This window comes from Typopeltis vanoorti, chromosome 5, assembly GCF_054136105.1.
Source record: "Typopeltis vanoorti isolate ZY-2024b chromosome 5, IOZ_Tvanoo_1.0, whole genome shotgun sequence".
NCBI classification, from domain to species: Eukaryota; Metazoa; Arthropoda; class Arachnida; order Uropygi; family Thelyphonidae; genus Typopeltis; species Typopeltis vanoorti.
Genome location: NC_143553.1, coordinates 80,037,450 through 80,178,648, shown reverse-complemented (window position 1 = coordinate 80,178,648; position 141,199 = coordinate 80,037,450). Strand labels below are relative to the sequence as shown.

At 35.7% G+C, this 141,199-nt stretch overlaps 1 protein-coding gene across 3 annotated transcripts; it reads right to left on the bottom strand.

Annotated features, from left to right (window-relative positions):
- Window positions 1-20,331: 20,331 nt before the first annotated feature.
- On the bottom strand, window positions 20,332-105,758 carry LOC150106587 (cadherin-like and PC-esterase domain-containing protein 1). 3 transcript variants are annotated; one of them, XM_090392559.1, is made up of 25 exons: window positions 105,494-105,758; window positions 74,765-74,912; window positions 74,448-74,636; window positions 63,395-63,552; window positions 52,899-53,097; window positions 50,633-50,772; window positions 48,126-48,210; window positions 47,274-47,463; window positions 45,783-45,960; window positions 45,420-45,610; window positions 44,268-44,511; window positions 43,835-43,939; window positions 41,580-41,695; window positions 41,352-41,474; window positions 40,045-40,118; window positions 39,768-39,794; window positions 39,467-39,656; window positions 36,110-36,290; window positions 31,762-31,891; window positions 31,026-31,162; window positions 29,402-29,622; window positions 27,382-27,483; window positions 26,292-26,379; window positions 23,887-24,033; window positions 20,332-23,284 (listed from the first exon to the last, which is right to left on the bottom strand). In XM_090392559.1, exons 3-25 carry the CDS (start codon window positions 74,578-74,580, stop codon window positions 23,123-23,125), a joined length of 3,321 nt encoding a protein of 1,106 aa, XP_090248685.1. In that variant the 5' UTR covers window positions 74,581-74,636; window positions 74,765-74,912; window positions 105,494-105,758; the 3' UTR covers window positions 20,332-23,122. The 3 variants fall into 3 exon arrangements, with proteins under 3 accessions (XP_090248685.1, XP_090248683.1, XP_090248684.1); XM_090392557.1 differs by having other exon boundaries at window positions 74,448-74,604; XM_090392558.1 differs by lacking the exon at window positions 105,494-105,758 and adding an exon at window positions 91,857-91,904 and having other exon boundaries at window positions 74,448-74,604.
- Window positions 105,759-141,199: the final 35,441 nt, after the last annotated feature.

Sequence of the window (141,199 nt, the reverse complement as noted above, 5' to 3'; positions counted from 1 at the left end):
ATAGCCTTTCAATGGAGAGAATAATTATGTTAACCATTTGGCAAACCAGGCAGCATCACCTTAAAATGCGCAGTCGTATAAATGAATAACATCACTCTACAGCAATTCCAGTAGGTAACAATTGCAGTAGGTTATAAGACTCATTTTCATCAGTTTTATTCAACCATATTTAAATTTATCTACACTCTATGAAGCTGGATTTCAACCCATAGCCTTTTGATATCAAGCAGCGAATTGAGCCTTGCAAAAACATCTCAGAGAGAGAGAGAGAGAGAGAGAGAGAGAGAGAGGCGAAGAATGAAAAAACGAAAGAAAGTCATGAGATCGATCTAAAGTTGACCTTTTACTGTAGCTTTTTAATCTTCCTCTATCTCTCTCTCTCTTTGAGATGTTTTTGGCAATTTTTTTATAAACATTGCAACGAACTGTAATATTCTTAATGGATAAGAAATCTTAGGTGAAGGAATACTATTACACTGAATTTATTTTCTACTTAAGAGATGCGTTAGTAGTCAATGGTTTTAATGTATTTGCTAATCTTAAGATAATGAATACTTCTTCACTTAAATAAACAAAGAATCGCTAACAAGACATGCTATTTAACCAACTGTGGTTTTCCGTGGATTGTTATTCGTTATTTTGAAAAAGAAAAGAAAAAAAAAAGATAATTGAAACGCTAATTTCGCAGTGAAAATGATTACAGAATTTTCCGAGTAAACTAATTATTTCTCTCGAGATAAATCCCTAAGAAGTAATGAAGACGTTTGAATGGAAAAGAAGAGAAGTTTAAAATTCAGAAAAAAGAAATTAGGTCAAGTAGAAAAAGGAAGAAAAAAGTGGTTTTAATTTTGATTAAAATCCAAGACGTTAATGTCTTGACAATAGCAATAGTTCTGTTTACACACTGAAATTACCAACATTTGTGAATAAAAAAAAATAATAATAAATAAAGCTAGCACCATTGAAACCACACTTTATACAGTAAGTGATTTAGATTCTGTTTATAAGTCAGTACTACTATACGAAGTATACGAATGTGCGATCTTACATTGATTAATTTCTTTTAATTATCTCCGGCACTGGATTCGTTAATCTTAGGTTGTGTTCTTCGGTTAGTTTCTTCTGAGTTTTCCTGTTAGGTAAAAATGTCTTCGAATGCATATTTTGCAGTAGTTTTACATTTAGTTCAGCATGCGAATACTAACAAAAAAAAAGTTTGGCGCAGATTTTTTTTAGGGGAATCTGCTAAAATTATTGAAGTGCATGTTGAATATTTGGTAACTTCTGACACGACTTACCGGATAGAAGGCAACAGTTTCACCCCCATCGGCATTGAGATTATCTGAAGTACAAACCATATTTTTACAAATTTGCAGCATTGTGAAATAAAGGTGTTTAAGAAACAACCTTGTGTACAAGTCCTGCTACAAACTTGGTAAGACTATTGCAGAAATATACGAAATGTCACAAAAAAGGGTAAGCTTGCTTAAATACAAAGGCCTTTACATGAACAACACATACCAGAATAATATTAATGTAAGAAATGTCATAATAGAAGGGGGATGTAGTCATGCATATTTTCCATCCAATCAAAAGTCCGAACTATTCTTCAACGCCTTCGAGCTGCAAATGATCTCTCGGCCTTGATTCTGCATCACAACTGTTTTCAATGCCACACAGACACGAGGGTCACGAAACTTTTAGTCAAGTAAGCCACCCCCCCCCTCTCTGCTTACTCATCCTCGTTACTCATCAGATTCCTTTTTCTCTCGTGACTTCTTCCTCTTTCACGAGATGAAAGCACTTGAATAAAAGAACTTCAAGTTGCTTTTGTTTTGTAATTAAGGACGAACTAACTGAGGCTATGAGGACACCAATGTATCTTGTCTTCAATGTGTGTTTTACTGGCTTTGCCTGTTTCCCAAGATGAAAAAAATCCTTCTATCTGGAAGAGCACCTTCATATGAGAACAGCAAATAATTTCCAGATGACAGAGAAAGGAATACAACATGGCCATTACAGGTCATTCCCAGTCAAGCCTTCAGATTAAAGATTAAAGATCGCCGGAATTAGTGCAAACAATGAGATGGCCCCAGAACTTTTGAAGGAGAAAATTCAATCCAGTTTGTATGTGCCATTTTCATACAAAACATTTTATAGGTAAATGTCGTGAATATTTTTAATGCCTGTCGTATTATATGAACAGATTAATTTTTTGAATTTACTGTACTAATCCTAGATAAGCTTATGTCTTCAGGTTAAAATATAACAAAATTCGTAATAATATATGAATATATTCAAGTTATGTTTCCGATGGCGTGAGATAATAATTTAGTATGCAGGATTCTTTAGTACACAACGTAAATAAGATTCTTATTCTGCATCATTGGACGGCTTCTGTATGTCACATCTACACCGATTAAGAATCTTATTTACGTTGTATACTAAAGAATCCTGCATACTAAATTATTATCTCACGCCATCGGAAACATAACTTGAATATATTCATATATTATTACGAATTTTGTTAATGCTTAGCCAAGAATTAACGAGTTTGTCTTGAAAATAGTAAGCCAAGCTGTGGTCATGTGATCTCAGCCAAACATGATAACTGACGGCGTGTTGACAAACATATCTTGAACGGGTCATTATAGTTTTTACGATAAGTTTATCTAGTATCATTGCTCCTCTGTTTTTTATCATGTTGATCATTGGTTAAACTGATCATTGTACAAAGTGAGAGTTGATACTAAATTGTCCTGAGAGTTGATACTAAATTCTAGGTTCAGTTAATATTTTCAGTTCGAAAATTCAGATTCAGCATTCAGCAACCTCGTGGATTCGATTCCTCAATCCTACCAACCACACTTTACTAATATCTTTCATTCAATCCATCATGCACTTACGACTCAAAATATTATGACCAACCATCCGCCAAGCCTGTTTCCAGCCAACCAGACTGCACGGTTGACCGGAAACACGTCAGTGAAGGCGGTATCCCGGTATGGGGATTGACCTCATGGACTTCATCGAGTTCTCTCACCCACTGAACACACCTTGCCCCCTATTCTTACCCGGAGTTTGTTTCAGACCACGTATTGTTCTACATGGTGACAATTCCCTGTGAATCAGGATTCTTCCAGTAAGATAACCCCCATGTGTCACGAGCCTCGCATTGTACAAGTATGTTTCGAAGAGTATAACCAAGCATTCCGTGTACTCCACTAGCTGCTCAATTCTCTTGATTTAAAATGCCATCGAACATTTGAGGATCATGTGAAGCATCCTCCAGTTCCTGGCTCTGTCTCTTACCTCCGAGATGATATTCTGTCTTGTTGGGCCAGAATATCTCAGAACACTTTCCATGACCTAGTGGAATCCATGTACTTCTCTATATTGTGACTATCTATTAAAATCTTCTCGTTTTTTTTTTTTTTTTTTGCAACTTCAGTTAAGTGGACTGTAGCTTTACAAGATGCCCAAAGACTGGAAAGACTAAAGCTATATATTTTGTTTACTTACTACACCAGCCGTACAGTTGCTATTTGGATTCATTCACTCCTCAGCTTCAGAACACGAGTCACATTTTTTTTTTTTTTTTAGCGGTGACATTGTGTAGCTCCGTGTGAAACGATATTTCGCGTGATTCGTTCTTAAAGCAGTAGAATACCGACGCTTCCATTGTGAATGCTTTTTTTTTTTTATTTGCTGTTGTTGTGAAAATACCATTCAGTTATGCCAAGTCACGTGCCATCGGACGTGTTAGTGCACGTTTTCTCCGACAGCAGGAGCCAGTTATTCTTCGTTTGTATGAATAAATTTTACACTAAGTGGCATTCAGTGGACACGGGGAGCGCGATGTCGTGTAAAAGTGACTACTTTGGATGCTGTAACGTAGTGATTTTTTTGCGTGGCCTGACTCTTTCAATAGCAAATTCACCCTTTATTTTCGTACAGTGGTGTTGCCAATGTTGTGCACGTTTACGGTCCCGCGAGAGATGACTCTCCGTAAAGAAAATGGAACGTTGCACCTCTAATTTCCCGGAGAGACTTCGAATTTGGTACCCCTTTTTCTGTTGCAAGCTTTTTTTTTTTATTTATTTTGTTCCGTTTCTTTCGAGAAAGGATTAGAAGGGGAAACAAGACGCGGTGACTTTACACTGTTAAGGAAATATAAAAAAAAGAGCATAATATTAGATTCCATAGATGCGTTTAAGTGACAGACGACGTCAGCCTTCACAATGACCAAAACTTGGGTTGCAACACTCGAAGCAGATTTTTTATTGCATTCTTTTTTATGGGAATATTGATTTTTATATAGAAAAATATTACGAAATACTCGATGATTATTTTTTATATTCATTTATCTGTTTTGTAATAATTTATTTCCTCTACATCGCGAAAAAAAATTTTTAAATGTCAATTTGATACAGATATATCATCATGCATGTTACTTTAATATTTTTATTTATTTATTTATTTATTTATTTATCCTAAAAATAATAATGCAACCTAAAATTATTTAAAATTTTAACGAAAAAATTATTCATTAATTTTTTATTAAAAATAAAAAATAAATAAAAATTTTAATATACGCCCTTTCAAAGATTATTAAGATAAGAAGTTTATCAAATATACTTATCAAGTTAATTTATCAAACTAACGTGCATTAGCTGGCTAATTTGATATTTATTTACTGAACTTTTGCGGAATTTTTTCTTTGTGTAATGTTTTCGTTAACGAGTACCGAGAAAGAAACAGTCCACAGGCTAAGACTCATTAATTTCATGCTTGATAGGAAGAAAAAAAAAATGTATACTGATGAAATATCACTGTGTCCAACCGATACGTGTAACAAGAGATTTACCTTATATTCTCTCTCCTCATGTTCTGTCATCTTTATTATTATTATTATTAATAATTTCACGTATATATTTATACACACAGCTGCAACATCTACTTGCTTACAGTGCTAAATACATAAATCATTGGACATATACAGTAATTGTCATTAATCTATCCTCCAGCTATCTCGTTCTGTCTTAAATTTACATAAATTTGCCGCTTCTGTCACCTGTTGATGAAGGCGTCCACATATTTAATAGCCATCAGTAAAAAATGAATATATTTATTCTCTCTCTCTCTCTCTCTTCTTCAGTGTCTTTTTAATTATGCTCTCTGGTAGACCCTCGTTCATCCACGTGCACAAAACTCCTGCCTTATTATATGCCCTAAACTCACATATGAACCTCATTCAAATCTCGTTTCTACCTCCTGTTAAATAAATTCATCGAATTATAACCGATCAGCCGATTCTCATGCTTGTTATTATACAATCCAATCTAGAAATTGGTGAATATTTTTTCAACTTTTTTCATTTTAAATGTTTTAGGTGATTTCCACTCACGTAAGGTTATAAGCCAGTTGTACATTATTACCGTGAGTGGGTTATGGATTTTTTTCCCTATTTTATTAATTTTTGTCCATTTTTCCACATTGCATTTATGTTGTCAGAAGTGGAACATTTTACTCTCAACATCTGAATGTAAATTTACGAATTTTACGAATATATTACACAAGAAGGGTCCATGGGAAACGTTGTATGTAACACAACACGAACCATGGGAAAACTTGCTCCTAATCACGTGGGTCTTAGAAAGCTGCATCACTTCTAAACACTACTTCTTGATTGCCTATCTTCAACCCCCACTTCACTAGGTGATTCTCAGTATCTATTTCGAATATTTTAATCTGGAATGCTGTCAGAGGTTTTGATGAAATCCAAATAAATCACGTTATAACTATTATACTGGTATATTTCCCTTGTGACCTCACCATAAAAAAAAGCAAACCGGTCTGTCATAATCGATTTCCTGTTCTTGAATCCATGCTCAACAAGTGATACTTATCAAGGATATCTTGGATCCAAGTTAACTTTTGCATTACCTTATCTCTGAGACTAATTATTATTATTATTATTATTATTATTATTATTATTATTATTAACACGAATCACCTTCGACTAGCTATTTAATCTAGCCAAGTTATTAAAATTTTTTCTAGAGTTTGCTTTTATTTTTTTATTTATCTTTTGTGATTGGAAGTCAAGATATTGTTTATCTTGTGTAAAGAAAGCAACAGCATCGAAACATATTATCATTTTTCATACAAATGCAATGCTTATAATCTCACTAGGAGCAGCTTATCCTATTTTCAATTTTCATTTCATTATCATAAATGCAAAGTTCTGTCTGTCAATAGCACTTGTGTACAGATAGACATGACTCCAATCTCGCCTCCATCGCCGAAGCATTCTTGAATGGTAGTGGTCGTGATTTGCATTTCGCTCAAGGCGAGAGAGAGAGAGTTTAATTTCCATTTCTTTATCAGTACACCTATCTTAGAATACCTCTTTAATTCTAAACCTCGATAATTATTTGCTTTACACAATTTTCATCCAATTGCGATAGCATTTATGCGTGGCATAAACTTTTCTAAATGCAATGACTTCATGTACTATTTCATTGGAGGGTAAATTAATAGAGAAGGAATTCACTCGCTATTTGGTAAATAAATTAGTGGATTGCAAAACAGGCAAGTTCTAACTATTGTAAACAGAATATTATATAGATTGAAGTGACAAAATAACTTTAAAAATAGACCTAATTAACTGTTAAAATAGAGTAAATTAAGAGACAATGTACAGTAAAGGAATACCATAATTTTTTTTTTCTAGGTCGTTGTTATCATCTACAAACTGTGGAGCGATGCTAATAGATGTCGGGGTGTTAAGAACGATATCCTTTGTTTAAAAGATCTGGCTTCGAATCTCTTATAGGATGAATACAACATTTCTAAAGGCTTTTTTTATAGTCAATTAGCCTGTCTTGTATTGAAGCAGCAGGGTTTTTCTACCGGAAACTGAGGTCTTAAAAAGAAAATCCATCTACAGTTAATTTGATACATACTGATCAATAATTATTAGAGAAATTTTGGGAATTTGATTTAATATTCATCAGATTTTTGTTTACTCCAACAAGCATATGACTTGATTAATAGATAAAAATTAAACGAGATTATGATATACCTTGGAATACCAGAAATGAGTACAACTTACAAGATTAACAATGGAAACCTCGCACAGGTAAAATTACAAAATTATTTAACAAATTTCCAATTCCAATAACACAAGAATTAAAACTAGGTATAGGCTTGCTGCAATACTTTTTTTAACTTGGCACTGGAATACACTCGTTACCAGTAGATACCAAAGGGCTCTGATAAATAAATCAAAGGAGATTATACATATGCAGATGGCAATAGCGTCATGTCAAGAACCGAACAGAAAGCTGAAGATGAACATACTGTATTTGGACTTAGGTAAATTACTCAACTTCTAATTAAAAATTAATCAGTAAAAAACAAAATGATGATTAATCAATTTACGTGTGAAAATTGGAAAAATTTAAATATTTAGAAGTAAAGTAATTACAAGCCAAACTAAATTGAGGTGGTAGAGACGTAGCATCGCATGTAGAAGGTGAATAGACCTTTTTTTTTATTTTCTTTTATCTGTGTTAGTATTGGAGCCTGGCCTCTCCCTATGTGGGTGTTCTATCCATAAGTCCTTCACCCTTGCTGCATGTCCCTGTTTCTATAGATTTCAATATTCTATTACCACCAAAGCTAACCAATTTTAGTAATGACTACGGTTAAAATAAAATCTTCGAGAAAAATCAAAAAATAAAATAATGTAAAAATCAAAAATGCAACAACAACAAAAAAAAACCCAACTAATTATATTCAAAATAACCTACAAAACAAAAAAAAAAGTCCAAAAAATTCCAGAAAAAATATATATCCAACAAAACCACAAAATCCTATTTAAAAATCTTCAAAGACTTTACCGTTTGGGGTCTCAATACTAGCATCATCGATGATCACCAATGCAGTCATCTCTGATGTTATTCATCGCTGAATCTCAACTGGTATCCTCCACAACCACGACTCGCATCCTTTCCATATGACATCACACATGCTGGCTTCTATAAGAAAGGCGAAATATGAGGTTTTGCCAGGTCTGATATTCAGTCTAATTCTGATTACTCCAACAGTATGATAAACGCCCTTGAAGATTTCGGCGTCCATAAACCACACTAGATTCCCCTTCTCTAACTTTACAGACCAAGATGAAAGATATTGCTATCAGTAATAATTCGACGCAAATCAACCTACCAGAATACCAGGCCGTCGTTATTCACCCAACATCCTGGACTTTTTCTTAACCAGTTCTTTTTCCAAATAAATTTTTGGTGTTTCTCCACTGTGAAATTCTGAAAGTGATGTTTTCCATTTTCTTTTTCTACAGATCGTATTTCTCCTAGGATACAAGAGTATCGTGGGAGACAACAGTGCTAATTCTGGGTTCTATACAACAGTGCCAATTGAAACCACCTTCGGGATTTCTATGGCTCTCATCAAGAAGTCTAAAGCAGATTTTGTAAGTACTAAATGCACTAATCGTGCCTCTTCTCAAAGAGTAGTCCACTCCAGTCTTCTGGATCATCATCAAGATATTGAACAAAATTTATGCTCTAACATGCTTCCACCACAACCCACTCTCATCCTGATGGAACAAAGATATCTTCCAAGCATAAGTCAGATATCTTCGCATCAGTCTTTACCTCTAAGTCTTGATTGGAAGATCAAGGCAAATCTCCTCCCATGAACTACCCAGCACATTTTCTCTCCGATCTTTCATCAGAAGCATTTTAGAAAAATACGCAATTGCTTTGATACTAACAAGTCTCGTGGTTTAGGGTGTCCCTCTACTTGTTGCTAAAAACTGGTGCTCCATAATTAAAGGCATTCTGTATCACCTAAAGTACGTTTTCATTCTTATTTGGAATCTACCCAATACAACGGAAGCAAGCGATTGTCTTCAGCTTAATATTCAAGAAATTGATGGAAAAGGTATTCAATAACCAGTTTCTTCACTACTTGGAGACCTTTCAGTTAATTAGTGATTTCTAGTATGGATTACAACATTCTCGTTGTACCTCCTCACTAGCATTACCCAGCTGGTCTCCGTACTGCAGGGGCGAATGCTGGTGTTGAAATTCACGCTTGTTCTTGTTATCATTCAGGGAGTGAGAGGTGTGATTGAAGTATGATTAGCGGAATAATGAATTACTGACCATTTAAAACTATATATTTAGAAATTTATCTACATTTAATCATACAAATACAACATTTATTTTACAAATGATATTCTATCTTTTTCAATTTCATCATCATCATCATCATCATGCGTATCAAGGATTTAGGCCTAGCATGGCCTATTCCGGCCTTAGAAGTCATCGTTGACTTGAATACAAATTCTACCCTACAGTTCTTCTTTATGAACTGGTCAATAACATCGTCATAAAACGTTGGTTGTAACTTAATTTTCCCAAGTAACACGCACACACTTGTAAAGGCTGGCTGAAGCTCACTGACTAGAGCTACATTGACTGCGTATGGCCTGTGTTTAAGCAACAGAGTGAGATGACGTGAAATGGCTATGCGAGCGCATGAAATCACAATGCTGCTGCGAGGAGCTGGAAGCTCCTACAATCGAGCAAGCCAAGGTAGCTTTGACTAGACGAGCAAGCATCGGCCTTCGATACTCAACGCACAGCTCAATTATTGGCACGCAAGCTTAAGACGTCTTCTGTCTACAAAAATAAAAGCCTAAATGGAATGCTTATAAATGCATGCATTTATTAACAAATAAATATTACTTCTTTCTCAATTAATGAGCTTGACTAGCAAGCATGGAGCATTCGCCTCTGCCCTACTGTTCTGTATAATTGGATTGCTGGATTCATCCCATGGTTCGTTGCTTATCATTTTGAATAGTTTCTTCCCATCAGATTTCGTGATTGATTTTTGGGATCTGTAGTCTTGCTCTACGTTCTTTCTCCTATACATCAACGATCTTCTCTCTCTCTCTCTCTCTCTCTCTAACTTCAAATCCTATCCTTAGTTTTGCTGATGACAGTACTCTCCAACCCTCTCTTTCATTCAAAAAACACTCTCGGATGTTTATAAGTTATCTTGAAGCGATTCAAGCTTCAAGATAATCTATAAACATTGTCTCAAACACTGATCTTCTCATCGTTCTCAATTGGAATGAAGATGACCTAGCGAATTTCAATGTCATCAAAATACGATACAGCCTCATCACCCAGAATTCAACTCCACTATTTTTGACGATGTTTCACATTTCATTCAAAATCATTTCTCACCTTCTTGGATTTGACTTTCTCATGTAACTCATCATGGCATAAACATATCGTATTCAGATCCTCCTCAGCTTCCCAAAAACTTGGTATTATGTTTGGTTTAAAATAGTACTGCTCTCCTGTTCAACTTTTTGCACTTTATAAATCCCAAATTGGACCGACCTTAGAATATTGTTCTCGTATGTGGGATGGTGCACCAAATCTTCTCCCTAAGAATGCTTGATTGGATCCAGAAGAATGTTATTCGCTTAACAGATGACTTCCTTTCTTTGTCTAATTACTCTTCTCATAGGCGTGCTTTTTTATATAGATATTTTATGGCTGCTGCTCTGTCGAACTGGCTACCATTTCTTCCTCGAATCATGCAAGAACATGCTCAGCCAATGGTCCATGCATCCATACACACTTCAACTCCAGAGATATTGAACTAACTTCTTATATTCTTCCTTGATTCTATCTGCTTGCGTTCTTTGGAAGAGCTATCATCATTACTGTTTTTCTCAATAAACATAACTCCGGGCCTTTTATCAAACTTATTATTAGATTCCTTCTTTCACTCGAACCACTTGCCCACACATGCACCCTTATATTGTATGTTTCGTGACCTGTTGTTTGTATATTGATTGCATATTGAAGTCTGTATATTGACGAAGTCGGAGATTTCTGGTTCATCACCCACGAACCGAATTCAGGCAACGTATGGTTCAAGAAGAGCCAGGAGAGCGAATTCTGTTCTATTAAACACATTAGCTCATTTATTTCATTATAATAATTAATATAGCGCATCCTTCGTGATCCTGTGTCATTCATACTCTCCGATTTTTAAACCATGTGACTTCTTTTTTTGGTTCCATATGGGAACCAAAAAAAGTGAGTTCAAAGGTTGTTTTCGCTGTCTAGATTGAATTTCATTCAGTGGTAAACACCATCTCAAAGAAATATTATCACGTGTTTAGGGGTTTCGTTTAATCAATTGGAAAATAAGACAAAACAAAATTACCTGGATGATATGTCATAGGGAAAAAAAAAAACTCTTTAGGCTTAGTTATTGTGGCATTGAATTATGTCACTATACGAGAATATTATTGCGATTGCAAAATACATCTCTATACGATTACATCCAATGTATTTCAAGGTTTATATACTTCAATATAATTTTATTTTGTCTAATTTGCCTTTAGTATGGTCCAGTTGAAATCAAAATCGAAATGTTTCCAGACATTTTTGTAAAAATTCGAAATTTCAATGAAATCGATTTAGACATAAAGGAGCAAATGCTTACAGACAAAGGGAGGGATAAATGAATCGAATACATGTTTCGCATTTTGCAAAATGCACCTAAAAACTCATTTTTCATCGTTATATTTTTCTCTGTAGATAAAGAAGGTCGAAAGGATTTGCTTTAGAACTCCAAAATGAGTTGCAGGTTGAGGTTCATTGCTCTTGATTCAAAACTAATGATTGTCCATCGTCACATAAACTATAATGAGATTCGATCACGTTTCATCTAAATCCATCGCACTTTATAGTAAAAATAAACAACAATCTGTTCCTGTAAGAGTAACAACTTAATTACGACCCAACATGATCGCTGTAGTGACAAGCTCTGTTGCGAACATTTGGTCATTCAAATGCAAGAGATCGCCTCTTCTTTTTAGTTCATGTTGTTGAATACAGTTAACAGATTATTAACACTTAACACAATATAGTTTACATGGCATTATATAAATAAATGAACAGGTTAATGGCCACTGTCTCCATTGTATGAAAGCAATTAGTTCAACTGTATGTAAATTGCGCATAATGTGCTCAGTAAACCTGATAGACGCATGAAAGGAAGATTTTTATATATCCATTTCACACTCTTCGACTATAGATACTTATGTTCAGATACCAAGGATAAGAATTATAAATTAAAATTTAACGAAGCGAAGATGTATCTTTCGGGCAAAAATATATTAATGATATCTTATATCTGTAGCGATTATAAAATTTGAGTTGATTCTTGGCAACCTTTTGCATTTTTTCAATAGATATCAGTATTTGATATTAGTCGACCACTGTCTGCAGTACTTCCACCGATCGCACGTGAGACATTGGGCCAATTCAAAAATAGCGAGTCCCGCTTTCAACTTATGGAGGGCCATTGATCGATGATTTATGTAGTTTGCAAAGAATGGTCGACAGAATCTTAATTGGCGCAAAGATCAGTGGATTATAATCAGTCAATAATCCAAATGTTCTCCGCAATTCATCCCTGGACATAAAACCACCCGGGTCACATCATCGCACATTAACACTACGACACTATCCATATCAGAAGCGTTTTCCAACTGGGACTGAGTTTATTGTGCATAAACAATACGAGCCCTGATGTATCATTCCCGTTCATGAATTTTCAGAATCCCCATAGTCCACTCGGTATAAAGACGATGTCCTTTTTGGTTGGAAAGACCCGTGTGCTCAATTTGAATCATTGAATGTCGAGAAACTTTATCCCCAGAAATCTTGAGAAATGTATTCAGTGAAGGATTGCGAATGGATTAACTTTGTTTGCAGTTCAATGTGAACATAATTATTCATGTAATGTGGGAAATTGAAAAAGACTCAATGAAAGTTCAAGTCTTTTTTTTTTTTTTCAATGTTGTTTCGAACGAGTTCATCTCATATGGAGATGGTATTCTTTTATTCCAAAACTGTAATCTTCCTTCTAGTAAGCAGCTACATTAGCTTGAAAACTCTTAACAGAAATCTATGTGAGAGAGAGAGAGAGAGAGAGAGAGAGAGAGAGAGAGAGAGAGAGAGAGAGAGAGAGTTAGAGTAATTTGTTCTTCCGACTACCATTCCCGAAGTCAAAATTATCATAGATACTATCTGAAAATAGTTCGGGGAAAAAAGAAAAAAAAACCTCCGAATAGTTCGACTTAACTACCTGTGACTCCCACTTTAGTTGTTGACTGAAGAAGCACCTTACGGAATGGTTTTGACTTTGATTCATATCGATGCTATCCTAACTCGATATTATTTCTAGCACTGAAGCTGTTATTCACCCCCCTCCTTCTTTTAAACGCTATCTCACGAATTCTGTAGAGTCGTTCTAATTCTTTTTGTTATTTTCTTAATATTTCAGAAATTAATATTTTTTTTTTTTTTTTTTTTTTTTTTTTTTTTTTTTTTTTTTACTGGCTTAAGACTGTAAGGCTGTGTTTTTTTGTTGTCGTTGTTATAAGTAAGTTCATCTTAAGCGATACCTCTACACTGGAAGACTCACGATTTCTGTAAACATAGTATAATACATCAGACTAATTTACAGGCTACTAAGTGGTATCCGAGCCTCCGTAGCTCAGTCAGTATAGACGAAGCTTGTTGGTCGGACAGACCTGGGTTCGATTCCCGTCAATGACGTGAAGAACCTTTATCTGGTCTCTTTCGACTAAAGGTGAGTTAGCCATGCTCATAGGGTCGTAGGAGGTTTTCTAGCCGGAAACTTGGGTCTTTCGTCCTCCAGAACAGGCAAACCGGGCCCGTGAACACCCGCATCCAAGATATAGGACACACCAGGAGGCATAGGACTAACTACCATATCCTCGAGGCGTCGCGGTTTCGAATCGTAATAAGCCATACCTAATATAGGTATGAGGAGGAGAAAATGAAATTTACATCAGTTATGAATGAGTTCTTGAACTCGTTCACACTTTTTGCACGTAAAGAAGTCTTACAATAAAAGGTTAGCTGCTTCCGAAGTGTGTTAGAAGAGACTCTTGAAGATATCATATACTGAAAGACGGACAGATTGATGGATTCCTAGTAAAGATCGGTAGGACTATAAAGACTCTTTAAGAACATTGGCAGAAGAAAGTTGAAATACTTTGGACAAGTTGAAAAAACAGAAGAAAGAACTTTTCAAAACAGTAAGATGGTAACAGTTTCTGGGAAAAAGGGACGATTGTAGACCTTGAATGAGATGAATGGTTGGTGTGTGGTGTGCAAGTGACCAGTCTTCAGACTGGGCTTCAGAAGCTTCGAGAAAAGCCCATAATAGGACCACCTGGGGGGGGGGAAGAATTCGTGTCACACACCACCGAATGTGCGATGATTCATACGGCGCCTGCTGGCGTCTAATGAAATTCTGAATATGCTAAGTATAGGTCATGTTATTTTTATTAGCAGTTTGGTTTTGCTAGAATTTCAGAAGAACATTTATATTCTCATCAGCAATTAGAAAAAATATCAGAGAAGCAACTGCTTTTAAATCTTCTTTGACGCGTCGTATTTGGCAATCCTGTTGAATGCTACACCGTCGAATATAAGTAGCCGACTGATAATATCCATCTCAGAACCAGAGTTACAGCAGGTCGAATTTTGACCCCAATGATTATTCTAAGAAGAGCAGTCAGTAACTCACTCAAGTACTTGACTTCAGGACTCTGATTTCTGTTGAATTTGATATATTTTTTTTTTCTCTTTAGAGCTATTATAATAATATCAGATTCCGTATACAAAACTTAAAGGGTAAACGAATTGATCTTCTGATTGAAATATAAACCCAGCTAGCTGTATGGGTTTATATTTCTCTTGTATAATGTTTTTTCGTATATGTGAAGATCCGGTCTTCGCTCGTTAGTGCGGTGCTCGAAATATCCAAAGATAGTCAACGACAAGAAACTTTTTACTTGTATACAAGAATTAGGATGTCATTGAAATAAATTGCAAAGTAGCTCGCGCAAACAGCACCCACATACACATCGGAATTAAGTGTGTTAGTGCGTGTTCCTCGGTTTGTCCGTTCTTAGTAGAGATCTTAAATGCAATGTATTTAAATTCCTAAATTCCACTGAACTCGAATGGTTTTTTTTTTTTTTTTTTGTTGACGTTTCTAACTTGACAAGTTTTGTAAGTTTATACATTATGATATTTTATTCAAGCGTTTCTCGGCAGAGGGGGATTATTATATGCTTACAGGCGTACGTGGTTGTCGGACCAAATGAAAGTAAGTGTGTAATGTTATGGATTTAAAAAAAACTCAACTGCAAAGTCAATTAGGAATTTTTTTTTTTTTTTAAATGTGTCTCCCATCTATAAAATGTGCCATTGATACATTAGTACCCAGGGCCGCGCCGTGCGGTTGTGCCCCGCACAAGGGCGCTTGAAGATGAGGGGCGCCATTTCACCAAAGGAAATAATAAAATATATATATATATATAAATTTTCTTATTCTTGAATTATATCGTACTGAATTAATTGCACAATTACAAATTATAGTTAATGCAATAAAAATGAAATTTAAAATCAGTCAAATCATTATGAATTCTTAATAATTTAACAATATTTTTAACTTAATACATCACCAGTTTTATTATGATTTGTTTGAAGTGAAACGTTATCAATATTACCACAGATTTTATTTCATAGAATAAGCATCGACTCAGCGAAAATTGTATAAATATTCTCGATTGTTTATTATATTTTTAGTGGCAATTGTTAGTTTAAGACACCGCGAATTCATTCTTACGCTGTGCTTTGCCCTTTGTGGATGTGTGATGGTGACTGAAACAGTGACATTGTTCTGAAAACTTGGATATATATATATTCTGTTGTATTTATATATTAATGAAATAAATCATTTTTGAAAATTTTTATTATTAAAAGTTCCTTATTAATGAATTTTAGTGATTACAATGTTCTACTATTGTTAAATAAAATTTATTTTTATATATGCGTATAAACTGTTTTGCACTTTTAACAAAGTAAAAGTTTTCGCAAAATTTTTCATGGAAAATTATTTTATGGGGGCGCTGAAAAGGTTTTGTACAAGCGCGCCTCCTGCCCACGGCGCGGCACTGTTAGTACCACGGAATTTTTGGATTATTTCTATGAATTTGTTTAGTTATTTTTACATGGTCCGAAAACCCTCTTCTGCAGACCAAACACGGAATTTTTTCAAGCCACTTCAGGCTCCAATAAGCTGGGTGGTAGTCTTACACCGTGCTATGAAATCGATCTTAATACAATCACAAACCTGCATGCCCACGGCTGTATTCGAACCACAGCTGTTAGTTAGAGAACCTTAACCACTCACCCAAACTAACTGGCTTGCAGATCTTGATGCAGATGAAATCATATAGAGTAAAATGCATACTGAAAAAAAAAAATAGCTGCACAATGACTATGAAAGTCTCGTGTATTTTGGAAGCGGAATATCTTCAGTGATATAGGGAGAAAAATTACCCGGAAGTGATAGGGTGCAAAAACTCTGTCATGTAAAGATATAAAGAATATATCTTATAGTTGAGTATTACTGGAATAGATCGCATCACACCCTATCCTTCGATGTCTCTACAGTTCTGTTGATATTGACGCTGCCCTTTGGTTGGAAAGACTGTGTTTCACTCCTGTCTAGGACATGAATAATCTTCACGATGGCTTTTAGTTTCTCATGCAGTTATTCAAAAAACAACAAGCAAACTTTCCCCACTTTCACATAAGCCGCTTGGTCTCTGCAATCTGTATATTCTATAAATATTTCCATGGAAAATGCTCATCTGAAACAGCATCAATAATTCCCCCACCCTGTACTAAGTCCATCGGAACACGTACAGCTGCAGCCCAACATCCTTTCACAGTACACCTTGAAACCCACAGAACAAATTTTTTTTTCTCCTCCTTCATCCCTACTACTGCAGTACTGGTGGAACCGTCTTCCCCCAGACGTATTTCCCAAGGAATACAACATACAGGCGTTCTCCCCCCACTATGATCCAAGACGACTAGATCAAATCATGTAAAAGCGCGAGATGCAGTTTGCGCTATCTAGGTCAGGTTTTGTTTTAGCTGCTAACAATTAATTTTTACCCTTATAAAGCATTATGTAAATTGAATGTCAACTAGACTTGCTCATTTTTTTACAGTCCTACGTGATTTTTCACAGCATGTTATTAATTTTTGTTATTATATTCTATGTAATTGTTTTAGGAAATAAAAAACACACTATTTCTTTTTTAACAAATAGTATTTATTGCACAATTTCTTAAATACTTCGAGATAGCTGCCGCCTGGTGACAGTTCAGCGAACCACAGTACAAAAGATCGGCAGAAAGCTGAGCAGAAATGCTAATAGTTATCTACAAAGGTTGGGATAGGGAGAGAGTCTCATTTTGATGGTACCCTGTGGTGTAAGGTTTCATGGAGCGTGGTTACATCCAATTATACACTATTTACATATTTGCATATGATATATTTCGAATAATAATATTTACTATACAAATACACAGTGATTACTTTGGAACAGTTCTCTAAAACTTCAAGGACCATCTGAATAGTTACATACCAGTGATCAAATAGTTCGTCTCGTTAAACAATTGAGGCTTCGAGAGAGAGAGAGAGAGAGAGAAAAAAAAATCATCTTTTGTTCTCAAATATTATAAACAATGGATTCTGTGTAAGTGGATAGAAACGTAATAAATTTTATTACCATTAGATCGGTTATAAATCATAAAAGAGCGAATAAGGCTTAAAATTTACTTTACAGTCCCAAATAGCGACTGCGTTTTGCAAATAAAGGCACCATTTTTAATCCTTCAGCTTAACAGTGACGTCAAAGGTGCTAACTACCAAGTGGAATATCGCTGGCGTATAAAAAGGCATTTGAAGGCAGGTCAGTCACTGGATGGGGGGGGGAGGTAGAGGAGGGACAAATATCTAAGAAGACACTTGCTAATCCAAAAGTAGGACACCTGTAAGTCGAATGCTGGGATTAATATTTGATTTTTCTCATGCGCATTTAAACTAAAGGAAAATACGAAACCTTATTATAATGTTACGTAAAACTTCCTATATTTGACTAGCATGTATGTGTGCGCGCGCTAGCGAGTTTGGTTGATAGTCGACATAAAAAAAAAAAACAGCATCTTCCTTTCATCCTTTAATGTTTCCTTTCAAACTACGTTCAAAATTGGGTCAGGAGGAGAAGAATTGACTCTGATCAATCGACGAAATACGACCCTTGTACACTTCCGCTTGTTAGGTAAGCAAGTACCTAACGAGCACTTAAATGACTATGTCAAGTAGGCCCATTATTTTAGAAACATCTTAAGATTAAAAAAAAAGAGGAAGTCTGGAAATAGTCTGTAAATATTCTAGAATACTTTGCTTGCATTATTTGTTCAAATCTTCAAGAAAGAGTAAGCATAAAGTAATGTTTTATCAGGCGTACATTGCTTTGAATAGTTTTTGTTGTTATTTTAATATTTTTCGAAGAGTGTTTAAATGTCGTTCGACTGGAATGACTTAACGAAGTTATTTTGAGAGGTACAGAATGTTTTTACGAACAGATTTTTCATAAATATTTTTAATATTCCATTTATTTTTTCCATGTAATAATACGGATTTTTCCTCCCTTGAATCCTATTTTCTAAGCATTTGTTCCAATAGCTCGATTTGTTTTTCCAAACGAAAAATTTTACCCTTATTGATTGAATAACTCATGCGAAAATTTATACAAAAATAATTTCTCTGTACATGCGCAAATAAGTATATACAAAACAAAACGATTGTCAAGAATATAATGAGCCATCAAAATGTTATAAAATAAAATAACTGTGCTTTGTGGAAGCCATTGATTCCACACTTAGTTTTCTACACAGTGTTAGGCCTATCTTAACAAATTTATGTACTGTTGTATATGGGAAACAAGCTTTACTTTAGGACAAACCATAAATAGCGGAATCAGTAAGTTATGTAAAAGATTGTAGTTTATTTGTTGTCGACTAAGACGGATGTGACGTCATGCTGCCATGTTTCCATGTTGTGGGGTTTTGTTTGAGCACAACAATCAATGTTTCTGCTTAATAGCACCAGAAATGTTTTTTTGGTGATATTTCTAATTCTTGGTCCCTTGAAAACATTATAAGAAAGTTCCCTAGTATACTTTTCAGAACGATATATCTTCCCTAGTTTTTGTTTAAGCAGTATCAAGACAACACTCAGGTATGTATTGCCATGAAGTTATAATAATTAATATGTTACTGCAAATATTTTATTTACAAGGATAATATTTGAGTTAGTTATCCTTTGCTTTTTTTTATATTGTTTCCATCCAACATAAAAATCGATAAAGCACAAATTAAGAATAATTCTAAAGTGATTTTAAAACTTTTGAATTATTTGAACTTTAAAACTCAAATATTTTAAAATTATTAAACGTGTATTGCTTTATTTATTTATCAAAATTATTCAGTGAAGATTTTCATCTAACAGTTTTTAATGAAGGTGTTTAAATATCTTCACTGATTATTGAATCTTAGCATTGGTAGCACTTCGACTTCAGCAATGTCCTTCTTCTGAACCAGTTTTTTTTTTTTTTTTCAAAAGATTTTCATCACGAAACTAATTCTCAAGGACAACTATTTTATATAATCTAAGAAAACGGGGACAGGACTGCAGATACGATGATGCATAGATGTGCGGTGAGCGGGAAAACAAGTACAACTAGTGATCGGGCGAAGTGTGATGGTCGTATGGATAGGAAGTTTCTATCCTGTTTTATTCTTAATGCTTAAGAACTAAATGAATTAAATATTTGCGATCTTTTCAGATATTACGGTATGCAGAACAAAAGTGAAGGAATAGTGTTTATATAACAAGGATAGCAATAATGATAATTATTATTATTATCATTATAATTATTCGCCTGATATTGAAGATATATTAACAATTATTGAAAATATTTTTGGAGTTTTTCTTTTCTTTTCTTTTTTTTTTTTTTTCAAATTTTTACCATTCAGATTTTGAGATTGTTTTCCTAATAAATATATAATCGTTTCAAATATTTTAGATGATAGTATCCAGATGGAAAGATTATACAAAGTAGTTATATGATCGAAATGGACAAATTTGTTCATGAATCTTCGTGGATCTGAGTGTCTAGTTCCATTAACAGTTATTTGGTGGCAGAACCGAGGCTATTGAAGTGAAAATCAGGCAATCTAGTAATTTTCATATATATATATATATATATATATATATATATATATATATATATATATATATATATATATATATATAACATTACGGCAGCTAAAATAAAACTAAAAATTAAAGAAAAAGGACCCATTATGGATTTTGTATTATTCTAGGTATTCCTCGAAAAACAATAGTGCATATTTTGGTCTAATAAAATCTTCCCATTTCACTTTCTTTACACATCTGTTAATTTTATGTTGCCTAAATTAATCTCCTGTTTTGTGAATGATCGATTATTATTATATTCAAGAAAAGGCATAAAAATATCAGTAATAGCCTCAGTGTGCTGCCACCTTTTAGCCATAACTAGCAAATAAAATACTAGAAAAAAAAAATCCAACAAATTCTGTATCATCTCTTAGTATTTTGTAGGCTGAATTGGCCAGTTAAAATCTGTAAACTGTTTTAGAATTATTCTATATCTACAAGAAAAGAAAAGTGAGTGTTGATGTAGCCTATTTTTTAATAATTCATTATTCAAATTAAGACGGTGATTTAGTTTGGAATTAATTTATTAAATTACCCATTTTTATATGATCTTTAATAAAAGTTTGGATTCGTATTTTACTTATCACATGCGACTCTTCTAAACATTAGAAATATATAAAATAAATCTTTCTAACACAAATACTAAACATTTTCAGCGAAGGCAACACACACACACGCGCGCGCGCGCTCGCTCGCCATTTACTCTTACCAAATTAAACATCATAAATTATCTAGAAGTTATCTTACTGATTTTTTTTTAAAAAAAAAAAATCTAATTTGTAATCCAATAAATATTTTTTTACAGTATAACCAGAATAATTTTCATTCGAATTCTAACTGACATGACAGCAGTGACCAAAAAAAAAAAAAAAAAAAAAAAAAAAAAAAAAACTCATTTTTCAGTGCAAACTGGATTCAGTGTGTATGTGTGAGTGTGGTTTATCTATTAAAGTGTATTCACATCAAAATATACAATCAATGATTGTTTTATATTCAAAATATTACTCTCTAAACACGAATGTCAATTAAACGAAAGTATCTCTAAAGAAAAACTAAGTTTTTCTACATATAAAGGCCATAACTGCAGCATCATTCCGTTTTTTTTTTTTTATCACTATTTATCTCAGAATCTTCTAAGTAAGCAACAAACATCATAACAGTTTAATATAATAAATATTAATTCAACGAATAAATTAATAATTACAACTTTAAAAACTTGAGATCGTAACTTTCATTGTAGTGAATTCGCATTTTATAAACAACCCAATGATTGAAATTTTTATTGGATTGTTTCCTAGAAAAAGGAATTTTGATTTAAAATCGATTAATTTGCTGAGTTTCTGTTGATAGGTACGTAAAACAGAATGCTTTTGGTTCGAGAGTATCGGAATTATCACATTTTTCCAATGTATCGTCTGCCCATGCAAGCAGTTAAAACGTACCGCAGAAGCATAAAATAAAGCTCATAAAAAGTTCAAAGAGACCAGGATGAAGGCGAATTTGACAAATTTTGAAAAAAGAAATATAAATAAACATATTCTAGAAAATAGCAACAACAACAAAACTGCAGTTTTTGTAACGTATCAACTATGGAAACGATTTTCCTGCGTATAAAACGTACAGTGCAATTTTTAGAGAAAATTTTATAAAATCGAAACATGTAGAGCTCATTGAGATTATTTTATCTATTAGCAACACTTTATAAATTATGGACGCACCGGTCTTTTTAAAAAACAGCCTTTTTTTAATATCTGAACACTTAATTGTTAGTCTTAGTTGATATAACTGAATTAGTAATTGGTCCATTATTAATGCCTCGATAAAGGGAGAATTAGGCTTAATTATATACATAATCTCTTTGTAAGAGAATACGAATAAAGAGCATGCGCTAATCTAACTATATATTCTATGTATTGTATAATTTGTTCTTAAGAAAGTTTTTCCTCTTTATGATTTATATTCTAGTATATCTTCATACTTAGCTAGCAAACTTGTTTTTCTTGCTATATTTCAATGTATACTATATTTTATAAGACTGAGAGAAAATTCTGCCAAGAATTGTCAAGGAGAAATAAAATTTCTTAAAGTTACAAAATCAGTGGTCTGTGTATAGGGGCAGTTAGATTTGTAAAGGAGTTGGCAGTGTTTAGCAGGAATTGATGGTAGAATTCTTTGTGGTTTTTAAGATAAAAATCAATTTAAAGTCACGAACGAAGTTTGTTGCTAGATGGCGCCACTGATTTACCATTTTCTAGCGGCATAACTTGTTTATTTCTTAAATAGCTGTATTAATATTGCTGGTTTTTTCTTTTTTTTTAATATTTCCGGTAATGTATAAGGTTGGGTGAGTCTCAAAATATTTTCATTCTCTTATAGCAGCTCATAATGAGTTATTAAGATCGAATATTAGCAAACAATTAGGTTTCCTTGAGAGCCTTTTTTGCGTAAATTCACAACCATAACTTTTTTTAACACACTCATATGTACATTCCAAAAATAAAACCAAAAAAAAAAAAAAACAATTTAGAGATCAAGATGAATAAGACTCTTCCATAGCAACTCAGATGCCATCTGATCCTCGGAGAAACGGATGCTGTAGTAGTCTGAGGATCGCACAGTTCGATGATACATGACGTTGGTAAGGTCACGTAACGTTTGGCCTCGAGGACTTTTTTTTTTTTTTTGTGTTTGTTTTTGTATCATCGGATTCTTTAGTGTTGGAATGCCGAGTGATACACTTCCACATGTTGAGTCTCTAATGACGCCATCGTGTCGTCATGTAGGCTCGTCTATTTGTGTGGAGGCTTCAGTTCCGGGTGCATCAGTTCTCATCTTTTTGTTACGTATTCGCTGCATATCCTGCTCAGTAAAATTTCACTGTAGATACTGTTAATAGGTCCTTCGACGTGGAAACGAGGAGTTTTGGGGTTGGGATGCCTTCTAGTCCTCCAGTCGGACGCTGAATCTTCTTGGGAAGGAACTTTGACAACCTGAAATAAGAGAAATGGGAAGCAGTGATAACAGGATATATTTATATATAAAATAAAAAAATATATTGAGAGATTTTTTTCTTTATTTCCTATTTTAGTATGTAACCCATTTGAAAATGAATATTTATTTCAGTAAATGTGCAGAAATACGATTTAAAAAAAAAGGGGGGGGGGGAGCGAGAGAGATTGTGTGTGTGTGTGTGTGTGTGTGAGAGAGAGAGAGAGAGAGACATGAACTATATTATTTAAATGAAAAATCAAACAAAATCTCAATCTACATGGGAAACAGCTGTCAAGGAGGCCTGTACTAGCTCTAACCCGCATGTTTCCACGTGTAGTTACTTCCTGAAAGACTTCCCACATAAATAAGCTTGTGTCAGGTCCCTTAGTTTGGTTTATTTAGTTAATCAGCTATCGTCGACACTTATGTTAGGGTAGCAGGGTAGCATGTGTGTGTGCGTAGTTAGAGGCAGTCTGGAAGTCTTTTATATTTGTCACTTTGTGTATTCATCTAACATTATCAAATCTATAATAATCTTTTTTTTTTTTTTTTTTTTTTTTTTTAAATGAGGAAATACTATAAAATCGGGATAGTTCCTTACCCTGTGGAAATGACAGGCGCACTTGCCCTGTAGAAAGTCTTTATAGCGGGGAATGGTGATGTTGAAAGTATCGATCACTTCGAAATTGTAGTGTTTGGCAAAGTCAGCTAATCCTAGACTGTGCAACAACAGCTTTCTCTGTTCTTCCTATTATCAGACAAATAAACGCATTACTCTTTCTCAATAGTAGGTCAAGAAAAACCATCTTAGTTCTTAAATATCCAAAGTAATTATTAGAAAAAAAATACATCTAACCAAACAAACAGAATCCATTCTTTGATGTTTAAACAATTTTTCCCTTTCCTCATAAAAAAAAAACAGAATTTTTTTTATTTTTAACTACAAGAACAAAAATCTCATTTAAGTGTTAACTTTGTAAACAGAAACATTTATTTAAATGAATACTTTGTTTTCAGTCAGATATAAAGGTAAATTTATTTACTCTCTAACTCTTAAATAGACAAAACAACCTTTTTAGGAAGCATTCTTAAATACGTAAAAGTAACTGATGTGTGTTATAAAATAAATAAATATAAAAAAATTCCTGTTACTTTTTAAGAAGATGAATACTAATCCAATCTGTTTGTAAATAGATAAATTCAAATGTATCGCTAAAAAAAAAAAAAACTTCGTTTACTTTGAAAAGAGCTAAACACAATTATCGTTGTGTCCTTGCCTAAATAATTTTTTTTTCTTTTTAAATAGTTCTTCAAGAAACTATTTAAAAAGTTTCCGTCATTTTACAATGACGATTTTTATGAAAAGATAGAATGACATCAATAAACCGGAAACATCGCTGACTAGCTGCGTTCTTAATCCAACTATAGAAAAGTAATTCTGTTTTTGGGCTAAGTGTCAACTGAAGCCACTCATCCAAATTGTTGAAGACCGTTAACTATTAAAGTATCATCCTACTAATAATCTGCAGAAAAAGATGTGTAGTATTTGAAATTCATATGGTCCAGCCAAAGATCATTGGTCTTAGTGTGAGGATCTCATCCATTTTTATTTTCATATTTGGACAATATCTACTGCCATCCTTGCATTTCTAGGATAAAACTCTTTAATATTATACCACAAAAGAGATGCGTTGATAGATGTCACAAAACTGTCTCGATTGCGAGAGACATCTATGGATTAGATTACTGCTCTCCAACTGGATTTGGATACGGCTTCGAAGGAGAAAGGGTGACAAGTACTAATCCATGTTGTCCGGACTTAATGAACTGTTTACAGAAAGACCATAATCGAAAGGAAGGTGGATACTATTTTTTTTTTATTTTTTTGAAAGAGTTCTGCTGGAAGTACCAAGTACTTACTTTTGAAAGCTATAGTTGTTGAATCTTTGGATTATAAGAAATCGCTGTGCTCAAGACGTGACTGATCAGAATGATAAATGAATTTCTAGAATACCATACTTCCATTATGAACTTAGTAATGCAAACCCATGAAGAATTCGTGTTCTGTGTGCACCATAACTAGGAGCTTGCTCCATCTTTGCCACGCGTTACATCGGTATATATGCTTCCATAATTCAGTCACGATTTGAGGTGACTTTAAATATTTCTATTATTGTGCAACTTCACAGAGTGAAATACTGATAGGTGTCATCAAACATGGAAATCTTCATTGTCTCTCGTAACCAATGAATCTCGCTACCGTTGATTATGTTTATAACGGAGAAGTTTTTTGGGTCCTTAAACACCGCAACTGTTCATGATTAGTTATTATATTTTCTAATGGCTTATAAAATATTAATCGGAGATCTCAAGCTGCGTACATACTTTTGTCAGCTTGACGAATGATGTAATATTGAACAAGGAACAATACAAGCCGATGGAACTTTTTTTCAACTTTATAAACACCCGACTTCACTTGACTACTTTCTTTCCACTTAAATATTCATCGGCATGTAAGACAATCTAAATGGAATCTTAAGATCACGATTCCGAATTAACTTCTTAAAGCAACAACTACGTTCCTTGGAGAATGTGTAAGGAAGTTACGAAGGGAAACAAAGCTCGTCTTTTTTTTTTATTTTTTTTTTATTTTATTCGAACATTCTCTTTTTTATCAGAATTGAACGTAATTTAATATTAATGAAACGCTAAACATTACATTAAGAAGTCTATTGTCTTTAAATTCGACTCAGTCAATGTGTATCTCCTTAAATTGGCAATTTAAATGACATTTACTTTATGGTCAAATCAATGAGGCAACGGAGAAAATTGAAAATTAAAAAAAAAAAAAAAAAAACACATTCGAGGTTTAAACGGATCAAAACCTCGGAGTTTTTAAAATCCTTAGTTGGGGAAACAGTTTAAACCACATGAGACAGAATTTCTTGTTTAGTTCTGAACTCGGTATTTATTTAGCAACAAATAAACCACATTAGAAATACTTACTGCACATAGTGTGTGAACGCCCTCTACCGGTTGATGAAATCCAGATCCCAACGTTTTCATTACTAATCTTATTCCTTGAAGACGTTCACTGTCAGAAATACAGAAGTAGATTAGTCATTTCAATAAATAAATAAAGTGAGCAATAGACACGGAAAGCCGCAAGTAATTGCAAGTAATTCACATCTAAGTTAATTATTAGTTTCAAATACAAATAGCCATCGTTGATCATACGCTACGCATTTTTAAAGTATAGAAATAAAGCAAACAAATATCAGCAAAATAAGTAAGTATTCATTCATTATTTAGGATGAATGTCCATCTTGATTGCGGTATAATAGTATGTGTAGTTCATCATAGCGACTAAAGTAGTTCAGATTCTGTAGAATCACATCTGCTTCTTTAAATAGCCTATACAACTTTCAACAACGGGTGTCTAGATCAGGGGTCGCCAAACTTCTTTGACCATCGACCCCTTCAAGCGTTTCTTGACTTTTTATCACCCCCCCCCTCTAATTTACTATTACGTAATTATAATAGGACAAGCAAAAAATACGGTTGCTGGTAAATACGTCATTTTGGCCTACTTGATTGGCTTCCGTAACTATTTTCATGACCTTGCTCCATCTTACAGGTCCTATTCATGTCACTGTTCCCACGATTCAAATTAACTCTTAACTGCGTTGTCGTTCAGGATGGAGGTAATCCAAGTTAGCCAAATTAAATATTACCTGTACAATGATGTCTTATATTTTTCTATCTATCCCTGAGCCCGAATCGACCCCTAACAGTGTTATATCCCCTAGGGATCGATATCGACCACTTTGGCGACCACTGGTCTAGATCATGAAAGCTATATAAGTCTATATAACTCCACGTTTCGAGCTCCGACGTATCATGACGTGTGTGTTTCACTAAATATTGAATACCAGGATATTATCTATTATTATCTCTCTCTCTCTCTCTCTCTCTCTCTTTTCTCTTCTTGCTCTTGTTTTTCTGACCTGTTCTCTCTTTTCTTTCTGGCACTGTCTAGTAGCTTTTAAACACCCAATCAATACAAAAGGAATTTAAGTGACAGACTAATACCTACACCCTGAGGGCCCGAAGAAGCATGAGCAGATGTTGGGTCGCAAGCCAATGAACGCCTCCAACTACTAGGACGGTGTTTGTGTTATTTTCTAAAGGACGAGACCTGAAAGTAAAGAAAGGGAGAAAATAAAACAGTGTAGGCGAAATACAATAACCTTATTGTACTATTATAATCAAAGATACTTTTGAAATGCATACTATTTCATTTTTGCTGATGTCATTTGCTCCTACTTTGTAGACAGCAAGGTTTTCTTTATCCCCCTTTACCGTAGGAAGCATTGCTGTTAGATTTACATCATTTTAATGAAAATAAAATGAATAATACATATATGTTACTTGTAACTTACACAATGGGCTGTAAAAGAAAAACAAACAGCTCGATGCCTAAAGCGATTCTCTCTCTCTCTCTCTCTCTCTCTCACACACACACACACACACACACACACACACACACACACACACACACACACACACACACACACACACACACACACACACACACACACACACACACACACACACACGCGCGCGCGCACGCTATCGCGTTTAAATCGAAAAAAAAAACTTAAACTGCTACTACGTTTTTTATTTCAATAACGACACCATTTAGCTGAAAAGAGAAAGGTTCGAAACCACTATTCGATGCCAGAAATATTCGTAGAGATTTTTCAACTGGTGGTGAGTTAGAATGAGGTAGTGGCGGAGGTTTTTTCCCTTAAGGAATTTGAGTTTGAATTCCGACTCGCGAAGAATCTTTATTAGGGTTTTTTCAACTGAAACTGAGTTAGCTGGCCAGTTTTCGCAAAACAGCCAAAGTGGTCATAAGAACACGCACAGACGCGAAATATAATACGCTGGTCTCATAGTTTTATCTATTTCGGTGATAATCAAGCCAAAATATGCATCGGTATGTTTAATTGTTCCATGAAGAAAAACAATGCTTCATGGAGGAGTTAAAATATACAGCACTGGCGAAACAAGAGTCTTTACACAGGCATAATACAAAGTTACAGGACGCCTCTCTCTCTCTCTCTCTCTCTGTTTTGATCAGGGGCGGCTGGTGCATAAACACTACGGAACTGCAGCACCCCCAATTTTTCTCGATATATAAATATATTTATTAATTTATTTATATTTGCTTGTCATATTTAATTTATCATCAACAATCCTATACATTTCTCTTATTTTGTATAAAAAAATAATAAAAATCCATCTTGTAGCACTTAGGAGGGCGAAGGACGCTAGCAGCACTGTGTTTACCACAACGTCATATTGCTACACGTGCAAAGCATATGCACGTCATAGTGAGATGCGAGCTATTAGCGTAATGCGGCACTGTCCGTCGCTCAGTTCCACTGTTGTTTATATACAGTTGGCGCCAGTAGTGGAGTATTCGTAGTGCTTATCCTGTTTACTCCGTCTCTTTAAATATTTGGACATTACAATTAAAGACAACATTTATTATAGTTTTTATTTTAGAACATTATTGGGGTTACGATAATAAATTTTATTTTTAAGTAATTTTGAATTATACTAAACTGTATAATTTTATCGATAATAAACAATATATTGTTATGTTTATTTTTATTTTTTTAAATTTTTACCATAATTTTGATATTTTATTCAAACACATATACACTGTACTTACAGTGTGTATGTATATTTCGAAAGTTGCAGCACCTCCCACGAAATCAAGCCACGAGCCGCCACTGGTTTTGATCTGTTTTGTCGTTGGTTACTACTTTACAATTATTATTATTTTTATTATTTCTGTTATTTTCTCTCCAAATGTCTTTGTCTCATGATATTTAATGAAACTTTACAGTTCAGTTGGCGTTAATCTAGCTTCACACTATTTTAAAGTACGCAAAAAATAATTTGAACTTCATATCTTTGCTTCTAATTCCATAAATAATGATTAATTTTAAAAACATTTTGACAAATCCAAGAGGAGGCTATAAATAAAAGCTACGTGATATTTGCGGGTTTTCGGAGTTGTGTTTCTGGTAAGTAGCACTTACCTCTGGATAAGATGATAGAGGGCTTTGTCAAAGACTGGCCTCTGATTGGTCGGTAGCCAGAACTGAGGATAATAAGCGAAGCTGACGGAAGTGGTGCCACTATTGATGTTGGTGTATACGCGAATGTCATGCGTCTTGTCCCATTCAGTTAGCGTTCCGTTCAGCCTCTCCATGACGTAGTGCATCATCCCACGGTTAGTGGAGTCCCCGATAAATAATAGCTGCAGAAAGAAAAATAAGAAAGAAAGAATGGGTTACCTTATGCTGCCTAATTGAAATCTCGGCATAAGACATAAACAGAATTAAACTACACAAAATTGTACGGCACACCAGAATCGTTATTTATTTGCAAAGTAGTTAGTTCGCAGGCAGATATAAATAAAGCTTTAACTCAAGCCATTATAGAGAATTTGAAGCAGTTTTGTTTTTTTCCACCTAGCAACTTTTCATCTCTCTCTCTCTCTCTCTCTCCAAGAAAGATTCTTGGAAATTACACATTCAGTTAAGATGGATATCGCTCAAATGGAAATAAATAATCAATAACCGAGTTAGTCGAACTCAGACTATGATTTTCCTCTGGGTACTCCGGTGTTTTTCCCCTTGCAAACATAAAATTGGTTTTGAGTACATTTGGTAGTTACATCCAGGTATATGCATAAAACTGGGTAATTCGTGGAATTCATGTCGTTGTCATCCTAAATAGACTTAAGTCTTCTGGTGAAAGGCCAATAATAATAATAATAATAATAATAATAATACCATTCACTGGCTGAAGTGCCTTGAAAATTCTAACCCAAAGTGTCTTATTAAAGATCATAAGGAAAGTATTATTTTAAATGTAACTCCGACCTCTGATAGCACATTTAGTGCCGTGAGTAAGGGTTATAATTTTTTGTTCTTTTTTATATTTATTTTTGTATAATCTGGAAACTCTGTTCTAGAGTCTAAACATGAAACTTTTGCAAGCTACTTCAGGCCTCCCATAAAAAGTGTACTGCTGGCACACCAGATGATCAAAATCATCTCCCATCTAAAGGCATTCAAAGATTCATACCCATAACGGAATACCGACTAAGCCTCCGTAGCTCAGTCGGTATGGACGAAGCCCTTTGATCGGAAAGACCTATGTTCGATTCCCGTCAGTGACGTGAGGAACCTTTATCTGGTCTCTTTCGACGAAAAGTGAGTTAACTGGTCTCATACGGAGGTAGGGTTTTTCGTCCCCCCCGCAGAACAGGCAAACCTTCCCCCCATGAACACACACGGATAGTCAGGAATATCTAAGACCCAGCCATAGGCCTGCTTCGTCAGCTATACTGGTACTCAAGACCGGATAAAATGAGGGGGGGGGGGGAATTGAGATGGTGCCGTACTTTTCTGTAAAAAGGGCCTCACGGCTGTAGTATCATCATACGCTAAAAAAAAAAAAAAAAAAAAAAAAAAACGGAATTCGAGCCCCGAACGTTTTGTTTGGAGAGAGTGGAGGCGCTCTCTACACGGAAATAATAAAACAAAATAATAAATTAAAAAAATAATTTTTATTAAAATAATAATAATAATAACGATTTACTAAAACTGAGCTGATTAACAAAAACATTATCACACACACACACAACAAACTTACTTTCTTCTCCGCCAAGCAGTGGGAAAGACGTTGTCGGGAAATTAATGGATGCCGACAGTTGTACGGATGCCAGACAGCTTCTCTCCAGTAGCAAGATTGGCGACGTGAGCACGAACGACACGGAAACACCCACCGACCTGTCATAAGAGGACAAAATCACATGAAAAGTGCAAATTATGACGTCAAGTGACTGTTACTTCAGTGAATGGGATGATACGAGATAAAAAGGAAGACATGGGGAACAATTTGTCCTTGCACAGATTTCCCTGCTTCCTCTTTTCGGAGAAACGTAATTTTTAGGTCAATGGCGGCTTCGGTATTTTCATTTCGGAAAATAGCTAATGGACAGCGAAAATTTATTGATCTATTTGCGTTAAATGACTGAAGAATTTTCTTAGCGTACCAATACGTGTTTCCTAGTAAAAATCAGGGCCGGATCAATTATTGTTCAAAACCTGTGGAGTCTAAATGAGGTGGAGAAGTTATACTTCGTTGTATTGCTAGGAACCTAACGGTAGGCGAAAAAGGTCACCGGTGAGGTTGGAAAACGATTGACTTTTTATTTAAGAATATTTCGGAGATTAAAAATGAGGCTTATTTCAAAAATTATATCAGTATTGAAAAGACTGAATTATCGGAAGCAGAATTCAAATTTTTGTAAAAAAGAGGAAGTAAGGACTTCGATCTGTTAGGAACTTTTCACTGGAGGACAACGTGTTTTCTGAAAGAAACTTACCTGGGGCATCTCCTGTATTGCACACCGGAAGAGAAGCCACATCGGACATGTAAGTGACCCAGTCGCGCGATCCTGTTATATCTTTTTGAACACCACACATCTCATTTGGAGATACCCTCATCTCACACTCCTATGAAACATAAAAAAAAAAAAATGTTAAGAGGTCACGAAGATGAGGACTTTGCAAAAGAGCAGAATAGGTTTGGCATTGCAATTTTCTTTGATTAGTCACTGATTGATTGAAGAGAAATGCGACTTCAGATGGCGAAAATCTTCAAAAACTGTAACCTCCATTTGCTCTTACATAGCAACATTAGTGTTTTCTAAAAAACGTGGTAAAGATATTTGTCTATGAATTTGTACTAAAAATTTTCGACACGTCTCATTTGATCGCGAGTATTCAGAATCTGAGAAACTTCAAGTATAATCTCACAAAACTAGAGACTTGCATGTTAGCTGAATTAATCTCGAAAAATACGCCCTAAATCTGAGATTGTCTCATTCAGTAAATTTTTTGGACTCTGAAGGCGTGTTAATGTATTTTCTTAAATCAACACATGTAATTAAATACATTATTAAAAGTAATTAAATACATAATTAAATATGGACAATTTTTGAAAAGAAATACAAATAAAGAAATCCAGTTTTCTTAAATTAAAAACAACACTTAAATTAAATAACAAACTCCTGCTTAACTCTAAGAACTAAAGACTGAACGTCATACAATAATAGATAACTGTATGCAATCGAATTATTCTCAGTTAAAATGCCCAAAGGGTTCAAGTAACATAATAGTTATGTTATAGGTCCTTAGAGAATCCTTAACACTTTCTAACATAACGTTGTTTCTATATATCCGCGTAACTATAGCAACGTACCACCGTTCGTACTGGAGGTGTGGTACGTGTTCGGTAAATTTTTGAACAGGTGGCTGTCAGAGGAAAATTAATAGTGAAAGATGATGCTGGTATGGACGTCCTATTCTGTCGCCTTATTATTATCTTTTTTTTTTTTTTTTTTGTCGTGCCTTGTGGTTTCCTTCAGTACAAGCTCGATGGGATTGCCAGTGGGAGTGTCGTGGTCAAGGAGCGTAAAGAACACGCCTTCCATATCGAAAGTATGGCTGAAATTGCCACACGGAAATTGAAGCTTGTATGGTATAATTGTAACCGAATCAGTAGAGCGCGCGAATAAACTACCCTGAGACCGTTAGATATATGCCCTATTTTCTTCCGGTCCTTTGAACACTAATTAATCTTATGGAAGATCAATTTTTTTTTTGTTTATTTCGTTTTTTTTTTTTTGCCTGTGTCTTTACTCGATGGAGTTACTTTCGGCAGGAACGCGTCAACTGACTTTGGTATTAGCGGAGGTGAATTGTGTGTGTGTGTGTGTGTGGATGACGCTCGCATGTGACGTTTCATGCCTCAAAACACATTCCTCCCCCCCCCCCCCCCGCCCCCACCTACTGCTCCCTCATAGGAAGGAGTCAGTAGACCACACAGAGTCCTTGACGCCTATCGCCAGCTGATGAAGCTGTGTACGTGTTGTCGCCTGGTAGCGAATGTCATGTCTGAGTAGCGCGAGAGGTTATGAAGGCTGTAGGCAGGTCACTAAGTACGGTACAAAAGATCACATGTTAAAAAAAAAAAGAAGCGGCAAATTCTTATTTGAAATATGGTTAAGAAGACACGTGTTCGATATGAGAGTCGGTGGTATTAAATTCAACCTCCCCCCTCCCTAAAAAAATGGAAACTTTTTTATATGCTGAGGCGAGAGTGTCTACATTAAATAATCTTAAGGGTCGATTTGGGGACGACAATGTTCGTTTTTGTTGAAAAAATCAGCCCAAGAGAGAGAGAGAGAGAGAGAGTGTTGAAGAATAGACTGTTACACCTCATTAACATTTCGTTCGCTCTCTCTCTGAGCTTGAGAGCGTTTTTTTTTTTTTTTTAATTAAAAAGATCTTTATTTTCATTCAGGATATTATTCGCATAGTGCAGTCACAAGGATCGAAACATCTCGGTGGGGGTCGAAGAGTTCCCCCCCTCAAGGAACTCGGGATTTTTCATCCAGAAAAAATAGTCAAACCAGCCAAAGAACATTAAAATGACCGAGAATGTTACTCTCTGAGCTCAGTCAGTAATGCCCTATGGTTGGAAAGACGGGTTCAAATCCCGCGTCTAACATCCGAAGAACCCTTTATAAGAACTATTTAACATAATGTGAGTTAGCAAGTCTTATACGAAGCTAGCAGAGTTTTTCTTCCCAGAAACTTGAGTATTTCATTCCACAAAAAAAAAAAAAGCCAATGGGCTAGAAGAGCATGCGCAATTAACAAACAATATGCAATTCGCATAACTTTACTTGCTTTGGTTGGAATTCTAAATAATTGAAACACAGGCAATCGATAAGTAGCACACAGCCACTGATACTTCTGCATAATGCCAACTAACCAATCTATGATCACGTCATACCCTTGTTACAAAATATCAACACTCGTCCGGTTGTTACTAAATGCATCTCAAGGATAATTTAGAGAGAACTAGTGGGTCCCTTTCTCTCTTTTAGAACAGCTGGACTTCAAGTGAAAGTTCTCGATTTGTTTCCTACTTAGAATCAAAAAGATAATTTCCTGGCTCATTCCAACTCCTGGAATTCCAATCTTCAAGAATATTCCGATTTAAACTTTTTTTCTCCACCTTATTGGCTACGATTCATTTAATACAGTTGAACAAGATGTATGGCTTACTTGATTACGAAAATATTTTTTAAACAAATATTTGACCGCGTAGTTCATTAAATGACACAAGTACCACACTCAACGGGTTTCCTTACGTCGAAAGATCTTTCAGCATTTACCATCCGAATCCTTTCAATCTTTGGGTCTGATTTTGATTTTATTTTCTGATACTTTTTCATCATTTCTCAATATTTGTTTGCTAATTATTAACATAATGGGTCAGAAGCTAGAGCACGTTTATAAGGTAGAGATGGATCGATGTGGAATATATCGCATGAATATATAGAGATAACAGAGCTTGAAGTAATGCATCGTACTTGAATTAATTTTACAACTTTAAAGTGGAATGTGGAGTTAAATAAAACGGTTTAGTACTATATTCTGAGTCTTAAAAAAATTGTTCCGATAAGGCCTACCAAAATATTATATATATCAATGATATAGCAGAAGATTCGAAGGAGGACATTCAGTTGTTTGCCGATGATGCAAAACTAGGGATGGCAACAGCTGATAAAGTGATGCAGATATCTTACAGGATGACTTAAATAAATTGACAGTGTGGGGCCAAGGACAATACTTGTCAATTCAATGTTGTAAAATGTAAGCTAATGCACTTCGGGATGGAAAGATTACACACTTCATATCATATTGATGGTACTAGTTTACAGGAAATTGATGAGGCTAGGGATCTGGATGGTAGAAAGAGATTTTAAATTCAGAGGATATATTGCAAGAGTTGGCCAAATATCCTCAAAGGATTACTTGGATGCTAAAGAACACATTGACAAGTAAAGACGGGAGGTTATTATCCCACTTTATAAGGCTATGATTGGGCCACATGTTGACTACTGTGCACAGATTTGGTCACCTGCATTTCTTGGGGATCGGGAGGTGGCGGAGACGAGTGACCAAGCTGGTGACGGGTCTGTGGAATGTTCTCTATGAGAATAGATTGAGGGTATGTGGGTTAAAAAGTTTAACTAACAGGCGGGGAGGTGAATGTTACTGAAGGGATTCTATAAGAGTGTCACAAAAGAAAATTTTCAATATATTGGGGAGTAGGAGGATGACAAGGGGGGGGGTCACACTTGGAAGTTGTCTAAGAGCGTGATTCGTAAGAGTGTGTAGACTAGGTTCTTTACTTGGAGAGTGGTGAATGAGAGGAATGCATTGCCAGAGGTGATTGTGAACGCCCCTACATTCAATAGATTTAAGGAGATGTATGATAGGTATTGTGTTAATGGACATAAAGTACATTAAGAGGCTGCATAGAGTACCCATATAAATAATAATAAATTTCTGAATGCTGATCTTGCGTATTTATGTTGCTCCTGTGTATAAAACAAAGAACTCTGAAATAAACAATAGAAAATGTTTCGGATCTAAACCAGAATCTTTGCCAGATCGGCTTTGATTTTTAAAAAATGATTTTTACGTTAACCGTAAAAATAAAATAAATCGATACTGATATCGCAAAAAAAGAAAAGTGAGTGTGCATTTCTAACAAAGATTTGACTGTTTTTTATTCTACCAGTTGCGTCCTATACACTATTTTCCTTAATATTTCTTATAAAAACAACCTTGGAGTATTAGAATAATACTTACTTGTTTCAAACTGCACACCTGATGAGAGTATGCAGGGTCAAAGGGCGGCTCGCCGTGTGTAATCGGCAGGCGATAGATCAACAGAGAGTATACGTTGATCACCCACGGTTCGGTATGTGTGATGTCCACGATCAAGAAAGATATCCGGTTTTCGCCAACCCCTAAGGTGTAATTAGTTGGCCTGTAAATTGTACATAAATATGTGAAATTTTATTATTTGCAACACGGAGATGAAAATTAAAAAAAAATAATAATAAAATAAAATAAAATAAAAACGAAATGGAAACGCATACAGGCAAAAAAGATCCAACAATATATACAGCCTAATTTAAAGCATAGAAATACTTCAGAGGATTCGTGATAATCATCGCAAATTTTGGTAATATGCTAAGGATGGTGTGGGGTTCTCATATTGTAGTTGAATCTGAATTTTTAATTATTATGGCAAAAATGGTTTTTCAAGTCCCGAGTCGTAATACAGAGGACAGTATGCAAACTTGAAAGGCGGCGTACTTTTAAAAGCGCGATCATCACATGTCACTGTTTAAAGGCCCTTATTAAAAGTAGAATCCGTTACACATTCTGAAAGGTCGTTGATCTTCTCTCACCACTAATTGGAAACTTAGATGGCGTCTCAGAAGCGATGTCATTGCTCTCATTATGTGTCAGTTTTGTGTAACCATCTTTAATTGGACACCGACAATAACAGACGCCCATTTTCCGTTTTTGATCCTTCTTCAGAGAAATACATCCGGTTACTGGAGACGTCAATTCGTCCCGTGACAATGTATCTACAGTACTATGCATATTTAATCCTGTATTGAAGACACTTCAACCGATCACTCTGTATTGGCAATATCCTTTAGTTGGAAACACCTGGTTTCGAATTCCGTCTATCCTTCATCAGGGCTTTTCAAAGGAGAGTTAGTCGGTTTCATGCGAAGGTGGAGAGTTTTTCTACCTCGAAACTCGATTATTTTCGTCCTTTAAAATAGGCAAACCGGCTCTTTACACACATATTTACAGACATAGAATACTAATAGACAAGGAAGGCAATGGGAAACCACCTTATTTTATAATAATTCCCTAGTAATATAGCTTACTTCCTTACCAATCACTAGATTGAGAGAAAACACACACTTCCCTCGTATTTCAATTGTTTTTACCTGTTTTCCAGATTAAAAAAAGACAAACAAGTCATGGAACACAGTTAACAGATCATACACCACTCACGGCTTTAAGACGTATTGAAGCAATCCTAAATAATCACAATCGTACGATTCAATAACACAGAGAATTCGAAAATGTATTTAAATTATCCTTCAATGTAGAATTATCCTTATCAATGTAGTTAGGTGACTTTAACATAGTGTACATTATTGTTCCCAGTGGGGCACTTATACAATATATGACTAAAATCATGTTGTGCTATCTATCGGAGTAAGAAGTTTGCTCTTCATCTTCTTGCTACGATGGATTAGCCCACGATTTTAACAAGAGAACCAGACCGGGTATGTTCAATTACGTACAAAATTTACAACTTTCACTAGGATGATGATCTAGGATGGCTGATAGAATGGAAGTTGTCAGTTTACAAAGTTGTGGAAGTTGTCAGTTTACAAAGTTGTGGAAGTTGTCAGTTTAGTAGTTGTCAGTTTACAAAACTAGTTTTAAGAAATGCAGATATTAATTGGGTCAACTATGCTCGCTGAATACTGATGATCTTAAAACACAGAGCATGTGAAAATATTCCATGATTCTAATGAATTCTTTCTTTTATTCGCAGCCCATTTCAGAAGCCGAACCAGTTACATGTGGTTCGACTTCTCCTCATTGTAATGTTTAAAAGATGTTTGTTTGTTGTGCACACAATGTCGTTTTTTAAACTTTTAATTCAGTAGATTAGTACGAAGAATTTAACCGATTACTTATGCAAGTCAGTATGTTAGCAAAAATATTCCACCCTTCAAATGACGCAGTTTTGTCCAGGTGCACTTCAATTGCTGAAATAGTCTTCTCAAGAGGTTATTAATGTGAGGAAAATTTTATGAAATTTTACGTGTTAACCTTGAAAATGTAATTAAACTAATGTTAGAAAAGAAACAGTAATGGCAAAAAAAAAAAAAAAAACTGTAATGTACGAGTGCCTAAAGGATATCACGTACCAAGGTTCTTAAACTAGCAATTAGCTAAGTCGGAACATTAAAAGGAAGAACCATCCACTCAAACAAATTACTGACAAATTAACAGCAGTAGCGACACGTGGTGGATACTTACAACATATACATATCGGTAACAGAATTCAAGGTTAGTGTCATGTATTGTGCTTTGAATCTTGGACGAAAACATGGAACCCATTTGAAAAACAGTTTACTTCCAAAGCTTTATTTTTGGTTACATTTATTCCTTGTCAAGTTAAATAAGTAACGGCAAATCATACAGAAGTTATAGTTACTAATGAATTCTCTGTATTTTCATTTTTTTTAACTGGATAAAATATACAGAGGAATAAACGTAGTATTAAAACCGGCTGTAATAGGCTGCCATGATTCAACCACACACACAGATTTCATTTAGTTGCAGCGCCTAATCAAGTATCCTGTGACAGGCTTGTTTCGTGCCACCAGAACATTATCATGTTTATAATAGATTGAAATGGCTACAACAAATTACTCTTAATGGCATTGTCACGCGTAGGTATCGCGATAAGCTGTTCAGTGGAATTTGTTGCGCTGTATCCAATTGACTCCATATGCCAGGATAAATTTCATTAAAAAAAGCGGGGGCACGTGTCTCGATAATGGTCAATGCAATATATATTGACATCATCTTAGATACCAGAAAGTTTAATACAGTATTAATTTGGTGAAATATGATCTATAGTATGTTACATGAGTCGTTGCTGGGCAACAGTAATCAATTGCAATCATCTGCTTTTGCCCATACATGATTCTTTTAAAAGAATGGCATTTTTTGCTCATCTTCGTTTGGAATCGTTCACAAATTAAATAACACTATTTTCGGGAATTTTAGACCCGCCCACTCCTTTTTTTTTTTCAAAAACTGTGATACAAAATAAACACCCTTCAACATTTATGCAACAAATAACCTTGATTTCATAAATATAAAATAAAATTTATTGTTTTATAGGATAAAAAAATTAGTAATATTATAATAATGTACACTAATCATCTGTCAACAATTTATTTTATAAATTAAATTATAAATATTTATGAGTTAACTCTTATGAAAAACTAAGGCAAAGTTATGGGATATCCGCAAATAATATTTTTACGATTCCAATTAAACCTTTTTGTCACATAATTAGTGTCATAATTCCGATGTTTGTAAACTCACCTGGAAGTTCCGTACTTGTCATCTATCCTTACTTCGGTCTGACAGTTTTGTGACCTGGCGGTTATCCTGATTAATAATTGGTCATAAGTGACGTTAGCTACGTATTCGGTGACCAATGGAGAAAACTGAGGCACGATCTCTATGGTTGGAGAAATGGTAAAGTGCGCTAAATATGGCATCGTTGATGGATCTATGGAATACGCAAAGAAAAAGATACAACAAGTAGGTGAATCATTCGAGATATTATTCATTTTGTAGTCTTAAAAGCCTACAATGAATACATTTGTTTAAGAGAACTCACCTTCGCTACATCCTTCTATTTCTAGACCTGAAACGAAGTAAAAAAAAAAAGAAGTAATTATCAATACTTTCATATGCAAATTCTTTGACGTGATTTTTCAACTAATGTTTTAGCTCTTTCAAAATAATGCAAAACGATTTGCACTTAGTTGTTTTATATTCACTGTTTCTTCTTTGCTTAAAAGCGTGAATGAATTTAAATTCAGAATTATGCTTTCATATGTAAATGAGGAAGAAACGACGTGAAAAAAAAAAAGAAAAGAAAAAAATGAACTTACTTCCGCTTTCTGCATTGTTGTCACTTCCTCCTGTATTCCATTGTTTAGGCGCTACAGTCATGCTGGTTTCTCTACTGGAAAACAAATTAATAATCAGGACTTGCATTTGCAATCAGGAGAATCAAGAAAGAAATAAAAAAAATGTAAGTTATAAATTTATTATGTTTTTATTCTTTTCTTTTATGTTTAAGGGAATGGGAGGAGAGAATATTTGATAAAAACATAATTGCCATTTCTCAGTAAGTACGGAGGAAATATTTTTCCTCTTGAATAGGATGCTAATTTACTACAAAGAGGTCATATTGTATCATCTATCTTATGTAGGAATAGTGGTGTTTCTGACATGTAGCAAACTTTGATGTTTATTGAGAAAATTCGCCTTTTTTGGAAGCGGATTTTTCCCAATATTTTAAAGAGTGCTTTAAGTCGTTTTTTAGACACGATTCGCAAAATTCATAAGCACCCACCCCTATTTAGATTCATTTTACCGTTTGTCCACGAGTATATAGCTCATAGCTGAACTCTTAGATTATTTATTATTATTCGTGGAATAATTTTGAATAATTTCTAATAGTTTTTACAGAATTTTGCGAATTAAAAGTTGTTTGATTTCAACGAAACTTTAGATATAGTTATAAGTTTTTATCAAGATACTACGTATCAAATTTCAACAAGATCCCTTCAGACAGAGCGGAGGAAAGCGTACGTAACTGTGGGTTTTCTTTGTACCATTCATTTTAGAAAAAAAAAAGGCACCTTAAAATTATCTTTAGTGTCATGTTTAGCTTTGATTCTGTCTTTGACTTTTTTGCAAGGAGATAAAATTCTTCCACCTTCTTTAGAAATCACTTAGAAAGAAGAAACTTTTTTTGTTGTTGGATAGCTCGACCAAAACCATAAAGAGATTTATTTGCTTCAAATTTACACGAAAATAAGCACAATTTAAAGATGTTAGTTATAAATAAGATGTCGTTTGAGATCTGTATATTAACTTTATAGATGTTAAAAGACGTTTTATTACAACCAAGATGAATTATAGTTATTTATTAGTCATTACTTTTAGAAGAAAACAGAGTACAGGCAGTTCCTGCTTTACGAGGTTTTTTTTTACGTCTTAAATGGGATTCAAACCATCACACACAAAAAGATAGTTACTGTTAGGAAAGGTAGCTAGGAAAAAATTCCTATTTAATCTCTTCTACTTTTTTTGTTCTTATACTACATTCATTTTTATCCTTCAATAATTATCTCCAAGCTACGTTCAATCTGTTATGCTAATAATATAAACGCATATCCTGTGCACTTACCAACAAGGATTCATATGTGTATCCCTGTCAAAGGTGTCCCCTTCATTCTCTTGACTGTTGTAGTAAGTCTCCAGTGTCACTAGAAGGTTATGTAAATCTGCTGTTCTGTATACGGACGGCTCTCTGAAAATGCATAGAAAAGTAATTAAAGCCGCGATTTCACTGTTAAAACTGTTATTTTAAAAAGTTAAACACTGTGTGAATATAATCCTTTATTCTGATATATACCTATTGCCTTCTTGGTCGGACGTTCCAAACTTATTCCTCTGGTTCTTTTTCCTCAACATCTGCTCCAGCTCTTTGATCAGTGGCCCGTAGTTGGCGGCCGTGGTGGACGGGTAGAGCTGTAAGGAATTGCAAATCAGGCAGCTAGTTAGAAAATATTTGAAAAAATCAGGTTGTAAATATTTAATTATTTACAGAGAAAATCATAATTGGCAAAAACATACTTTTAATGGCGAGGATAGATGTCTAGAATAATATATTAAATAAAGACGTAGTTGAAAAACGAACTTCTTTTATAGATCAAGGACATCTAAATTTCTTCCATTATCTTTTATCTTTAAAATGATTAACTTCTTCCGTTGTGCTTTGTCTAATTTTGTTATTTTCTATATTTATTTTACATTAATACTACCATTTATATCACTGGCATCCTTTTCGCTGTCGTGTCATGATTTCAAAAATTCGAAACATCATGAACAAAAAACTTAAAACACCATGAGCAAAAAGCAAACCTGCAACAACATAAACTTGAAAATTGAACAAAAACAAAGTAAGACATCATGCAAAACAAACTTGAAAACATCGTGAACAAAAAACAAACAAACTTTAAAACAGCACGAGCAGAAAAAATTGAAAACATCATGAACAAAAAATATTTAAAAACAACATGAACAAAAAACTTCAAACACCATGAGCAAAAAACAAACCTGAAACAACATAAACTTGAAAATTGAACAAAAACAAAGTTAAACATCATGAAAAACAAACTTGAAAACATCGTGAACAAAAAAAAACAAACTTAAAACAGCATGAGCAAAAAAACTTGAAAACATCATGAACAAAAAATATTTCAAAATATCATGAATTAAAAATACTTAAAAACATCATGAACAAAAAACTTAAAATAGCATGAGTAAAAAAACTTGAAATATCTTAAACAAAAAACACTTGAAAATAGCATGAGCAAAAAAACTTGAAAACATCATAAACAAAAAAAATTTGTAAAAACATCATGAACAAAAATACTTCAAAATAGCATGAGCAAAAAACACTTTAAAAATAGCATGAAAAAAAAGAACTTGAAAACAACATTTACAAAAAATACTTAAAAACATCATGAACAAAAAACTTAAAAGAGGGCAATGAACAAAAAATACTTTAAAATATCATAAACAAAAAAAAACTTGAAATAGCATGAGCAAAAAAAATAATCAAAAACATCATGAACAAAAAACACTCAAAAAAACGAAAAAAGATCTAAAAATACATGAGCAAAAAACACTTGAAAATAGCATGAGCAAAAAAACTTCAAAACATCACAAACAAAAAACACTTGAAAATAGTATGAGCAAAAAACTTCAAAACATCATGAACAAAAAACACTTGAAAATAGTATGAGCAAAAAACACATGAAACATCTTTGACAAAATATACTTAAATATATCATGAACAAAAAAAAATTTGAAAAAAGCATGAGCAAAAATACTTCAAACATCACAAACAAAAAACTTAAAATATCATGAGCAAAAAACACTTGAGAACATCATTTACAAAAAATAGTTAAAAATATCATGAACAAAAAACACTTGAAAATAGCATGAGCAAAAAAACTTGAAAACATCATGAACAAAAAAATTAAAAACATCATTAACAAAAAACTTAAAACAGCATGAGCAAATAAAACTTGGAACATCATCAAAAAACACTTGAAAATTGCTTGAGCAAAAAAAGCTTGAAACATGTGAACAAAATATACTTAAAAACATCATGAACAAAAACTTAAAACAGCATGTGCAAAAAAACACTTGACAATAGTATGAGCAAAAAAACTTCAAAACATCACGAACAAAAAAACTTAAAATATCATGAGCAAAAAATACTTGAAAATAGCATGAGCAAAAAAACTTGAAACATCATGAACAAAAAATACTTAAAAATATCATAAACAAAAAAAAACACTTGAAAAATGCATGAGTAAAAAAAAACTTGAAACATGATGAACAAAATATACTTGAAAACATCATGAACAAAAAACTTTAAACAGTATGAGCAAACAAACTTGAAAATAGCATGAGCAAAAAAACTTGGAACATCATGAATAAAATACAAACGTAAAGATATCATCACAATATTATCATCATTAATACACTATTGTTTCAGCCCAGGACAATAATTCAATACTTTGCAGAAGTCAATTTGTTTAAATAACTCACGTTCTTGAAGACAAGTACAATTTTGCACAGCGTTGACTAAGTTACCTGCCTGAATCCTCCTGCTTTAACAGCTTCCCTCCGACTATCCATCAGTACCTGAAGATCGCTGTGACTCAAACAAAGGTCATGGGTTACATGGCAATCGAAACCCTGTGCAGTAGTAAAAGAAAAGAGAAATACAGAATTAAGTAGGTTATTGGGAGAAAGCAGCGAGAACAGTTCGATCCTTGTTAGTAAAAAGCTAATTCAAAATAAGTCGATAATAATTAAACGAGTTCAATGAACGGTATTTTGAACGTTTTTCATAATATTTTAACACAGCCACACTTATGTTGTTCAAGAGCGACGTGAACCAAATACTAAACAATGTAAAAGAAAGTTAAGTTGCATTTAAATTGTTAAATGCATTGAAGTAACTTGCTTATTTTTCCCCCTCCAAGATTTATCTCTTCTTATTTTATTTTATTTTTTTTCTTACCAATATTCCAACGTTTCCTTTTGTGGCCGCGATGGTTTCTTCCACATGTTGTGCAACTGGGGTGGGTTCAAAGAGCAACGATGCCATATCCTCCACTACAGATCGTTTGACTCGGTTGATTTGATACTCTTCTTGTTTGTTGGATTCCTGAAGATTTGGTTGGCCATTTACTTCCGTTATAATAGGATGAAAACTTGAATTAAAAATGACGTCAAATCCCAGCAACTGGAAGCAGTAATGACATCTAAAGAAAAAGAAAACTATGAAATGGGATATAAAAAAAAAAGGTAAAAATGTTGCATTCCTATTTTTAATAAATAAAACAAGTGCTATGGAAATTGCATTATCGATCCAACTAAGGGTATGAAGACAGGATATTATGTTTTTAAGTGCTGTGTTCTTCGGCTAGTTTGCCTGTTTGTTGGATGAAAAACCCTACCACCTGTGTATGAGACCAGATTGGCTTTCATTTGAAAATCCTTGTAAATGTTTCTCATATTCTAGACGGGCTCGAACCCAAATTTTTACGGTATGACATTTGGCAATGGACAAATGTCATGAATGTCCGAGTACCATTTTCAACATCAAAATAAATCAATAAACACACCACGGCGCTTGGCCGCACGAAGGAAGACTTGGTTTCGAGTCTAGTCGGCGACTAGAGGAAATTTTTCTAAGCCTTTTTTCGACCGGTTCCCGAGTTAGTCGATCTCTGTCACGGGCAAGCGGGTTTTTCCTCCCGGAAACTCGGGTTTTTCGTCCCGTAAATTCAAGAAAATCGACCGTAGAACCCACATTATTTCAGACATTAAATATATTGTGTTAGGGTTAGGGACCACGAGATGGCGGCACATTTGAGCCGTCTCTCTTCACTGTGTACCGCTTAATTAGTGATAGCCTTGGGCCATCTATCTCTGACTGGTACCAGTGGAGATTGAACTGCCCACTCAGTCTCCAAAATGTTAGGTAGGGCTAAATGACCTCGCCTACTCCCCGTATACGGGAATAAAAAGGCGTTAGCTGATTTTTTTTAAAATAAATTAATAATTTAGTCAATAGCGTCCAACGCAAGCAGTCTGGCATTTAAAAAAAGTCACGAGAAAGCATGTGATCGTATGAAAATTCAAGTCAACATGATTTTTTGTCACCTACCTGAAATTGCCAAAGCCTGGTGGAAGGTTAAATAATTCGGTAGATGACGTCATTAAAACAAACTCAGCCACAAGTAAGGTTTGTGCTAGAAGTTGGTAGACATTTTCTATAGCTGTTTGAACCACATGTTCCCCATAATTTTTAGAAATGTATTGCCATAATTGGGACAGGGGCCATGTCCGGCCCGATATCTAAAAAAATTAAAATAAAATAAAATAAATAAAAATAAAAAGATATACACATCAGTATTACAGAAACTATTATTATAAACACCGATGAATAGAATTTTTTTTTAAAAAAAGATATTTTACCAATTATTTAAATAATGGGGTGGTTTTGATTACATCTAACATTTCAACTTACCTTTCTGAAGTTCTTGGAGTGGTCGTACCTATGATGGACGATACCCTGACTATGTACATACACTCGAAGTGGAAACAAAGACGTTACGAGAACATAAAGTCGAACTGTAACAGGTTGACCAAACACCAGTAAAGGCTTAGGAACCAGTTGCTGCACAACACCTCTGTGTCGGCTACTTCTGAAAAACAGAAAATCAACCTATCATTCTTTATGAACAAGAAGGAAAAAGATTAAAAATATCTCAGCAATTGATATGAATATCAATACAGATAAGTATTGGTATAAGTTTTCTCATCCCAATACTTAATTTTCCCCTATAGGTTTTACATCACGTAAATTTTCTATAGAACAATACGATTAACGATGATCAGGTACGGAGTAAAAGTCAAAGGTCACTTTTGCCGTATCCAAGAAACACTGAGATATACGACATTGTCAAAAGAGTTGATCGGCTAGATATTGATAAGATGGTCTACACCAGGCAGGTGTGCCTTCCGTGATTGATGTGAATCTAATGTAGACGGTTACATCTTTAGAAAGGTAGCCTCAGGTGGGAGAGTGGTAAGTTATAAAAGGTCATCGTTTTATCTGATGATCCCTATGATTTTCTATCTTATATATATCATGCATTATTAGAGGAATTAAATTTCTAATTGCAAACACACCGATGGTATAATATTATTTATTTCGTCATTATCTAAAACTTAATTTTTACATACTTGATTTGATATTAGTAAAATTATATATGGCTATGATGCCAATGCATTATGTCTATTAAATCCGTGTGTTCTGGCCATTTTTTTTTTTTTTATTCCATCCCGCAGAACTATCCTTCATCTCATTAATTTCTTATACATTCTTAGGTTCCTCCGCAGAACAATAGCTCACCTTCTTGGATTTCCTTGTAGAGAAAAAAAAGTCTGAAGTATATTGTATAGTCAATGCACAGCTTGCGTATCTCAGTCAGTATTGACGATGCCTTTCGTCGGAAGCACCTGGATTTGAATTCCGTCTAGGATGTGAAGAACCTTTATCAGGACTTTGTAACGGAAGGTGAGTTAGCCAGTCTCATACGGTGGTTGAGGGGTTTTCCCTTCCAGAAACTCTGGCTTGTCATCCCAATGCACATAGTTAATCTTAATTGTGTTTTTTGATTTGCGTAATGTCAAATTTAGATTAATAAAGAATTTAAACACTAAAAGGAAATGTCTCAGCAATGGTGATAGTATTTGGACGTGTCCATGCTTCTTTGGGCAAGTATCTCTTAAATTATTTAAATAAGAAACTATCAACTGCAAATAAAATAACATTTAGAAAATATAATTCAAAAGAGCATCTTGAATGGTATCTTGCTGTCGTTTATTTAATATTTTTAAGCACCCCACAGCTGTCATTGAACTAACAGTACTTTCAATAAGTTGCAGATAACATATCTGTAAAGAATTTCTTAATAAAAGATACTAAGTGAAAGTGATCATCTTTAATACTTACTCCTGTAGATCCGCTTGTCCCAACGGACTGAAAATATCGAGTAACCTCGGACCAGGCGAAGGCGTTCCGAAAGTAATTGGTTTCAAAAGCCATTGTGTAGATAACCCCAGAGTTTCGGCAGCATGTAGGTATTTGTGGTACTGGGATGGCAGGTTGAAGCAGATGGGAGGTGCGAAATCTTTTTCTAAGGCTACAGCAGTAAAAGAGAAAAAAAAAATCACATTTCATTTTTATAACTCATTTCACGAACGAGGTTTCCTAATAGTAAAAAAAAGATGTGGCAAAATAAAAGTGAAAAATAAAAACCAAAACATCCTAAAATTTAATCTCGGTTTCGTTTCTAATGGAACATCTAAATGGGTTGTAATGGAAAAAGGCTTCGGTGTTATTCTGGTGATGAGATTTCTGCCGGTTGAATTGATCTCGTCTACTCACGTATCCTAAAGCAGGCTGCGTGTTTATTGTTGCACCGGGAAAAACGTGACGTGGCCTTGATAATGACAGCTGAAGTTTACTTGGCGAGATTTGAGCTTTGTTTTTCGATAGGCTAGAGGTCGTGCAGCTCCGAGGGGAGAGCACGAAGTTGACGTGAAAAAATCATTAGTTAATGAGCTCGCGGCCCTTCTTGCCGCAAATGAAAGCAATCATTTCTGTGTTACCGAAGTGCGCACACACACACACACACACGCACACACACACACGCACGCGCACACACACACACACACACACACACACACACACACACACACACACACACACACACACACACACACACACACACACACACTCTCTCTCTCTCTCTCTCTCTCTCTCTCTCTCTCTCTCTCTAACAACTAGCTTATTTTCTCTTACCTGATAGTTTACGAGCTTCGTTCATCGTACTACAGAGGGCATCCTTTTGCCAGAGAATACCTCGAATTCCAGGGATCCGATTCACCTGTAAAGAAACCATGAGATGAATTAAAGCTATAATGCAATAATTGTGTTCTGTTTCAATACTGTTATTTCAATAACAGTACAATCGGAACAACAGCAGACATGGAATTCTTATTGCGGATATCTTGAATACCCTTGAATAGTTTTGGCATTAAAATGTAAATTATGATTTATGAATGACTTGGTATGTATTGCAGAGCGTGGTTCATACAACCAACATTCCTCAAGGAACACACCGATAATAATTTGTAAATGAATCCATAGACCACATTTTATGAAGTCAATGTAACATTAAGATGACTTTTCTCACACGGTGTGACTGTACCACCACCATCAGCTTATTTATCGGAGGCTTGAAGTAGCATGACCCTATGATTTTATTTCCTCCTCCATATACGTACATTAGGTCTAGTGGCCCGTTACGTTCGTATTAGGCATGGCTTATTACGATTCGAAACCGCGATCGCCTCGAGGATAAGGTGGTTAGCCCTATGCCTCCCGGTGTGTCCTATGTCTGTAGATGCGTGTGTTCACGGGGTCGGTTTGCCTGTTCTGGGGGACGAAAAACCCCGAGTTTCCAGGTGAAAAACCCTCTACCTCCGTATGAAAATGGCTAACTCACCTTTAGTCGAAAGAGAACAGATAAAGGTTATTCACGGGAATTGAACTCAGGTTTGGAACGTTTGGACGGGATATTGAATCCAGGTCTTTCCGACCAAATCGCTTCGTCTATACCGACTGAGAATGATCCTATATAGTCTCTGCTTATTTCAACCCCTGAATCCCCCAACACTATTAATATGCTTTGGGTTCCATGAAGACTACGATTAAATAAAGAAGACAGAAGAAAGGAACTATTGAATCCTGAGTAAAAGCTGGGAGTCCTGGATAGATTTTGTAGGAAATGTTTTTGAGTTTTTTCTCGAGTTCCGTTTTGTAAGTCCTGAAATTGTACTGTAGGCAGCCTCTTCCACTTAAAACGACAATTAAGGAACTGCAGTCAAGGCCATTATTTTGGGATTTGAAAGCGAGAAATAAACATTTCGCGTTCTTAGAAATGAAACACCTCCATAGCACAGTCACAAGCTGTAATGACCTTTGATTGGAACGAGCTCGGTTTCGATTCCCCTGATAGTATCAGAGGAGCATTTAGAATCATTTTATCAAATAAAACTGTGTAGTGTTATATGGAGGTTGAGGAGACTCCCCCCCCTCCCCAAGGATCCAAACGTTTCATGTCATCCAAAATCCAAAATATATATATATATATATAAATATATATATATATATATATATATATATATATATATATATATATATATATATATATATATATATATATATATATATATATATATATATATATATATATATATATATATAATAATAATAATAATATAGAAGAATAACCAAGAGAATGATTTTACAAGAATTAATCTTTAGGACCGACTTTTATTTGTTGAAAGTTCTTAAATCCATCTTAAACTCGATTCTGTAATTCTTTGGATGTGGTAGTGCATTCATTTTCTGTTAAATCTTTCTTTTGATTTCTAATAATTCCCTTTCCATATAAAAGTATTAAACTATGATAAAATACGGTAACCGGCTGTTACCGTTTCCCGACACCAACTAATTAAACAAGACTTTTAAATTATCTAAAGGAACCATCTCCCCCCCCCAACCCCCACCGACTCCTTAATTCTATCAATTTGCAGCATACGAAAAATACAAGAATGTCGAGGTTTATTTTTTTATTATTTTAACTATTATAAAAATAATTCTGAGTAACCAGGACATGCTTTCAACTTTAAAACTCATATGGTGAGTTTACATTATTTGCTTCCAAAAATTATGAAAAATATCCTAAAAGCTGGACGAAAATAAGTAACGCATCGGGATTTTCTTTTACTTGGATTCTCCAGTTAGATGACCGGAATATCACCATGCTTTTTGAACATAACAAGCGGAAACTTGTTATCCCCATTCACATCGAGTAATTGGTATTTATAAAGCGACTATCATAGGATTAGTAGTGCAATTGTGTGTTTTACGTCTATTAATTCATGAGTCAACTGCCAAGGTACAACAGCTTTAGTTTTTCAATCTTCCTAGGGCGCTTGTCCAAATGTAAACAAAAAGGAATTTCATAGAATGCCTATGATAGAATCCGCATCGGCGATTACGGAATGACTTCTGCATAGTGTAGGCTTTGACTTAAAAGAGTTCACCATTAAATTTGGATGGCACGAAGGTGAGAGAAATCATTCAATGTATTCTTTAGTTGGAAGTAATTGCGTTCCAGATTTTCGGAAAAAGGTCAGCTGCAACTTGATTGTGATTAACCATAATCTTATCTGTATTATTAAAACGAAAGTGAATTTTTTCTTCTTTCTTTCCCTTTTTTTTTTTTTTTAATTACTTACCCGAATGTCAGGTAAAACTTTCAATAATTCTTTCTTCTCCAAGCACAAACCAGGATCGCCATCTGAAAACGTCATACACAACACAAGACTCCAGTTTAACGATTCCGACTGTAGCGTCGTCTGGCGGAGAGATTCGATTTCTACACTCAAAAAAAAAAAAAAAAAAAGTAAAAATAAATAAATAAATAAATAAACAATTAAAACGGGATAATCTATTAACATTAATTTAACCGAGATCACAATATATATAAAAATACAAATAACATTATTAAGCATTACAATTCAATGAGCTTAAAAAAGAAATAACCATGATTATTATTTTATTTTCCTTTTTTTTTATTTATTTTATTTATTTATTTTTTTTACAAACGAAAATAGTTGACCAAGACAATCCATCCATTTATCGATTGCCACCAAAACAAGGAAACTCATAATATTGCTTGCCATTGTTCTACCAAGCTTCCTTATTGTTTGTGACTCATATTTCCTTAAATCGTAAGTAGTTTGCTAAAAAGAACGTCTTGGTGAAAAATCGAAGAGATATTCTACTGCTTGAAGATACAAATCCTATCTTTACCGTGTCCATAAACCGATACGGGGGAAACTAGTTGGAAGGCCTTCGTTATCTGTATCTCTTGTACGTGTGTGTGTGTGTGTGTGTGTGTGTGTGTGTGTGTGTGTGTGTGTGTGTGTGTGTGTGTGTGTGTGTGTAGATATATAAGAAGCCGTTACCTAAACCAGTAGTTTCCAAGAAAAGCTTCAGATAGTGTGTAATCTCTTTCCTATGGATAGAAATGGTTCCTATTTATACGACTGCGTCAAGAATCAGTTGAAATAACAGTGTATTTTTGTATCAAAAGCTATATTTGCTACATCTGGATAGTTTTTTCTGTGTTGCTTTCGCATTTTTGGGTATATTGAAGTGGATTATTTATCTTCACCATCTATTGGCCTTGACCTACAATCGTTTCCCCGGAAGTACGCATACTATTTAATTTTTAAAGCCAAAATATTCCCACAAGAAGACTTTTGTAACTGTGAGTTGGAATTTTTATAGTTATATTTTATTATTTAGGTTAAATTACAATGGCTAAATTTAGTATATTTATTTTGTATATTTATATTTTGTATAAATATATTTATATATATTGTATATAATATTTGAATATATTAGTTTTAACTTAGCAAAACACGAAATTTAACTACTTACGAATCTTCGGTTCTCTCATACTAATCATTACTTTTTCATGGTCTGAATATAATGAAAACAAAGAAATAGTGAACCAATATTTTATGCAACTGAAATTTCACTTATTACAATTAAATAACTACGCGACCTTACAACACAATACATTATCCGTTGCTGGGAAACTATTTGCATTGTTGTACATTTATTCTAAACAATATAAAGGCTGAAACGCAGATTTCAGTTGTTTTTTGTTTCTTTTCAAATTATTCTATTTGGGATTGATCTTTTACTGCATTGAGTGTACTCGGCATCCTTGTAAAAAGATTCTTATTCTTTGTGAAGTATGCTTTCTCCCCACATAAAAGAGATTTGGGATGTGAACTGCGACTACAATAATAGTTGTAATAATCGTGATTTTCCCTTGTGCTCTACTGTTGATATCACGTGTCAGAGAGTCTGTCGTTTGAACAATGCGTGCATTCTCCGGATAGCTGAGGGAATTGGTGTTATTGTAAGTCACGTGATCTGACAACACTTGGTCATCCTGTGCGCACTTTACTTTTCCCATTTGGATTGGAATTCTACTTCAAGGCTACCAAAGTGCCCTAATGGCCAGGAAATCGAGTCGCAGCTACACTTTTTTTTTTTTTCTTCAACCGTATTGTGAACATTAAACGTGTGTGTCTGTGTGTGTGCCTTACAGTTCGACTCATCAGTTAGAAATCGTTTTTTTTTAGCATAAAATCATCGTTTTTGTAGCTACGAGATATTTCTGTTATTTCTATTCTTAATATTAATAGAAAAATGCAAACTTGAAGACAGTCTTGTAATCAACTGCGTTTCATCGCTCTGTAGTAAGATAGCCGAAGAAAAATTACAAAGTAAAGACAATTTGTTTCTTAGAATAATGTAATATGATGCAAGAAGATTATTATTCTTATTGTTATTGAAGTTAAACAGGTCTAAACGTGCCTTCCCAGTTGCCAGTGTTGATCGTGTCTCGTACAGTCGAATTCCATAGTGTGGAAGTTTAATAATAATAATTTTATGAAATGAGATGCAAACGAAGTCACTTACTGTCTGCCATATAATACACAGTTCTGTTGGTCTCCACCAGATGATGCGTTCTGTACCAGGGAGGACTGTGGATTACGAAGCCACGCTTTTCTAATATCTTTTGATAGAGGGGCAGATCTCGCGTTATAACTGACTTTTGTCCTCTAATTAGAGCAGCTTTGCGATATTCTTTTAGAGACTGAAGCGATGATTCTTCGATCTGAAAATAAAATAGTTTGATGTTATGAAAAGCGATAAATGCAGAATAAAACCCAAATGAAAGCAAAAACCACGTAAAAGTGGATGGATTATAGTTTGACACGTGACTATAGATAGTTGGAGAAGAGTTTAAATCTGTTACGTAACAAAAATATTTCTTTTCTATTTCAAATTCAAAAATGATTTTTCTTATTTTAGAAAAACGAATTGAATTGGGGTTAGAAAAAAAATATCTAGAAAAATATGTATTTAGAAATAATGACTTAGAAAAAATGAATTTATAAAGAATAAAATAGAAAAAACGAATTTAGAAAAAAAAATTTAGAAAAATACGAATGTAGAACAATATTTAGAAAAAAATACCTTTAGATAGAATAAGTTAGAAAAAATGAATTTAGAAAAAATAAATTGAGAAAGAATGAATTAAAAATTAATTAGAATTCAATCTACGAATACTTGAATCAGCATGGGAGTAATAACCAGTGTAGTCTACGGAGTGATCTTTATTTTATTAATTTTATTTTTTAAAAAATTGCATATATTATTCACGCATGTGTTGTGTACAAGGAAGCTCCTAGTTATGTAATTTTTGAAGAGGTTTATTATGTCTGATCTTTTGTGACAGGTGATGAGGAGTCTGACATAAAACTGCTATCAGGGGTTGCTCTATAGAGGGGTAATACGAACGATGGTATTGAAGTAACACTGTTGCTGTGTGTAACAAAGAGTAACTGAAATCATGGCCACAATTGTCCCTACAGCAGCACACTTACTCTGCTTAATAGCGCGATTGTGGATGGCAACTGAATGTAATTAGACACCTGAATACACCGAGAACAAACTTTGCACAAGTGGAGTTTGTTCGGTTAGACAAGCACCGCGTGTTCAAGGGGCTACTTGGGTAATCATGAAGTGACGGAAGCCAGGCCGACAACTAAATCCCTTCACCACATCACAACTTTCAGCATGACACGATGCAGAGTGTATGTCATCGCATGCGTCCCTGTACGTAACACTTCAATGTTCCGCTGCTTTATGTATCATTGATAACCAGCGTACATCCTTCGCTAGAGAGAGTTCGGTGGAGATACATCTGGGAGTCACTTCGATGAATTATCACGCGACTTGTAATATTTGGTGATTTGGACTACATCACGTGAATCCAACGCTCTCAAAATGGAGACATGTAAGTAATCTGTAGTCATATGATCAAATATGGCGACGTTTAATCTCGGTTCTCCCAAATTTCATCGAATAATTCATAGAAAACTATCCACAGATGTCCAGCATTCGATGAAATATATGGCCATAAAGAGCAAGTGTCTTACGTCTGTTACTATAGTTACGTCAGCTCTGATAACAATGGAAACCATTTCCATCCTGAGTTTAACTCTCGCGTGCAGGTGCAAAACTGGCGCTCAACTTTGCAATCCAAATCTTAACAGTGAACACAACGTTTGCATTCATTGATCAAAGATGAACAGAAGTCCTCGCAGTTCTACTTCCCCCTCCCCCGCAGCACTTTCTAGATTTCTTGAGGTTTACGTCACTTCGATTCCTTGACAGCTACGACATTGGATTTGTAAAATAAGTGAAAGAAGACGACAATGCGCTTGTGTTGATTTCGCGTTCAGCCTTAGTAGAGGGCTCAAGCTGGTATCTCTATATGCTGCTTTATTCTGGAGCTATTTTTTTTTAGCGTACTTATACAAAATATCACAATACGACTCTCATCTCTATGTATTAAAATTGCACTTCTTACCATGCAAGTTACCTTGGTTGTACAGTTTATTTTCAAAATAACTCTTCTTGTGAAGTTTGCATTAATATTAAAGAAGAATAGAAAAACGCCATGAGCTTGTATTATGAATTTGTGTAGGAATTGAAGTCTATTTACAGAAGGATTATCTGTTCTTTGCTTGTAGTCCGAACTTCCTGCTTATAAGTAGATTTCTAAGCTGTTTATTTTTTTTCAGATAAGGTGGATATCATACTCCAATCATGTCAGTAGTGCCATCGTGGAAACATCACAATGCACAACATAACTACAGAGTGATAAAAATTGTATTGTGATTTCATCTTGAATTTTTTTCGATGTTTTTTTTTCTTTATATATTTTTCTCATTAATATTCACCCTTTTGTTGTCATTACTAGCGATGTTTTTGCTTTGTTCATTTCAGATCCTAAAGTTTTGGCAAAGAATTAAAAAAAAAGGCGATACCAAATATGTTAATCTATTTTTATATAATAATAATGAAAATAAAAAAAAAACATCTTGACAAACCAAATCTTGTTAAATATTTCGAGGCACTTCGTTCCTTTAACTTCATCTCTCAAACTTTTAAGACTTTTATTTTTATTTTTTATTAAAGGAAAAAGTTTGAACTCTTTCCTTGTTTCTTGACCGCGTTATTGTTCCTGTCTTGTTTAGTTACTCCAATCTTAAAATATTTCGCCGTATAAACTTAAGACACTCTTGGACTTTATAGGAGTACGAAGAGTTTCTTTAATCCAATTACTCATTACAGGATAAAAAAAAATAGTTTTTTCAAACTTGACATCTTGTTAGCGAGAGAGAGAGAGAGAGAGAGAGAGAGAGAGAGAGAGATGGATAGATAGATAGAGAGAGAGACTTCCGAAGCATCTAATGGATTACTAAACCGTACAGAAAAAATATTAGGGATCAACATGCACTGCAAAGAAACAGGTAAACAAGTAGATTACTTTTAAAAAAGGATGATAGATAATTTTCAACGTCTGGTGTGATATCGACAGTTAGCTTAATGGAGACCGGAAGTAATATAAAATGATCGTTCGTTTCTGTGAGGCCCATTCCGATTAAGCACTAGCCAAAATATTTACTGTTTAGTTATTGCTTGCGAAAAGATATTTTTGGTACAAATATTACATTAAACCTAAACAAGAAAGTATCTTTCAGATACTTCAAATATCGAGGTTTAGATAGAATTCACTTATTGACCCCCGATCGTGCAAACACACACAATTTTCTTAAGGTTGTTGTGTCAGCAGAATATTACATGCCTCGTGTTAGCTAGAATGATCGGAGAGAGAGAGAGAGAGAGTATAAATAGAAAAAAATAGATAAGAAGCATAACAGATATTTAACGATAAGTTCTTGCCAGACTTTTATTATCAAAAACTCAACAGCAACCGAAATAAATCACTGACAATATGTCACTTCTGAATAAACAAGCAATCAAAGAGCTTGTAGTTCAAAATGAGATTAAGCAGGTGGGCATTTTGAACATTTATCCAACGTTTCTGTAAAAATGATAGTGAAATATACGACCGGTTATGAAGTAAAGCATAAACATGGTTTATGTAGAAAACATAGTTTATGTTTTCTATATAAATAGTCTTTTGTTGGATATCCACGTGTTATTTATTTATTTAGGGCCTAAAAATTCTTCTGTATTAAATTACACTGCATGCAGTTGTTGTCACGCATAAGTAGACATCATAATAACGAATCCATGCGAACCATGTGCAACTTGTATTGTTAGTAAAAATAGGTCGATGTCAAGCAATTTTTCCGACTGGGGAATATAAGACCGGTTTAGAATTATAAAGGCCCCTTCGAGATAGTGTTGCGAAGAAGCCGGAGAAAGAGAATGAAAAAAAAAAAAAAATGTTCGATGAACGCAGAAAGGATGGAGTTGTAGCTTATTCGGAGCAATTTTCGATCGAGGACACTGCTAATAGGGGGCGCTGTCGTAAATGCTGAATCGAAGGAAATTCAATCGCCGAAACTTGACGCACGTACGGTGGGGGAAGGGAGTGTTGAGGCACGTAGGCGAGCAGGAAGAAACGTGCGAGGTGAAATTTCGTCACAATGCATCGGCTAAATCTCATGAAAGTTTCATTGTCGTGGGCCCATCTACTCTTTCTGTTCTCTTCCTGATCCAATCTGAAGTCCCTGCTTCTCCTGTCGACCCCGGTTTACTCGGAGGCAATATAGAGTCATCTATTACAGAAAGCCTCCGCTGCAGTAATTTCTGTTCACCGGAAACACACAAAAGGAAACACAAAAGATATTTTCGGTCCGTGACTTCCCGTTTCTTATTGCCAGATGTGTATGCCGTTAGCTAAACACAAAGAAAAATTCACTAAAATCTTCTCTCCGTGGCCATTTGACTGCATTGCATGTTAAGCTCCGAGTATTTTGTGTGTGTGTGTGTGTGTGTGTGTGTGTGTGTGTGTGTGTGTGTGTGTGTGTGTGTGTGTGTGTGTTCGTTTTCTCTGCGCGCGAGTGAAGCCTTCCTTCCTCTGCTCTTCTTCCTTTTCCTCCAATCCCTAGAGAAATCTACGGTCCTTGTGCTGTATATATCAACTTTCCACTCATTACTGCTCCACAAAAGCCGAGCTAGGATTAAATATTCACGAGGATATACAAATTAGGATATGCTCACTTCCTCTGAGAATTCATTAGAAGGTGACTTGATCCGTTGCCGTGGAAATAAGGAACACACGTGTGGTCACGTTTGCCCAGTTATAATACGACCATTAATGATCTGAATGGAAGAAGTCTTCCAAATAGAAGCAAACAGTTCAAGTTGAGAACTGCTCCGTTTGGTTATGTACGAACTAATAAGACGGTGGGTGGAGGGAGGTAATAAGGTCTAAACCGGGTCTCAAAACTGGAGCTAAAATGGATTATGAAGCCCAGAACACACACACACACACACACACACACACACACACACACACACACACACACACACACACACATGCATAGAGAGAGAGAGAGAGAGAGAGAGAGTCTACAGAGAGAGTCTACCTTTCTCTCTCTTACTTGCTCTCTCTATTTATCGCTATCTTTCTCTATTTTTGTTTATCGCTTAACTTTCTATGAAGTTAAAGAGTGTCTCAAAACAGAGCGAGGTTTGTTTTGTTTATTTATTATTTTATTTTTAATTTTAGGAAATCGGAAACGTCAATCGTTGCCACATTCCTCATAATAATGAATTCAGACTTATGATAGCATAATCAGTTACGACAATAATCTTCGAAGTAAGCAAGATGGGTATACATACTATCAGTGGCGCATCCAGGATTTCATCTTGGAGGGGGGGGAGGAGTTGAGTAGACGATTTGAGAATAGACACTACGCATTTCATACGACCTATGACTGAGTATCTGCAATGATCGCCAATACATGAAACCTTTGATCCTCTCTGGCCCGGCTCGGCCCGCCCGAGCACTACCTCGTTCGCAGCGGCCGTGATTCCTGAGAGCTATAAGGTATTCCCACCTTGTGTGATAGTTAATTCATAAGTAGTATAGAAATAGAAGACACGACACAACATAAATTAAAAAAATGAATTTTAATTCGGAAAAGATTTTAAAAAAATTTTCTAGTGTTTTTTTTTTTTTTCCCTTTTTCTTTTTTTTGGGGGGGCCGGGTCCCCTGTTCCCCTCCCTCCTCGGTACACCACTGCATATTACCCAGAGTTCAAAACTTTATTACAATCCACAGAATAAGCCACATTCGTCATCTCGTAGAAACTCAGCATCCCTTTCCGCAGTCAGCTCGGAGTAGGGCAAACAGAATCGTGAATGTCCGAATACTTCCTCTATCTTTAACAGTATTTTTCGTAGTTCGGCCTTTCTACTTTGCAAGCAAAGGAGGATTATCTCATCTTCCTTCCATCTGTTCTTCCGATGGCACTTTTAATCAAGCTCGTTGGGATGCCTGCGCGATCTGACAGAAGCTCATTAGCGAACTTGGGAATCGCCCGCCCACTGATAATCTCCGACAAAATAGCGTTGGTACTATTTCGATTCCATCGCATCCTTTTTTTTTTTTTTTTCGGGGGAGCTCTGAATACCCGCAGTTGCCCCGCCCGTTTCGTTACTGCTAAGATTAAGGAAAGCACACGAAGATATTTGTTATCTGTCGAGTTGGAACAAACGAAACGGCTTCACTTTAGGGGTTACAAGTTCATTTTCTTCCTTTATCTTGGCTCATCAGGAACAACGGATATTCTCGAAGACAAAATACAAGAAATTTAAAGAAAATCATTCCAATTGGGTTTCTTTATTTGACATTAATGGTCCAGAATTGATTACATTATTCTGATTTAGTGATAAAAATGTCAATCAATTTCTTAGGGGGTTGTGGATGCTGGTTTTAGATCATGATGATTTTCTGATGGTGTTTGTCTTCTCCATGCGTGATTTTCAAATAGCGTATCTTAAGGGTTATTGGAAAAGGATTCTCTGTAAAATAATGATTATAATACGATAGTTTCGAGCCTTCGTAGCATATCCGCTAACGACTATGCCCTTTCGATGGAAAAATTTGGGTTCAAATCCCTTATACAACGCGAAAGTCTTTATGAGGACTTTTAATTAAGGATGGGATGAGTTAACTGATCTCATACGGGGTGTATGAGTTTTTAATCTCCTAAAACAGACAATCCTGCCAGAAGAATAAACGCAATTGATAGACAGATAAAAATTAAAATTTCAAAATATTGATATATAGTTTGAAAAACAGATTTAGTTATTAGTTAACTTCATTTGGAAAACAAAATATTTTGTTTATGTTTATATAATAGAATAGTTTCCTTTATTTGTTTACGACAGTTGAGACACTTCAACTTCAAGTTGAGATACTTCAACATTTCCGTGGAAGTAATAAGTTCTGTTTCGGTACACCAGGTGGCAGATTATTATGTATATCTTTGAAGTTAAACGGAAAGTTTGCCAAGATGAAGAGTTATACGAAAGGTTATAGGAAATAGAGTTAAAAGAAAAGTTTGTCACAGTGAATAATTACGAAAAGTTATGTTACGAAAATAACTTTTCGTAATAATCGCAGTGAAAAGTTATTTGGGAACGAAGTTACGCGAAAATTTATGTGAAATGAAGTTATACGAAAGACGTGATTTCGGCACTCAATGTGAGCAGAAAAGCTAGCATTAAATAAAATGCTTTGAAAACTTCACGAACAGAATTAAAGTTATGATAAGTTTCATTCCAGATTGTCACTATTTAAGGGTTTTTATTATGCAAGAGACAAGAGTGTTTCCTAAGTGAAAGGGTGTTTTATATTTTCTTACACCAAATCGAACGCCTCAAGCTGTTTGCTATTAATGTGACGGCATGTTATTAATCATGCTGCCAATAAACAGGCTCATATAAGAGGAATTGTTTTGAATTTACTTCCACAGCCTTATATGGATAGCCAAAGTACATCGTAGTGCAAAAAAGACAAACAAAATTTCAATTTACAGCCAAGCAAAAAGGCTATCAGAAGTTTCAGTTATTGAACGAAACATATGTTGGCTTAAAATCTAGGCTTAAGTTCCCAGCGAATTTCTATGGGGTTTCGAAATAATCGAAGGCTCTTCTCAGGTTGGGTTATAGAATAGACTATAACCCGACTATAACTCCTGGTTTGATGTGTTGTGTGCTCACGGTTGATATCGTGAGGTGAGATACTCCATGAAAGACGTAAAGACCCCTCACAAATCATCCATGTCCAAAGAGGCATCCGAAACCATAGTCGGTTGGTTGGAGAACAGGTACGTTATCCACTCAGCCAACCCGGTTGAAAAATTTAGCAGATAAGTATCTCTACACTTTTCCACCATACAGAATAGTTTTAAGATAATCAGAAGATGCTATTTTCTACTTCGGAAGCTGAAGAAACTGCACTGTAGACGAACTATTCGCTTAGCGGCATGAAATAGTTACACGGCCGGTTTGAGATATCAGAGGTCAATGGCAATCACTGTCCCTGCTATTTTCCTATCTAGCAATATATTTGTTGCATTCACAGCATAGCATTCATAACTCAAAAAATAAAATAAAATAAAATAAAATAAATTCCCAGAACTAGCTTTTTTTCATCCTTTTTCAACTTTGCAAAGAACGCCAATTAGTTCCTTTTGAATTCTTACCAATAATTCAGGCTCTTCCAGTGGAATGTCAGTTCTACAAACCTCTTGTGTGGGGAGAGTTGATTAAAAAAAACAAACAAACAAAAAATAATGAAATATTTCAATGAAAAGAAACTCAAAATTAGTAGTGAATTTACTACGTATTCATGAGTGTATACGTAAGAACTTTCATTTCAATCTTGATGCTGAGCAAATATAAACTCTCAGACCTTCTCATATAATTGTTCAGTATTGAAAAAAAAATGATAATCTTCAATAATCCATTTGTTCAAGAGGAGACGGGATAACGGGAGAATATCTTGAAGCTGTAGATTAAAAAACAATAGTCACATTCTCATCCAAAAAACCCACACAGAGGTTACGAGGTAGTTTTATAACTTCAGGTCGAATAAACTGAATGAAGCAAATACAACGATCCCGGTTTACTACACGCGAAACAACACTTCTGGCTGTTTTATTGGTTTTGCTTCCTTTATTTTGGACTCCCTCCTGAGGTGTCACTTCACATTTACTGCAAATGGTGACCACAGAAACCAGCAGAGTGACACGGCCCACCGCCATTACATTCTCTAGACGTAACTTATTTTCGAATTTCTCTCGTTTTTTTTTTTTTTTTTATGAGGTTATGGAAAGAAATTCCTTTCAGAACAAAGGTTACATAATGGTGACCCAAAAGAGTGTTACAGCTGCCAATGCACTATCGTATTTAGAACGATGGACTGAATCCGGATGCAAACTCAGTTACTGTATTCTTGTAAAATCAATCTTTCCCAGCAAAGTAAACTGAGAATTAGGCCTTCCAAGGCTGAAAGTTAAAATCCTGTCACATGACTAAAGAAATTTCTTTTTTTTTGGGGGGGGGGGTCATGAAATTAGACGATAGTTTCATGTGATACAGAGAACCATCAAAGAAATGTATTATTAATAGGTATGCGAAACAGAAATGAGCTTATAGCTTGTGGACTGGTGACGATTTATATTATTCATATGATAAAAGTGTAGTTTAGAATTTAAGATTACGTTATTCGTACAAAATATTCATACTAAAATCCTCTGGATTAAGTGGTTTTCGAATAAAATTAAACTATCGTATTTTTCAAATACTTATTATTATTTGTTAGCGAGCGTATTTTCCTAAATGTGATAGTACATAGCCGTTGGACACACGGATCATCCTTATGAAATGCTTTTTTTTTTTCTTTTTTTTCGGGATTTTGAAAATCGCTCATAACTTTTTTCATTACAACTTGAGCATCAGGTTTCAGAAAGATTTTTGAATTTTTTTTCAAAAAAATGATTTTTAAGATTTTAAAAATATCTTAAAGTCGTATTTCTAACCTGAAAATCTTGGCTTTTCTTAATGACGCAATATTATTTCAGAAATATTGATGATCTCGCTATTGATATATTGATCTGGGTATATTCCTTACTCAAGAATTGTGAGATCATTTTTAAAGGCAAACTAATGTTAAATAATAATGTTAAATAAGGCAAACTGCCTTTTTTAGCAATTTAGGCAGAGTTTGTGATTTTTGATTAAAAATTAAAAACAAATGATACAATGATAACAAACAGAAATAAAATCTTATTTTCATTTCTCTCTCTCTCTTTCTCTCACTCACTCACACACAACACAGTGCTGAGTAAAAGCCACATTTTCTATGCTTAGTCGATAAAAGATGTTCTAGAAAAATCTACTCACCCCGGCTTCAGAGAGAATTAACTTCATTTCAATGACGTCACTAGACTAATAGACTAGGGGAAATTCATAGAAGGGCTCGCACACACACACATACACATCACCAAAATTTTCCCGAAATGTGCTTTCCCAGTGAAGCTATGCTATCGGAATTGCTATGCGGCAAGCACGTATAATGAGAGGGTATTTGATATTTAATGAAACATCGGGAGTCAGTAAGAGACATAATGTCCTTTGCCTTACCTCAATAACATGATTATGAAAGAGAAATTATTAAAGAGTAGAAGGAAACGCAGGATACAGAAAGAGGATGGCCAAGATGATATTACGTGCGTTGTTAGACATCATGCCATTCCAATATTAATGTCGCTGTGAACACATGTTGACCTTTCAAGAAGCAAAGATGCTGCAATACGCAAACGTAATAGTGGATTATTGATGTTTCTGCCAATTATAGAATGTGGTATTGTTACGTTTGTTAAACACGATAATGCCAACAATCAGTTTTCGAGTTCATTCTTGCTTGCACTAAATATTTAAATAAAAAACAAAACAAAACAACAACAACAACAACAAAGGCCTTATAGAATTGTTTTCAGTATTGTTTGTTTTGCAATCAATTCTTGAAATTCTAAACCATTAAACCTAACTCTGTTCTCGTATTCTTTACCTCGAATAATAGTTTTTGAAGCCTGATATTAAAAGCTGTGTTTTGTTGATTGGAGAACCGGGAATTGATACTGCCAGCATTACGATCAGGTGACGTCAGCTGAGATAGGATACTACGCTTGAGGGCACTATACACATCACCATTGTAGCCTCCACCATCTGAAGAAAAAGAAAAACAAGAAATTATTTTTAATAATCAAAATAATTCAGTAATTATAAAGAAATAGAAAATAGATTTTTAAACAAAATGTTTACATCTAAAATCGAAATATTTTTGTCTCGTCTTGTTTCTCTCTCTATCATAGTTATCCAAAGTATTTTTATTGGTTTTATTTGACCTCCAGACACATTATCAGTGTAGTGTAATGTATAATTTTGTGCTCCAGACGATCAGTATGCATTTATTAATGATGTCTGGAGTTTAATTAAATCATCATCTTCATTATTTGTTCTGTTTCATTAATATCAGAGTTGCGATGTGTACGAAAACTTCCTCTTTTAATTATTATACATTAGCATTGTATTAATATTAATGTACGCATTTCGATTTAGTAATCCCATGCGGAATATTTTGTGAATAATGGATATATTTAGAAAAATTCGATTGTAATATAGATAGCTCGGAGTTGGAGATATTCGAGATGCTAGTTCGATTTTTTTTTCTTTTTTTAAAGCAGTGGTAGAACATTATAGCTTAGAAGCATCTCGGATACATATGTGACATTAGTGAAGATATTAGGTTGTTTCTATGAGGAATAGCAGCAGATATAAATGAATGCAGTAATTATTAATGATATTGGTGAATGGCTGAGTGGATATCGAACGGACTAGTTATGGTTGTTTGAATGACCTCTGAAGTTCATCGTCTGCATATTGCGTGCGTTATTCTGGTGGGTTTGTCTGTTTTACTGCCAGAAAAACTTCACCTTCGCCTAAGACAAGTCATTTTTATCACTTTTATTGAATTTTATAAAGGTTCTTTGTGTTGTAGACTGGATTCGAACCAGTGTTTTTTCCACCCCAAGGGCGACATCGTTCTACCAACTACGCCATGGAAGCTCCACTAAGTGGCAATCTTCAGATATTGTAGAGTGGTTGGATATTGAAAAGGTACTTTGCAAAACGCGCGCGTTGGTATAGACGAGTCCGTTGGTTGAAAATACCGGGGTTCGAACCCGTCTATGACATGAGCAACCTTTATCAGATCTTTTCAATCAAATGATGAGTTAGCCTGTCTCGTATGGAGGTATACGAAAAGATAGATCAAGCAAGTAGTCATGACACGAAATAAAAACTGTCAAATATGAAATAAAAACAACAAAAAAAAAACAAAAAAACTCGAGTTCTGTTTCATCACGAAGACCGAATTAATAGATTTATGAAATTGGTTATTTGAAACAGACCGGAAGTAGAATTTAAAATTGTTTGGATCATAAAAGGAAATAGATTTGATCTTCACTGCGGACTATTCAGTATTCAGTTTGATCGATATTAAGAGTGGATCGCATGAGTAGTTATAAGGAGTATCATTTGGCAGAAACTAAGAACACGATGTCGGAGGTAAGTACTATCTTAACACATGATTTTGACATGTTACAAAGCGATCGCTGGCATTTAACTTGAATGGACGACATAAGAAGGTTGTGCCAGCAGTCTGAAATGTGTCGATTTCATCTTATAGTGCTTGCTTTATCTCCAGGGAGTTCCATAATTGCACAGTACACAAGGGAAGTGGGATTGTGCAGATCATTAATCAGTCCCACAGGAATAACCATCCCCCATCGATGTCGCGAAGACTGTAGAACGGTGCAGTTCCGTGAGTCACTGTTTACTTTTTTTCGGAGAAGGGAAAGAAACACAATGAAGAATGAAAATGAACGCCAGAGAACAGTTTAACCCTGCAAGTAAGTACATAGAGGTTTAATCATACAAACTTTTCTTAAGATAAATATTTCAAGTAATGTACTCAGCATACGTGCGTCTTTCCAAGATAGATGGCGTATTTTCGTTGTGTGTGTGTGTGTGTGTGTGTGTGTGTGTGTCTGTGTGTGGGTGGGTGAGTGAGTGGGTGTGTTCTAATGTCATTTGCTGCAGTAGATTGCCCTAATTTTGTACGATTCAACAGCAATTGTTTTTATCAGATTCATCATAATACAAGAACCAGTTTCGACCTCATCTTTGCATGTGAATCAGCAATACAAACGCAATCTTTGAACTTCTTTCTTGTTCAAATTAAAGGGAAATCCCTCAAAGAATCTCCTCTGTTCTGACACAAGTTTCTTTCCCGTTGGAAAGTGAGCGCTAAGAATGTGTTATTCTGCCCGATCCGATCGATGCTGGACGGTAATTACTCCGATGACCCTCGACCCTGAACGATACAGTCCTAGCGGAAGATGCTCCGCGGTGCATTTCGTGAACTCGCTCGTGACCGCAGTCCATCTACATGCGGAAAGTACGATACGGTGCAATCGAAAACAATCAGCGGCGCTGCGAGGTCACACACAACCCCTATCATTGGTCTTTTTTTTTTTTTTTTTGATTTCCACTTGTTTGACCTTCGAGACGGTTTCATTTTGAGTTTCAGCGATTGCACGGAAACTACGTAATTTTGCGAATGCACATGTCACTTGTAACTAAAGGGGTCGAACATTTGAGGCCACCGACGTCGGTGAAAAGAAGAAATAAACCGTTGGAATGGAACCATAACTCAGATCGTCACGGGAAAAGCAAGACAAGTGAGTTTGTTCCGCCAAATAATAAACATCAACTTCCGCAACGGAATTTCCTCTTTTCTTTATTTCATTTTTGATTTTTCTTTCACTTCCGGTCTAACCAAACGCCATTTTTTTTTCCCTACCGTAAAACGCGCTCTTCTTCGTCTCCCCAGACATTCACTTTCATCAAAATCCTTTTTTCCCACATCGCAAAAGTCATTTACAATTTTTTTTTTTTTTTATCCGAACGGAGGAGAGATAACCACGCGTGCGCAGTTGCCTTTATCTGTAACCCATAAACAATCCGCATGCAACCGAACGAATCCTCCTTATGTAAATAAATCTGCCATCAGTGATGTCATAAGGGTGCCGTAAGTCACATGGAAGTTGTTAAATGTACACGATGGAACTGTTGGGAGCATTGCACGGAAGTCGTGTTTCAATACGAAACGTTCCCTTTCACCGCATTTCCTCAAGGACTCCTCCATCTGAACGCACATTCTTAATCAGACAGACGTTTGCATGTCCACTTCGACCGAACGCTTCCTGTTTCCTCAGCTGGTGCAGATAAAGAGAACGGCTATGGTACAATGACGTCTGTTAAAATAGAATACCCTTGCTTGTATCCGATCGTTGCTGTGGACTTCAGTCACACAGACAGAAAGGCGAACCCACCAGTCGGGTGGACCACAACGAAGCAATATTTTCACGTGTCAGAAGAAGAATCAGTTGCTATAAGGAAAGTCAGAGGGTCACTTAGATCGATATTATGGTTTCGGATTTCGAATAAACGAACAATTTCTGTCAAAATGCATTTAAACTATTATATTAATTCTGCTTCAAATCCGCAAGATTATTATTATTATTGTAATCGAGCGACTTTTTTTTTTTTTTTTTCGTGTATGATCTCCAGGTATTGCTACGTCTGTTAACCACACTTGCTTCTTCTCAACTCCATTACATTTGGCATTTATGTTCTAAATGATCCGAATTTTAAAATCCCATAGCATTATTGAGAGTTTTTTAGTGCAATATTTTTACTATTGTATCATCCACCAGTTCATGGATATGTGGAAGTTATCATCTTTTGTATAAATTCCAACGCATCATTTTAATGACACTATCTTGGTGTTATTTGTAATCTCGTTGAAGGTAATTTTGCTGCATGAATTCTAAGTCATCCATTGTTTCTTTTTAAAAATTTGCATAGTCTGCATTTACTGTTTTTAGAAGTCTTTTTCGATATTTCTTTCATGGTATTTGATTCCAGCGCAGCAAAAATAAAATGGTTCTTCTTTTTACTTCTTGGAAGAATTAATCCCGAGCAGTTTCGTTTTAATCATTATTTTTTCCCCCCTTTACATTATGTTTTAGGTATCGTCTCCACTGGTACCTAAAACCTAAGGGTTGGTATGTCCATTTTTTCTTATCTGCTTTTGGTCATGTCATTGATGCTCTCGGTATCTTTTCCTTACAATCTTATTTTATCTTGATTTGACACTTGATGTTGTCATTCGAATTTCTCTTTTATTTTCTTGAGTTTGGACTACTCGAAATAATCATCTTCAGAAGTTTTCCCGACATAAATACAGTCTATTTATATCATTACAAGGACGTCAGCTACTGGAATGTTAAGAGAAAGTTAATGCCAGGAACTAGTCATTAGCGTTCTGCTAACATTCCGATAGCTCGAAGGCTAACTCATACATTTATGACTTTAACAGTATTTACATAGCTTTGATGTTAAAACTGCTCCAATTCGCTGGTATATTCTGAATCACTCTTACTTTTATCCTTGGTAAGGAGGATATATATCATCAGCTTGAAGAATATCTAGATATTGACGATTTTCTGTCTTAGTTAAATCTTTAATCATACACTGCTCGGAAAGAAGTCAACGGACACTATAATGTGAGGAACAAACAGCCACGTCGCCCACCTTAATAAGATGTGGGACCTCCTTTCTCTGCGATGAATGTAGCAGTCCTACTGAGCATACTTTTCACAAATGATAGCAATCAATGGGAATTTTGGACCATTCTTCCTGTAGGCAAGTAATGAGATTGTCGTGTGTTCTACGGCGGTGCTCCAGTTCATCCCACAGATGTTCAGGGCTCTGTGTAAGTCAATCAAGTGTGGTAACGTTCATGTCCGCAAACCACGCAGTTACAGCAGCAGGCTCACGTTGTTTATTGGCTTGCTGAAAGAGACAATGACCAGTCTCATAGAAACGCCACAAAGGAGGAAGCATTGCATTACCCAGAATGTTCAGATACCTCTGAATTCAATATTCGTGGCACCACAAATAGACGTCCCAGGAAAAACAGGACCATACCATCACTCCGCCACCTCAGAATTTCATAGTTGGGTTAGGCACGCTGGTAAGAAACGTTCATCGGACATCCGCCACACCTGTCCATCTGCTCGGTAGAGGGTGTAGCAGGATTCGTCGTTCCATAAAGCTTTCTAAGCTTACATGTCCCACCGTACACGCTCTTTCCACCACTGAAGACGACGACGCTGCATATTGTTCGGGTCATGTGGGGGCTTGAATATTGTGATCCTACCATGGAAACTCATGTTGTGAGCCTCGGTTCTAAATGCTTTTGTTCAGATTCGTGTTCCAGTTGATGCCCCGAACTCCACTCTAAACGTATCGGCTGACGAATGGCGAGGTTTACATATTATCCTTCGTATCACCATACGGTCACGTCCGGTGAGTGTGGCGTGTCTTCCACTGCGTCTAGCACTTGCAGTTGATTCCATGCGCTTCAATCTCAGTATGGTATCATCACTGATTGTTGACCTGGCTCAATTTGTCAACAATTTGCCGATCAAATAGGCCCGCAACACATTCTATCACAATGCCGCTTTCAAACTCAGTCAGTTCCCTTCTCAGAGCCAGTTCACCCGGACACAGGTGCACCGACTTGGGAGCATCATATTCCTCCAAATTATACCGGTGTAATTTGACTCGTTACATGGCAAGATGCACCTTGCCCATTGCCCATGGGGTGTCCGTTGACTTCTTTCTAAGCAGTGTATTTCCCATTTGGTAATTGCAGCCTTTCTAAGTGAATAAAATATCCTCTAATCATAGAGTGCAGCCCACATATCCAATCCAATTCCATGGATGAAAATGAGAACTGTATTGGCTAGAGATTCATTCTCTGCTAATAATTTTCCACAGTTGTAAGTTATCCATGTAATCAATCAATTAACATCATCATAAGTTGATGCATCCTCTTTTTTAATTTCAAAGCATTATTCGTTCGTTTAATAAATGATCTTTTGTTCCCCTAGAAATTCTAGGTAATAATTTAAAGATCGTTAGTAAATTATTTATCAATATTACTGTTGCGCATTTCACCTTGCTTTACGACAGTTACCAACAAAAAATAATAAAAACTTTTTATTAATAAAAGAAAAGAACTTTCTAAAGATGGATTAGGTAGTTATTAATTGTCAAGCTTAACGATATCAATAAATCCAGACTTTCAAGGGAGAGAATACTGAAGACACGCGGCATCATTTCGTAGTCCTAAATCTTAACAGGTATATTATGTATATTAACTCACTTTACAATAATATACTGTAAAGTGAGTTAAAAGCCCTTGTAGGCCTGTGGAAATAGCATTTGTATATCTATATAGCTAGGCTCCCTGAAAAAAAGTGTTCAAGTTCGATTCTGGTCACCGAATAGGGGAGGTTTTTTCAACCCTTTCCTTCTACAAATTCAAAAGTTAGTCGATCTCTGGCAAGGGCAAGAAGGTTTTCCTCCCCGATATTTGGTTTTTTAATTCCAGCAATTGAAGGAAATCAACCGTAGAATTCACACTATTTCAGACAATAATATATTGTATTAGGGTTAGGTTTCAGAGAATGAGATGGTGGCACTTGTCTGCTATACTCTCTTCGCTCGATGCCATTTAAAATCATTGACAGTTTGTGCCATGATTTGCGAAAAAAAAGTGGAGTTTGGCTGTCCCTCAAGCTCTAAAAAGATATGGCTAGAATTGCTTTGGCTACTCTGGGGAATAAAATGCATTAAGCAGATTTATTATTTATAAATTTTTTTTTTTAATTGTGGGGTTAAATACCAGCATATCCAGGAGAAGACCCTACCAATGTTTAAAGAAAGCTTGGAAAAATTTCCTCCAGCTGAAGCAGTCTATCAGAATGGAAACAATCTCTACTTACACAGGACTATACAAACACCATTATGGTAGCATGATTGGATATTGAATTAAATATCAGCAATTGAAATTATAGGTTGATGGATTGTTCAGAACTTATACACAAATCGTTTGCTTTTTTCCAGAAAAGAATGAAAAAGATCCCCCCTCTTCTCAGAGGTCCCTTTTTCATTGTTAACGTCACTTACGCAGCGTATAAGTAAAATACTTGGTTACGTGCGTCACCACGTGTTCTAGGCAAGTATATTTGAGAATGCTGCTGGTCAGTAATCGTCAATAGTGTTGATCACAATGGGAAAAACAAAGGATATTTGTTTGTCCCATTGTGATGCAGAGTGTGGAGCCACGATTTTGAAAACAGCAGAACTGACTGGTTTCAAAAAAAAAAAAAAAGCTGAGATATCCTGGGTGTTTAATCAGTGGAAAAATAACCCACATGGATGGTAAGAGGAGTAGCTGTGGTCCTAAAATAGTGTGTCAGAAACGAGATTGCCATCGTCTACGAAGACTTTTTCGAAACGGCTAGCTGGAGTCATTCCATCATTTGTTTGTTATTTTCTTTATATTTCGGTGATTTCCCCCCCCCCTCCCGTGTACTTCTCACTTGTGGAAGCAGGTACCTTTACTGATTTCGTGTTTTTTCCTCTACGAATACACGAATGTGACTAATCACCATGTTGTCAAAGACGTGGTGATAAGATAATGTCGACAAAACCTATGACCTTCTTCTTTCAACCTCAGTAGAGATTGAAATATTTTATCGACAGTTATTGACAGAGAAATGTTTTCAAATAGAAATCAAAAATGTCGTTAGTGAAGTAAAATCTACCTTGCCTATATCGTAACAATACAACGGAGTTGCTATTTGGCTGAACGCCAAATGATATTACTTTACAAAGGCTTCTGTTATGGGACACTTCTATCAGAGAGAGAGAGAGAGAGAGAGAGAGAGAGAGAGAGAGAGTTCGCATGCATGTAGGCTACAAAGTACCTAATGTTACTTTATCTAGGGAAAGAACAAAAATACTCTTTTAAAGTTTTCTAAGTGTCTTTGATCAAAGTCGCTTTAAACTTGAGATCGGTAGGAGTGTGTTCCTGTTAATATAAAGTAATAGAGATTTTTTTTTTTGGCTTTCTTCGTAAAATAATTTGGAACAGCATGACTGAGAACTTTTTTTCCCCCTTCTTTACTTTTATTTTCACAAGGAAAGCGAATAACACGAGCCAACAAATTTTAATTATTTTTAGACTCAATCAAAGTATCGAATCCTTTTATGTGCTTCGTGTATAGAATTGAGAAAAGGTTTTGAGTCTCTTCAGGATTAGGATTTTTTTTCATTTTTTTTTACGTGATTTGGAAATTGAGTAATCTAAAACAGACGTGCATTATTTACATTTTAACCAAACGAATCTTTCCCTCAGTTCATGCCATTTCTTTATCGCTTCCATCAAGGTTATATCTCTTCAACTGCTGTCATCTGTCAGCACTTGGATTCCACTTGAGTCGGCAAACTCGTTTCTCACAACAGTAGTTTCCTGGTTAAACCAGTTCGTGAAGCTTGTCATTGACATCATCGAAAATGAGCGGAAAGTTAGATGGTTTGGAACCATCTTATTTTCCAAGATATTTTAACAACCAGCTGAAGATAGTCCGTCAGATACGTTGTTTCATTTAAGTAGGCTGAACTGGTAGCTAGACCGCATAGTTATTGGATTTTTCCAATGTATATGGAGTAAAATTACTTTATATCCCAAATCACACACTAGAGAGAGAGAGAGAGAGAGACTAAATATATGCATAAACCAATTTTATTCTTGATAGTAATCCGTGTTCTTTGCGGAGTGGGTCCTATCATTAACACTCCGGATTTGAATTGAACATTGCACTGATCGGTTAATATTTCTGTTTTGTTTAATTTAGGATCTGTTATGCGTTTATATACATATTCACTAAGAAGAACATCACTTTTTTCTCCTTCAGAGTTCAATTTTTGTTAAACAGAAACAATTAGCCAAACAAGATCTTCAGGGTTTTGTGAGTATCAGTACAAGTCTGGAGATCACCAAAATTTGTTGTCATTTTAAGACAGGTTTACATGCTAATTCGGTTTGCTATTTAGATATGATTCTATGGATATATAAGCTGTTCATTAATTTGGATTTTCCGGAAATGATTTTTAGGGTTGTTGACTTCCGGAATAATAACAGTATAGATATCCTCATTATGAACTGCTGTTCCACATAGATATTGAAGATTCGGATGTCCAGTGTATTATTATTATTATTACTATTATAAATGCTATGATATTATTTGGGTGGACAGCAGGAAATTCATACCATATAACAAGACCTCAGACAACTAATTATATCACATATAAATATAATAATCACTACGGAAAGGTCACATGAAACTTCTACATCCCAGACATGCTAAATAAACTACCTTTTGAATACCTTACAAACTACAATAGCCAGAAAACAGCCTTAAGGACCTACTATGAACAAGAAAAACGCATCTTACAAACTTTATGAAATACAATATATTACTTCAGGTTTTCCAGTTCAGCGATGCGTCAAGACATTCCAAATTATCGTGTGTGTGTGTGTGTGTGTGTGTGTGTGTGTGTGTGTGTGTGTGTGTGTGTGTGTGTGTGTGTGTGTGTGTGAATTTATCAACCTACGGCTGTAGTGGATACCAAACCTATCAAACATAAGACTACTTTTAACACACAGCTATCAAACCAATAAACAATAACTAACTGGCGTCATCCTCAGATGATCTTCATAAAAAGTTTCGAGGATGCAAGCTAAGACATTACATCTCAACCGAGATCAATTCAAAGAAAAAAAAATCCATTTATTACATTTAAGTGCTGTAGTTACAACGCATTAGGACATAGACATCAGTGTTAACTAAAAAGTTGATGCTACCTTTGCCAGATTGTCTTTCGTATTACTAATATCAACTAATGATTGTTCTTCACACGCGCCCTGAGAGTGTACTGGATTCAATGGGCAAGATTTAATGCAGTGGATCAGTAGCAGTTAACGAAAAGAACAAAAGAAGTTAAAGGGAAATTGAGTAGTGCAAAATGATCACATTCATAGGATGTAAGTAACGAAATGCTTTAGGGATCCTTGATAATTATTGATGATATTAACAAAGAATTTAGACTTTGATGTAAAAATTGAAGATGACATGTAAAGGTAGAATGGATATTCAGCAATCTTGAGGATTAATGTTTCAGGAAACTATAAATAGTGGAGAACGGACATACAGCCAAGTATATTGCGAAGCGTATAGTAAAGATAGCTAAATCTACAAATAGATTTTTTTTTTCATTTATTTTCAAGAAGGCTCAGAAACATAGCATTATTTAGAATACATTTACAACTACGAAACTGCGATTTACGAAAAGATAGTAGCGGAGTGTAAAACCGATTAATAACATGGAAGGAATGCGATTCTTATGGAAAAAAAGTTTCAATTTCATAGATTGAAAATCTTAAAGACAAAAAGAGTAAGTGATGAGATTGAAGATCATAAATCATTGCAACGAGTTGAATAAATTGAATTACCACTTTATTCTTACGTTTCCTCAAGGATTATTTTTTAGGAAACACAGTTTTAAATTAATAATGAGTCATCAGGTTGAATGTTCATGGTTGAATGCGGTTAGCCTAGTGGCTTTGCGCTTCGCAACCATATGCCTGGGGAAGGAGTGTCCTAGGTTCGATTCCCGTCAACGATGTGAGGAGCTCAAGGATCTTTCTCAGCCATAGCCAAGTTCGCCGGACGTGGACAGCAGTGTTTTTTTTTTCGCCAGTTTATCTGGTGTTTTTCATCCTGCAAGCAGGCAAACCGGTCCGAGGACACACACGGATTAAGTCTACTTGTAATACTGACCCAGCCATAGGTCTGATTCGTCAGCCTATGCCGGTTCCGGAGCAAGGATAAAATTTTGGGAGACTAGATGGTACCGTGAACTCCCGTATAAAGGGGAAACGCTGTATCATCGCACGGAATTCATCAGGTTAAATTAAAGAAATTTTAGTCAATGGGTAGGTAAGCGTTGAAATAAACTCTCGGTAAGCATCGTACAAATTCAAGGAGTATACTATTAGTAAGAAGGAACCAACGTACCTATTACTGCCGACAACTGCAAGGAAGGGGAGCCTATGTGGTAACTGAGGTAGAAGGTAAGACAGGTGAAGATGGCTACAAGGAGCAGCAGGTCCCGCAGTGAGCGACATCTAATGGTAGGACGGAGCCTCATGAAGGTTAGGGTCCTACTGCTTCCCTAAAAGACAAATGACTTAGAGAAGTGACATGCTGAAAAAAATAATAAACTGGGTTGTTATTCTAAGGCATCAAATCATGAAATAGGCTTAGTAAAGTTCGGAAAATCATTTTGAGATTTTTAAAACAGAACGAGTGAGAGAAGAAATAGAAATACTCACTGAATGTAACGTCAGCTTCATACACGGTGTCACAGCTTCCCACCAGTGAACGACACGACATGAAACACCGACTTGAGACCTGATTTAGGCCTAAAACTGTGGCCGCACTTGTGGCCTGTCATGGAGTAAGAGATTGGTTGTCTGTTATCTGCAATATAATAAATAATATAATAATATAATGCTGTCGGTTATTTGTGAAAGCATATAAACGTACACATAAAAGAATCAGAATCAACTGTTGGCGTTTTGAATTGAGAATTAGTCAAATTGAGTACAGTAGGAAGAATGAGGCATATTCGCAGGAAGAATGAGGCATATTCGCAGGAGGAAAGGAGAGAAAAACTTAGTATTTTTAAACATCTTAAAGGAGAAATAGTAGAAATCCGAATGCATTATAATTATGTCGCATATTTACTCTTAAATATGCTAACAAAAAAACTGACGTCTGCTTGCGACTACTGACTTAATATATGCAGACAACCGAAATTTGCACTTAAACAGCTAAAGCTTTAGAGACTTCATGAATGCGTACATCGCCCCCTAGTGACATATTTCTGCAACAGTTTGAATATTTAACAGGCTTCCAATGGTGCTGGCATTCCTACCGGTGTTGACATTCTTCAGAGTGGCCGTCTGTGGTGAATAATACATGATGTGTTGAATACGATTGACATGAGCTTTCAGGCGAACCCCCTGTCGAATTCCCATCACATACTATTCCTGTTTGCTACTGTAAAGTCCTTGTGCAATAGTTCTGCCAGCAGGATTCTATAGAAAGGACAAGCAACAACGAACTACTGCTGATAATGTCTTTCAATGCATCCAAATTGACACACGTACTAGCTAGTTGCTTCTTTTTACTATATAAAAAAAAATGTTAACTATAAGAATGTTTGGTATTCCAAGCGGAACACGTCCTTCTCTATGCTAGTCATTAATTTTTGAAGGCGACAACTTGCAGAAAGTTTTTTTTTTTTTTTTCGTTTCAGAATATAAAGCAACAAAGTCTATTTGCAATATTCAAAGCAGAGATGAAGTTACTTCCATTTTCGACTTTTAACTACCTGTATTATAAAAAAGGAGTAAATAGATTAAAAAATGCAGTAATATTTTCCTGCTACTGGAATACCGGAAGTTCATTTTCCAACGAGTCACTAACCGGAAATGACATCTAGCAAGCAATTTAATATGCAAAGTCTGACTTTATATGATGATAACGCCTGATTTTATGCTCCTGGGTAGATTAAAATCACCTTTATTATTAATAATTCCTTTATTTTTGCTTCTATACTAACTTATTGACTTATATTTACAAATCGTATCTTTCTGATAGAGAAGATAATTACTTACTGAATTCAAAATTGTTCCACCAATATACGCCAGTCGTCTGCTCTCACGTTGGATCTGATTCAAGTGAACGGTTCTAGACACGTCTCGTGGGGGATTATTAATACACAGGTGGGAAAGTTTGCAGGTGCACAGTGCCTTAAAGTTAGCTGAGAATTCTGAAAGACTTTTAAAATCCTGCCATTCCATGCGAAGTTTAGTAGCGGCAGGTGGATATTCTCGCACGAGCGTGTGTGTGTGTGTTCCACTGCCACAGTTCGTGCTTGGCCATAAAAGTCCCTAGAGAAGAAGTTCCACCTTCGTGCTAACAAGCCCATTAGCTGAGGCATGCTTTAATGAGGCGGTTTAAATCATTGGCACGCTACGCTGGTGGGGCTTGGTGGCGAAATAGCGGATGACACGATACGAGAGACTGGTACCTGAGGATTGAACGGCAGAGATGTGGAGAAATATTGTACATTAAAGGCGTTCGACTCCCTCCCCCCTCGTAGATTACAATTTCGGTTTCTCATATAGTATTATGCTAGTTCCTCCCAATGTCTATTTCATTTTGTTTTCGTATCTTCCAAATATTTCGCAAGCAGTGTATAATAGTGTTTACACATTCAGCCTTTGTAATGAGCTACTGCTTATAATGTTTCATGAGAAGTTGTTTAAACAGTACTTCCATCCTTTGTCTGGCTTTATAATGTTTTAAAGTATTACTGAAATAAAGTAATGTTTCAAAATAACTTCGACTATACATTTAATAACGGTTACTACATGATAACGGATTTCATGATGTATTTGGAATTACTTTCTGCCCAGGAACCTCATTACTACGACTATGTATCTTAAGAAAATCTTTCGTGAGTTCCACCCTTTCTTATCTAAAGTCAGACAATTCTAAGTCATCCCCGTTATAAATGGAAGTTGCATAAGCTGCTGATGGAATTCACAGCTACGGAAATAAAATGACTATTTATTTATTTATTAGTATGGAGTTTCCTCCCTTTTCTCCCCTATTGGGACAAGTTGGGCCCTCTTCATTGAGGGGGGGGGGTTAAGTATTTATAACTGTAATCCAGGTGTGTTTACGGGGTCAGTTTCCCTCCACAAAACCAACGAGGGTTCGACTCCCATCTAACAGACAAAACATCTTCTTAATAACTTTTCAGCTGAGTGTGAGTTAACCGATCTCATACGCAGGTGGCAACTTTTTTTTTTCTCCGAGAAACTTGGATTCCTCTTCTCCTCCTGCAAAATAGACAAACCGACCAAAGAACAAACTCATTGGTCATAAAATAGCCTAATGGATTTATCCTTAAACCCATAAACGGTTTCAGAAATGCTACTAAGGTTGCGCCTATTAACGACTACAACGAATTCTTTCTCTCATACAAAATTTCTGTATCACTGATAGCCTTGAGTTTTCATTTCACTACAATATTCATCTTTAACGAATGCTTTATTTATTTATGTTTTTTTCCTTCCTGTTATAATGCCTGATAGATGTAGACGTTTGGATTATAAAGCCACCTGCTAAAGATGATGTCGAAATCAACTACCCTGGAGGGTAGGTAATGACGAAGCCACAGGTGGTTTCGTCCTCTTTGCCGTAACGAGGAGGTATCGTTAATGTATACTGACACCCCATGTCTTCCCCCCCAGCTATGGTAAGCACACACTTGTCTTTCAAACCCCTTCTTTGATTCACAGTCAGACATCTCCTAATTCTCAATAATATCTTTTAATGTATGCACTTCTCGTTTAGGACGCAGCCTTGAACTTTTCGCGTAACCTGATTAAGCAAAGTGAATCTTAAAAACCTTTGAAGGTTCTTATAAAGCGAAGAAACTGCGCGATGGTATGTCAAGTATTGATTTAGAGTACTACATAAGTTCATCAACAAATCCAAGCACATTACGGAATAATTCTTAAACCTGCTTCAGTATACACTTCACCGTCCTTCATATATTCCACAAATAGTCAAGTGGCCTCGATATCTAAGTGGAAAGAAAAGATGGATCGTTAGTGTACAGAGAGAATTTTAATGGAGCATTGATGACAATCCTCATGCAAATTTTTTTGTCAAGGATTAGAATTAATAAAAATGTATTTAGCAAAGCATCATCCTGATATTCTATGTACACGTTAGAAGAGCACCACTTCTTTATGTTGTGAGAATGTTTATTTGCTTAATCTAAGAGGTATTGTCAATATTTTAATTATACTAAAGGCTTAGGACGTTGAGTTAAAATGCAATAACGTAAAACTTATTACTGTGATTTTTGTCCACAGCTGAAACTAGAAAAGATAAATTCACATGTGTTGTCGAAAGATTAGTCCTAAAAACGAGGAATATTTTATGAACTATTATTCTCTCTTTTTCAGTGTGCAATATCTTATAGCATTAGAAGTCGCAGCGTATATCGATTTTTTGGAATATGGATTGGATTATGTAATAAGAGAGCCATCTGGTCATAAATAAACAAATTTGATAATGAGCAGACGATCTTACAATGGTTAATTGGTCGGTATGGACATGCGCATTTAAATGAAGAAAAAATATTGGTGGGGAAATGTAATTATTCAGTTTAATAGGGCAAAAAGTGAATAAAGGTAATATGAAGAATAGCGATTTAAGAATCTTGCATGGTCTTCTCCACAAGTGGAAAAATGGAGCGTTTTCAATGAATTTATAAAATATAAACTAACTAAATAATTAGCCTCCTACATAAATAAAAAAATTATAATAATAATAATAAATGATTAACTGTCAATTTTACAAGCTTTTAAGACACAAATAGCCTGAATATCTTACATTCTTTTCCCCATATACTATTAGGAATATAACGTCACCTTGTTGGTTTATTACTTAAATAAATTGCTACTGAAGGTTATTTGCTAGTTCCATGCCTATTACAATAATTTAAAAAGATTTGCGCATCTTTATGGATATTTAGCTAATGGATCTTTATCCTTACTAAGAGTTTTTATTTTTTTATTTTATTTTATTTTTTTAACGCAAGTTATTAGTGTCCTTGAGGTCTGTAATCACTTTTGATTTCCCTTAACATTTGAATCTCAAGATCGAACCTATTAAAGAACCTTTCTAATGAATGTTTCAATCTCTGGTTCTTCTTAAGCGTTGTGGTGGACCTCAGTCCGGGCATCTTTAACCTTCATTTGCCCAACCCAAGTGGCCTTCGTAAGAAGCAAGTGGTAGTAGTGAAAAAAGAAGGGGAAAGACGGGGGAGTTTAACACGTTCGTGGGCGAGGCAATCGGTAATATGAACAAAAGGTCATACTCTTCATCTTGAAGGCCGTGAAGCAAAGTCGCAGTTCTGTTTCCGTGTGTAGTGGATGGACGGGAGCTGCGTGCACACGAGTGTGTGTGTGACATTGAGGGAGAGAAACATCCGGGTATCGAAGTTTGCTTTCTTGGAATAAAGAGCGTAATAAATGGGAGTCGAAAGTCGACGGATTTAGCGAGTGCCTCCGTAGCATAATGAGAGGAAGTAATTCTTTCTCTCTATTTTAAAGGCGGTAAGCATGCCTCGATTTTAAACGAAACGTCTACTCTATTCCAAGATGGCCGTTGATTGTAAAATTCGCCATTCTCAATCCTTTCCTTAAGACAAGTTCATCCCAAGTAGTGAATTAATGATCGCAGAGTGGCAGCATCCCACTGCCTCTTTCCGCTTTCATGAATATTTTAACAGTCGCTTATTTCACCTTTCAGACTTCCTTCTTAAACGTGTAAAATGATCATCAAATATTTCTTCAAGGAATCTTGGAAAATCTCTTTTTTTTTTTTCCCTTCTTCACACTTTGAAGTTTTTTTTTTTCTGTCTGACTTGAAAAATCATCGCACTTAAAACATTCCTTCTAATTTGTTGCCTCCGTTATCTCTTTGAACTTAATACAGGACTGTACAGGCTTCCTTTTTTTTTATTAATGCTTCTGTTACGGAAATGCATTTAAAGACAACGCTAATCAAGTACAAGAGTTTTCAAGTCTGGTTCGTGGATATCATTATGCATTCATATGTAGAACTAGCTGTAAATATTTATGTGACTGTTGTGAATGTAAACATGAGCTATTTCATCCTTATTGGTAGTTAATCATTGATGCTGAACAACAACAATGTCTCTACCGATATTTTATCTTGTGCTGAGAAATTCAATACCAGTTGTTTTAGTTCACAGCAGAGAGTTCTTATCACGGACAAGCAGATGATACCCGAACTGTGTCAAATATCCACTTTATTTATTTGATTGGGTTCTTTCTGTTGTTGTATCAGAGAGGTTTTTGTAGGTATCGTGAATGCAGGTGGGAGATTTCAACTTCTGTAATTTGTTTATTTCCACTCTCTCGGTTTAAAAAAAAAAAAAAAAACACTGTGCATGTGTTTAAATTGTATTGAGGTTTCATATGCGAAAATAAAGGCTTACGAGATTTGTTCTAGTTTTACTTAAAGTCATTCATTAATCTGTATTCTCTACGTTTTCTGTTCCTAAATTCAAAACTTTACAGTGTATAAAGTGAGAAAGCCTAAAATGATTCCAAAGCTTGATACAAATAGGAAAAGATCTAAGTTCCAATCTCGTGCAGGATGTGAAGAATTTTATAAGTGCTTTTCGAACTGAAGATGAGTTGGTCGGTCTCATACGGAGGCTGAGGGGTTTTTCTGCCTAAATTTATTTTGATTGGTGTGTTTCTACCCCGCTGAACAGGATGAAAAACACAAACCCACAACTTTGGGTCGCAAATCAGCCAAAAAGAACACACACACACACACACACACACACACACACACACACACACACACACACACACACACACACACACACACACACACACACAGTTAACAGACTGTAATTCAAAATAACCATAAACAATCATTATAACAAAAACAGAATAATAACAGTAAACAAAAACTATAAGTTCTTTATTCAGGTTTATTTTTTTTTCTTTGATTGCTAATACAGTGATCAATCATATTTCTAGAACTCCCAATTAAAACCGGTTACGTCTACAATGTAACATAGCAGCAAGTATTCTCTTCTCACCTTTGCTCTGCCTATCAAAAAAAGTCAAGGATGACTATTATTAGCCATGAAAACATTCAGATTTTGCTTGATTGAGAACTTGCGTTTGATGTATATGTTTGAAGGTAGGATGTCCTGAAGAAATCCTGCCTTTTCTTCCTCTGAGGTAGACAAAATAAAAAAGAAACAACAGAAGAAATTTCACTATATTTGAATACCCATAGGTAAAACGTCTGAACTAAGTCAATCTAGAATTTCGTCTCTGTGCATTTGAACCCGCAAGGGGGTGAGTGGGTGGGAGAGAAACAGTGTCAACACGTGCATTGTAAAACAGTTATTAGGAAAGGTAATCTGATAGACCGCCTAAAGACGTCGAAGACTAGAAAAGTAAACGATAGGTAGGAAATCGGGCGTCATCCATGCTAGCATCCCTCGCACATACACGAGCACTCACGGTAAACTGGCGGCTGTGGCAGTTGAGGCATGAAACCTCTGTCCTGACATCATCTACGTGCAAATTAAGGAGGATACCACACACTCTAGGGAGTCTGATGTGCGCACCATATTTCTTATTTTAACCTTCAGGGTACAGGCTGTAGGGGGAACAATCTTTGCGAGAATGCTGGTTGTAATTACCGGTTCGATCGATAGACGCGCAACGTAAATTGGCATTTGAACTTTGTCGCTCGGTGTGGGATAAAAAGAGGAGAGAGAGAGAGAGAAGCTAAGAGTTATCTCTCCGGGGTAGAAAGGCATACTGAGATACACGTGGAACAAAAAAACACGCTCTGCACACAAGTGTTAGAAAAACACAAATGCAAATGTTCCTGTGTGAGGATAACAAAGGGGAAAGTCAGGGCAATATAGTTGCAAATTTAAGACAAGAATTAATATTTTCTCATCCCGCGTATGCATTTAGCCAGCTCTGCGAATTTCCAGCTGCTATTAACACAGACAGACAGAGAAGATAGAGAGAGAGAGAGAGAGAGAGAGAGAATGCCGAAGATTACGAAGTAATATATTGAAGAAAGTATATGCAGATAGTCAAAACAATGTTACAGAATAAAATTTTTTTTAATTTTTATGGAAAAAGGCGATGGGAAAGGGTATGCAAAACGCTAACACAAAATAAACATAAAGTTTAACCATAATAATCCAGTTATTAGTATACTCAAGACTCGGTGACTTATTCTACTAAGACCTAGTTGTTTAAGGGTTGATCCGTAAATTACGTAACTCAGCTGATGAAGAAGGGGGGGGGGGCTGTAGTCTTGTGACAGTTTGTGACAACATGCAGAGTGTCGGGTGTGGTCTAAAATGTGTTATGTAACATGTTCTCATCTTTCAAAATTAACGAATGGAAGTAATGGCACAGATGTAATAGTTAATGTACTCTACGAGTGGAGGTTTTATTTTTGCTATTTTTTTTATTAAAAAATATATGTGCGATGCTTTAATCTTGTCTCGAGTTTAATTTGTCATGTCTGTATTCTAATACCAAATCAAAAGTGGAAGAGTGTTTAGCCAAGAAATCAAAGATATATATGTTACCGCTAAAGTACAGAAATCAGTTATTCTACAGATTATCTAGGTATTGTGCAGATTAACTAGGGTGATCCGTTAACGTGCCGAAAATTGTTTCATTTCTCAAATTACCTAGGTAATCTGCACATTACCTACTAAGCACTCGTTAAAGTGAAAATAAGATCTTTGCTGGAACAACAGCAACGTTTCTGTACGCTTAAATTAACATAATATTATTTATTTATTTTTCGATATCTAAAGAATCAAGTTAATACAATCAAACAATCAACAAATTAGTTGATAGAATCAATCATCAATCAATTAAAAAACTATAATACAAAGAATCAAACGGTTTAAAATATTATTACAATTAAGGAAATGAATTTGCAAAACATATAACACTGGTGAAACCAAACTAAAAGTGGAGGGGGGGGAAGGAGTAGAGAAAGGAAATGAGAGAAACAAACTTTTGAACTTTAACGATACGGAAGCCGTTAATGTGCACATTACCTAGGTGAAATGCGGGAAACTCTTGATTCTGCACGTTAACGGAGCAAATCAGTTAATCTGCAGATTAGCTAGGTAATGTGCACATTAACGGCTTTCGAGCTTTAGCGGTAACATATACAATGAACAACCAAAAGAAATAAATAATTTCAGAAAATAGGAGGGCGTTTTCCAAAAAAAAAGTAATAATAATATCACATCGCATATGAAGAGCATCGTTAGATGGGTTTTGGAGTAGAACAGATGAAGGAGTCTTGTATCTTCTGTTTACTCATAATGACTACAAGATGGCATCACATGGGCATGGTCAAAGGATACGGGACAACACTATGTTACAGAAGCAGTTTTGCATTTGGTGATTAAAGGACATCTAAGACGACAAACTTGTTGTTTTACTAGAACTGGGTAGTTCTGGAACACCTGCGCACTGATCTTGCATCAGGTGAGTTCTATGTCTTTGCACTCTCCATCACCACCAAAGAAACTTCTTGATAGCAAGCCATTTGCAATTAACAGCGATATGCAGAAAGCTGTTGTATCTCTTGGTTCAAGACATTTACCCCAGATTCTTCCGAGGATATGGTGTTTTTTTTGGCGGGGATAGAGATTAATTATTTATGATAATGAATTATAATGATCATACTTAATCACGTATGATATTTGAGTTCAGGTATTTTCCCGCCTACCCTCCAATATATCTACGTTGTTCCAAAAGAATCAAGTCTTCAACCCGTAATGCTAAGAGCAAATGAAATAATTTAAAATGCCTTATAATACACTGAATTAGAAGGTGCACCTCTCCCAAGAGCATCCCCAATTCCTTTAGGAGAGAGAGAGACGCGCCAATATTTCATCCCACTATCTAAACACATACATCCTTTACAGATCGCTAATATAAACAACAAAGTTGACTGACAAGAGTTTAAGTAATTCTACATTACATTTATCCACGGCCAGTTGAATTAAGCCAGATTTGTGCTAATATTTCCTCATTTAGCAGCTCAACGAACCCGTCAACATAAACTTGTGAGGTGGGATTTTGGTTCGAAAACTAGCGTCATAGAGGAGCTAACAATAGTGCAAGATGGGTGTATTAGGGGAAAGTTTCCATGGTGATGTTCATGATTGAGAATCAGCTTCTCTAGAGGCCGCCATTCACAAGCACTGGAGCGGACAGATGGAAAAGGTAATCAAGCTAGTGAAGTCAGTCTCCTATTTTGATACAAGCCAGCAGGTGTACCTTTTATTAACTAATTACACTTGTTTTAAGTCCTAATTTCTCGCTACAAAATAATGAGGGCCTTCATGAATGAGACTAATTATCCATGGTAACATTTCTATTCCCATTGTTCAGTGAAACTGGCCAAGAGGAAACAACAAGGTGTTAAACATAATCTTCACGCCAACAGGGAACGAATATGCTGTGTGATAGGTCACATGTATGTCGACTGGTATGGATGGACCTAATAAGAGCAAATAATTTAAGACAGGGTCTTATCTCATTGCCATTCACGGATTACATCCAACCTTTTAGGATAATAACTTGGCATCATAGACTCTTAATTAATCCTATCTGCATAATCCGCTGTATGTGGCAATTGCATGTGTTTTCCATGTCCGTTTTGATGAAGTATAAATTTCGAAATTCAAGATATCATACGAAGATTTCATCAAGCACCACATGAGACAGCATAGTTCACCTCTAATAGATAAATCTTTATAAACGTTTCTCGCATTTTTTTTTTTTTTTGTAATGACCTAATACGAACTCAGATCATTGCAACAAAAAACGCATTATTTCAACTGCCCTGAGATAAGATTTTAATAACTATTCTAATAATAAAAATAAACAATTTTAATAAATATATTCAGAAGACGTAAACTTCCATTATAAGTTCGACTGTAATCGAGTCACTAATTACACGGATTTTTTTCTACATTTTTTCCCCTCAGACACTTCGCCAATCAGCCGATCTTTGGATGAGATAAGCAGAGATTTATCCGTGAAAAAACCCAGGATTTTTAGCATTTCTTCACAACTCAGAATGATCGGTCGTACAACTCACATAATGATGCTAAACACGGCACGAGAGGATAACTTTCTTGCAAACGCACTCATCTGCGACGATGGAGATAACCGCCAATAGATTGAAAGTTTCCACCTACTCCTATTTGGCGAATAAGTAGTCGTTAAAGGATTTCTTTTATATATTCAGAAGATTTGATGCGACTGTTTTGAGTGCAATACGTACGTCTATGCTATTCGACATACGAGTAGACGTTCGAATCCCATTATGGCATAGATGGTTGTAAATTCTTCAGGAGGTAGTTGATTCTACCCCACAGAATGAGATCCCGACCTCTTTTCTGAAAGTCTGAAGTCTGGAAGTCTCTAGGATTATCTGATCCCTGTACCAAGGTGCTGTTCGTTTAGTTTTTCTGTCTTATGTTGGTGGAGCCATCATAAAAATGTGAAAAATACCCTTGATTATAAACGAGATTGGAACGTAAGAATATTTGGAAGTAGTTAGTCAATCCACCGCAAAACAGGCAAACCAGTCAGAAGAACACACGCAATATATAGTCATAGGAGTCTACTGGAATAAGGATTACTGAGTTGATCTACCGTAAGCGTAAAACAGAAGGAATAGGAAGTCACCAACCTAGATCTTCAGCCAATCATTCTAAAGAGCTGGATTGGAGTGAAGAAGGAATTGGTCTTCAATTCAATTTTTAATCTAAAAACAACTATTATTTCTTAATAAGTGAATTTCCATCATACTTTTATAACACGCACCATTCTGATTTCCGTCAAATCCGACAGTAAACGATAACCATTCTTCATTCCCATGCTCTGCTATGTTTGTCAATATTGTTTTTAATAAGACACGATTTATTTGCTGTGTAAAAGAGAAATCTGTTCTCTGGAGGAAATAACTACCATCTCTGTATGACTGCAACCTCCATCAAATAAAGAAGTCTTTATAAAAGTTCCTCATATCATCTTTCGTTCGTATTTTTTGCAGAGGACGAAGCTGCCTCCTGATGAAATCAAAAATCGGTTTCATATGTTAGAGAAATTCTATCCGGGCAATATATTTATTAAATTCATATTTCCCTTGTGAACCAACACTTAGTAATTGATTTACAGCGTGACAGATTATTTTTAATGCCATACTCTATTGAGTCTTAGATGCTTTTTACATTGTTAAATTCATTGTGTCCGTCCGCATGCATACAATAATTTCTTTAAAGTTTCCTGTCCGCACTATTTTTTAGTGGAATAATTAAACAAAATGAATCTGATTAAAACAAAATTATGTTAGAAATATCAATAAGTAAACGTCTTACCTATACTGAGAACAAACAAAATTTTACATGCATATAATATCTGTCCATGTCTATATATGAAACACTCGACTGCAGTACACGAGCATTGAGAAAGGAAACTATTTTTATTATTGTATTTGATTGTTTCCATACTTTTTTTTTCTGGGTATGTTTTCTTTTACTTTATTATGCTTGCTCCTATAAAACACTGAAATTCAATCACTTCCCGTAGAAACTACGACGACAGATTTCTATTACTTTTTATGTTTCATTTTTTTATTTTGTTTTAGTCTTTCACACCACAAGAAAGAATAGTTTCCGATCTATAAACCCAAGAACGAACAACAGGTACATAAAATTATATGAAAAGAAATATCCGAGATCACATTTCAGCCGACTCCAGTGACCCATGTCATGTGCGTTTCTAAGCTTCTTTTAGTGTCTGTCACTCTCACCTGACCTTTACCCCTGGAGTCGGCCATATCTAAAAGTCCTCTCAGCGTCTCGTATAGTGACCTCGTTATTTTCTTCCGCGTCCGCAAAGCGACTTATAGAAAAAGATAGACCGCCAGATATCTTAGAAAGGCAAAGATGCCTTGTAAGACAAGCCTCTCTTGAAAGTGCTGTCGATATTCGGGACCCCCTCAAGAGCCGATTGGTTGGCTCGTAGCGCTGACGATGCGATAAACGAGAGGACTCAAGAGGCGAACCTCAGAAGGGTTAAACAAAAACTTATACGAATATACAGCAATCGGGCACGTGGTTTTAAAGTAAGTTTGGTTGCTTGTTTATCCACGCAACCATGGAGAAGTACTTTGAATTGCGAAGGTGTTGGCATCATGCCAAAGGACTTGCGCAAGTCTCTTGACCATATACATCTTATAGATGGGAAAGGCCTGCAAACATCTTTCCTTTGATTTTTTTTTTTAACTTCTGTGTCTCCATTTTCATCTTCGATTTTTTTTTTATTTCTGTGGATCCTTTTTTTAAAAAGGAGACATCGAATACAATTTATGTGGCTAATTCTTTTCAACGAGCCGCAATTTTTGTGGCTCTTTTTAAAATAAATATTTTTTTAAATAAAAAACGTCTATTTTTTTAAAGATAATAGAAAAATATCCCGGCAATTTTATAATATATGTTTTAAAAAAATAAGACAACATTTTAAATAACAAAAAAAAAGTGGATTTTCTTTGAAAGAGCCACATTCTGTGGCTTTTTTAAAGAAATCTATTAAGGTTTTTTTTTTTAAATATTTCCTTTCTATTTTTTGATTAAAAAAAGAGAGCCAAAGATTTTTCTTGTGACATTAAATATGTAATCCCCTGTGACTTATTTTTAGGGAGTTCTGGGAGATTACATTTGTTCACCGGCTCTTTTTTTTAAGGAGTCACTGGAGATTACATTCTTCAATAACTGTTTTTTTAAGGAGCTTCCAAAGATTACATTTTAAACATTATAAAATTCTGTACAAATAACAACGTAAAGGTAGTGCTTACAATGAGAGGGGATGAAACAGAACGCCCTTTACAGAAAGGCCTTAAAGAATTTCACGACCTTTCAGCATTCTAATCTTTTTTTTATCAATCTTCCTTTCTTGCCACTTCAAACCGCTGTTTAACAGCATATTATTTATTCGACACTCCCTGATCGACCCTCGCAAGAAAATCTTTTCCCCTTCAAGAAGCTATAACACGTCATCACAAGAATCGTAGTTTTAATATTTTTCATGAGAGAGAGAGAGAAGAAAAAAACAACAGAGCAAAAGACTTGTATGAAGACAAATGATTACAGGAGCGTTTGTAATTTAGGTAGGCCACGAATGCTTTTGCCATTCCAAAGACGGTAGATTATAATTATTCATCTGTTGTTGTTCTATGCATGCGTCATTCAGTTTCTTAAAAGTAAACGAAGAAAGGAAAACCTTTTAAAATGAAGTAAGCATTATTTTGTCGTTAGGAGGATTCCGGATGCATTTCAAAACCTAATTAGCTTTTTTGCCAACTTTGTTCGCTAGGGGGCGTCTTTGTCAATGTCGAACACTGTCATTAAGTTGTAATTATTTGATCGTTCTGTGCATTTCGTTATTTTTGGTTTGTCATCTAAGATTGTTGGAACATTACAGGGTATTTATTAGAAGTTTGAATCTTTAACGCATCGAATTTATGCAAATACAAACTCGTCGTTAACAATCCCCCTATTAAAGATTAAAGATAGGAGTAGAAAAGGTTGAAGTACCGAAGCATGGAGAACAAAGATTCCTTAAACTTTTTTCCTGTGGTGTACATTGTTTTAATTGAATGGTTTTTGATTAAACAAACAGAGAAATTAATTATTTCACGTGTTTAATGTCTAAATACTTACATTAACAATGTGGATAATAAGTATTGTTCATTCACCCTTAGGTTTGATTTATTGGTAAGCTGATTTTATAATTAGATAGTCTTCTATGTCCAGACAGGTATTAAAATTTGTGACTAAACAATTGTTTCCATGGGAATGGAATCACTAATCACACCATCGTTTGCCAGGAGGAAAGAACTAATGCTTAATACTGTGTGTGTGTGTGTGTGTCGCTAAACTTTCACGTTTTATGTGGTTTTGGGATTATATTATGTTAGCTGCATAACACCTGACGTGTAATCTCTTTTATGTTCCTTCTATCTTTTTTTTTTCTTTCCCTTCTTCCGTTCTATCTTTCTCCAGTCTTTTTTCGATCGACAAAAAAAGGTGGCAAGTTGAAAAAAAAAAGTAGCTAACATCATTTTTAAAATCTTATTCCAAAATCGCGTAGTATTATCATTTTTAAAAGTCCTTAGAAAAAAGACGTTTGCATTTAAGTTCAAAAATTAGACAGAGAGTGTCGTTGTAAAATGGGTTTTGGAAATTAAAGAAACGTTTGATTATGTGTGGTATTTTTTCTTGACTATTACGTGGAATGACTAACTGGCCTATAGAAGTAATAAGAAAGCTAAAATCAATGCACCCACTAAACTCCAAGATTGTATGACGTTCCTAAAATTCATAAAGAAGGTATACCATTACGTCCAATAGTTGATGGAATCTATTCTCCCACTTACCAACTGTCCAAGTACCTTGCAAAGATTTTACAACAACACATTCACGTCTCGGATACTTATATTAAACACTCACAACATTTTATAGATAAATTAAAAAACATCCCTATCTATGAAGAAGATATACTAGCAAGCCTGGACATCACATCTCTGTTTACAAACATTCCAGTGGTTGAAGTCATCAACATCTTAGACAACTTGTTTCCAAGAAACATCACTACTTTGTTCAATCACTGTTTAACTTTTAACTATTTTATTTGGCAAAAAACTGTCTACAAACAACTCACCGGATAAGCCATGGGTAGCCCCCCCCCCATCCCCTCCTTGTGCTGACTTATTCATGGAAGATCTAGAGGAAAAACTACTTGACTAACATTATAAAAAAAGTGTAATAGTTATATAAAAGTTTGATTAATTGCATTTTAAATGTTGCCGGTAGAATACCGACCAGCTTCATTTGATATTATTTTTCAGTGGATCCTCGCAACAGTAAAGGCAAATGGCCCCTTTTGGTTGAAAGACCTGGATTCGATTTCCGTGGAGTAAGTGTTGTCATACGGAGATAGCACAGTGTTTACTTCTTCATTCCACAAAACGGACAAACCAGCCAGAGAACATACGCAATTTACAGATCCTTGCATCACAGTTGCTCTGACATTTCATCCAGCACATTCCAAAGTCATACTATGTTATAATATTCTTATTATCTTAAATTACAACAGCTGCCGCATTATCTATTGACAAAAAAAAAAGAGAGACCTCGAGTATTTTTAAAGCTTAGACATTCCATCAAAGGCTGTTATGGCCTATCAAGTAGCTAGATTAGCTAGATGAGTCTTGTGATTTGCGATTGAAATTGTGATTACACCTAATCCATCATCGCTAACAGTCTCTAAAGTTCAAGGTCTAATTGCTTGGCTAAAGAACAGCATTCCAAATAAGGAAATCGAATATGCTGTGAGGAATAGATAGAAAGAAAAAATATATGTGATCCGTTTTGGAATGCTTATGTTTACCCATCCCACATGAACACAAATAAAATACTAGTAGAGGCATTTGTAAACATCAAATTGCATGTCACTTTATTCTGATATGGAAACACTGGCGCCATCTACACAATTGGTAAAATGATGGCGCATGTATGTCATCCCCAGACGGCGAAGTGATGGTAAGTTACATGAACATCATTTAGTAGGAAACAAAAATTTATTCGTGCGCATGCGTGCTTCCGATTGGGCTCCCATTTTTCACCCGGTCCAATTTCTTAGAGAGGAAAATAACAAAAAGACTTAATTCAGAACAGCCAAACACTTCCAGTTTCGTTTTTAAAAGCAGAAAAAAAAAGTGTTTGGGTCTACAGAACACAAACTCAAAAAGCATGCTCTATAGTGGAATGCCTGCTTTTTGAATTATACTTCAGTGAACAATTTTTTTCCCTCCTTCGTATGTAAAAGCGTTATCCTTAGAAGCAAATAGGCAGGTCAAAAAATCCATTTTCCGATATTTTTCAGCAGTTTTCTTAATACTCTGCCGATACGGACGGTATCAATTGAAAGGATGGATATCGTTGTAACACCTGCCAGAGTTAGCGAACAATGTCCTGCAGGGACAACTACATCCGTTCACATACACTCCACCAATAGTTTTTATCGGAGCAAAACAGGGTTCGGAAGCTCACAACTGATAAAATTCCTTTGAGAAAAACACCAAGCGCATCATTCAGTTTACAGAGAACTTTTCGGAAATAAAAAAAAAAAAGGAATACTTATGGCGGAGTACTAAAATAGTGTATAGCAGTGTAATGCATTGTCATCACACCTCTTGGTGAATAATGATAGAAACTGTGAACTACCCTGCATGGGGTTAACTACTGTTGAAAGCTGGATGGCAATTTGTAATACGTAATAATAAGAGGATGCCTAAAGTGCTGGAATTGTTTGTAACCTGCCTGACACTTAGTTGTTATTATCTAAATCATATATCACTTTGTGATGGAAAAATTGGTGGAGAGAGAGCTTGCGAGAATCGAGTAGGGTGTGTGTGTGTGTGTGTGTGTGTGTGAGAGAGAGAGAGAGAGAGAGAGAGAGAGAGGAGAGAGAGAGAGAGAGAGAGAGAGAGAGAGAGAGATTAGTTTTCTTTCTCTTGTGAGAAATGTTATATGAGCATGAACGACGACAGCTGACCTTTAGATAAAAAAAACAAAACAAACAGCAACAAACAAAAGAATGTAAATTCAACTTATTGCAAGGATTTCTAGTTTAAGAAAACGCTAACCCGATCAGATCCTCTATCATCTTATTGTCCGTCCTTACTTTAGTCCACGTGGTGACATTAAGTGCTGTGACCTCCGGTTCAAATTGATGGCGAAGATGCGGCATGTAACACAGATGGAGACAGATAAAGTAGCTTCGTCCTTACCATCATCTTATGTACGCCAAAATGTATCCTCCCCTCTCTCTTTTTTTTTAATTGACGTACGCACGTCATTCTATTTGCACGTGCTGTGTTGCGTCGATGGCACGCATGAGAATGTTAAGAGGACGAGAAAGATAAAAGAGATAATTCCAACCCGCTAAGTACTGCGACCAAAGATCAGGGAATTCGAGACAGCTTTTTATTACACTTCCCATGAGTCTTTCTGAGCGAACAACAGTTTATGGTATCCGAGACCTCTTTTCTTAACACGTTCTCCACCACTACGTGGGACTTCTACAATGTTCAGTCGCCAATGCATTCAGAAGTTGTTTATTCAGGCCTACCGAGATACACATTCGCAGTGTGGATCAGTAATGGCGTCATTTGCATTAATAGACTTCGTGCTGGTTGGAAGAACGAACATCAATGACGGACACACAGAGATAGATAGATAGCGACAGAAGGAAGGAAAAGGAAAGAAAAATAAGAGGGACATAAAAAAATTGAAAAGAAAGAACTCGAAGATGAAAAAGAAAATGCAATGGAGAAGGCCTAGAGCTCTCTCTCTCTCTCTCTCTCTCTCTCTGTATATATATATATATATTTATTTATTTATTATTATAATATTTTTTTCATTTTGCCTTCTTTCTGATATTCTCTCTCTCTCTCTCTCTCTCTCTCTCTCTCTTATACAATGAGCTACCATTATCAAATCGACAATTGGCCCACTATTCTAAACAAATAATTTTGAGGATGGTATGATAGTCGGTGTCATTCATGTAAATGCAAGTATCACATAAAACTGCCTCCTCCTCCAACCCACTTCAGAAATGTTCAGATATCTCTTCTGGAGTACAGCGAGAATGACAGTCTGACGAAGGAATACCCGAACTTTGAAGCTTAGGAAATGGACCATAAGTTGTCAAATGTTAGCACAGTATAACAGTGGTGTACAAAGACGCGAATTGAAATACTCAACGCTCAATGCTCATTAGGATTCAGATATGACTAAAGCAGCAAACGACCCCCATCTAGTTCCACACCGACCAGTTAAAAACAAGTAGCTGTAGATACAGTTCATGGGCACATCAACATAGGACACGTGAAGAATAGGAATATATCGTATTTCCATATTCAAATTTCCGAAGATAATTGATTCATGCCAAACTTTCTGAAACAAAAACGACGTGGAACAGGAATGAAAATAAATAATTTATTAACTAATTAATTATTATCACACTGATGTTTCGCTAACTCAAGCTGGTTCTTGCCTTCGAAAAGGAACAAAGAAGGGCCTCACCCTTTTGGATACTTTCGTTACAATGCTGTCAGATGACCACTTTTTGTATTCAGCCCACTATAAGTCCACCCCCCCCCCACACACACACATGCATACAAACACATGCAGGTTGATACCTGTATACCACGTCAGATCACCATCCTGCCCAGAAACTTGGAATTTTCAAAACACTAAACCTCCAAGACAGACAAAATTTGGTCTTCAGGACAAGCACTGCTTCTGCTACTACAAGCTCTCTTTTCATCGCTCAAACAAAATAGATATAACAAAAATCCTTGCCAAACTCGTAAACAAGAACAAAAACTCCTACTCCCAATCATCACATCCCTGCTTTACACCACAGGTATAACAAATAGACTGGGGTTTGCTGCTAAAACAACATAGAATTAGAGCAATCTACAAACCTCAGGTATACCTTTCTCCTTTTCAAATATCTACAGAATCCCCTCCCCGCTGTTCATGCATAACTTAGTATTTTGGAACGGACAGGACAATCTCCTTGGTCAGGAAAAAAGTACATAAAAAAGTGCATTCAGCATGGAAGTCTGAAAGCGGATGAGCATAACATGCCTTGGATGAAGATCATTTCATCAGACAAAAGAAAGCCAGGCTGCTGCACACAGACTGTTCCTGAAAGCCGATCAAATTCAATAGAATCTGGTTAACTGCAACTCAATTGATATGATCCTACACAAATTTTGGCGAACTGCACTATCTTTCAATCATCACTAATCATAGATCATCACGAAGAAACCATTGTAGTCTTCATGCAAATGTCTATCCTTGTTTGGAGGTCACTTCGTTTTTAGATTTCGCTGAGTATATCTTTAAAGTGACATTGATAATGATGGCTTCTTAAAGCTGGCAAAACATCGTCGTGTAAATAACTAATTTATTTAGTAAATGATTTGTTTTCATTCTAGTTCCACGTAGTTTTCGTTCCAGAGATACCAATAATTGTCCGGACACTTTAGCAGTTTACAATTGATACCAGCAGACTAACCCTAATACCGGGTATGGTCAGTTTTGGCTTTGATCACCTCCTGCACCCTTTGAGGGAGGCTTTCCACCAATGTGTGGCAAACATCAGGTGGAATTTGTCTCCATTCATCCATCAAAGCAGCATCGTTCAGCGACAGATCGAGGACGTACTGCTCTGGACCTCAATCGCTGCTCCAATTCGTCCCACGGGTGTTCAATGGGGATTGAGGCCAGGACAGTCGTTTAACACCCATCTCTTCATACATTCCATATCAGCTGCAGCTTTGTGGCATGGAGCATTGTCATCTTGATAGACACGGGTCCGTTCCATAAAAACTCGACAGTGTAAACAGCACTTGATTATCCAGAATATCAAGGTTCGAAGCTGTCTTCATGGAACCATGGACGACGACTAGTGGTCCCACTCCAAACCAGCTGAATGCAACTCCCCATCCACCCACCCACCCACCCACCCACCCACCCACCCACCCACCCACCCACACACACATCATTACTGCTCCACCACCAAACTTTACTTGAGTATAACAAGCGTTAACCAGGCTACCTCCACACCCACATCAGGCTGAAAACAGGTGACTCTTGACTCTTCGCTCCAGAGTACCGTTTACCACTGGTCAATTGTCCAGTGCACACGCTCTTTGCAGCAGGTCAGACGAGCCGTCTTGTTCGTTGTTGTGTTGTTCGACCAGTAAATGGAGTTCTTTTCGTACTGTATTAATGTTCACCATGGTGTTGCTGGCGCTCCGGAACTCATCACGGATGGTCGGTGCCGATTATAGCCGGTTTTTGCGTGCCACCCATTTTAACACCTTCCTGTCCCTGTCAGTCATTTTTGACGGCCGCCGTGGGTGTTTTTCCTGCACTAGTGATGCCAGAACGTCTTGTTATTTGGGATGCTCCAGTTGAACGGCAATGGCACGTATGGACATGCTACCAATGTGACAGCCCACGATGACCCCCCCCCCCTCTCGAAGGCAGAGTTCACCTCGTGTTGCCATAACACCTGTATTCAACTGCTACGATGAAATACTGCTTCCATGTTATCAACAAACCTGGAATGTTCCACAACTTCAAATAACAGGAGTGTGCGGACAATTATTGGTAGAAGGTGTGTGTGTGTGTGTCGATCTGCTCGGATTCATCCCAGTTGCTTCAATGCAATAGCAGAGCAAGGCGACAACAGAATGAATCATCATTCTACCAGGTGACAACATTGCAGAAATCGTGGTGGCGAAAAGGATTTTTTTTTTTATGTATAATACATGTTATGTCCGCAACATACCATTATTTTTGAACTCATCACCTTTAAAATTATATGCCATTTAATGTTGTACGCCAAAAAAATTACTCGCCTCCCCTACCCCGCATTTAGCTATAATACAACATATCCTTTAGAACACAAGGGTTCATACCGGCCAATATTCACTATCGCAATCGTAAATAACCTTTTTTTTACATTTTTAAAAATGAAATGATGAAAAGGAAATGAAAAAAAAAAAACCAAATTAACCACAAAATCCATGTTACTCAGCAACCAAAATATTCATTGTTGAAAGAATACTGACAAACGATGAATTGGGACTCGAATGCCAAAATACATAATGAAGAAATGACAAATGTCTGACATTTATAAACAATATCTATTGTTCCATTTATCATTTCATTCAAATTTCAGAAATGAAATATAATTTGGGATATTGCGATCATTAGCAACTTTGAAAATAATACAATCGAAGCATATTTCAATGTAATGTTGCCAACACCAGATTTCCTTATGACAATTTTTTGCTTCTAGATCAAAATACACACACGCGCGCGCACACACACACACACACACACATACGCAGCGAGATTTCAATCGTTCACTGTGACGAATAGAGAGACAGGTAGACATTTACTATAGGTTAAGAGAGAGAAAGAGAGAAATAAAAAGAAAAACTTGATTCAGCATTACGGTAGCCAGGAACGAAAGTTCCCACGCGGGAGCCTAGAATTCCCCGTGGGTTCATTTGTAATTCGAGAAGGGACCGAGGTCTAATAACATTAAGTTGGCCGTCATTTGTCCAACGCCACATCATTAGGCGTTAGTCCGAAACACTGCCACTTGACATTCCGTGCGTTGCTAGTAGTCTGGGGCTTGCGTCGATGCACGTGTAGGGGGAGAAGGGGATGGAGAAGCACGAACAGCAAGTGGAATCAGGAAAAAGGAGAAAATCAGTGATAGGCGACATGCGCGGCCATTTGTTTGAGAGTTGGAAATAGAGATGGAGGTGATAAGACACGGTGGGACTAAAGGGCGCACGAGAACGAGAAATTTGGTGATCGGGAAAAAAAGAAAAAGAAAAGGGAAGTCAAGTTGCTGAGCTGAAAATTAAAGTAGATTGGTTAATTGATTTTTTTTATATTTTCTTTCATGAGCTTTTTTTATATAAAGATCAAGTGAGGTATATTCATATCCAAAAATATTATTTCCAAAGTTCATTTTTTTCGTCATCTTTTCAGAGATCCGAACGATAACTCCATTAATGGCTACAACTTACAGTTCTAGTTTTTCAATTTTTCAGCGAACATGATGAGTAGATTTGTGAATGTCATCCAGCTAGGAATTATCGACAAACAAAAGGCTGATATGAGTTCGATAATCCCGATTTCAAGACAGTGAACAAGATAGATTCTTTGTCAAAATATTCCTAATATGTAGATCGTACTGTTAAGGAGGGATGGAAGGAAATCACATGACCAATAATAATGACTGAGTGGATCACGATATGTATAAAATTTAAGTAAAACGGAGTAAAAACTTAACGTAAGAAGAAAGAGAAAAAAAAAGATAGATAGAGAGAGAGAGATAGTATAGCAAAGATGCCTTTGCTATACTATGACGTATAGCAAAAGTTAATTATAATGTTGCTTTTCATAGGGTTTGAAGTAGCGAGGAGGGGGAGGGGGAGGACATGGCAGTTTTTTTTTTATGATAGAATAATATCCATATTATCTAATTTTTGCATTTTTGTAAACCCCTAAGTGTAGCATTCACAGTAATCACTGTCTCTATTTTTGATATCTTCCCTTTATCATGGAAATACTTTCTCTATAATATTCGTAGAATCTGAAAAAGTCCCTCAGTACGTTTTTTTTAATTAGCTGATGGAGGTGATTTTATTTATTTTTATTGTAGATGAGATCGTCTTTCATGAAGTACTCATTTAAAAACATGTACAGCTGTATGCGAATGATGAAATTAAAAATTTCACTAGCTACAAATAACACAATCGGTAACACAATGTTTTCTAAGATTATATTTAATAATTTACTAATAATTTTTAAATTAACTATTATTTAATCCGAAGCAGAACTTTTTTTGGAGGTTGAATTTTAGAATACGGTTGTTTAGTTTTAGATGAAGGAGGTTAGTCGGTAGAACACACCAACGGCATTGCTTTTATTTATTACTGGCATCGCTACTGCAATCTCACAGAGAAACCCCTCAGCCTCTTTTTTATGTTAATGGAGTCTATAGGATACTTCAAGCAATCAGAAAAGAAATAAAACACTCTCCTGCCCTGATTTGAATTAAGATCAGATATTCTAAACGGAATTCAAATGTCGTCTACTGGATGAATTTTAAAAAATCTTAATTTGACACTGGGCAATTTCCAGGTGCTTATCATCACTTAGCATGTTTTAGTAGTAAATATGCTAGCTGTGAACTGTTTTTTCGCAATAAAAACGCAGTTGCAGACTCGACATGAAATATTAAAATATTTCCTGCATTTTTTTCACAGTAATGGTAAAATTTAAATATTGATGCGTTTCAATTCATAGGAGTAAGATTGTAGCAAAAAAAGTTAACAGGTGCTTCGTTTCAACCTTAATTTAAATTTCTTAGGAGGTGTTTGTGGCTTTGATATCTAAAATTTAGTAACAACTCTGCAGTTTTTAAATCGTCCTGGCTAATAAATACAGTAAATAGACTGCTTCAAATCTGTTTACTTGGATTTAAATGGATGATGAAGATGGTGTCCTGTTGTTGAGCTTGGTGCAGAATCTATGTTAAGTTGAAATTATACAAATGGATTGTTAAGATGATTAGTGGTAAATCTTACTAGTTTTGTTCGATTGTATAGTTCTCTATTTTAGAGAGGAAGACGCCTATATTCATATAGCCCGCATTGCTTCGGAATATTCAGATCAGGCTACTCAAAAATACTTTATCTATTCGCAAGCTCTGGTACTCTGATATTAAACTTGGCTGGCTTATTGTTCAGCAATCCTTGTTATAAAGGAAGCCGTTGTGAATAAATTCTCGATGGCTTCTTCTATAACAAGAGAAATCATTCTGCAAAACATATTTATGGATCGTCTTGGAAATCTTTTGATGAGGACAAATTATACTTCTTTTATAGAAAAACTTAATAATTCTATAATTGACTTATAACACCTTTCTGGGGCCCCACAAACGTCTTCTGATTATTGGTTACATGGCCGCATAGTTGTTTAAACTGTTGATTCCATGCAGAGGCAGAAACTTAGTTCATTGTATTTCATTTTAATGACTCAATTCTAAGTTCAAGTCTTTTTTAGGAATTTCATTCGTTAATTACGAATTATTCACCAATAGAGAGTTCAATTACGAAACATACGTCACTTTCAAATATGAACTACATCGTTTACCAGGGATTTGTAGCGGCTGGTCTTTGATGGTACCAACTAGCAATTCAAACCCACTTTTAGGCCAGTGAAACCTTCAATAAAAAAGAAGTAGCTAAAGACCAACATTGAAAAATTTTGGAGTGTATTTTAATTAATTCAAACCGAAAGTAACTCATATGGGTTTCTAGCTTCGTAACTTCTCGATAAACTTCCAACTTTTAAACTTGTCCAAGTACAAACATAGTTTGCCTACTGAAGTATAAAATATTGATGGTTATTTTCCACCTTACTTTTAATAGTTTTAACGACGCATGCATAAGCGTTTTGATATTATTTCCACCACTTTTTTTTTCTTTTCTCAAATCTTGTGCTAATAGTTTCTTTACGGTTGCAGTGCTCCACTTTTCTGAGCCATTTATATCCATATTTTATAGAAGATGGCTGTTGATCACCCAAGCAAATCAATAATGCTTACTAATTACATTCAGTTCTGGACATTTCCCCGTGAATGTCCTAAGGAAACAGAGAATCAGAACGTTATCTTCTTCTTCTATTCATTAACAGTACAACAATTTGACACTAACAGATCTTACCGGTGTCCAGCTGCATTGATACTAACAACTACAATGCCACTTTGCGCGGAAGTTCGAATTAGAACGCCTACAGAAAAGGAGTGAGCTCCTTTGTTGTTGTATGATAAACTTTTGGTTTATGTCGATGACGTGGTAGAGGTGTTCAGCACGTGACATTCTGGATAACCGGCCAAGGTGGATTTCTATGATGTCATCTTCCCAATCGACTGTTCCTAGTAACGGTGACGCACGCTTCTAATTTTCTGATGAAGAATCGTTAATTGTTTTAATATCATTGATCTTCCGATGTAGGAATATTACAGGTGGCCCGTATGTGTGTGTGTGTGTGTGTGTGTGTGTGTGTACTGCAGTCTCTTTTCCTCACCACAGTCCTATTACTAAAAATAAAAGTTTAAAATGAAGTCTTAGTAGGTTATAATCAACTCTCCGATAGCAAAGCTGAAAAACCGGTTATTTTTGGACACAGTTATTTTCTTTCCAGTGAGGGGGGGAGTTCCCTTAAAGAAACTTCGCTCCATTTGCCTCACACAGCCAACACCGTTCCACTCCACACGTGCATGCAAACACGTTAGGTGCCTTTGAAGGCGGGACGTTAATTTGCCGGGACACAACAAACGAATCGCTTTTTTAGTGGTTGGTTGCTCCACGCCAAGAACTTCGAGAAAATGTGATAAAGTGTGTCTTCCCAAACGGAAGCTTTGTCTTCTTCCCAAAACAAAATGAACGTTCTTAATGTATCTACGCTTCGGCAGCTACCCTTACTTATTTTTTTTTTTCTGTCTTGCTTCTTTTTTTTTTTTTATCAGTCCATGGGTGCTGATTCTAGGAAATGTCGACTTGTACAGAACCCGCCCAGAAGAAAAACAACAAAGAAAACTAATTATTCGCGACTAATCTCCACGTAATTAACCACAAATGGAGGAAAAATCGAAGGTGATTTGTCACATGACAGAATTAGAAATGTTAAATAACTTCAGTTCTGCCAACAAAACACTTCACTAATGTTTGGCTATCCGTTCGAAGTCAAAAATCGAGAGTATACATAATACTTAGAACGAGATTATTTTTAGTTTCATTGTTATCGCTAAACAATGGCAAGCATTGACCAGTTTCGTCTGAAGTCTGGCTCTGCGATACTCAAATTCCAGATTCTCCCAAAATAATGCTGATCGTATTTCTTTCATAAATCAAACTTGATTTTTTTTTAAAAAAAAGTAACATAAAACCTCCGCCAGACGTCACTAGTCACAAACTCATAAGCCATCTTCTGGGAGCTACCCCAACCACGAAATGTCCTAATTTGAAATTAATGACTAGGGAACCACGTGCTAACACCGTACATCCACCCCAACCCCCATCTCTGTGTTTACCAATCAGTTGGTGTATTGATAACCGCATAGCCAGCACATTGCTAAAGATTTCGTAACCCGAGGTCACCGACCGTCTTAGATTATTGACGTAGTAACCCGTTAATGACCAGACTGTCGAAGGAGAAATGTCTTATGTAGGAGGGATCAAGATCCACTTAGCGTTCCTCACGTAACACATCCGCGAACCCACATTCCATGGGTATATGTTTAACATCACCTGAACGGCTATAAACATGGGAAAATGGCAGAAAAATTGATGGGATTAGTTCGCTGCACGTGTTTTTCCAAGCATCCTGTCTTAGAAAAATGACTCCCGAAGGCAAATAACAGGAGCAACTTCACGGTTATAATGTAGCATCGTGCTTTTTTGGGACAAGAATTTTCCCTCCTCCGAGATCTCTGGTTTTTATTATAAAACACGTGACCTTGCAAACAGTGAAAACGCACGTGAGAGGAATAGAGGAGTTAGAAATTATTTTAGATCAGTGGTGATTCATTGCTAGCGGTCAAAGTGCAGATAATGGATAGAATGAAGAGAAAAACCTATTCATTTTTTCTGTGTCTCTTTTCTATGGCTAGTTTCATCATTTATAAATCCGATAAGAAAGAAGTCAACACAGAGAGAGAGAGAGAGAGAGAGAGAGAGAATGTTGGCGTTTTTATATTAATTTTAGTTTTTGTTTACTATGCATTAGGCGATTCTATTTTGTTTACTACAGTGGAGGTGAACAAACGAGATAAAATATGTACACCAGACATATCTCGCATAAGACACCTGGTGAGGCATATATATATATTATTGAATGGGACAGAATATAAATTTATATTAATAAGGTTTTGTTGCAGTGTGGAAAGCAGAGGAATGGATAGAAAGATTTTAAATTTTCACTGTGTGTGAAGCAGGGGATAGATGCTAGAACGTGGTTGCAAACAAAGCTCATACAGTATACATTACTCTGAGCTTGCTACACAGACTGGTTGATTCAGCAACCATAAGTCAATGAATGTTTAAAATAAATAAATGCGAGTCGTGCACTATTCTCTGTCCAGGTCTTCTCCTAAAGCTAATTTCTTTGTATAACGACTCTGATCAATGACGCTGTGGAATAGAGTTTAATAAAAAACGGTAATGCTATCAATATTTAATTACGTTAGTGACAGTAAAGACATCTCTCTACGAGAGTGAAGAGAACTACAGATGTACGTTGTACTTCGGGAAGCGAACTACAGATGTACGTTGTACTTCGGGAAACGAACGAAATTCCTTGAAAGTATTTTTTTAAATCTACGAGGTTGGATCGTGTAATGTTGCAAGCTGCGTTTTCCGTAGGGAGGGAAATTGGGCGTATCAAAGATTTCAAATAAAGATTTAGTCATAAACATCTGTGATACTGGAGATGCCGACACAGATGCCACGCAGGTGTCTTGTACACTAAGACACCCACCCACACACACACACAGTTGTTGATATTGATGTTACCCGTGCGACTTGAGCTACGTGGTGTACTGCGGAGTTTATATGCTGTTGAGTGTTTATGCTACCATTTGTTTGGTATCTTAACTTAAACAAAAACATATACGTCAATATCTCGTAAGTGCACGAAAAAGCATTCTCTTTATCCCTATGGTTTACTTACTAGTATTCCGGTGAAGCTAGTATTAGTTTTCAACAGGGTTTGATGTTTATAGTGGAAGTGACCGAGTGTGAAATGAGTGTGTTTGTATTTGTCGAAAACCGTTACAAAAATCAGCGCTGTCATCAGCTATCCCAACCATGAAGAGATAAAGGAATATCATATTCAACAAGGACTTGGTGAGTTTTCTCAGCCAGCCATAAACCAAATATCAATGTCAGTTGTGTACAACGTTTCACACACACACCAAAATGACTTTTTTTTGAGCTTGAAAGAATAAGTCATTCATTAATTTCACCGAATTCCAAGGGGTCGTCTAGTCTCCTGGTCGACAACGTTGACTCATTTACATTTGGTGGAGTGATAAAAGCGTCATCAAATAACGCATGTAGTGGTCTCTATTGGAATTGTCGTGTTTTCTTTTACATGAGGCGAGTCGTAGAACAGCCTTGTTTCTATTGTAAGATGATATGGGACAATGCCGTGGGAAGTTTTGTCCAAAAATGTCTTTGTGCGAAGATTTTTTTTTTCCCGAAGATTTGTCCGTTGACTTAGCAGTCAACGAGATAATATGAGTGGTGATAAACTGGTAACTATGTATCATTATTGCGTTTATATAAACATGTTACAAGAGCCAAAAGGTTTCCGAATAACTATGGATCTAGTTTCGTATCGATTACTTCTTTATTGTTCTTTCTTTGCGTATTAAAGGTAGTAATTCAGTACAAACGACAAGACAACTATGGCCAAAGGGGTTTGCATTCTCCTATCAGTCTGCGTATTTTACGGGATGATTTTCAGGAAGAAAACAATTCCTCCACTTCCGTACGAGACTGGATAACTCACCTTCAGTCGAAAAGTCGCTGATAAAGATTCTTCGTGTCCTAGACCGGATTCGAATCTAGGTTTTTCCAAACAAATGATGTCGTTACTACTCACTACGCTACGGAAAAACTAAAAATAAATAAATAAAAAATCAGCATTCGTCTGTTTCCGCTTTGTCGAATCTAGTTTCAACTGGATGCCTTCACACTGCAACAACTCAGCATTCCTACTCGCAGTCGATCCCTTACGCAATGTTAGTTCTCTTTCTTTATCCGTAAGCTGGGCGAAAGGCACCAATCGGAAGAAGGTTATTTTATCATTTCTTCTATTCGAAATCCTCACTTCGAAATGCCACTTTTAGGAGGACCTAAAGTAAATGATGCGCTAAACATTCGGCTGCATTATCCCCCTAGACGTCATGTCTTTCTCCATCGGTGGCTTGAAAGAGCAAGCCTTTTTACTTTCACCCGAGTAGCGTTGTTATCCACAATCGCCGGAGACCAAGCGCTGACATCCGTAGACTAGTGGAAGCATTAGTTCAAATCTCCCCCCCCCTTTTTTTTTTGTTGTTATTAACCTTTGCTTTGAACATTTCCTCTTTCTAGTGTAAGTCGTCAATGTCACTTTTCCCACTTTTCACCTTCCATTTTATGGATTTGGCGTATTACGGTACCATCGCTTCTTCTCTCTTTCACTTCTAGTGCATCTTATACTGGAGCTTGCATCGCATTGCTTTTATTGGCAAGTGATTGCGTTCGCTGCTATTTTTTTTTTTTTTCCTTTTCACTTCGTGGCTCAAAGATTGTACATTTCATTGTCACTGACCGCGTGTTATGTGACTAGCGATTTATCATTGGTATCTTTGCTCGCCTATAGAGAACATAACACTGCTGTGTATCAGCGCAGTCAGAAGTAAACATGCACCAACTGACAGACATTCTTTTGTGCAAACATTAATCGATGATTTTTTTTTTTTTGGGATTACCTGTTTCAAAGGGTAAGCTGTTTTACATGCAGAAAAATAACACGAATAAAATAAAAATATAATATGGAGAAAATGGCTTTTTATCAGGTGTACTTAGGTATTGTTAATATGAACTTTAAAAAAAAATTACATATTCGAACTCTCTCTCTCTCTCTCTCTCTCTCACTCACTCACGCACACACAGTCAACTTTTAGAAATGGCTTTGTTTAAAATAAACACGCTTAAATAATCGTTTCCACTACTCCAGGAGCATCATAAGCCTTTACATGGTTAAGGTATATTCATTCGAAGTACTTAATCTAAACAATTAATTTATAAATTTTAATAATGTTTGAAAATTAGAATGTGGTCCTCACATTTGAACAAGTTACGTTTTTAATTGTGGATTAAACCAAAGAAAATTCTATTATCTGTTTAATATAAAATAAAACAGATAATATACCGAGTTTCCATAAGTGTAAAGAGAATAGTGATAATTACTTAATGTATAGAAAACGTATGTGAGAGAGCACAATTTGAACAGGTCAGAGTATCAGAGAACAAATGACAATGGAAACAGAGAAAATAATTACTGGATTATGAGCAGTTTGTTATAAGGGAGTAGAATATCGTGGTATACTGTAATGAATATAAAAAGGCTATTTATTCATATGCAGACTGTATTATATAAGATAACATATTTGTTTACATTTAAAATTGCTACACGGCAGTGGATCATTTTAGGATGCCCAGTTGAATACCCACTAAATTCATGCAGGGGGGTCGCATTGAGATATAATCAATAAGCGTTTGCTTCGTTCGAGGTGAATTATATTCAAAAGAATCCCCAAAAAATATTGAGAGGGAGAGGATAAGAATTGTAAAGGAGAAATAAATTAAGATTAGTAGTAAATAGTATTAACAGATGGCGTACGAGTACTCTGCCATGCGACAGCTGACTGTAGAAAAACCACGTGGAAATCAAGTCCTGTTGAAGATTTTCATGAATTGAGAAGTAGAAATGCTCACGCATCTTCTGTTATTACAAGATTGATGATAAACAAGATAACTCTTTAAGTAGCATCCGGCGTCTTAGATGAAGAAAAGATGACAAAAGGAAATACAAGAGTAGTACAATCTTTCGCAAAACTTACCTACTCTTGCGGAGGGTAGAATGGCTTACATTCCCAGGACACCTTCAAAGTGTGGGCCACTTTAATACTCCGAAACATTCCTAACAATGATTGCAGTTTCTCTCTCTCTCTCTCTCTCTCTTTCTTATTCACTCATTCACTCTTACTCTGTATGAACGGGGTTTGCTAAGAGTCACGTGTATGCCTAGCCTTGCACGAGTGGCGTCTCTGTCAACAACACCGAACCTCTAGCTTTAACTACTGTATCGCCGTCTACATCGGTTGGTTACGGCCTCTGCGCACAACACCAGTCTCACGCACGCACGCACACATACACACACACGCACACACACACACACACACACACACACACACACATGCAAGCACGCACCCATGCACCACGCGGTCAATGGATGACGGAGAAAGCGTACGGTATCAAAGTTCGCAAAGGGATGTTGCAAGTAAGACCGAACGGAAGAAGGGTGCCCAGCTTGTTCGCGCATGATTCGGTCACCCAATAGCCGCTTGGATGGTGCAAGTGAATTGGCTGATGGTAGATTTGCGATTTATGTTCGGATGGAAATGACTGGTGGACTGCAGATGCCCTCTGTCGTCAACGGCAAGAAGTGCATCGCCACGTGGGGAGAAGCCAGTGACGTATGCACAGAAGGACGGAAGATAGATTGAGTAATTGCTCTTAGACGTAGTAAGAAATATGGCAGGTGATGCTTTCATTCCTAACAGTGGACTGGGTTTGTTATCGTAGTCAGATTTTATTATGAGCAGGTGTAAGATTTCATGTATGTCAATGAAATTTATTTCCTATCTTATCTCTTTAGGATGCCTCCTCTGGAGTCTTGCGTGGGAAAAAGATCAGATTCAGATATTTTGTAAAGGAGAATTTTCTAAGCCAGTTTAAGGGAGAGAGAGAGACAAGTTAAGTACAGATGGAAGGAGGTAGAAAATTTACTCTGCTTTTTTCTTTCTTTCTTTTATATATATATATATATATATATATTAACCCCCCACACACACACTGTACTGTCATATTATAGGTTTCAAGGCCAATAACTGCCGTGTGTGTGTGTGTGTGTGTGTGTTCAGAAAGAAGAAAGGAATTGATCCACGATTGGTTCTTGAAGAGTTGGAGGTTGTATTCGTCGTTGGGAGTAAATGGCTTGGGAAAGACTGTTCCAAAGGACAAGAGGTGAAAGAAACATGTCCGGCGAGTTCGCCGAATCCTATATGGATGTTGATAATGTCTTTACTTTGCGCCAAATATATTTTTCTGTTTTCTACATATCTTTTCCATATGGTTGAGAACTGCACCTACTGTTCACTTTTATCTGTTCAAGATAAGTTAAGGGTTTTCATTCGTTTTTTCCACTTGGAAAGCATAATTATTAAAAGGCAAACAGTCCAGAGAACACGTACAGTTACCGGATAGAATACCTATGGATTTCTAACCCTCCAATTTTTCAAACTATCGGACAAAACTGAGACTACTTTTAATATAATTAACTACTTTCAGACCCTTCCTTTGTAATTAAGTTTCCAATATTAATAAATCCGTTTCAGTCATAAAATACTAATTATATACACGTTAACAACCAACATAAAGAATATGTAATATTGCGGTACGAAACTTGTAATGTTTTTTTTAAGGACTGTAGCTGATAATCTGATAACGAATTAATTATTTACTGTAATTATTAATTATTGCAGTAATTAAGTACGTAACTTAAACCGTATGCTTTTGTAAAAGGGTATTAAACGTTTCTCCTATCTCACTTCAACCGAATCGGAGCAACGGTCATGGATTATAGATTTATTATGGATAAGCTTAGAGCAATGAGTTTTATTACATTTTAAACCTTACTGCTGAGTAAAATGAACATGTTCATCTTCAGGAATAGAACTCATATAACGACTAAACTGCAATTGTACAGCTAGATCGCAATATTTTTAATGAAAGAATTTCTGATATTTCAGTTATTGTAATGGAAAAAGTCTACAGGCATGTATGGACAGGATGATATAATTCGTCGAGTAATATGCGTGTTTCTGCAAGTGATATCTATGTCACCGACAGATCAAGATACAACACAATTGTTTCATCTTCGAAAGGAAGACGAAATCTGGACTCCTTAAGAAATTAAAGCAAGAAAAAAGATTCCTCATCTTTCTACAGCCCGAAGCTAATAACTGTGTCTCTAACGTTACTTAACTAGTTGGCTGCTACGCAGGTCTTCCTTCCTTTTATCGTCCACAATAAAGAAATACCCGACAGTAGCGGTTATAACATTTTTTCTCCTTTTTCTTTCTATCTCTCTTTTTTTTTTTTTAATTCGCTATGGAGATGAAGAATGCATCAAAGAAGGAACATTGATTAAAGTTATTTTTTTTTAAAAAAACTGTTCTAACATTGCTGGAGGATGTTTAGTAGGTTCAAAGAAATTAAAAACATTTGTACGTCACTTAATTAATTGAAGCTTTTATACAGCACAAATAGGCGAGAATAAGAACTTTGAATGGGGAGCGATAGTTAGCGTTGACATTATTGAGGCTACAAAAATGAATGAAAAAAAAGTTACACGTGTAAGGAAAAATATTTTACTTGTAATTAGTCACTTGCTTTAGTTCCACCAAAGATTAAGTGATGTTTGAACACGTGATTTAAATTTAAATCATACATGAAGACATCCAGTTATGAACTGTTTTTTTTTATTTCCCCGGTTTAATTATTTTGAGCTTCCTCCCTCTCACACCCTCACATTTACCGAACAGAATTCTAGAAAATAAATTCCTTTTGTCCGTAATTGCAAGAATGACGCTGACTTCCTAATTATTTATATTTAATTATCTGATCATTTAAATCAAGGTTGAGTTAACCGCTCTTAGACAAAAGAAGCTGCTTTTATTTCCTCTGAGATTTCCCGAAAAGTCTGAGAATGCATACAGTTGATAGACAAGATAAAATCTTAGTCTTTGATAAATTGGTTACAGAATGGTCGAAAAGTTGTAACTGTTACTGAGTTGGTGTTACTTCTCTACATTCACAGAACTCCTGTAGTTCTCCACTCAACTATAACATGACTATTAGATATGATTCATTTAGGGTTTGAGCCAAATTAACTTTCCTCAATGCTAGATTGATTGATTGTGTAATTCTGAGTGACGATTGCTCTTTTTTAAAAATAAGGACTCTGTTAACTCCCATTAAAGAAATGAAAACAGAGCACTCCGTAATATACAAACATTTTCAGACCCTTACGGTTTGCTAGTAAAGATATATTTTCCCCAAAGATTATGCATAAGTCAGTTATTGTTTTATGAAATACTCTTGTTTATTTTAAGGATGCATGCGAAGTGTTTTTCTAAGTTTCTTAATAGAAGGAATAAAGATGAAGAAATGCCGACGTAAGAGGCTATTCAAGAAAAATTCTAGGCATTAAAGCTGACTCAGAGAAGACTTCGGAGAACAACAACGAAATTCTAGAAGCTGTCACTTAACACACACACACACACACACACACACACACACACACACACACACACACACACACACACACACACACACACACACACACACACACACACACACACACACGCACACACACACACACGCACGCACGCACGCACGCACGCACGCACGCACGCACGCACGCACGCACGCACACACACACACACACACACACACACACACACACACACACACACACACACACACACACACACACACACACACACACACATTCACGTGCTATCACAGCGTGAAATTAAACTTCGCAAACTTTAATTTCATGCTAAGATATACTCCACTTATAATATCTTAGTGAGTACACCCACGCGCATTTAAAGAAAATCCATTTCAGGGTTATGAGACATACGTGCAGATCCTTGGATTAGGGTGTTAGGGACCAGGGCCCCCGTAACCTGATACAGATTTGTCAGGCGGTTCCTAATGAGAGGCAATTACTAGGCCTACTTTTTATTGCATCGTTAGCGGTTTTGTGAAGACCGAAAAAAAAAAAAAACATGCTTTTAGCCGAAAACAGTTATGTTAATTCATTCTCTCTCCTTCCCTGTTTCAACACTACCGGGATAATACACAGATGGTATTATGCGTGACGCTAATCATGTCGTCAGCTGTGTACTAGGGTTAACTGCATGGTCACGAATCTTTCTTAAAAAACCTTATCGAAGAGTAGAAGTTAAAGATAGATAGACAGAGAGAGAGAGAGAGAGAGAGAGAGGAATTTTCCACTGGCCAGATTACATAAGAGTTTGTTCCAGATACCAATGTGATGAGGAGATGGAGGATCAGACATGGCGGAGGGTTACATGTACGAAAAAGGGACATGTCCGATCAACTGCAATTTAGGCCTCTCTTCAGCTATATACATGTGACAATGTGACAGAACATTTCATTACATGTAATGATGTACTTTGAGGGACTTTAAAATATCAGAAATGCTTAAGATTTGATATTCCCAATATTGGAAAAACAAACTAAACAATTTTGTATTTGAAAATTTAAACAAATCTGCTATTGGCGCAATTTCTTTTCAGATCTTGTGCCACAGGTATGCGTTCCGGATATGAAAATATCGAAAGATATTTTCCCATCCATGATTTAAGATTCAGATATGAAAAGATCCTGTGTCGCATGTTGAATCTGAAGGATATTTTTGTGTAGAAGTTTGTTCTTAACGTGCAGGTTTTATTGTCAATATGCCCATGGTGAAATGATGAAAAGAATTATTGGGGGATTTTTACATAGAACACAGAGTGTGATAAATTTGGTTTTATCGAAGGGTGGGTTAACTAGTGTGTATGACAGAAAGAGCATATATTATGTTTAGTGGATGGACAAATACTAAGTATGATACAGAATGCTTGACATAAACATCTCGCAAAATTTTCAAGTTTATTCTGAACACCCGCAAATAGAATGATGCAAAGAAAACGTTCAGGTATGTCTCAACTTTGCGAGCAATTATTATCACCAGTTGATTGGGAGTAGTGTATAAATGGTTTTGAGGCATTGGATTCTCTTCAAAGAACAACGAACAAGCAATGCATTGAATGCTCGACATCTCAACAAGAAACTAACAACGCACATTTATGGTGTGTTATTAGTTTCTTGTATAAAATGTAATATTTTATAAAAATGCATACATTTGTTCCTCAATACTCATGTATAGTATTGAGAAATAAGGGTTCGGGAAAAATTTAATTCAGAGAGATTAAAAGGTATAAACTTGAAGTTATAAGAGAAGTAAAGTATAAACTTGAAGTTATAAGAGAAGTAAATTGTAGGGGATGGTGTTTAGGTGAGAGCACAGAAGGTGATGACGGTTGTCGTTTGCGATACCTTGTGAAGTACCGTACTTCGTGGTACGCCAACCATTTGGGCTTAACGTGTTCACTGAAATGTTATTTTGTTGCAAACAGACTACCCGGTTGCCGAAGATGAAACCAACAATAAGAAACATGTATGTCAAAAGAAAGAATATGAGGGTGACCAGCTGTCTTGATTTACTGTAAATCGGAAGACGACCCTATATTCATATTTTTTACTCAGAAAACCGTTGCTGTTTTTTTTTTCTCTTTTTTTAGACTTTCTTGTGCACTAGTATGTTGCTAACACCTCTAACATCGTTCTGCCCGCATCAGTATTCCATTGTGTCATGGGAACCCAAAACGCCATGCCTCTGGCATAGGCATTTCGTAAAGATAGGAAAGAAAGGAAAATGCGTAAAAAAGAGGGGTTGCAACCCTCTACTGGAGTTCGGATGGCTGTGAATGATATACTCGGTCCCATTTTTTTTTTTTTTTGGAAATATGTTGGCGAAAAATACAAACAAATAACTTGGGACGAAAGATACGCGAATGCATCGATATCTAGACGTAACCATTTTTACACGTTTAGTGAACGGATGTTATTCAACCCACAATCACGAACTAGACAAACATTATGTTTTGATTGAAAATAGAGAAAGATTGATAGAATTTGCTGAAAGTAGAGGTCTCTACATAATGAATACCTTCTTCAACAAAAAGGAAGAAGGAAAATCAGAATTACAATAATAATAAAAAGAAAAATACGTGTCTAAAAGGAGCGAGAAGAGAGTTGTCTAGGTGAAACTATGAAAATAGAGTCCTAATTAAAGTCCTAATTAATCCATAAGAAGAACAGAATCCTTCTATGCCAAACTGTATGAACATTTCAAAGATTGAAACCAATATGGAAACAAAACTGCAGTCTCTTAAATGAAAAAGGAAGAAATATGCTCTGATGTTTTGTTAGAAGAAGCCATGCTGCCCACACAGAAGTTCAAAAGGCAAAGGTGAAGATGCGTTACCGATAGAAGTTTTGAAAACTTGTGGTGAATCAATCATGACAGTGTTAAGTAAAATTTATACGCCATGCCTAAGACAGAACAGAATATCAAGGAGTTGGAATAATGCTGTTATTATAGTTGATAAAAAGTTGATATATATATATATATATATATATATATATATATATGTAACAAAACAAATCACTGAAAGACAAATGAACACCAAAACCTTCATGTCTGGCATTTATTGATTTCGAAAAGGAATTAATTCAATCTCCTTCAATCTCCGCATTGGCTGTTTTAGAAGCTCTTAAAAATCATGAAATTGAAATGAAACTTACACTGATATACTTAGCGATATATATGTAAAAATTCAAACTGAAACTCTAAAATCAGGAACAAATACGAAATTTCCTATAAGAAAGGGAATTAGACAGGGAGATGCCGTTTCAACTATTTATCAGCCTTACACAAGACCTAGAAGAATTTTTTAGAAACATGGATTGGAAAAATAGAGGAATTATGATAAAAAGGGAAAGAATTAAATCACCTACGATTCGCTGATGACATTGTTCTTTTAGGAAACTTTACAGAACTTCTGTAAAGTTTCCTAAAACACAAAGAGACTTTCAATTATATATTTGGTTTACTCCTTTATCCAAGTGTAAGCAAACAAAGTTTGCGCCTGAAGTATTTTCAGGACTGGGGCAACTCGTAGCAAAGGTGGTATAACTTCTCATCACTTGCCTTAGTATCCCATAATGCAAAGCACATATCCTTGCGGACATGTATAAGGGACAGAATGCTTTGCACTATGGGATACTAAGGCAAATGATGAGAAGTTATGCCACCTTTGCTACGAGTTGCCCCAGTCCTGAAAATACTTCAGGCGCAAACTTTGTTTGCTTACACTTGGATAAAGGAGTAAACCAAATATATAATTGGTAGCATAGCCAAGTGAAAAATCTTCAATCAACAAAGAAACTTTGTTTAGTATCCTTTGGAAAACACCCTGAAGCACTAAAAGAAAACAGACCAATCTGCCGTAAAACAAAAATTCAATAGTTGCATGCTTCTGGTCATGACATATGGAAGTGAAATGCGGACTTTGACACAAAAAATGGACCAACAAGTCGAGAATTATCCAGAGTTCAATAGAAAGGTCATTACTTGGTATTACCATTTATTATAATCTACAACTTAATACTGAATGAATACAATGGCCTTTAGATGAGTTTATAAAACACTAAGAACAGATGAATCTGTTTAGAACATCTAGAAACATTCCTTAGATGTTGCCTTTTCTTTAGCATGGAACGTCTTTCTTTTTGGATGGCACGATGTCACATGAAAATATCTTCCATTTGCATTTAGGATAGGACGATCTTTTCACGACTTAAGTCGTGGATATTTAAATATCCAGGGAAGATAAAAAGTTTGAAGTTGCTCTTCCCGTTCTACTGTAAATTGGATTGTCCTATTTTATTGCAAATTAAATCTGTATTGAAAGTACGGAAAAGCAAATAAGAAGAGTAGTCAACCAACTCTTTTATTTGAAATGGAATCCGGAGCCATTTAGGAAGAGTAGGAAGGCTGGTTGTGTTCTTCAAGCACTTTTCGTGAAAAGCGCCGTCAGTTGCATGTCGGACGTATGCAATTCGACCAGAGTTATGTAGATTGAACTTTGATGCATCCGCAAAAAAACAACGTTCTATTGAACTGAATCGAGTTTCTTCAGAATGTTTTTAGTGAAAGTAGTCTTCCCCCTTTCTGGAACAGTTTTTTTTTTCTTTTATGTTTACATCCACTAATCGATGTCAAACAACAGCATTACTTGCTGTAATTCTCGCATCAACATTCCACTGCCTTTTCCGTTAATTTGATGTATTCTACGATTTGGTAGCGATAATCCTTTCAAGTTCTGCTTCTCCATAGAGAGTTTTCTTTCCAAGTTTTCTTTTCGCATCACTTGTCTCACATTTTCTCCTGAAGAGATGCGATACTGCTGAATGTTGGTAATCTAATTTTTGCTAATATGTTTTAGCGAATCACTTTTCTCACAGAGTGCAAAGACAGCACCCTTTTTTTTAAGAGAGGAGCGAACAGTTCCATCGTACTCACAAGTCAGCAACTAAACAAGAAGACGAGTAACATCTCACAAGAACACCTATGAAGATTACGATGCATTACTGGATGTGTTATGCAACAAATGTTATTATCGCATTGTTCATAATAGCAGCTAATCACATCAATAGCACAGATGCAGTGGGAATAGTAACATAAACTTATAGACACACACACACACACACACACACACACACTTATAACACACTCCAGGACACGATGATATAAATATGAACATTGCGACAGAGTCACACCTTTAATTACTAGATCGTTTAGGTTTATTTTTAACCTGTCGCTGATGGCGCTACTTGCTTCTGATAGAAGTTTAAAAAAGCTCTGATAATACCAATCAATAAAAGGGAATGCAAAAACCATCTTAATAAATTATAGCCTCTATCTTTCTTCTTCTTCTGTTATTTTTGAAAATAGTATAAAAGCTTGATAGCGATATTTTAAAAAAAAATATTTTTCCAAAACTATTTTAGAATTTGCATGCTTTTAACATCTTCACGCGGTTAAAATATGAGTTAGCGCTATAAGCTCTAAGCTTGTAAAATATGTGAAAGCTCATATAGACTTGATGAGACCTGTCATAAAATATTAATAATAAAAATAGGGGATTATACGGATTAGGAGGTAATGCTAAGAACCACAATCGCTGCATTACCTCCACACACAACCAACTCTTCCGTATTGGCTTCTTTTATTTATTTATTTTGGGGGGGGAATCAGTTTTTTTCTCACTTCTGAACTAGAGGTAAACTGCTGCGTGTGTTGTTCATTATTTTGCATTTTGGGTGCATTTTATTTCCATATTTTTCTCCCTTCTATGTCAAATAATAGCTGGAAAAATGCACAGCAAAGCTCCACACACTCAATTAAACATTGCAAATGAAAGGCTTCAAAATTCATATTTTTATTTTAACTGACAGGGCGCCAAAGGTAAATTAGAAGACACATTTCCGCTTACAATTTGCGTAAATATTTTAATGGCTTTTAATTTATTACCTGAATTTATTAAGATATTTTTAAAAGTTATTTTCCAAAGCTATCTTTCTTAGGATCTGTTCGTCGGCAAGATCCTGTTAATAGCTTTAAAAAATAGTAGAAAATCGGAGTCAGCATTGAGAATCTAATTCAATCGTATTCTATTGAAAGGATTCAAATATTTCTTTAAAATATTTAATGAAAAAATACACTTATATTCACTGAGATGTTTGGGACTTCGTGTCTCAGACAAATGTCGTCAAAGTAAACACGTGAATTACTTTCTGGACTCCAATTCATTATTCGGATCTTCATGAAAGATTTTACGACATCTTTCTTGATGCACAATTGCCGGAAGACGTTTGAGCTCTACATTAACGCGATTTCTTTTCCTAGTTAAGGAGGTAAAGTTTTGGGGGACGTGGATAGAAACTTTTTTCCCATAAAAGTCAGATGGCGTAACATTGTCGCCTATTTTGTGATCTTAAGTCACTTACTTAAGATCAGAGTTCTTAAGGATAATAAGTTCACGTGCAAATGCGTCTAAGCTAGTTTTGGATTTGAAAGCAATTGCCGTGATTTTATGCAGGGAAACATTTTAAATGAATTCGCCATTAATGATTTGAATTTTAGTTGAATTCTTACTTGATGTACTTGATTACATATAAAATGTACAGATTTGTAGATAAAGAATATCTGCGTAGACTTGACGAAATTGACTCTATTCATTTGTAGAGCTCTACATTAGCTCTCCATTTGAACTCCGCAGAATTTGCATCAGATTTATAAACATATTCGGGATTACGATGAGGTTATTACCTTATCGTGCGGAAGGCTTAAAAATTTCCTTCTAGTCACCGACTACAACTTTTATTTAATCTCTGTTTTTAGCAGATTTAGAGTTAATCAATCTCTGAAGCAGACAACTAGGGATTTTTTCTTTCAGAAACAGATTTTGGTTTTTACCCGTCAATTCAGGAAAGAGCGAACACACACAGTACGTACAACAAATATTAGTTAGGGTTGGGAACATGAGATGGCGCAATTGTCTGCAGAAGTATCAACACCTTCGGTATCAGTGCCATCTTGAAATGTACTTAATCTCTGTGGATTAAGTATGTTTCTAGTATGGAGACTGACTACCAGTTGATTTCTAAAAGTTATCCCTAAAGCACGTGGCTTTTTATTTTTATTTTATTATTACTTACTGGTAAATCAAAAGGTCTTTATTATTACTTACTGGGAAATCAAGATTACTTATAATTTTTGGATAATTCGAGAGCTACAGTCAGTGCTATTTACAAAACCAAGTTTTAGATCTTGGATGGCGCATATGTACTCTAGGATTGTGGTTTATTTAGGTTTAAATTTTATGGGTGGATTGTTTTCAAGAAAATTAAAGACTTCAGATGATTCATCCTTACACCATGATACGATTTCTTATGTTTGTAGGGGAAAGTTACTCATTTCTTTAAAGGTAAAATTGTGCTGAAGAGTTGTGAAGGAAGAGGGAGTTTGAACTCCGCAGAATTTGCATCAGATTTATAAACATATTCGGGATTACGATGAGGTTATTACCTTCTCGTGCGGATCGAAAATTCTGATATTCATTCCTTGCAACGATTCCGTGATGTTTATTCATTGCAACAAGGAATAGTCCTGATATCACCTTAGGATGTTCGAGTACTGAAGCATAATATCTTGAATATCTTATCCATCAGATGTATTTCTTACAAGTTCCGTCATCTCGAATATGACTCAAACAGAGATTATTACTCCAGAAATTGTTTTATTTTTTATGGTCATGCCGAATATGAAATACGAAATTTGAATACTTATAAACAGTAATATTTTAGGGAGACATACAATAAAAATTATTCCAACTTCTACCTTTTCCTATAGAAGAAAGTATCTTTAAGAAATACATGTGTAAGAAATTAAGTGTCAGTGCGAATGGAGCGAATGATTGAACGGCAGAGATTCTTCATTAACTGCCCATTTTCTTTTAAACGATCTTAGAGGCATTAGGTTACTAAAAATGCTGAATGAAGTTACCGAGTCAAATAAAGCCCGATCTAAAAAAAACCTTGCCGTTGCAAGATTAGAATAGGCCAATTTATGAGATGATGTAAGAGATTAAAGACAAATCAACTTAATCTTTACCTCAGATAGGAAACAATAAAGAATATAAATTCCTTTCTATTGTGAATCCTGACCATCTGAAATTGTAAAGCTGTAGACTATTAGTACTGTGGGGTGGGGTGAAGTTATATAATCAAGCACTCCTTCTTTAGAGACTAATATGGAACCTGTTTGAAGTCATCTGGAAAAAGTTCAATGTCACATAACTCGGTGATTACCAAAAGCATCCGAAAACAAATCATCCGTTGATGATTTATGAGATTTATCGTAAAACGACGATTTTTTAAAGTCATTTCTAAGGGCAACATTCACGTTTTTATAAGAATACCACCCAGTTGTGAGTCCATCAGGGTGATGAACTCACAACTGGAGATGAAAATCATAAGTATCTAGATCCATCTATGGTTGGTTCGAATTCATAAGTTATTGATTGAGCAGTTATACTATCCGATCCTCCAACTAGGCGGGCATTAGAAGTATAAGAAGTTTTATTTACATAAGATTTGAAGGTTCAACTAGTTGATTCAGGATCATCAGTGTTGCCTGCTGTGACATTTCTACATAGCAATTACGTTTTACTCAAACTGGTCCTTACTACTTCCGAAACGTATTTTCCAGAAATCTGAGGTACTCCAGCATTGTTTGCTGATAAAAAAAAGAAACTCCAATCGCATGTACATGAGTCGCCGGAGTGGATACTTCTTTGCGAATTTAAAATGCCACTTAAAATACCATAAAAGAGAATCTTACTTGGAAACAACCCAAAACCAATCAGATCAGCGAGACATTTATAAAATAGACAAAAAAGTAGACCAATGAAAATAAAGGTGAATTTTTACGCTTCAGTGTTTGTCACGGCAAAAAAAGGGAAATATGATTCACGGAATCAACAATCACGCAATCTGACGAGCTCTTCATCAGGCGAAAGTGTGCCACAACCACGTTCTTCTGCCTCGCACGCACCTACCACATGCAATCTTCTTCTGTGTGAGATAGCTTCGAGTGTCCTTTATCACTCTTTACACTTCGGCGTGCTCTTGCTAATTCTTCTCCGTCACTCGCATTGACCTCTTTACTGTATTCGGTATTATTTTCGTAAATAGGAAAGGTCACGCAAATGCCTTGCGTGTAACCTCTGTTTATGCACTTCTGAGATTAGAGTGTCCAAAAAGAGAAAGAGAGAGAGAGAGAGAGAGAGAGAGAGAGAGAGAGAGAGAGAGAAAAAGCAGAAGCTGAGAATGGGAGAGGAAGAAGAAAAAAATAGTTGTGGCAACCACGGAAGGCTCCTAATTCCAGGTAACTGATCAAGATTTAGCGATCTCACAATGTTGGTTGGGTTCGTGTACAGTGGCGTTTTCTTTCTTTCTTTCCTTCTTTTTATTTCTGTTTTTACTTCGTTTATATTTAAGTAGAGGGGAAACAAAGAAGGGCGTTTGTGCTTCGCTTGCTGAGATTTTAAAATATTTTAATCGCGGAGAGTGCATGGTTTGGTTGTACTTATAGTCAAAGCATCTAAAGCTATGAGGAGAGCCACCATTATGTCTGCTAATTGAGTGTATTCTCATCTGGTTTATCCCTTTATTGTAGGATAAATAATTTGAGTTTTATGGAAAAAAAACTTTTCACCTTCATAGGAGACCAACTGAAAAGCCCTTCTGTTAAAAAGTTCTTCTCGGCCTTGACGGATTCGAGCACTGATCTTTTCAATAGGATTAATGTCATCGTCTCCGCCACTACGATACGGATAGTGTATCACTGAATTATTTTATTTTTAACTTATCTTATTTTCATTTTTCTTAGCAAACATTTTTTCAGATTTAGAAGTACTTTTAGGTGTTTTTTTACAGGAAGTGATATCGCGCATCACTTCCTTTATAAATGTCACGCACTCTGTTTATAACACGAACTAATTAAAACGACCTCATTAGATTTAAGTAAGGATGAAATGCAATTTGTGGAATATAGAAAAGTTGTGTCCAAAGTATTCTATAAATGTTTTACAGCTTTTTTGTTTCTCAGGGGGTGTTTAGAAGTTGAACCCAATTTCGGCCACACCAAATTGCTTTCAGCTGCTGCTGCTCACTAAATACTCCACTTTCAACCCTGTTCTTAATCACCTTGTGCTAATCCAACTCCCATCAGCTTGTTCTTTGCACATGTTTCTCTAAGGGCAATATACTGTGTGTGTGTGTGTGTGTGTGTGTGTGTGTGTGTGTGTGTGTGTGTGTGTGTGTGTGTGTGTGTGTGTGTGTGTGTGTGTGTGTGTGTGTACTCTCTCTCCAAGTCTTATTGAGTCCCATAGGAGCTTCATATTTCCACTCCCTCCAACAACCTCTGCTTCAATTTGTTGTCCATCTCTACGTTTCATTCCACCATGTTCCTTTCTTGTTACTTAACTATGGCACTGGGGCCAAGAAACTATCTTTATATGACCCACTGGAGACCCGCCTCTCAGCTACGGCACTAGGTCATTTCGACTTTTCACCGCCATCTCTATAAATAATGCTAAGGGAGTTTCTTTAGGTGGAGGCATTCTGGGAAGGGCCGTAGAGGCTTGTTTATTTATTTATTTACTGACCGATACGGTAACAATATGGAAGTAGGTACACTGGTATGTGTGTACGCGCGCGCGCGCACGCGTGTGTGTGTGTGAGTGAGAGAGAGAGAGAGAGAGAGAGAGAGAGAATGGTCAAAGTTGGTTGGTAATAGACGTCTATTTGATCCAGTATTTATCTTCACTACCTGCACTGTTCTCTGAGCATCGTCCAACAGAGACAAAGTATCAGAAGAGACATAAATAAATATCTACACTATGTTTTTTGTGAACTAACATCAAACATTACTGCATGGATTTTTAAGTTCAATAATACGGCTATTGACAATATCGAATTTATAAGTAATCATGGAATAAGTGAATTTAAGTATGTCTGTTAATAGGTTTAATTTCCAAAAGTAATGTTTTTTTTTTTTGGTAGGTGTGTGGGGGGAGGGGGGAGGGGGAGGGGGGGAGGTATCGTGTTATAACGTAATCCGGCAAAACTATTCAGTTTCTAACTGTTTTAAACGGTCTTCATTTCACTATTTTCAGTAAGGATGAGCCTATAATCATAAAGGTTGTGCATTGATGGAGAGATGTAAACTGTTTAAATGACTATTAATAGATTTCTAGTCTGGTTGGCCCCGTGGATAGAGTATCCACTCTCCAATCAAAAGGCCGCGGGTTCGGATCCCTCTGTGGATTTTCGTGATTTCCTTTAGTTCTGGTTTTTCCCTTTCAGGTTTGCCTGCTGTGGGGGACGAAAAACCCGAGTTTGTGGGTGAAAAAAACCCCTACCTCCACATGAGACCGGCCAACTCACCTTTAGTCAAAAGCGACCAGATAAAGGCTCCCCACGCCACTGACGGGAATCGAACCCAGGTCTTTCCGACCAAAGGGCTTCGTCTATACTGACTGAGCTACGGAGGCTCTTCCTTTAAGTGGAAGATGCATTTCTTCATTCGATACGAGGCTACCTCCACACTTTTAGAAGGCCTGAAGTGGCTTGAAAAAAAGTTTCGTGTCAAAAATAGAAAGAATAAAAAATAGGAAAAATCCTTAGCTCATCCCCCCCCCATAGTAATTAGGTCTTCAGCCTTTCGTTGCCGACAGTTGCATAAAAAATAAAAGAAACTAGGTTACGTTCACAGGATACCAATATCCATCTCGTCCTAATAGGAGCGAGTGAAGACATTGTTATCTTATGAAGAGAATGTCTTTTATCCTTGTGTCCTAAAGTTCAGAAGAGGTTGGCATGCATAGCAAATTAAGTCTGCATGCAGACGAGACGATAAATTTGAAAAGCAGACAGTGTCTTCGTTGGAGAACGAAGAGATGGGTTAACCGTTCACAGTTCTGTCTCAACTGCCTAATTTGTTGACATACCTTGACAGGAGCAATTTCGAAAAGTGAGTTAGTCCTAATGTGAGCTCGAGATAAAAGCCTTCACCTATTTGGTTAGACACGCAGCACCTCATGAACTGGTCTAAATTTACCCATCATAAAAGTCGCTTCATCCCAGAGGTCCGGAAGTTTCCATCCCTGATGCTTAGGAGTAATCGTGTACAACTGGCAATGGAAAAGGGGGGGGGCGGTAAAAAACTAAAAAAAAAAAATAGCTATCATTCTATTACGTGAGTGGTCCCCTTTCCCGCCCAAGTGCGGCAGAACTAACTCGTCTATAACGCGGGGGGGGGGGGAAAGGCGAGATACGAAACAGAAGTCTGCACTTAAGTTGTTACGGCCAACAAAAACCTCTTGCTTGTTCCAGTTTAAAGAAACAACGCAGTGTCGATAGTCTCTTGGCCAGCTGTCAGTTTCCGACATATCTCCGCCAAGCGGCGCTCTTGTTTGCGTTCATGTCTCCCTGGAGATTCTCAGGTGGAGAGCTTTGTTATGTTGGTTTCGCTTTAGATGTTAAGTGATGGTATTGTTACAGAAGATCGGAGAATGCTCGCATGACCCTTGGTTAGGCCTAGATACAAGCTTAAAGTAACGCATTTTCTGCTAGGCACTGGGAAAACTGTCTTCGAGAAAAGAGCTCGGGTGCAAACTGTGAGAGATCTAAGTTTTCAAAAGGGAGAGTTTTACATAGGAAAAAAAAGCGTCAGTTTGTTGTGAGCAGGAGCATAGGCACCGCGGAACTGCAGCACCCCCAATTTTTCTCGATATATAAATATATTTATTAATTTATTTATATTTTCTTGTAATATTTAGTTTTATCGTCAACAATCCTATACAATTCTCTTATTTTGTATAAAAAATAATAAAAATCCATCTTGTAGCACTTGGGAGAGAGCGAAGGACGCTAGCAGCACTGTGTTTACCACAGTGTCATATTGCTACGCGCGCAAGCATATGCACATCATAGTGAGATGCGAGCTGCTAGCGTAATGCGGCACTGTCCGTCGCGCAGTTCCATTGTTGTTTATATGCAGTTTGTGCCAGTAGTAGAGTGTTCGTAGTGATTATCGTGTTTATTCCGTCTCTTTAAATATTTGGACATTACAATTACATTTGTTATAGTTTTTATTTTAGAACATTATTGAGAACAAACTGTATAACTTTATCGATAATAAACAATATTTTTTCATATTTAATTTTTTTTTAAATTTTTACCATAATTTTGATATTTTATCCAAATACGTATACTGAACTTACAGTGTGTTTGTATATTTCGAAAGTTGCAGCACCCCCACGATTTCAAGCCCCGAACCGCTACTGGTTGTAAGTAAACGTACAAATGCAGCCAGTGGAAATTAGAACGAAAAATGACAGTTTATTTCTTCTTCCTTTTTTCTTTACGTTTGATTTTCTAGTATTGCAAGAATTTTTATCGACCGTGATGTCAAACTAAAATTATCCGTTATGGACAACCTCCTGTCTCTCTTTCGGTTATTTAATAATTGTACTAGTTAACAATATTTTGTAACTACGATGAAAATATAAAATTTGTAAGCTATATTCTCTTGACGTAACGTTCTCTGGTTTCCCTGCTGTTCCCCTAAGAACAAAACTCAACAGCGTTTTATAAATCCTCCTTTCAATCATAGTTGTATTGAATAACATTTATAACGTCACAGATATCTCAGCCTGGTAATTCTTGCATCTTTTGTTGTCCACTAACTTAAACACATTTTTACAAGTCTCCATCATACGTGTTGCATGCGCAACCTGATGTCTGCTTACAACTTCAATTAACATCGTATGCAGAACATCATCCTTCGGTACCCCCAATACCTTACGGAGTTGGTTGAGAAGGTGATAGTCTAAAGAGTGATGGATAGTTTTATTGCAGATTCCAAGTTTATGTGCGATATTGGATGTTTGTTTTCATAAAAACTCCAGCTATAATTCCACAAAAGTAACAACCTAATATATGATCTTTCGGGTATCTCCAAATTACTTGAAAACCAAAAATTATAGAGAACGGCCTTCTAATTGTGTCCATCAATTGTGTGGATATCTAAGAGCGCGTGGCTACAGCCTCTAACTTTTGAATGTGTCAAAATAATAAGTTAAAGAAATGAGAAATTCAAAGACTTCTGAGTGCAAGTAAGAACTAACAGATTAAGTTTATGTTTAACGTATTTCTTGATGTAAGACAGATCCAGTGATGTTCAAACGTGTACAAAAAGAGTCTCAGTTACCAGACTAATGAAAGTTCCAAAGAAGATAAAAGAAAATGGATGGGAATCGATCAGATATAAAGGTTATCGATCAAGAAATAGAAATAATAGTTAGAACGGTCCAGGTTTTCTACGTTTACAAGGCTGTGTCCTCTTCTATGTCTGCTGTTCGTCAACTAGCGTCGAGAACAACTACTGCGGGTCTGGTTAATGAGATGGTCATTGGTTTTCTGTGAATGCTTCGGACTTTTTTTTAGTCTCTGGGATAAACATCTGCATGATGTTCAAGTTTTTTTTTTTTTTTTTCTGGAAATTTATTCAGATGCAATGTTATCAAAATAAGGTTGCCTTGAATCTACATAGAATGAATAAAAACATGCATTTTCCATCCGGAATTTTAAACCGTTCCTGGAGATTTTTGTAGATTCTTCACATAAAGAAACGTAGTCAAGATCCACTTGTTTTCGTTCCAAGTTAATGGTAAATGTATGCGTTGAAACTAACAGACAATAACTTCATATGATTGGTATCATTATCTGGGTGATCTAAAGAGTCATGGTAGTATGGATAATACAGCCATCTGGTGGCATATTTATTCAAAGTTAATGGAAAATTTAAGCGGTCAAAACGTTCACCTGATTGGCATCATTAACTATACACATATGAAGTACAGTATGGTATTAGTATTGACCACTAGAGCCATCTACTGGTAAATTTATGGCAAGGTAATGGAAAATTTAAGCAGGAGAAACAAGCGGTAATCATTCAGTCTAATTGGATCATTAGCCTTAGTTTAAAGTAAACTTGATGGTGCAGATATACCGGAGCGCCATCTGGAACAAGTTTGTATACTTAATCAAAAATTTAAGCAGGAGCGGAACTTTCAAAAATTTACCTAATAGTGAACCTGATGAGTGGAAAAAAAAAGCAAAAAAACTTTGATTTCTTCTGATGTTTTCTTTTATTTTGTTCTTCGAACATTCATGATTGAAAAACAAAAATTGTAGTTGTAAAACATGATTAATTATTAGTTTTGACCTTGATCATTATGTTGACCAAATGATCACGTGTGTTTCAAATGACAGTATTACAGATAAATAAGTATATTATGTATATGAGAAACTTATTGGTAACATTGTTTTCTATTTTCTTTTTAAGACTAAAATAAAGATTCTACGACTTACAGTCTAGACAACAGATAAAAGACTTCTGAACTCTTTTACTTTTTTTTTTCTTCCCGACTAAATGGACGGCTGGAGACTGTGGTTAACTTCAAAAGGGAATACTAATTTGTACCTTTTGTTTCGTTTTCTTTCTTTAAGGAAATACTCTATTTATTTATTTTTTTTAAAGCTAATGAAGATGAATGTAAGATAAATGTGCCTCTCTACACTAAACTACGACACATCTTTTGCTTTAAATCACTATTAACATTCTGAACTCTCTTTAATGGTGTTTCGAGGTGAAAGGTTAACTGCAACGACACATTTGTATGGTGGGGAAAACAGAGTTTGAAGACAAAAATGCCATTTTGAATGACATAAAGAGATATAGAAGGATATGAAGAAATAGAAAGAAAAAATGCACTAAGAAAAGAAATATAGTTAATATTATAGGATGCAAATGTCACCGGATGATTGTTAATGAAGCTTATGTAAATAAATATGAAAAGTAATTTGTTTTATGCAAATAATTCTGTTGATATCTGATGGTTTTTTACCATATTTATCCTTTTAATCACCTATTAATTATTATTATTATTATTATTATTATTATTATTATTATTATTATTATTATTATTATTATTATTCCTGACACCTCCAAGGAGTCCGAAGACTCATCGCGGGAGGACGCCTACAACTATTAAGGTAAGCAATAACTTATATAAGTTATACTTCTATAAATAAATAAGTTATTATTTCTTTATAGAAGTATGTTTATCATGCTGTAATAATTAGAAGATCCCCCAAGTGAAATAATATTGCAAAGAAAAGAGGCTTAGATCAGTCAGGGAACAAACAGGTTGTTAGTTGTTGCATTTTGCATTCATAGATAGTGGCGACCTCTAGTGATCATCTTAACGAGATTGTACACGTTAACAAAAACCATGTGCAAACAACCAGAGGCTTTTCTATCCAAAGGAGATTGAACCTTTTAAAGTGTGCCGAGGATGGGAAGCTATGATAAACATCATCGCAGTTCCCCACTTTCGTTCTTTAAGTAGCGGAATCTAAAGGCACTATGCAGATGATTTTAAAGGTCTTTGAAATACTTTACTAAGAGATTTTTTTTTTTTTTTAAGGTTTATTCATAGGCAAGTTATAGCGATCGTATCATCTAGTGAACTGGGAATAAAATATGACGCTGTTGTTGACATAAAGTTTCTATCTTTCGTGAGACAAACAACTTCTTTTTTTGACTCGTAGGAAGATCTGTATGCTAATCTTGAGCACTAATATGGAAAACGAGTGTGATAAAATTGCCCGCATCTTGTCCCATTGGTAATTAAAGCAATTTCTTTAAACGGATATCAAAGCATGCAAATTCATCGAATTATTATGCTTGGTTTGCGTGTTTTAATTAGCATTATTTTGACTTCAAATTTCGCATTACTAGTTGCACTTGAAATCAGCTGTTTTTAATTCCTCCATTTTAGAGTGGAAAACAGATTAATTATAAGACGATCATCGCCTTTTATCGCATATAAACAGATCATATTTTTGAGTTGTCACATCCTTGGCATTTTTTCCCAAACTTCAATAGCAATCATCTAGTGTCACTAAGTTCAGACCTTTTAATATCTTGCCTGCCAATGTGTTTCACTTTACAACAGCTGTGACAGGGAAAATCCCCTTCCATACAGTAAGTACCACGAGAGAGAGAGGGGGGGGGGGGGAGAATGAGAGGGAGAGAATTCGTCCCACCCCCTTTCGTAGCAAAGATAAATGTCGATTTGTACCGAAATGGCGAGTGACGTTTGTTATACTTTCTGAGAGAAAGTTGAGGGGACTGACGAAGAGAAAACTGGGAGAGGAATCGACAGATCAGACGCACGTGTCTGGCGTTTAGACACAGGGAATCATACGTAGTGATGGAAGTAGTTATCGGAAATCAATAATCCTGACTGTTTCAACAAGATCAATAATCGAGCATTAACAATATGGTCGATATTTTGACATATGTGTGTGTAGCATGCGGCAAGTATCATGCGCGTTAGGCCTAGTTGGCCAATATTTCTTGTATCATCAACAATATTTTTTATTACATTTTATATTTGCTGCTTGCATAAAAGACAACCATCTAAAAACAGTAGCAAAGAATTCATTAGTCAATTAAATTTTTTTTTTTTTACAAGGATGTTGGACCTAAGCTACACGAGGCCACTTTTCTGTATACATGTGACATAGTTCTCATCTAATTAAATTAAAATGACAATTAAGGTTATAACAGCTTTAAAAATTTAGGCTGTTCTCCTTCTCAAAGGCAAAGCTAACGAATTCCAGATGATGCTATTAAAAACAAAAAGCCTATATAAGATTAAACACTTATTGTTATGCTTTAACTGCGGTTTTCTATCTCTATGTACGAGTGCAAAAGTTTTGCCTATGGCTGCAGATTAATTTGATCCGTTTCCATGACAACAATAGATTCCGTTGATATTCATTGAAAAGGGTGTGCAGTTTGACTTGTTGTTTCCATATTGGTGATGATGGTGGGGGGGAGGGTGATAAACAGTACTTCCGTGGTTCGTTCTCTGAGAAAAACAAAGTTTTTAATTTTTTTTTTTTTTTTACAATCAAAGAAGATGTAAGACTCTCAACAATGGAAGATAATCCCTCAATGAGATGTTTTGAAATCAAATATATTTATCCAGAAATGAATTTATTGCGAATGGATCTGGAGCGACGCTTCTTCTATGATATCGCCTTTCTTCTTGACTGCTATCATAGAAGAAGCGTCGCTCCAGATCCATTCGCAATAAATTCATTTCTGGATAAATATATTTGGAGTAGTGCAAAAAAGATGACTTTGCTTCTGACTTTATGTTTTTCTTTATTGTTATAAGAAGAAATATTGTAATGTTTGCTGAACACCGAGCTGTGTCCGCTGTAGTTCGCAAAAGTTTCTTTCATTACTGGTACAAATGTGATTTGAGCTTAAAATTATATGTTCAAAGTTTTTTTTTTTTTTTTTATTGCTGCTAATTACTATACCAAAAAACTTTACACATGTTATTCATTAGTTTTTTTTTTATTATTTTTTTTTTAATGTGTGTAATCCTCTTCATACTGAAGTTTCATCTCACATTCTGTTGGGATAATGGAAGTGCACTGCAAAAAATGTGATGACCAAGTTGAGTACGTTGTGAATATGGGATCACTTCGTCATATGGTGCATAAGAAAACTAAAACAGATGTTTGGTTCATCGCTAATAAGTGTACTTAACCATCGAGCCTTGAGTGTTTATCTTGTGTAGAAAGAAAAATTAAAAAAAAAAAAAGGAAGTGAAAGACCTTTGGGTGTCTTGTTCAAATATTAAAAATATTTAATTTCGTTTATATTTGATATTTAATCATTGGATTTGACATTAATAAATTCACACACTATTTTTATAATACTCAGAATTTACTTATGTAGTGTAAACTAAAAACTAGGAAGTGTTTCTTGTGGGGGAACGCAAACTGAAACATTCTGTAGTAATATAATTAAAACTTCAATTAATATTATGAAATAATTAAGAAACTAATATTTGTTTTAAAGTTTTGCTATTTTTAGTTTAAAATATCTAGTTAAATTTAAAATATTTTATTAATTTTAAGTACACTTTTTTACTATTTAAATAAAGATTATATTTCATGCAAGGGAGAAGCAAAGCGGTGATTGATTCATTTAATCCAATACCTTTGGAGGGTAATGGATGGCAATGCTTGTAGCCAATGAAGTTTTAACTGAGGCTCGGCTATTGCTGTTACCCTCTTGCCATGATCAGAGCTTTAATTGCTCAATAACACCTTATCCCTATACTGTCCTCTACAGATAACGGGGAAGATGAAAAGCATTCTTGCTTCGCCCCTTTAAGCCAGTCCTTATAAGGACTAAGGTTTATTATATATTATTATATTATATTATTATATTATAGTAATGATTACAAAGATCCAGTCCTTTTTAGGACTTCCAGGGTAGCGGATAGCAATGCTGTAGCCAATGAAGCTTTAACTGAGGCTCGGCTATTGTCGTTACCCAGCCATGACTAGAGCTTTTAGCTCAATACCACCCCATCCACACAGATTTTCTTCATTCAGATGACGGGATAAAGAGTCAAGGACTCAGTCCATCGCCCAGTTCTTATTAGAATTACGTTTATTATTATTATGTGCTGTTATTATTATGTTTCATAAATTTAACTTTCATCAAGTTGAAATGCGGTATTGGAGATTAATAAATGAATTTGGAAATGCTGCATTACGCGCGCGCGCGTGTGTGTGTGTGTGTGCGTGCTTTGCTAGGAATATCAGCGAACTTAGCTTTGAATAGATTTGGTGGCCTGTATAAAATGTGACATTAGGGCTGGAAATCTCATTGATGACGCCGACAGCGTATAATGAAATACGAACTTTCCACGTTACATGTATCTAACAGGAAAAAAAAAACTATAACAAAATACGAAAGAATTATTAAGTATTACACCACACACTCATTTTAATTTAGCCGCCCTTAATTGAGAAATAAAGGAATTAGAATTTTCTTTTAATTACACAAAGATAGAAATGGCAACGCGTTATTTTTCTTTTGCTAGAAAAGAGCCCTCGAGTTCCTACTTGATAGTCATTTCAACTATCTGAAATCATCCCATCTGTGACTTGTTAGAAAGAAGAACATCATATTAAAAGTCTGTTGGTTATTTCAATTGCTAAAGCAGACTTTTTTGTTATTAATATCTAAAGAATGTATTATTAAAATATGTCGATTGATTTTTTCCTTTTTTTATTATATCGTAGACAGTAATAGATTCTGACGTTCCATGTAGCAGGAAGTTTGGTCTTGGAAAAAAAAAAAAAGAAAAAAAAAAGGAATGCGACAAGATGGGTATCGCTACTATCTCTTTCCAATACACTAAAAGAGGGCTTTTATCTGGGTAACGAGAGTACCAATAAAAACCCTTTACTGAATGAATGTAAAAAAAATAATCGACTCATTAAAACAAAATGATCAGCTCGAGCTGCACGCGGAAGTAGTTTTAATTTTAACAATGACGTACAGACTGATAATGAATTCTCAGACTCGTGTGTGTGTGTGTGTGTGTGTGTGCGCGCGCGGTCTGCATTGTATAGCGCACTCCGCTGTGAAATGAATTATTTTTCTTTGGAAATATTTAAGTATGTAATTAAAAGTTGAGAAAGAAAGCAATACAAAATTGTTTGAAGTATATTTTAGAAGAGCTTTGAATAGTTTCCATCTTCTTATTTGTAATCCATTTAAACTGCTTAGCACCCAGAAGTGATACTTTCTGGTAATGATATTTAATGCAATAAAAAGCCGATTTTTAGTTTATTTAATATGTAAATACATTTATTTTTCTCTTAGCTTTGAAATGGTTTTAACAAGATTGTAACGCATCTTTTTGCTAACAGATATATCGTACCAAGAAAAGAGAGAGAAAAATGTAATTTCTTGGATACTAAGAATATATTTTTATGCCATAATAGACTGGAAGACGGTCTTAATGGCGGCGAAATATCATTGTAGGGAATATCTAAGTAGATTGATTAGCCTACTCAAAGTATTATTAGTAGTGAACGATAGTTTAACAACCTTTGGTGGTAGGGTTGACACACACACACACACAGTTGAAAGAAAAACGAAACAGGGGTTAGTTGAATTTACACTGCCTTTCATTGACTCTTGAGAATTTCTCGGAAGTTAGGGAAAGAATAACAAGGACCCCCCCCCGCTCCCCTCACACACACACACACACACTCACAAACGAAAATCCCACGACAATGGGTTCTTGTACTTCGCTACGTCATCTACTTGGCAGGTGGCCATTTCTTTCTCAACTTCTTCTTCAATAACTTCCGCCACGTATTTCAAAGTGCACTTGTGGAAAGATGGATTGAATCCGTCTTCTAAGACAACAGAGACCCTCTACCCCTACTGAGATAGAACTAAGTAACTTAATCTTGCCGAGCGGGCAGACACTTAACATGCCTTATCTATCAGTAGTCCATTTGGCCCGTGAAAGGCCTCGCTTGTTTCCCATTTCGGCCACAGGCGGCGCCATGTATCATTAAAAACGCTACACTTTGTGTGGCGTCATGACAACACTTGCTGGAGGCGCTGTGTTCGTGCCACTTAGACAACTGGCTGTCAAGGCAACACGTATTTATCGATCACAGCAAACTTCGTCCAACTAAACTCTCCGAGCCCCCTTTTTTATTACAGCTAATTAACTTATCTGATTTTCTTTTAAGTCCATCGGTTTCTCTGTTCCTGTACACTATTATATCTTCTTTTATTGCTTTGCTTGGGCAACAAAAGAAGAAAAAAAAATCTAACTTTGTGTACGTGTGTTAACCCACATATTTGTTTTGTAACAGTGATGTTACGGAGAACGCCGTAGCACGGCAAAAGAGAGTTAAGGAAACTCCGGTATATCGCAACAATTTGTCTTGCTCGTGTGTGTGTATGTGCAGACAGGAAACCTCTGTCAAGTGCCCGGATGTAAACAGGAAGTAGGCACACGCAATAACAGACCAAGCGAAATGTTGCTGACTGGACCAGTGATCAGGTGAAGGTAAAATAAGCCACGGAATCTCAGTGTTTTATTCTTATTAAAGAATCTTCACACAAAAGAGGAATTAAAAAAAAAAAAAAAAACTGATGACCGTCGCCGGTCCAATCAGCCCTTTTATTAGCAAGGGGTGGATTGACAATACACATCATAATCAGGAATAATATTTCGAAATAGGTGGACTCTTATTTTGATTTTAGAAGTTTAAGGTCCTCAGGTCTATTACTCGTTTTCCCTTTCAGTCGTTTCCGACCGTAGGTGATTTTGTAGGCATTGCCCACAAAGTATTCCTGGTGAGATATTTACAGGGTAGTTCGCCATTGCTTTCCCCTATCCCCTCAATTTTATCCGGCTCGGGACTGGCATATGGCTGGAACGTATTCATGACTGTAATCCATGTGTGCTCAAGGAGCGGTTTGTCTGTTATACTGGACGAAAAATCCGAGTTTCTGGGCGAAAAAAACTCCCTACAAGACCGGCTAACACTCACCTTTGGTCGAAAGAGACCAGATAAAGGTTCCTCAAGTTACGGACGGGAATCGAACCCAGGTCTTTCCGACCAGAGGGCCTCGCATATACCGACTGAGCTACGGAGGCTCTCAGGTCTATTAAAAAGGCATTTTTAATTTCAGTTTAAAACGTGCGTATTTTTTTTATGTGACTTCCACTCACGAAAGGTTGAAAGCCTATAGAATATTCATACTGTGAGTGAGCTAAAGATTTTTCCATTTTTTAAAATGAATTTTAAAAAATGAAAAAATCTAGGCCGGAAAAGGGGGAAAATTTGCAGCACTTTCAAATTATTAGAACAATGCCCAGATGTGTATAATTTTTGCACAAATTAAAGAATTGTGTGTTGTGTGTGTCCGTTCCTAACAGTGTTCTCCCATCACTAGGACAGTCCCTCATAAGTCAAGATGCACTCCACTATTCACACGTTTATCAGCGTCCACTTATCCCCCCCCCCCACCTCCTTTTCAGACAGTACTTAACAACGGAAAGTCGTTGCAATCTCCTGCGCAGCGCCACGCTGACCACGCGGACGCCTTCGATGTGAGCCGGGCGTTCTTAGAAGAATGAGCACGCGCTTTATTCTCAAGAATTTACGGGCGCGTTTATGAAAGAAGCGGTTGTAGAACTTAACGGAGCCTGAAATCACTGCCGCCTGCTTCGTCGACATTATCTCCATTGTTTATTAGAGGAGACGATGAGGCGACAAAGCCGGAAACAGGGGCAGAGCAACATGGCCATTAAAACCATCGACGTATCTCTGTTTCCACCATCCCCCAATTTGTCAGTGACGTAAGACGCATAACACAGTTTTTTTTTATTATTATTTCTAATGTCAGAAGCGACATTCAAACGAGAGTTTAGAATATGAAAGAACATAAAAAGATAAATCAGTATTTTGAGAACTTCATCAGTACTGCCAAACACACTCTACCCTTATAGTGTTGGTTTATAATGCTTTTTTTTTTTTTATCAGCAAGTTTTAAAATATTCGCGTATTCCTGTTAAAATCAGAATCCCCAGTTATAATGCTTTCATGAACTGACAGACTTCAAATATGACATGATTATTGGTTCCTTTCTATTTAGATGACGCATTCGACTAATAATTCTAAATAAATTAAAAGAAAAATAAACTTATAAATCAGTTAACGCCTTTTATTCCCTAAAAGGAATAGGCGAAGCTATTTAGACGTAATTAACTTTTGAAAACTGGAGGGAAGCTAAAGAGACCTTTATCTGATCACGGGTAGCTGGTCCAGGACTGTTAATGATTTTACTTGGCTTCCACGGAAGAGAGTACGGCGGACAACTACCGCCATCTCCCGGTTTACAATAAAAACAAACGTAAAACTCCCACTGTGTAGATCACATTCTGAATTAATAATATTTTTTTTTGGCGAACTTTGAAGTCTCTAGGGACGTTTTAATCCCATTTTTTTCTCCTACTCATCATATATATTTGCCCATTTTTTGTGGTTGGATAGATATTTCAGAAATTTTCATCATCCGTGAGAGAAAAAGTTCGTTCCACAGCTTCCCTTATCAAAACAATACTTCTTGTTATTTCTAAAAACACACACATAAAAAAAAAAATAAAAAAAAAAAAACCATACACCCTCATCTCAGTTAATTTATACAGAACTCATAAAAAATAGGAGGTCCACATTGCAGAAAGATATGAAAGAGATAATGAAGCTGAACTAGAGAGCAAAGGCAGTTGGAGTAAGGCAAAAATCAATTTTTAGGAAATCTCAAATTGCTAAGGTAAATATAGCAGGAGATCGCAAAGAAAGAGAGAATCAGTATAATAACCTCATGCAACGAACGAATAAGAAATAAAACTATAGCTTGGAGGAGCCGTATAGGATGAGGTGTCCTCATTAAGCAAAAAAGAAGTCACTGTTCGATGTTTGGATGACTTTTTTTTTTTTACTCGTTTTTTCCCTCTGCTGTTTGCTGATAAGACACTTTAGATTTCCTCAATCCTTGTTCATATAATTGCGCTTTGCACATACCTGTTATTCTGTATACGCTATTTAGATTTTATCATTTTGGTCAGAGAACACGCAAGAGACATCAATACTTGGATGCGGGAATAGTCCGGTAGAATTATTAGTGCAAGTTCCCCTTGTGCTTTAGCTCTCAGCGCACAACAATACACACATATTTGGAGATGATGTAAGAGATGCAATTTCACAAAAGAACACACACCGTGTTGAACGAAGCGATAGTCAGATAAAGGTACCATCACCTCGACACAACCCCTTAGAGATCCATTAAAAGCTTATGCTAGAAAGAAAATAGAAGCGATTTAGATTTGGCGCAAATGGGTCGCTTGTGTTACTATGCACTAGAGTAAGACCCTCACTGCAAGAAACGCCTGTAGTTTTAATCTCATGTTTTATTCTTTTTTTTTTCTTCTCTCCAGTCCCCAACTGCAATTCTTTCGTTTCTTTTTTAAACAAAGGTGAGTGAATTTGGAGAAGTGAACACATATGTACAACCAGTGCTGTTTTCAACTACTGATGTCACTCGAGACAGGTAAGTAAGAAGAGGATCAGAGAGAGAGAGAGAGAGAGAGAGAGAGAGAGAGAGAGAGAGAGAGAGAGAGAGAGGGAGGATCAAATCCGTTCAGTCATATATCCTCCTAGCTATCTGAAATAAAAAGAATTCTTGGAGTAAAGTCTAAAGTGTTCTGTTACTCTGTCTTGGATTTCTAGAGATTTAAGAAAATTGCATAAACGCTAGTTTATAAAAAGACTCCAATAATCAACTCCAAGACTCCAGCAGAACGATATCATGTTCGATTCAAAACGTACTTTAAATATCTTAGAAATCATTAGGATTGCAAACCAAATCAATACTTCATGTTCTATCAGCCTCTGTAGTTCACTTTAATCAACCATTTAACAAGAGATGGTTCAAACTAATTAAATGTACAATGAACAGCGCAAATTAGAATTCAGGTCTTCTTACTGCCTGAAGCTTCAAATTCCACCGAACTACATTAATCCTCTGATACCTGATATCATCTTTAGTTATATATATGGCTATCCAATTCTAAGATTGAGCTGTTTTCGCCCGCTAATTGTATATTATTAAAGTATCCATTTGTATTAAATATGCACACCGTTTCTGATTAGGGCAACGGATCCAATTAACTGTGTAAATCTGCTTATATCGCCACAGTTTAATTATAAGAATGACATATTCAACTAAGCATTAGGGAGTATGTTATCATAGCAAGTTTGATTCATCATTAAATGATTTTGACCATAATAATTTTTTCAATGGAAAACGGAATTGTTGAGCTATTATTAAATACAGAAAAGTAAACTGTTTCAGCGATGATTAGCAAAATGTTAATTATTCATAGATTGAATTTAACTTCACATGCAATGAAAAAGGTCCAATGCTTTATTCGCTAACAATATCTGTAAAGATACCCAATTCATGTTACGAGCATAGATTTTTAAAACCTAATAAAATTAAGTCCTTATAAGGACTGGCTTAAAGGGGCGAAGCAAGAATGCTTTTCATCTTCCCCGTTATCTGTAGAGGACAGTGTAGGGATAAGTTGTTATTGAGCTATTAAAGCTCTGATCATGGCAGGAGGGTAACAGCAATAGCCGAACCTCAGTTAGAACTTCATTAGCTAAGCATTGCCATCCATTACCCTCCAAGGGTATTGGATCTTCATCATGATTAGAAACTTTAAGTTAGGCTATACGTCCAAAAATTAGGTGTTTTGAAGAAATTTTCAAATATTTTTTATAATGCTTTACATTTCAAGTATTTCTAACTTTTTAAATACATAATTTAAAAATCTAATTTATTCTTGATATTTTAGTATAAATAATTTTAATTTCGCGTTCCTTTAATCAAAATATCCTTCAGTTTCGAATGTTTTAAAAGACACTTTAACAGTTCAACTTTAACATAAACTAACGAAAATAATTTACAAACTAAGGCCCACAGTGCTAACAAACATTTTATTCCCGTTTGGCAACTATGTGTTCAGCTATCCTCTGCTTTGTTATCCGAACAGGAGAAAAGATAATTATGGTAATATTTTAATTTTGCTACATTATGTGGAATCTGAGTCGGTGATCATTCATTCCAGTCGGCATACGCTTTTTTGTTATCTTCCGGTAATTCATACAACGAACAAGAGACAACAAATTATTCAATGCAATTTTAAACCTGCTCGGTAGGTCGCTTTTTTGCAGGATTTGTCTGGTCCATGACACGAGAGCTTAAGTGAATTCAAACAGTATAAACATGTTGGTAATTATCGTGACCTTATATTAGTATTATGGTCAAAGATTTGTTAAGTTATGTGAGTATATTGTGATTTGGATTCGTTTGATGAAGTATTTGCCAATTTATAGTTTTTAATTTACTGAAATTTGTTAAATACATTCTTTGCGACCGAAAGCCTTAGGTTCGAAATACATTGCAGTATCCATATCTATAAAATTCCTTCTACTGTTGGTAATTTGAATATAACTGTGGTAAAAAAAAAAAAAAGAAAAAAAGAAACAAACAGAGGTGGTATGCAAGTGACATCGCCCAGCGTAAAACCCAAACCTTGTCTATTTCCAAAAAAAAAATCATGTTGGTCTCCAAAGCAGGATTTAGGCTTATCTGATTCTTGGTTCTTTGTCTTTAATTCAAATATTTCTGTTGATTGTTTGATTAAAAACATAATCGTTCGAAGTATTTTTATTACTTGTTTATATGTTCATTTGGTCGCCTTAATAAGGCGTGGTTCATTTTGAAACACCTGTCCAACAACAATCTCTCAAAGTTCATTAGTCTTTTCATGAATGCAATTATGGTTAATAAGTCAAAAATAAGATTTTTGTCAGAATAAAATTTATTTTCTCCCTTAATAACAGAAAATCTTAAGGAAACGAATTCTTGAATCAATCAAGACAAGATAGACCAGGTGGGTGATTTCTCAGTTTTACAGACTAAACTTATTGACACAAGTAAAGTGCGTGTTTGGAGCATGCGTGAGTAATTTCGAATATTCTTTCTCTTTTAGGATTCTTTCATATGTACTATCGGTTTTTAAATCCTTCAATATTGTCATTCAAAAGTTTTACTGAAGAATGATGCTTGGGTTTACTTTTTTTATATATCCATTGAAATGCAAATAGGTTTGACAAACGATGTAGAATAATATGAAATATCAAAACATTTTTCATAACGCATTTTATTCATAAATGGAACAAACAGAACTTTTTAACATTAACCTTAACATGATTTGAAATTGGCAAACAGCCGGTTTCCACCTTTCCTCATTTCCAGTGATTCAAGGCGTTCCCACAGTACTTGGGTATTCAATAACTCTGCGATCAACTGAATCTACATTTGATTCCTGTAATCAAATTGAATGTTTTTATTTTTCCTATAGACAGCAAGCTATCATGCTGACATCCAGTCCTTTTTAACTCATGGGAAATTAACATAAAGAAGTTGCTTAGTCTGACTATCTTCTTCCCAGTTTGTGCGAAGGTTTGCACCTCTATTATGATCGCTGCGAGTATATCCAGTCAATGGAGAAGGGACATGAGAAAGCACCTGGATTTGAATCTCATGTAACATTCAAGGAATCTGACATAATATGCTGGTTTAGTAGTAATACAGCGGAAATTTTTTCACATACGATGCAATTAATCATAACATAGCAGTTGTATCATCTAATGTAACATACGTTACATTAGATAATAATTAATAGTCAAATATGACCATTTTTAACAAAAAAAAAAAAAAAATCAGTCATTTTCTTTTGGCTAAAGAAAATGATTTTTCCATCCTTATCCAGTACACCTGAGGTGAATTATCTGTCTATTATGCAGCTTTGTGTAATTGTGTATCTTGCATCCATTTCCATGCACCCTATAGGTTCATTCACACGTTTTAAATTTTCCTTAATTTTGGCTATTAACCAGTTTTATTTATTTCTCCCTCTACTGGATACTTTTTTTACGAAACAGATAAATTGGCCGCAATATACACATCAAAAATTGGCAGAAAAAACGACACTTCATGATCTTAATTGGCTCGCGAAAACTCTTAGAAATCCAAACAGTGTTCTTTAACAGTGTTCTCAGCTTCTTCTTCATCGGATAGCCATCAACTTGTCTCAAATTTCGCCATCTTTTTTATCTGTGAGAATAGAATCAGAATCCAACATATGTCACCTTACAACTTTATCTTCAAACTTTAGGTCAACTTTTGTTCTCCGAGTCTTTCTTGTACATTTCTAAGGATAAAGGAAAGAGTAAAACTACATATTTACCATCTTCAGAGTATCAACTGCGAAAATCATTACAATTAAGTTTATAAGGAACGGTTACTTCAGTGATCCTCTTTATTGATTCAAGAAGTCGACTTTGCATCATTATTTTCTATAAAGTCTTTTATAAATAGTCAGCCAGCATTCTTACTTCAATTTTCATAAAAACAGTACCCCAAACAGCCGGAATAATTGGTTAACAGCTTAGAGTTCATACTGTATTTTGAATATTAACCAAATGTGGCGTTTGTAGTATGTAATAATGTATTTTTACAATTTAAAAGCGATTGAACACGATGTTTTTCTTTTAATTCTTGGAAAGACAAATAAATCGCATGCACCAATATATTCATGTGTTTTATTAGTCACACAGATGAGACAAATTATTAGATTGTTAGGTAATGTTCAACCTTTGTGATGTTTTTTGATATTCTAGGTTGTTCCTTCACTAATAAACAAAATATTTCTGCAGATGTTTTATTTATTAGCGACTGCATTATTAGAAAACGCACTGAAGCGTACGGAATAGGGATGTGCAGACGTTACATCCGAGGTTAATCGTAGAATGCTTTTATATTTCAAGAGAAAATGTTTTTGGTAAATTCATATTTATTTCACTTGAAGGTAATTTTATGGCGAATTTCTTGATGTTGCGTGCTTCTCTTTTATTCATTAAAACCGTTATGTGATTACGTCTGAGGATAATAGGAAACTTCACAAGAAGGGAACGATACTGTGGCTGTATACAAAACCTCTCCTATGATGGACTGTTCTAAAACTTTAATAATATATCGTTAACAAGAGAAGTCCGAAGAACGTTTTGTAGGTTTTGTTTTGTGTAATATAATTTTGGAATAAACAAATAAATCCTGCGAAGCCCTTTCATCCCCAGGAGATAAGTAAAACCCCTTTAACTAACGTTCTTTTTTTTTTTTTTTTTAATTTTGTAAACTTAAGGATGACCAAAGCATGGCCAACATCTTCCGCCATATCACGTTCCTAACCCTAATTCGTATAATTGTGTCGAAACTGTCAGTTTTACTGTCGCTTTTTCTCAGTTATGCGGTTATAAACAAGAGTTTCTAAGAGAAAACCTTGCTTTCTTATGTACTTTCTCACACACAAGAGGCAGCAGGGTTTATATAAAATAAATGTCGTTTATTTAGCCATTTTAACGCAATCTTTGTCTAACAGGTGCAAGCATTCATTCAAGAAAAAAGAAATGCCTAGAATAAGTTCCTGTAGTTGGCGGTTAGAATCGAACCTGTAATGGTTTTTCTTCTGTCGATTTGCAGTCACGGCTACATAAGGCATGTTGGAATTTTATTCTGTTTCCCCCCTTCTCAGAAAAATGAGTTAATTAAAATGTTTTACATATAGAGTACTCTTTACTGAGAAATTAGATTTACCCCCTGCTCTTTTAGCGGAAGGGGGGTAAATCACACACACACGCGCGCGCGCGCGCGTTTGACATAGAAGACTGAGAATAAAATGCACTATGATGAAGTTCGACATGCAATCATTAGTGAGACACCTGATCAAAAGATAAACAAGCAGCCAATGGTTAAACAGGAAACCAAATACCAGCGTTACAAGTGTGGGGAGGCATCGGAAACTTGAAATAAAATATACTCTAGTTTGGGAAGAACAGACTCAACATTAAGCTAACTTTGATGACGATGATCACAGCTACACAACCATCACCATAACAAAACTGAAGATTGGAAAAATCGAACAACAGCACTTATGAAAACACAAGACTTTCTAGAACCATCCCACCAAACATCCTCCGTGACTTTGAGACAAATCTTCTGAACACCGAATCGAAAGATTTGTTGATATTCATAGGACACCATTTTCAATTATCCACTTAACTAACTATCCTATCAGTGGTCCCAACAGGCACTTAAGCGCCCAGGACCTTTCCAAGTATTCTTGGACTTCAACCGCAACCGTAACTCGAGGATAAGGTGGTTAGACCTATGCTTCCCGGTGTCCTATATCCGTAGATGCGTGTGTTCACGGGACCGGTTTGCTTGTTCTGGAGGACGAAAAATCCCAATTTCTGGGTGAAAAAGCCCTACCTCCGTATGAGACCGGCTTACCTTTAGTCGAAAGAGACCAGATAAAGGTTCCTCATCACTGACGGGAATCAAACCCAGGTATATCCGACCAAATGGCTTCGTCTATACCGACTGAGCCTCCGTAGCTCCTTAACTGTGGTTACTGTAGTTAACTAACTATGGTTCAGTTATTTTTGTACATAGAGAAAGCTCAAGAAACCTCATACAATTGAACAAAAAAACTTAACTGGTTTTCCCTTAAGACCCTAGATAAACTGTGATAGATTTTAGAAAAACATGATGATTCAAAGTCTATCGTGTTTTTATAAGACGAACGAAGAATCCCTAAACGAGATAGGGAAGTCCCAAAATTTGGAATGCATCCATCGTGTTTTAGTATCTGGAATAATCAGGAAATATTACTCTAGAGACCAAACAAGGCACGTTCTCAAGCCACTTCCGAACTCCTAGTCAACATCCCCCCCCCCCAAAAAAAAACTCTACTAAAACAGTAATTACCTTATAGATGTAATGCATTTTTTTAATCACATACTCTTGAATTTGTCAGTGAAAAAACATTTAGATTAAAACTAAAAGAATAATGGTAAATGTATAAGCTTCCTTGTATTGTGTACATCAAAATTATGCTTTTTAAGTTTAAATATTTCTTTTCTTATACATTTTACAAAAGCTTAAAAAATAATACAAGGCAGCGTCCTTTCTTGAGTTAAAAGGTTAAGAAGGCAGTTCGATTAATAAGACATTAAAATTTGAAATACGATTTAGGATTAGATCTTAGATTTTTTTTTTTTTTCACTGCATATTAATATATAAAATTCACTTTGTTGAAATAAATATTTGGACACTATTCCTCAGGAATGAAACAAAATATCTTCAGAGTTAACTGTACATCTGTATAATATCAGTGGAGAGTTTGAAAGAAGAGTTATCATAAGGTGCCGTATCGGTGATCACCTATTCGTTTATAGCTTTAATAAAAGACTACATACCTAATATCAGCTGTGAGCAAAGCTATCAGCTGAGTGGCACTGCGACGGTGTAGCATTATTTTATCGATATGACAGTGTCAATTCAGACAGGAAACGTACTGGAAGATTCAGGAGACTGACACTAAGGGAAAAAGTTAAGATATCTGGAAGAATAGGACGGAAATCACGATGGTACGATCCAAAAATGATTAGCCAAGAATTCGTAGAGTATTGGTCTGTGAGATAGAACAACCCATCGCACCTATCCTTTCCCAATTGAATGTGACGGATGCTTGTGC

Coding starts and splice junctions, on each gene's coding strand:
- LOC150106587 (XM_090392557.1), bottom strand. CDS start 74,785: ATGAAGCTGACGTTACATTCA. Junction 44,512..45,419: donor CCAGGCTTTGGCAATTTCAG/GTAGGTGACAAA, acceptor CTTTTTCTTTAG/ATGTCATTACTGCTTCCAGT. Junction 27,484..29,401: donor CTCTATCATCTTATCCAGAG/GTAAGTGCTACT, acceptor CTTTACTTTCAG/GTCTCGTCCTTTAGAAAATA.